General features: G+C 38.2%; 1 protein-coding gene across 3 annotated transcripts; it reads left to right on the top strand.

The window, feature by feature from the left end:
- Window positions 1-23387: 23387 nt before the first annotated feature.
- BCKDHB (branched chain keto acid dehydrogenase E1 subunit beta) lies at window positions 23388-123503 on the top strand. Of its 3 annotated transcripts, none has more exons than XM_032443334.2 (11): window positions 23388-23554; window positions 26120-26197; window positions 27750-27818; window positions 46478-46611; window positions 47201-47356; window positions 51524-51632; window positions 56271-56368; window positions 58764-58874; window positions 79107-79193; window positions 119797-119949; window positions 123162-123503. In XM_032443334.2, exons 1-10 carry the CDS (start codon window positions 23401-23403, stop codon window positions 119935-119937), a joined length of 1137 nt encoding a protein of 378 aa, XP_032299225.1. In that variant the 5' UTR covers window positions 23388-23400; the 3' UTR covers window positions 119938-119949; window positions 123162-123503. The 3 variants fall into 3 exon arrangements, with proteins under 3 accessions (XP_032299225.1, XP_032299226.1, XP_032299227.1); XM_032443335.2 differs by having other exon boundaries at window positions 120046-123503; XM_032443336.2 differs by lacking the exons at window positions 119797-119949; window positions 123162-123503 and adding an exon at window positions 80266-81208.
- Window positions 123504-137764: the final 14261 nt, after the last annotated feature.

Raw genomic sequence — 137764 nt, 5'->3', positions numbered from 1 at the left:
CTTTTCTTTGCTCATTTGTTCCACATAAAGTAATTAAGAGATCTCATGCAAGCTAAGAGATATAAAAAATGAAGGAGGCACTGTAGTGTGATTGTAGGATATAGAACTGTAGACCTGTATTGGAACAGGAATCTTTATACAGCCTATCCATATATTTTCATGGGAGTTGCTGCAATGAAACCCAAGATAAAAATCTGACTCCTCACCTCAATTCCTTGCCTTAGCAGGTGAAATTGCAGCTAAACAATGATGTAATTCCAAGACGCCATCTCTAATCAGATGAATTGCTAAAATCCGGGCAGCTTTTGCAATGAAAGAGATTATGAATTTAAGGAGGAATAGTGGTGCCACTGTTTTGAACCCTTAATAAACACAAGGAGAAAGTCAATATTTAAACAGCCGGTTTGTCTCAACTCTTAACTATATTGTAAAATCTCTGGCTTGTCTTGGTATCCTCATAACGATGTGCTTGTTACATGGCAAGTGCAAGTAAACTAAATACCTGCTTTGTCTATCTCAAGTTGTTTCTTCCTTATTTTACATAGTAGCTAAACAATTAAAAATACAACTAAATAGCAAGTATGTTTACAGAAATATGATTTGATTGCTTGGCATTAATACTCCCTATGTGTTTTTGTATAGGTTACTTCGAGGCAAGATTGGCATATTCTTAAAAGGGAATGTAGCTTGTTTGTATGGTGTTTGGATGTTAATCTAATGTCTCTGATTTCTGCAAACACAGTTCAGTGTGGCAGAAGGCAAACGTGTCCATCACTTGGTGGATGAAGAGTGCTGGGCAATGCCATGCCATGGAAGGACTCCAGAGCCATCCAGTGGGGAGCAGTGACCAACATCTACCCCTCAGGCAGAGGAAGGGAAGGCCTGCAACCCACGTGTTTCACTTCACTGATGAACACGCTAGCTATTGTGCTGTGAGGCAAAACTTCCGAGGCCGCCTCTGCTTTATGCGATTTGGACATATCTAGTAGCCTGGGCATTTAAGGAACCTGACTGCTGAGATGGCATTTCCACCTTCCCAGTAGTTTGTGTAAAAGGCAGCCAGCTGCTCCCTTCTGTTGAGATGGCGGTGCTCACCGGCATGTATGTGTTGGTGAGTTTTATGGATAAAGGTACCTCACTAACAAGGATCTGGAGTTTCTAAACTGGAGCTGAACTTGGATACCTAGCCAAAATGCAAATGTGTGCCTAAATCTTTTCTGATCTGACTTTGGTGTTCTTAGCAGAGGCTTAAAGCTTCAAAGGCAGTTTCCTAACTGCAGTGATGCATGTTGAGCATTGCAAATATTAACAAATAATAGTTTTAGGGAGAGCAGATGAAGATTCAGAGAAATCTTGGCGTATTAGAGTAGTTCAATGGAGGAGTTCTACAAAGTCCTGACCAACTTCCTGCCCACTTCAAGACTAACCAAAAGTTAAAGTGTGTTACTGAGGACATTATGTGAATGCCTCTTAAACAATGACAACCTGGAGGTATCCACCACTCTGCTAGGAATACCTCATGTTACTTTGATTTTTGAGAAGCCCCTGTTGCTGCTCCTGCTGTTTATCTTTTTCAGGAAGAGAAGTTCTACAGAAAAGTAGGTTATCTGCTTCAGTATTCAGTGCAGAAGGAATCACGAGATTTCATGTCAGAACCTTTCATTGTAAGAGAAAACTTCAAGAAATTACTTGAATTCAGTCTCAGACGTAGCTTTTATAGGTACTAACATCTCTGATTCCAGGTGGTGTTAACCAAAGGTAAGGAGTTAGTAGTAGCTGTAATAGTGTATTGTGTGAGTTTAAATTAACCTTATAAGTAGTATAAGTAGAGGTGGGAGGCAGTAAATATGATTCTGGTCTTCAAAAATGTGGAGCTGGAGAATTAGAATGCAGAGTAGGATTCCAGTAATAAATAAATTGGGGAGAGAAAATTACACCAGGGAGCAGATTCAGGATACAAATGTATGAATACTGAGTAAACCTTTTGCATAGAGGGAAAGAAAAACCTTAGTTCTTTCTCCTGAGCCTGAGTATGTGGTATTGATATACAGTGTATTTGGATTTTATGAAAGCTGCTGACACCAGGGTCCTTCAGTGTCTTGAAAATAAGCTAATCCATCAAGAGGAGGCTGAGGGGAGACCTTACTGCTCTCTTCCAGTATCTGGAAGGTGCTTACAGAGAGAGCGGGGTTGGTCTCTTCTCACTGGTGACAGGATGAGGGGAAACGGCCTCAAGTTGCACTGGGGTAAGTTTAGGTTGGATGTTGGGAAAAATTTCTTTGCAGAAAGGGTAGTTAATCTCTGGAGTAGGCTCCCCAGGGAGGTGGTTGAGTCACCATCCCTGGATGTGTTTAAGAGCCGTTTGGATGTGATGCTCAGGGACATGATTTAGCAGAGGTTTGTTAGCGTGGTATGATTAGGTTGTGGTTGGACTTGGTGATCTTGAAGGTCTTTTCCAACCTGAGCAATTCTATGATTCTCTCTATGACGACCTGCTTGAGGATCGCAAAATTAATTGGATTTGATGAGACTTACAGTGAATATCTGGCTCCACCAAGGACACCTCCAATAGATTAAGTTGCTCAAAGCCCCATTCAACAGGCAAAGAGGGAGGAGAAAGCTACCAGATAAGTAGCTGGTCATTCTTACTTAAAGAAGGTGGCAATAGAGTGGGTTGAAGGAGCTGTGTTAATCCATGTATCCATATGATCTTAGGGTTAAATAGCAGACTGTTGACAAGATGGTGGAAGAGAAAGGTCAGCGTTGTGTAGGCTTAAGATATGCTGGGCTTCATTTGATGAAATGGTCAGCCAGAATTTTTAAGCAGGTGAAAGGAAGATGCTGTCTTTTGCATGTAAAATATAATTGCATTTAAAGTGAAGTTATTTTGAAAGCCAAAAAGTATAAGCAGATTCAAAAAGATTAGGCATGTTCAAGGAAGTTTGGATAATCTTTGGCACTGAGTGCAAATGGTATGCTTGCGATTTCTGGCTTGGGGATTCCCTTTAAACCTCTGATCCCAAGCACCTGAGGTGTTTTGCCAGAGATGGAATCTCTTACCTTGTTATAAGGCTTTGCTTTCGGAAATTGGATATCGGACAGTATGGACTCTTGCTCTGATCTGTTTCGGCAACATTTAGGCTCCTTAACAGCAGCCCTGTGGTTGGGGTGTTTTGGGTACTAGATACTTGATTTCAATCTCCATGCCTGTCAACATGATAATTTTCGTAAGCGGCATTCAAATGTTTGATTAAGATGCATTAGTATCATCTGAAGAGCAATCATGTTATAGCAGGTATCCTGTATACTAGCAATGTTGTCTTGACTATCTCACTGTTATCTCACATCCCACCTTCAACTTCTGAGTCAGTACCTCAAGTAATTATGCCAGTTTTGTAATTTCTCTGCTGAGATCATCCACTGTGCCTCCAGTAGGGCACCTGGAAGCTAGGAACAGGGTGAAGATCTCAGCCCTGATAAAAGATGAGAGAGCAAGGCTGCAGGAAATCAAGTGTAGCACTTAGTACTATATAGGAGGTTACGGGTTTGATCTGTTGAATAAAAGTTCATCTTCAGGTCCTTCGAATACACTTATAACTTTCTCAGCTCATTTTGTAACCACATGCTGCCATAGTAGACCACATGTTGTAGACTGGCAGCAGCTCCTGCCAGCAGCTTTGGTCACTACACCTGGTTGTGTTCCAGTAACCACTTTGGCACAGTTTGTCATCCTGCATGGGCAGGTCTCCCATCAGTCCTGCAAAACCTGTTTAACTGGCCTTTCCTTTCACAGTTCCCCCATGCTCAGCCTTCCCACAGCCCATTGCCTCATGACTTGTTATATGCATGCTCTTATTCTCTGTTGTATGGCAATAACTGGAAGCTTTCCAGTGATGGTTTTGTGGGGAATTGCCAGTTAATAGAGCCATAGAATTGCTTTGCTAGGAGGGAACCTTAAAGATCATCTTGTTCTACATCCCCCACCTCCCACCCCACCCAAGCATGATCAAGGTTGCCACCTATCAGATTGGGCTGCCCAGGGCTCCGTATAACCCAGCTCTGAATTCTTCCAGGGATGTGATGCCTACAGCTTCTCTAGGCAAACTGTTCCAGCTCCTCTACCCTCTGAATCTAAGCTTATTCTCCCACAAGACTAGGGCTGAGGGGGACAGTTCCCTCCCTCTCCTTACTGGCCACCTTTTGTTTGCTGCAGCTCAGAATGAAGTTGGACTTCCAGGCTGCTAGAGTGCTCTGCTGGCTCATGTCCACCTTTTCACTCATCAGGGCCCTGAAGTCCTTCTCTGCAGGGCCTCTCAATGAGTTCTCTCATTCTGTGCTCATATCTGGGATTGCCTCAATCTACATGCAGTGCTTAGCACTTGGCCTTGTTAAGCCTCATTAGATTCTTGTGTGCCCACTTCCTGAGCGTGCCTAAGCCCCTCTTTATGGCATCCCTTCCTTCTGTTGTGTCAACTTCACCACTCGGGTTGATGTTAAAAGAAATTCGCTGAGGATACATTCAATCCTACTGTCTGTGTCATGGATAAATATATTAACGAGTACCGTTCCCAAGACAGACAGAGGGGGCCAGCTTTCCTTTTTCATTTATCAGAGGGGGTATAAAGAAACCCTTGTTATTTTTTATATCCCTTGCCAAATTAAATTCCATCTGCACCTTTTGTGATCCCATCCCTGCATACCTAACAACACCTCTGTATTCTTCCCAGGCCATACACCTCTGCTTCTACTGCTTGTGCTTTCCCTTTTTTCCTTTGGTCTGACCAGCAGGTTCTTACTCAGCCATCTGGTTTCCTGCCTCCTTTGCCTCATTTCTTATTCTGGGCGATGGAACAATTCAGAAGAATATATTACCACTATTTGATTGTCACAGGGAAATGCTTTTCTGAGCATAATCCCTGGGCCACACACTTTTGTTGGCTTAAGCAGTTGTCACTGATAACCAATCAAAAAATGACTTTTTTTTTTTTTTTTTCTTTCTTGCTATTTGCTGCTGAGCTCCCAGCACAGCTGAAATCCTTGGATTTGGTTCTGGATGCTTGGCCTGCTTTTTGTACTGCTGGGTTTATTGCAACTCATTTCCATCTGAGAAGATTACCACGTGGATGTGAATTCCTGCTCTTGATCTGAGGCTGATGTAAAGCATAGGTTAGCAATAAATTTCCTTAGAATGGCTGTTTCTGTCACTAAGGAAAATATTAACTGTGATCCTTCACCTTTGAAGGGCTTTTTTCAGCAAACTGGACTTGGGCTTTCTTTGCACAGAGCTACCCACACTTCTGTCTTCTCAATGAGGCCATTATTACTGCTATATATTGTCATCTGTCTTAATGGCTCGTGTAGCTGCCCTTACCTTTTCCCCTTTTTAACCGCTAAGAGCCTGCTGTGCCAGTAGACACTTGTCAATATGTGTGTGATTTATCCTGATCTCCTAACTGTCAAGAGGAAAGAAATTATTTAGGATGCGCTGATTTAAATACACCCAACCTGTATTTTGCATCGCTTTCCACGTGCATCTCCATCATTATGTATTTTTCTTCTAAATCTGGGCATGCTTTTGACATGTTTTGCCTTAAAAATGAGATGGCCCCATCTATACTTATCTGCCAGTCCTTTCGCTATTACAGAAGTGGGGATGTGAGGTCAGAACCAAGGTCCGTGTAGCCTAATATCTTGTCTCTGATCAATACTGGATGCCAAGGAAGGAATGCCCCAGAGCCAGTGTGCAGTGATGCTGTGGAGGTGATGATCAGCAGCTTCCTTTCAGTGCATGAGAAGCTGTATAAGTCCAAAGGGATGGCGTTGTGTAATGCCATGCTCAGTGTCAGCAGCCGTCCTGTTTCTGCTCCTTGAAGACATCATAGCCCTCACTGAAAACCAAGGCAATGAATCCTCTTCTTGGAACTTCTATCGTGAAGTTACGTGCAAGTTTAGTAATCCATACATTTCTCTGTTGTCTTTTATGTATAACAGAACATCCTGTTCCGTTTCTTATAATAGCCTTTGCGAAGTCAGACTTACCTTTTAGGTGAGAACTAATTGGTTTTGAAAAGTTTTTGCCATTATAGAAGGTTTTCATTCTTTACATGTCTGCAGTTCATGCTCTTTCGGATTTTAGAAATCAAAAGTTCTTTGCTATGAGAGCAGCAAGGTGCTGGCACAGAGAGGCTGTGGATGCCCTGTTCAAGGCCAGGTTGGGTGGGGCCCTGAGCAGCCTGGTTCTAGTATTAGATATGGAGGTCTCTGAAATAGTTAATTTTGACAGCTAAATTAAGAATCCATTCCTGAACTTAGTATACTCTTGTAAGGAATGCTGTATTCCTGCTGTGTCAGATGGATGTAGTTTTGATTCCTACTTACCAAAGTTTCTCTGTATAACTAGGAACTCTCCTAATAAATACAGCTTTGTTGTAGTTCTGGTCTTGTATTGTCAGCTCTCTCCAAAGCTACTCAGTTATGAAATCATGCTAGACCAACCTGATTGCCTTCTATGAGGAAATGACTGAATCTGGGAACAAGGGAAGAACATCTACCTCAGTTTTAGCAAGACTTTTGGCACTGCTATCCAAAGTCCAAGGCTGGATACTAGGAACTGTATGGTCATCCAGATGGTGAAGCGCAGGTTGGCCGACTGGCTCTGGACAGGGGCTGCTAAGTTGAACTTCATAGACCCCTGTAGTTCTGTGCTGTTTGCTTGCCTCCAAGTGTTGCAGTGCATCCAACATCTTCATCAGTTGCTATGAGGAGGCCATGCAGTGCATCCTTGTTAATCTGGAAATGATGAGGGCTTAAGGGTAGAGCTGCCTTTCCAACGCAGGCTGGAGGAACAGGCCATTGGGAACTCTGTGAAATCCAGGGAGGTCTAATGCCAACCCTACCCCTGTGGAGAGTAAGCCCTGGGCATCAAGACAGGCTGGGGATGCCCAATGCAAGGCCACGATGCGCAGGTCTGTGTCTTTTCCAGTGCGTTTGTTAACCTCTATTTCTCCTGCCCGTCCATCAGGCTGTTGGTTTGGAGCTGCTGGGAGCTGAAGGCCGGGAGACACTGCGGGCACTGCGATGCGTTTCTGAGCACTTTGCATCCACCTGAGGGCACCATCGCCTTGCTGAGAGCACAGAGATCCAACTAGGAGCGAGGATGGACGATTCCCTGCCTTTATAGGAAAGTCTTTCACAAACAGCTGCTTTATTTAAACAAACTACAAACATCCCTCTGTTTTACATGAGATCACCTCTTTCAGATCGGAGGAGATTGCCATTTGAGCTTGTTACTTAGGGGGGGAGCACAGAAGAGGTGTGTGTTTCTCTGGTGAGTGCCTCAGGCCCCAGAGCTCTTCCACAGCCATAGTGAGAGCCCTCTGCTTCTCTGTCTGTGTGCTGCATTTAACTGCATGCAAATTCAGTGGTCTGAAATGCAAGGGCGACGTTGCTTCCAGATCCGGTCTTGTTATTGATGGCCCCGTTCTGTGAGCCTTATCTTCCTCAGTGACTCATCTCTTCCAGCACAGATGAAATTTCACACTGTTAAAAGGCTGTAGCCAACCCAGTATGAAAGAGTCTGAGCTAACAGGGCTGCTCGTGCTTATATTTGATATGTGCAAAGCTGATTTATTGTATTATTTCATTAACCTTATGGATAAAAGGCCTTAGCCATTTTGTGGCAGCATAATGTAAGTCAGCTGCTTGCTCCCTGCATATTTGCTGTTGTGTTTCTGTTTTTGGTGATTTTAGCTTTACCAGCAAGGCCATTGACCAGCAATGCTGGCATGCTGGTGCTGCCAGTCATACTGATGAGTGCATGGCACTGAAGCAGCAGGCTGAAAGTCTCACTTGTGTGAGTCAGGGTGAGTCCTCTTCTGGAAATACATGGAATAGAAGCTCCTTTTTATTAAATGATTTGGAGATGGAATACTGATAGAAACAGCTCCCTAGCTCAGATGTCTGCACTGCAGATTATCTTGCCCATTATCCCATTCCCTTGTTAAGCCAGCTCATGTTCAGCAAAGAAGTCACAATTACGGGTTGTGAATACATACTCCAGGAGCATATCATAGAATCATAGAGTGACCTGAGTTGAAAAGGATCACAATGATCACCTCATTTCAACCCCCCCTGCTATGTGCAGGGTCACCAACCACCAGACCAGGCTGCCCAGAGCCACATCCAGCCTGGCCTTCAATGCCTCCAGGGATGGGGCATCCACAACCTCTTTGGGCAACATGTTCCAGTGTGAAGGTGTGAATGAATTATCAATAAATTAGCAATAAAGATGAAGATAAACAGCTCTCGGGCCCTCTGCCTGTTGTGAATATAAGCCGGTAAATCAAAATTACATCATGGAGAGGTGCAGCAAGAAGGGATCAATCATAGGTGATGATAGCTGGGGAAAGCTGCCCCTGGGCTCTCCCCTGGACTGGACTAAAGCATGATGAAGCACGCTCTATGACCTAATTAAAAAGGGCAGCTTGTGCTTAAATACAAGTGTGAGTAAATCATTACTTTCTATTTACTTATTTAGTGTCTTTGCAAATGTAAAGGCCTGTTTTCATGGAGGGTGAATAAAGGCAAAATCAAAGCAATCCTACTTGAGGTTCGGTGTCAAATGGTACCGACTTCAGAGCAGCTGCGTAATGTGAACGTGTTCACGTCAGATTAGCATTTTACATTAATTTTACTTGTTGCATAAACAAGATGGGATTATGTATGTGCTTGCTTTTGAAATAACACATTCAGCATGCACATGCTGTTGTTGGATCCCAATTAAAGGTTAACTACAGTCAGTTGTAATATTGTCTGTTATCAGTTGCTTTCTATCTGTGAATTCAACCTGCATTTAGTTCTCTGTCCTTACGTGTTGCAATAATGTCTAAGTAGCTTGCTTTACCTTTTAGGTGGTCAGGGTGAAAAGAAGTAATAGACCTCTGGAGATCATTGTCACATCGAGTGACTGGGTTCATGAATGTGACTGTCAGGTGTGCCGATAACACCAAAACCAACCACTTGTTGCACAGTTTCTTGTGAACATTGGTGCTAGAAATGTATATGTATATATATATTATGTATGATATATATGTATATATATATTTGTTCACTTTGCTCCCTTGGTTCTTCCCAATTTCTCCACTCGTGTAGATTTCAGTGTTCAACTTTAACATGTAAGAGTGCAAACAGACCTCTGTCTTTCACCCTTATCTTTCTTGATACTAAAGCAGACGTGTAACCGTGTGGCATCTGAATCACAGAATCATTAAGATTGAAGACCATTAAGCTCATCTAGTTCAACCACCAACCCTTTCCCACCATTCCCACTAACCGTATCTATCAGCACCACATCTATCTACACAGTACTTGACCTACTCTAGGGACAGCGACTCCACCACCTCCCTGGGCAGCCTGTGCCAATAACTTTCATATGTGCACTGCAAATGCCAGAAGCGCAATAAAAAGGGAACTGTAACACTGCGCTGCTTCTACGCCATGTAAGTCATTTAGTTTGAACGCATCAGTACTTGTGCACATGTACTTTCATCAAAACACTCTCAGTTTTCAGAATGAGAACAGTTTGATCTTCCAAAGACCTCTTAAAATCATAGAATCGTAGGATGGTTTGGGTTGGAAGGGACCTTTAAGATCATCTTTTTCCAACCTCCTGCTATAGGCAGTGACACCTCCCTCTAGATCAGGTTGCTCACAGTCCCATCCAGCCTGGCCTTGAATGCCTCCAGGGAGGGAACATCCACAACCTCACTGAGCAACCTGTTCCAGTGTCTCACCACCTTCACAATAAGGAATTTCTTTCTGATATCTAGTCACAATCTACCCTCTTCCAGATCAAAACCATTTCCCCTTTTCCTGTCATCACCTGAAGTGATTAAGTTCTTCTTCTCTTCCGGACAGGTACCTGGTACTGGAGCATTAACACTTTAACTCCCAGTGCACTACATGACGTTATGACATGGAATACCAGTAACCAAACCATGACAGAAGCCTAAGCTCAAAGCTCCTGGAGAGATTCTTGAGCTGGTGAGACCCTGCTTCTGCCAAGCCATAGACAGGGGTTTTGCCTCCCTCAGAGCACTGCCATTGTCCTCTCCCATCAGTGGACCATCTCAAGATCATTTTCCTATCTCCACAGATGCTTTGTCTCAAGCTTTATGAAGCTGCAAAGACACTCTGTGGAGTCTGGTGGAGCCTAGGACTCAGTAGGAGCATGCATCTCTGAGGAGGTGGCCTCCTGCAGGATGTGTCCTGCCATAGCATGTCTTGTCCCAGCAGCCTCTCCAAGGACAGAGATGGGAAATGATTTGAGGTAACCCTGAAAATATTTTCACCTCCACATATGTGGTTGCCATCAGCTCCAGTCTCAAATGAGATCAAGCTATGTCAGTTGTCCATGCTTATTATCTTGCATAAAACACGATTAACAAGTTATGTGTATGTACAGAATACAAGGTTTAATATGAAGCATTTGTATCCCATGCTCTGAGCTTTCCTCTGCTCTACTTGCAACGAGCTGAGAGTTTCTTTGAGGTCTTGGCCAATTATGGGAAAGGCTGTGGCTTTCCTGAGTGAGGACAAACCCTCACACTGTCCATAGCAGATTCCCATCTTCACAACAGAAGGTTTCAAGCTCTGCCCTTATGGAAGGATGAGCTAGAGCCTTTTCTGCTTTATCTAATGAATAATAAGTACTTGAGGCAGGAGGAAGTAGGAAGAGGAGGATAGATTTAGAGCACAATGACCATCGCTGTACAAATGCCTCACCATACACAAGCTTGGATGTATCCTCCAGTGACACTGCCACAAAGCTTTTAGCATCTTGTCATAGCAACCAGAGGGTGAAAGGGCTCTTTGACGCTAATATAAGCACTCTGCAGACTTGTGCCTTTCTTTTAAATTGTGTCTTTTTGTTCTGTCTTTGTGTTGCAGCTGAGCTGATTGATTTAGATTCTGTAACTCCTTTGGCACGTTTTATATGACACTTGCCTACTGAACACAAGTTCAGGTAAATAGCTGAACGTTGAGACATTGCTCTAGACATCGGATGCTTTCTCAATGGCAGTTCTCCTGTAACACATTTCCCATGATAGTGGAAGGACAAAGAGTCATACATCCAATTAGTTTCCAAGGTGGGTTTGAGATCTGCAGTTGTCTGCCTAGGAGAGATACTCTTCATCATCCACTGTCTGCTAGGAGCAGTCACTGACATATGTCACAGTAACATCAGGCTGTCCCAGATTCTGTTGCTCCCAAAGGAGAACTATATGCTGAGACTGGAGCACGTGCTTGATTTCGGGTCCATTGATTTATAATGGCTTTGTCACTGGTACACTGTATACATTTTCATTTCTAATTACCTAATTCTACTTTGTAACTCTAATTACCCGAAGATTTACTTTAAGATCAGTCTAATTTTACATTATTCTTTAAAAAGTGGCTAAGCGCAGATTTTTATGAGACAAAAGGATTCAGAATTCCCTTTAAAAAAAATATGATTGCTGCAAAAAACCTTCAGAGCAATTTTTCAGAGTGACAAGAATTACATCTGTGGCAGGATGGGCAGCAGTCAGTCTCACAATGCTAAAATCTCAATACTGACTGAGCAAAGCATTCATTTGTGGGTGTAGAAATAGGTCAAGAAGAAGATCTGATTGTCTTCTAAACCATCAGTCAATGGCACGGAAGTGCCCATATCTTGCAGCCACCTTTGTCTCTGTGAGAAACTCACACCTCATTTATCATTAAGTGAAATGAAAATACAAATGATTTATCTTGTTGAACCACAGACCGCTTGTTAAGACCTTGCTTATTTTATCGTACGTAAAATGTGAAAACACAAACATGAAGATTTACACCGTATACCTAATCTGCCATTGGTGGTATATATGGAGATGCTAATCACTAGATTTGACACCTACCTTCAAGATAGATAGATTTCAGTTTAATATAATATCAGGCTCCATATTGTGTTTAAACACTTCTCTCCACCATTTTCATCTCTTGACCCAGCTTTTCAGCAGAATAGAGCTGCTGGGAAAAGTCACCTTTTCAGTGCCACTCTGAAGACAGCATTGCTAACCAGGAGCATTTTCTTTTAGCTTTGCTTTTGAAAAATTGTAGCCATTCTCTACTTTACTTTTCAGCATTTTGCATTTGATGAGCAAATAAGTTGTCTATCTTCTCAAATTTAAGAAGATAGATGGTTCTTGTTCTGGTGCTGATAAGGGGGACTGCACAAGCTGTTTCTCTGGTGGAAGGGCTGCAGCGAAGTGTCTGACACTACCTGGTATGAGGCCATTTCTGCGGTGCTGGGCAGCATAAAACCTCCAGATTCATGCCTCTTTCCATTAACTGCTTTGAACAAAACCTTACCTTTAATCCTGGAGAAATGGCCCAGTAGCAGCAAGTGTGCACTGTACATGGAGGTCTGGAACCATGCAGGATCATAGAATCATAGAATAACCAAGCTTGGAAAAGACCTGTAAGATCATCCAGTCCAACCGTTCACCTATTACCAATAGCTCCCACTAAACCATGTCCCCTCAACACAACACAACACAACACAACACAACACAACACAACACAACACAACACAAAACACAACAAACACAACACAACACAACACAACACAATCATTCCCTGAACACCTCCAGGGCACCCAGGGATACGACTGAGTGGTGGATTGTTAGGGTAGTATGGTTAAGTTGAGGTTGGACTTGGTGATCTTGAAGGTCTTTTCCAACCTGAGCAATTCTATGATTGATTGATGTGGCTTTACAGAAGAAAGCTCAGGCACTATATTACCAAGGGGCAGGATAAACCTGTTCTACATCTCACCAGGCCATTCATCATGGAAAGATCTTATTAGTCCAGCTGGGTTTGTTTGCTTGTTCTATACAGCCAAGAGAATCCTTTGGGTTTATTTATGTATTTACATATGTGAAAATGCATTGTTGCTTTAAATTCATAATAGGGTGAAGAGTTAAGAATAATCTTCCTGTGTCACCCCATCTTCTGTGAGAGCAGCATCACTGAGCTGTTCCGACATAGTAGTCTCAGATTTGAATGTAGCACAAGATGGCACAGATAAGCATTCGGATTTGAAACATTCTTGTTCAGTAAGTTCCTAAGCTGCAAAGGAACAAGGACAAGGAAAATACTCCTGACAATCGTGGTATTTGTCTTTCCTCCTGAAGCACCCAAGGTAAGCCACCAAGGTAAAAAAATCTGGGTGAGATGGTTCTTAAGCTTCTGTACTATCTGACAAAGTCTCTTCAGCCTTCCAGATATCCTACTAGGCAAATTAAGGCTATGGGTTGAGGGCCGAAAATACTACAAAAATACTAATTTACTGAAAAAATCTTCCTCAAACAAGATATGGCAGCTAGCTGGAGCTGTAAGCTAATGTAGATTTTATTAGGCAAATCTTAAGTCACAAAGAATTAACCATGTCTCTGATTTTCAGTTAAGGAGTAACACAGCAGCCTCACCCTCAGTAGGAGGGATAGTGTGCGGTTATGTGGTAGGAATGTCTCAGATGTGTGAACAAGGCTCCCTCCGGAGCAAGGGCACTGGAGAAGGTAAGTCAATCTACATCATCTGAATGTCATTAATAAGGCAATAATATACTATGCCAAGAGTGCATAGCTTTTTATTCTTTCTTTCTTTATGCTTTTGGTATTTCTACATGTAAAAGCTAGGACAGTAGTTGCAGAACAGACTCAGACAAGCAGTTGCATCCTTTCATACCTGGTGCCAACCTGAAACTCTTTTTGGGGAGAAGGTGGCCCAGATCAACACTACAGAGGCAGTGAGTCATTAGGAGCTGAGTTATGAGACCTCTAAAGTAAATGGACAGACTTATTGACTCCAGCTCTCTCTGGCTCAGGACCTGACTCCTTCCACAGCCATCCCTGCTGCTGGCTGTGCTGTCAGCAGTGTGCTATACTTGGGACTGAACCAAAAGGATGCTTGAAGGCTTCAGTTGTTCCATGGTATTTCTTGCAGTGAGTGGTTTATAAGCTGCTCAAAGGCTGTAGCGTCTTTGTATTTATTTCCAACAGAATTCAAGCTCTGATTCTTAATGTTTAATGTCATCCAGATGGTCTGTATAGTACTGAGTGTCTGTACTTCAACATCAGACCAGTGGAACTCAGTGCAAGTTATTTTCTCAATACTTCACAATAGAATTAGGCTGAAAGCAAACACCAGTTTTATCCTGTGTGATAAGAAGAGGATAAATCCATCATCTGAAATGGCTTACACAGTTTAACAAGCAGGCATTTTTATTATCTCTGTGGATAAAATATGATTTTCACTTAACAAGGAAGAAAGAGGCAGTAAAAGCAGTGTTACGTTCTGGATCGGTGCCTTCTGCTGCCAGCTGATTCCCCGGAGACCCAGAGGCAGCTGGGATCTTCACAAAGCCTTGCTCTCACCTGGATGACTCCAGGCTACTGCAGCTACCTGAGGGTTCCATATGGCCCAGGCTACCCTTCCTTGGCCTGCTTTGCAGCAAATGAATTTGCACAGCTGTTGTTTCATGGTCATTCTTACTAGTTTAGAAATATTTTCCACTGAACTCAGGAAATGTCTTCTGCATACACTCAACACATTTTCAGCTGACCTCTTAGGTTTGGGTTGATGTTTGGCCAAATCTTAGTATTTTGCAGGCCTTGGTTCAAACAGGATTTCAGGGAGCTGCTGGAAGCAACAATGGTAAATCCTTTCTGGATCATGGAATACCTCACGTACTCCTACTCCATGTGGTTTATTTCTTTTTAGTACCAGTAAAACTGGAAAAGGGACAGGATCAGATATAGAGCAGCCCAGTTCTGGGTTATGAGATCAGTGATGTTCCCAGAAATGTAGGTATAGCCGTACAGCTAGGCTTGTTGGTATACCTCAGCTAGACAACATTAGAGGGGTCAATATATGCTTAGGATTCAGGTAGTGGGTAGTAGGAAGCAGTAGTAAGATTGTCCCAACAGGGAGCAACAGCACAGCTTGGGAATGGACTACTCTTACTGTTTTTGATGGAAATTTATGGTCTTTGGTCTGCCAGCCTGCACTCTTCTTCACACTACTACCTCCATCTTGTTGACATAATCTACCCAATTTAGATCAGTGCTGGAGTATTTCTACCTATCCAGACCACAACCTCAGCTGTGGATAAACAACACTGTCAATGTTCTCATTCTCTTCTGCATCAAACTTTTCTCCTATTGCCATTTCAAAGTTGAACTTAACATGAGGGAATTTTAGATTCTAATGTGCTGCTTATAGTACTGCCCAATGCTAATTCAAATTGTTGAGCTATGCATATCTTTATGAAAGCTACATGTAGATGATTTTTGTTGTTCTCTAGGCAGAGCAGTACCACAAACTAGAAAGCCAGACACCCATAACTGTGCAGACTACAGAACTAAAATGTTTGCTCAGGATTGTTTTACTTTGTTTTGTCAGGATACTATGTCCTAAAATGCCCTCACTATGTACACACACTGCAGCAGGTAGCTCAGCAAGCTCTGATCAAGTATATTTCAATGTCATTCAAAGGATGTCGAGGCAAGTTTGCTTGGATTCTTCACCTAATCTCCTTTCCTCAAGACACTGGTGTAGATGGTATTGAAAAGCATTTCTTTAGGTTCACCTTACGGTAGGCTACACTAAATGCAATAGAAATTCCTATATATCAAAACAGGCTGAGTTTGAAAACAGATGAACTGTGTGCTCTGAAGTACATAATTTTGAAGAGATGAGAGGATTTTGTGACTGTTAAGCAAGTTTCAGATAAATTATATTCACATTTTTGTAAGCTATATTTTTTTTTTTGTCTAATGAAATCATCTTCTAAATTTTAGAACTAGGAGCGGAGAGCTAGAAGCATTTCCAAGACTCCATGTGCTTTCAGAAATCTTTAACACAACCAAAGACTGTTATTCCAGCAAATGTTGATGCTGTGCTAGGTCCAACTGTATTATTTGTAGTAAGTATTTTCATAACAGTTCAAACACCATTCTATACAGTTTTAGCTTTCCAGATGTTTTTGCTTTCAGGCAGTAGTAAATTGTATTCAGTGCATCACCAATTGAAGATGGATAGATACATAAATTGTACACAAAAAGCTGCTCAGTGGTAAAATCAGAATAAATCCTTATGATCAGAATAGGTTTGGGATATTGATATTTGGGATATTTGATTGTCCTCTGACTCCATTTTCTGTTTATCTGAAATCTCTGACATTGGCTGTAATTGCTGGGTGGAGACTTGCTGTACTAACTCCTTTTCTATAGGTTGTTTTTCTGAGTCTTGCACTAAACTGTGGGCATGAAATCAAGCTCCCCTTATTCACACACTCCTTCCCTGACTGAGGAATGGAACCATATGGTTCAAAAATCTGTTTAGCAGACAATAGCCATTGCTCTGTATCACTTCCAGGATGGGAATAACGAAGATTGAGAGCTACCGAATCATGCCATGAGCAGCAGAATTAATGTAGCTCAGTTTCCTACAGATTTAAGGTATTTCCCCTACAGCCTGCTCTGCATGCTTCTGCAGTTACCATATCTTCCCTCCGAACAGATAGCAGATGTTGTTCTGTGGGCAGCAGAAGTGATGAAATGTGGTTTCCTACAGCTGTGTACAATCTGCTCCTCCATTTCTCACTTGCAGGATATCCATGTCTCCACCTCCAGGAGTACTATGGCGTGTCCCACAGCATCTTGCCATCTCCTGACTGACTGTCTGGAGCAGAAACAGCACGTGTTGGGGTTGGCATTAAGTGATGTGTATGCTGATTGGTCATCCATCAGGATGATAAAAACAACTGTTGAGTAGTACTAAATCAGTGACTCAAAAACCTCTAAAGGCCCAACAGCTCATACATTCTGGCTGCCACTAATGCTCCACGTCTGCATATAGCAGTGCAGCACAGGGCTGTAGGTACAGAGCCTGCTTGTCCCTGAAGATGCACCTTCTGCAAGGAGAATTTGAAGAAGATCCCTTATCTGATCTGAAGGCTTCCACTGGTGTTGGGAAGAGAGTAGAGGGGGGAAGAAACAGCTTCAATTCAGTGGGAACTGTGAGGAACTTCAGATAGTGGAAAAAAAGAGTGGAAAACATGTGAAAAGGGAAGTAATCATGGGTGGTTACAGGCAGGAGCAAAAAGGGAGATCAAAAAAGCAGAAGTTTTGGCAGAAGGATCTTGTTAACGGGGCTAATTTCTGTGTATTGTCCAGCTTATCATTATAAGCCAAAGGCCTGTTCAACAGCTCACCGACACCCTGAATGCAGGACAGTGTTCAATGCTCAGGGGAAGCCTGAAGTTCAGGCTGCTGGGAGTACATCAGACAGTCTCTGGTTTTAGTTTTGCTTCTTATGGAAATCACCTTATAGGTTTTTGACTTGGCAACTTGAAGGTACACAATGGGTTCAATTCAACTTACTCTGAATTGGAAAGCACAATGCCAATTACTTCCCATCACTCAACTCACTGGAAGACAACACTGTGTTTACTGACTGTTCTGTAAGCCCAACTGGTCCCTGTGTAACCAGCTGTCTGAAATGACGCCTCATTCTCCACAGTGAATCACAGAATCATAGAATCACAGAATTACTCAGGTTGGAAAAGACCTCAAAGATCATCAAGTCCAACTGCAGTCTAACCATAGTACCCTAACTCTAATAAACCTCTGCTAAATCATATCTCTGAGCAACACATCCAAACGGCTCTTAAACACATCCAGGGATGGTGACTCCCTCTGTAGTGCCTTTCTCACCTCAGGCAGATCAACACTCCTTCCCAACTTGGTGTCATCTGCAAACTTACTGAGGGTGCACTCAATCCCCTCATCCAGATCATCAGTGAAGATGTTAAATAGAAGCAGCCCCAGCCCTGAGCCCTGGGGGACACCACTCATGACTGGGGGGGGGAGAGGGAGTTAACTTTTCCTAGTGGCAAATATGAAGGGAGGTGTGATTTGCAGAAGTCAGTGGGCTCCCACAGTAGCAATAATGGTCGCAACAATCTGTGTCACATTTTCAAAATGCCATATGGTGTTGTAAGCTCTGAAAAGTCAGTCCTCATGCTGCCGATATTTAGGAAAACTTTCAATGGCTCCCACTTCGCTGCCTTTATTATTCCTTTGTAAAGCAAAGGAGTAATAATAATAATAATACTGCCCTTTTTGTGACAGATCTGTAGAGATATTAACCAAGCTTTACGGTGAATGATATGGTGAATGATGCACCTGAGCACCTTAAAACATCACTCCAAAAAGGAATAATTCTGTGTTCTGCGCCATGCTCTATAGCACATAGTAAAATAAGGCAGAGGTCTACATGTTATAGGGAGAAGATAAAAAGACAAGATGCTGAAACGGATGGTTTAGGAAGAATTGAGTGAGGCAGTGATATTCCATGGGAAAAATAATGTGCCATTAGTTATGGTGTGATCCAGTTTGCAAGCAAGTCTCTGGAGTACAGAAGGTTGAGCATGCTCAGAAGGATTTGTGCTTCTCTTGTCTGAGATGCCTGTCTTAGATTGGGTGAGTCACACTCTGAGGTGCTTTATCTCTGCCCAGTGACACAGCTGTGGAGCCTACCTGACCATCTGAGATTCAGTGCTTAACTTTCAGATGTTAAAGATGAGATTAGTCCCACCTTTGTGATATATGCAGAGGTGATCTGGATCCAGTCTGCATGTGCAGTATTAATTTTAATCTCTTCTATTGTTAGCATAGCTTGGCTTTGCAGTCTCCCCCAAACAGTTGCTCTTAGATTTATGTTTCCAGCTAAAGGTGTGTTTGTAATAAAGAACAGATCACTGATAATTCAGTGATTTTGTTCACCTTCCCAGAAAGGAATAAGAAGACCCACTACTCCCTGAGAATAGTATTCCATTTAGTTTAATAATACCAGACTTCAAAGTCACAGAGGACATCTCACTTTCATATATCTAATCCCCATTACCTATGTCAACACTTCTGTGACTTTTCAGTTGGATCTTTTGTAGAAATGAAAGTGTTTTGTGAAAAAAAACCAACCCTAACATTTCAATTTTGTTAGAAAACTGTTGAGTCACATTCAGTCTCAATCTTAAATGTTGTTTTCTTTGCACCTGAGTCGATTATGATAGGGTATGAAATGAAAATATGGTGTTGTATTTTATATAAAAACTACAGAAGGAAACATATGCCACATTTTCTATCATAGCTCCGCTGACAAAGTAGCCTAACTAAGGGGGGAAATCCATGGAGTTAAATTTCTATAATGCTGATAGAGGCTAAAATAGCCTCACATGTTTCAGTGGCAAAAAGGATCTCACTGAAGGCAGCATTACCAATTGCACTGACATCCTCGCTCTTTTCTAGTGGGCTTGGACAGGAGAGGGTGAGGCTGTTGTTCAGTTTTGCTTGGGCTTGTTATCAACTGTTGTCCTAGGTGAGGTTGATTTTGAAAGTACAAGTTGTCATTCTTCCTGCTCACCTCCTTTCCACAAACACACACACACACATTGCCTGGGGGTAGCAGAAATGTTGCAAGATGAAGCACTGTGCATGTCAGATAAGATAAGAACTTCTTCACTAAAGAAGGGTACGGTCACAGCTTTCTGCTAGCAGGTAATATCAGGGAGCTGAGAAAACACCAGGTTTCAAGTAGCGTGGGAAAGATACCATTTCAGTCATGGAGGAAATGGTGTGAGCCATGCACACTCACACAAAGACAGATACTTACTAGGAGGGCAGGTTGGAAATCCAGTGCAGCTGAAACAGCGGTGAGAACAGAAGGAGGGAAGTTTGCAAAAGAAAGTTATTGTTTATGCAGAAGCAGTGAAAGATCTAGCAGTGTTTTTCCACCAGGATCTGGCAATTAGGAATAATCTGTCACTTGCCAATACCGTACAAATACTTGCTTCCAGTTGTACAAATCACAGAATCACAGAATTGTAGGGGTTGGAAGGGACCTCTAGAGATCATTGAGTCCAACTCCCCTGCCAAAGCACGTTCCCTACACCATGTCACACAGGTAGGCGTCCAGGCGGGTCTTGAATATCTCCAGAGAAGGAGACTCCACCACCTCCCTGGGCAGCCTGTTCCAGTGCTCCGTCACCCTCACTGTAAAGAAGTTCTTGCACACATTCGTGCAGAACTTCCTATGCTAAATTTCATCCTGTTACCCCTAGTCCTATCCCCACAGTCAGTCAGTGCACTGGAACACGATGTAGTAGATGGATGGTGGTGCACTGCAGCACAGAGACTGTACTTCTGTGGAAAAAGTAACAGAGACATCATTTTTGTTGTTCAACACTGTCTGGGAACTCAGCACAACTGGGAGAACTCTCTTTTTTCCTGGTGTCACGTCATACATAACAGTGGTGGATCACAATGATAGAATCAAAGAACTGTAGATTTTGGAAGGGATCTCTGGAGAAAGTCACTGAACTTCATATCTGCATGCAGAAGAGACCAGAGGGCTGTTACACATGGCTCCCCAGCATATGGCCATGATCCCCTGGATTGGTAAACATTGCTACTACCTTTCTTCTTGAATCTCAGTTCCTCCAGCCCTGATACATCCAGTTTTACAGTCTCTGCGGTCCCAACTTTAAGTGGTTTTCACACTCTTCTGAGGCACCAAACACGTGAGCACTTTACAGCCTTCTGAGAGCACAGTATGGATAAGTGTGGATTCCCTCACCCACACTCCAAGTTAGGCAAAAGCAAGCCAGTTCAGATCTGAAACTCATGTATTTGTACAGATTTCACTAACTGGGGCACTGCCCTGGGCCACTCCAGCTACACAGTTTCCAGAGGTGGGTGGCATCTAGTTGGCTTGGAAAGCAAGTGAGGCAAATACATGTCTGTCTGCACCTGTTCTGGTCAATACATATGAGTCAACAGCATCATTATTAGGAAAATAGGATTAGGGTTTAAGATTAGGAATCAGGAAGGTCCTCATACGGTACTCAATCTGAGCTCTGATTGTGGTTATCGATCTTTTATATGATGACTTCCTCAAATTTATCAAACTCAATCTGAAAATTATCTCGGATTTGTTTACGTGCTCTATTTCTAGAGGGATGGCACCCAGAACATTCTGTTCTGGTGAATATGAAGTTTTCAATTCAAATTCTGAGTTATTAACAACTAGTCACAGAATAATGGAATGGTTTGGGTTGGAAGGGACCTTTAGGGTCATGTATTTCTAACCCCCTGCTATAGGCAGAGACACCTCCCTCTAGACCAGGTTGCTCAAAGCCCCACCCAGCCTGGCCATGAATGCTTCCAGGGAGGGGGCACCCTGTTGTACCTGTGGATCATTCACACTGAGAAGCCTATTGCTTTCTGGAGACCCAAGCATTTTGTACTGCACAGTTTTAAAACATAAGGCACAGTAAGTGATCAACTGATTTTTTTTATGGCTGCTCCTCCTTTCCTCTTTCCACACATCTCCATTCTTTCCCTGACCAAATCAATAACTGTAACCAACGTATTGTTAGACACCAACCTTGTGAGAGCAGAGCAACATCATTAGTATTTCCAAGCACAGATCATTTAATGTGAAATGCAAGCCAGAGGTCACAACATGCTGCAGACTGCAGGGGCAAATCAGGATGTGCATGCAGCTTGCACTGCATATTGAATTGCATGACCTGCCTGTCCTCCAGCAGCCAGTTCTTCAGAGATAACAGCACTGAACAAAAATCTCAGAGAAACATATTGGATTAATGACTCATTTCCTTCCTTCCTTCCTTCTTTCTTCCCTTCCTTCCTTCCTTCCTTGGTTTTTCACAGGCTCGGAGTTCAGTCACTTAATACACTGTAGTCCCTCTCCTGTGATCTCCAGGGCTAAAATACACCTTTTCTGAGAGCTCCATGACCTACAGAATAAGGTGACTTATGGATTGATTGTAAAGCTAATCTGTTTGGAGTAGCAAGACTACCATCAGACACTGGTAGCATGCTGAAAGCATGATGAATTGAGTTGAATACTGCTTAGCAGCTTCCCAAAATCTGTATCTGTGAGAGTTGCTTGCAAAGAAAGCAAATGGTTTTAGAAGATGGCCTGATGACCCTGACATCCACTGGAACCCTTGAATCAACATGAGATTGGGAGAAACAAAGGCTGCTGGCAATACAAATTCCCTTTCTTTTTACAGCCACCCATCTATCTGTCAGCCTGGTTGCCTGTGCAGCACCACACCAACCCCACCCTATCTATGCTGTGGAAAAATCCCCTATTTGTATCTAGAAAGAAAACATATTCCTTTCAGACAGTTTAGAATCAAGGCTCCCAAAAGAGTAATTACACTCCTTGTATCCCAGTAATGCCTAGTGAAATCATCCTGGCCTAGAGTCCATCTCCAGCAGTTAGGTCTAGCTTGACTAGGTTTAGAAGTAGAGATAGAGGTACAGATACAGTTATAGTGAGCCACTGCTTTTGAAGGACTTCCATTAGGGTGAATATATCGTTTTTTCTTTCTTTTTCTTTCTTTTTCTATTGTTTTTCTTGACAAAAGGATGGCACAGAAATTAAATCTGAAACAGCCTTGATGAAAGCAGTGCTCTCTGTTTGCAAGTAATTTAATAACTAACTACACAGAGCTCTTGACAGTTCACAGTGGGAAACAATTCTAATACAAAAAAGGGTGGAGAGAACGGACCGACACATCTTTATTTCAAGAGGTTTCGATTTTCACCGAGTAAAAACATTATTGTTCTCTGCCACCTAATGGCGTTAGTGGCAAATTACAAATCAGGTAGGACAAGACTCCGCTCTTTCTAATGGACTTCAATGAATTTATTGAAATAGGAAGAAAGAACAAGGGTAGGGATAAAAGTCTGAATTACTTCAATGTATCAGTGAGGTCCAGGCTGCCTAATATACTCTGAACTCTTATATTCACCGACCATGGGAGTGTTCAAGAAACGTTTGGATGTTGTGTTGATGAATATGACTTAGCTGGGAAGTATCAGTAATGGTTGGACTAGATGACCTTCTAGGTCTTTTCCAACCTTGATAATTCTGTGATTCTGTGATTTGATGGGATAAAGGAAGTGGATGGAGTGCCAAGGGGAATAACTAACGATAAACACCATAATTAACTTTGTGGCTGCTCACTGCCATTCTCTGGACCTGCTCCAGTACCTCCATGTCCTTTCTGTGCTGAGGTGCCCCAAACTGAACACAATACTCGAGGTGAGGCCCCCCCAATGCCGAGTACAGGGGCAGGATGACTTCCCTAGTGCTGCTCCCCCTCCCCTCGCTCCCCTCTCACCTTCCCCACCCACCGCCGTCGCTGGCCAATGAGAGCCCCCAGCCGGGACACCGCCTCCTAAGAGCGCTCGGCGGCCGTGGCGCCCCCCGATAGTGTTGGTGATGGCGGCGGGGCTGGCGCGGGTGCTGCGGCGCTATGGGGGTAGGACGCGATGCTGCGGGGCGCTCCGGAGCCGCACGGCTCCGCTGCCGGCTGAGCCCCGTCGGGCCGCTGCACACTTCGCTTTCGAGCCGGACCCGGCACCCAGCACCTACGGTGAGAGCGGGGCCGGGGTCCTCCCTGCGGGCAGGGCTCTGCTGTCGGGTCCGCCCCACGCCGCTTCTCTGAGTTGCCGGGCGGGGCCGGCGGAACCACGGGTGGCTCAGCCTTGGCCCGGCCGCGTGGCTGAGGTCAGTGGGTTTGCTCAGCACAGAGCTGAGCTGATGGAGGCCTCATGGCGGCTGCAGCTCCTCGCATGGAGCGGAGGGCAGCGCTGAGCTCTGCTCTGTGTGACAGCAGCAGGGCCCGAGGGAACGGCATGGAGCCGCCAGCAGAGGGATAGCTGGGGGACAGGGACAGGGTCCGCACCAGAGGGCGGTGGAGTTCAAGGAGTGGTTGTGCACCGCTTTCAGACATCGGCTTTGGATTCTGGGTGGTGCTGCGTGGAGCTGGGAGTTGGGCTCAGTGATTCCTGAGGGGGATCTTCCAGCACAGGATGTTCTATGAGGTGTTCCGGCTTTGAAGTGGGATCCTGTGAGAAATAATGAAAGAAAATAAATGACAGTACTGCTCTGGCCTCGATGTAAATCCTAACTTTATGGCTCACACCTGAGGGGCACAATTACTTTCTCCTTTCTTTCAAAGAGTGATCACTCTTTGATCACTCTAGTAGAAGAGGAGGCTCAGGGGAGACCTTATTGCTCTCTATAACTTCCTGAAGGGAGGTTGTAGTGAGCTGGGGGTTGGCCTCTTCTCTCGTGTAATCAGTGATAGAACTAGAGGGAATGGTTTTAAGCTGCGCCAGGGGAGATTCAGGCTGGACATTAGGAAGTATTACTTTTCAGAAAGGGTAGTCAGGCATTGGAATGTACTGCCCAGGGAGGTGGTGGAGACACCGACCATGGGAGTGTTCAAGAAACGCTTGGATGTAGTGTTGAGGAATATGATTTAGCCGGGAAGTATTGGTAATGGTTGGACTAGATGATCTTCTAGGTCTTTTCCTACCTTGATAATTCTGTGAAAGAGTGATGCAGAAGCTGTTAGAAGCAGGACCAGCAGGTTGGAACAGTCAGTGCTAGTGATTTGACATTTGCTGGAGGAACAGGCATTTCCTTATAGCAAATACTGCCCTGCTGAAAGGATAACCTTGTGTGGCTGACTGGGAAAAGAAGAAATAGCTGCTGTTCCCCAGCTTTCACTTTGCAAATGTTGATTGCTTCTAGCTTTAATACAATTTGAATGGTTCCCATAATGCTTTCTCACAGCTTTTTCTTAAAGGCTTGTGTAAACTGTGACAAGAGAAGCCACTGAGCATGAAAAAGTATAGGAACACAGCTCCCTAGCTCTGCTATGACTTTGAACCATGATCTTTACATATACGCAAAAAAGCTAATTACCAAGGGATAATTAGCTGAGTGATTGTTGAGAGGTACTGTAAACAAAAGTTAGTTCTTTCTGTTATTTTTATTACTGTTTTCACATATGGCTGCCATTTTTGTTTTATTTTCTGCCACTTATTTCCTTGCAGTGGGGTAAAGGACCTGCATTAGGTCTTAATACTTAAATCCCTTTTAAAGTACAACTGTTCCATATCTAACTTCTCACTTTTTTTGTAATTTAGTGCTTCTTACACTTTTTAATCTTTCTGTGTCCAGTTTTGGGCCCCTCGCTGCAAGAAAGACACTGAGGACCTGAAACGTGTTCAGAGGAGGGCAACAAAGCTGGTGAGGGGTCTGGAGCACAGGCCTTATGAAGAGTGGCTGAAGGAGTTGGGAATGTTCAGCCTGGAGAAGAGGAGGCTCAGGGGAGACCTTATTGCTCTCTGTAACTTCGTGAAGGGAGGTTGTAGTGAGCTGGGGGTTGGCCTCTTCTCTCGTGTCATTAGTGATAGGACTAGAGGGAATGGTTTCAAGCTACGGCAGGGGAGATTCAGGCTGGACATTAGGAGGTATTACTTCTCAGAAAGGGTGGTCAGGCACTGGAATGCACTGCCCAGGGAGGTGGTGGAGTCACCAACCCTGGGGGTGTTCAAGGAAAGACTGGATGTTGTGTTGAGGGACATGGTTTAGTGGGAGCTATTAGTAATAGGTGAATGGTTGGACTGGATGATCTTTTAGGTCTTTTCCAACCTTGGTGATTCTATGATTCTAATTGCAGGCCAAGAGGTGTAGGAAACTTATGATGGCAGCAGGTCTCTGTGAATAGTAAAGGCTAGAGGTTAAAAAGTAATAATTGAATAAGTAGTAATCTGGTAAACCTCAGCAGCAGGTATCAGGGCAGTAATGCTGTACTGCGTGTTCTTTTCCCTTTGAGAAATTGAATTCATCTTTCCTTCCTAGTATTTGAATAAGCTTTGCATGTCTACGTTTGCAGCTATGGCTGTACTTTTTTCAAAGTAGCTGAGTAGGGTTATAGTCCTTGGGATTTTCAAGTATGCTGTACTTGGTTCCATGTATCCCATAAATGTAAATTTACTCAATAAACGAGTCTTTGGGGCATTTCTAATGGGGATTGTGTTTATGACTATTGACTCAGCTTTTAGTAATGTTTTGCACCAGCGTTTTCTAATGTATTGCGTATTTTGAACTGAATTAAATAATAATAATAATCCCTTTTTCACAGGGCAAACTCAGAAGATGAATCTCTTCCAGTCCATAACGAGTGCCTTGGATAATGCTTTAGCCAAAGATCCAACTGCAGGTATGCTCTACTTGTTAGCAAGTTTTGCTTTCCATCAATTGCATTTTGTATTGCAAATTTGTGCACAGTAGTGAATGCATTTCTCATTGTCTTTTGCTTGTAATATGTTATTTCTACATTTTTGATATTAAACAAAGCTTAAAGATGTGCTAGGATTTAAAGCATATAAATGGAATGTTAACAGATTGTTAATGGACTATGCATTCTAAGCTATGGTTGTCTTCTCTGTCAGCTTATTGTATTTTGATTGGAGGTTGGGGCAGGAATATGTTTATTAATGCATTTCTGCTATTTTAGGGCAGCCTAAGTCTCAGCAGAAAATAAAGGAGGGTTTTTTGTCTTCACTTTTGAGTATGGACAGTTGAGTCGACTGAAAGTGGTACTTTTGAAAGACCACTGTTCCTTGCTCTGTCCATTTTCCTTTCTCTTTTTCCTCTTCTCTATTACTTCTTTTCAGCTTTACTGATTTGGGGTCATCATTGTACATAAGTCATGGAAGAATTCTCCAGCCTTTAGCAGTCTGGATAACTGATATCTTTGAAGGAATAGTTCAATACGGTTCAGTTAAAAATGAATTATCCTAAACTTTATTTTGAACGAGATGATTTACTTAATTCATGGATATAACAGTAGTTCTGTTGCTTCTGTCATCCACAAAGGTGTGATGAAGGCCAGATATTTAAAACGTTTTTTTTCAATGGCAGGAACACAGCTGGAAAAGCTGTATGATCCTGTTGTAAGTTGGTTTTTTCTCTTAGTGCATTAGTATCTCTTTTTTTTGACACTGTTTAAACCACTGCTTAGTTTGAAGTCTAATTTTGTATCCTGTCAGGATATATTCTATGTTCTGTATCCAGTATATGAGCCAGCAGTGTGGCCAAGAAGGCCAACTGTGTCCTGGCTCGCACCAGAAACAGTGTTGCCATAAGGAATAGGGAAGTGATTGTCCCCATGTACTCAGCTCTGGTGAGACTGCGCCTGAGTACTGTGCCCAGTTTTGGGCCCCTCACTGCAAGAAAGATGTTGAGGCCCTGGAACATGTTCAGAGAAGGGCAGCAAAGCTGGTGAGGAGTCTTGAGCACAGACCTTATGAGGAGAGGCTGATGGAACTGGGATTGTTCAGCCTGGAGAAGAGGAGGCTCAGGGGAGACCTTATTGCTCTCCATAACTACCTGAAGGGAGGTTGTAGTGAGCTGGGGGTTGGCCTCTTCTCTCGTGTAACTGGTGATAGGACTAGAAGGAATTACTCTGGGGGGGAAAAAATGCTTTAATTGTCCAGGTGCTGTATGAGAATGGTAGTGTTCAATGCTAATAGTTGTCCTGGCTATTAGACTGCCATCTTTTCAGTGTAGGATTTCCTTTGAAGAAGCTCTTGAGGGATCTGGTGGGCATCTTTTATAGTTAGTCTGTGTAAAAGAAGCTCTTGGAGATCTAGAGAAATCCTGAACTAGAATGAAGTGCTGAGTGCTTACCAGGAAAATTGTTGAAATGTTCATGGAAAAATTAGATGCACTGGGATTGCATTAACCTTCCTACACTATTCTTTTTTTAGTAATATTTGGTGAAGATGTGGCCTTCGGTGGAGTATTCAGGTGTACAGTTGGCTTGAGAGACAAGTATGGTAAGCTACTGTTTACATCTGGTGTTACTTTGTATTAATATTTGTTTTTCTTACCCCGTGTGGTTTGTAGGAGAAGAGAAGAATATGTAGGAGAGAAATCTTATAACTGTTGTACTTTCTTATATTATTTTTCTTCGAAAATAGGAGTTTTGGTGTGCGATCAGTTACGTAAGCTTTCAAAGTTACTGAATTTGCTGACGTTTCAATTATCTTCTGCTTCTTCAAATAACTTTATCAATATAACTTCAAGTTTTTAACTGTACTTGGACCAAATGTTCATCATTTGAGCCCCATTTTATTTGTCATCAAATTAAAGCTGCTTATCAATTACACATGGTGATGCTTTTTTGTCTTATCTGCCACAGACTGAAAAGGACTTACCTTGAAATAGGTTTGAGTATTTTGTTTAATATAATATTTTCTAACGTGCCCTGGAAATATGAAAAGAAAACACAGCATAAAAATTTTATAGCTATGCTGGTTCTTCACCTAGAATGCAATTGGTTTTCTTATTTAGGAGACTTGTGCGAAGGCATTCAGATAAATGATGATGTTACTGTCTAGCTCCTAAATTGGAGCGAGACACTGTCTAGATAGGGGAAAAATGTATATGCAAAAATATAAGAGAAATGTGACATACTTAATTATGTCAGGCAGTTGAGGTGGGTTGAGTGGAAGAAAAATATAGTTATTTAGGATCTTTTAATTTAAAAGACCACCATATATATATATATTTAAGTGAATTTAAAATAAGGAGCTTTCTAGAAAAGAATAATTGAATTGGAAGAAACGTTCAAAGGTGATGTGGGCCATCTGAATTTTATTGAAAGCTCCTGCAAACTTTTAATTTCTTGCATTATCTATGGTTTAAGATAGTCTTTACATTATGTTTGTTTAAGAAGGAACTTAATTCTGCTCTTTCTGAGCTGTGGTATTCCATAGCTTCACATCCGTGGAGATAAAGGTGTATATTTTGTTACGACAAATAGTCTGAAAGAAAATAAATGCCATGTTCGTGTTGTTTTTGGATAGAGTTAAGAGCTTACTCAGTGATATCTTGTTGACAAGTTTGGAGGAATTATTGACATCACTGTTTTTAACTTTGATGTGATTTCCTTAGGTATGCTTTTTGCCCCAAGAAGTACTGTGGGATGCTACAAAAAAAGAATAATCTTATAATCTATGGCATTCAAGGTGATACATAGTGGTTTCCCCTCTTAGGAACTGGTTGTGGCTACAGTAACATGGTGGCTTTTAATATGGGAGTTGTGTCCCTCACTGGGCTATCCAGCAGTTAAAGTGGAATTTTACAGGTTTGTCAGGGCACAAAAATGACTGGAACTGCTTGCGGTGGGTTAAATCTGTTTAACTGATTTATCTGTTGGAGATGAGTTACTGCTGACTTGGACATTATAAGAAAATAGTGGGCTGGAGAAGGGTGAGAAGGAAGGTTGTGCTTTTAAGACAATTTAGAAAGATAAGTCTGTTTTGTCTTAATTCTCTTCTTCAATGATTATCATAGAACCATAGAATGGCCCAGGTTGGAAGGGAACTCAAGGATCATGAGGCTCCAACTCCCCCTGCCACAGGCAGGGCCACCAACCTCCACATTTAATACTGGAACAGGCTGCCCAGGGCCCCATCCAACCTGGCCTTGAACACCTCCAGGGACGGGGCATCCACAACCTCCCTGGGCAGCCTGTTCCAGGGCCTAACCACTCTCCTAGTGAAGAACTTCCCCCTAACATCCAACCTAAATCTTCCCTCTTTTAACTTAAAACCATTTCCCCATGTCCTGCTATTGTCAGCCCTTTCGAAGAGTTTACTCCCCTCCTGGGAGTAAGTTCCCTTCAGGTATTGAAAGGCTGCAATGAGGTCACCCCGCAACCTTCTCTTCTCCAGGCTGAACAAGCCCAACTCCCTCAGCCTGTCCTCACAGGGGAGGTGCTCCAGCCCCCTGATCATCTTCCTGTCCCTCCTCTGGACCCTTAACAAAATCTCCATGAGGGCTCCACACCTGGACACAGTACTCCAGATGGGGCCTCACAAGAGCCGAGTAGAGAGGGACAATCACCTCCCTATCCCTGCTGACCACCCCTCTCCTGATGGAGCCCAGGATCCCATTTGCATTCCGGGCTGCCAGAGCGCACTGCTGGCTCATGTTGAGCCTTTCGTCCATCAGGACCCCCAGGTCTTTCTCTGCCGAGCTGCTCTCAAGGACCACTCCTCCCAGCCTGTACAGGTGCCTGGGCTTCTTCCGGCCCAAGTGCAAAACCTTGCACTTTGCCGTGTTGAACCTCATTAGTTTCACCTCCAGCCTGTCGAGGTCCCTCTGAATGACATCCCTTCTTTCCGCCGTATCGACCGCAGCACTCAGCTCGGTGCCATCAGCGCACTTGGGCAGCGCCGTGGCTGGGTTGGTTAAAGCGCCTGTCTAGTAAACGGGAGCTCGTGGGTTCGAATCTTTCGGATGAGCCAAGGAGAGGCGGGGAAGGCAGGGGGCGGGGCTAGCGGCGTGGGGGCGGAGCTAGGACGGAGCTCGCAGCCAAGGGGCGGAGCTATGCCTGACCCTTAAAGCGCCGGAGATGTAGCTCAGTGGTAAGTGCGCATGCTCGGTAAGTATCAGGACCCGGGTTCGATCCCCGGCATCTCCATGGAAGGCGCGCATTGTTTTTAATCGCTTCTCGGCCTTTTGGCTAAGATCAAGTGTAGTGTAGTCACGGAAGAGCTGATGTAGTTTAACTTTCATGCAAGGAATTGCATTTGATATAATTGGAAAAATTATTGAACTACTTCACTATTGAAAACTATTTTCAGTGTTAAAACTACTGAACTTTCTTCACCAGGAGAGTGGTGAGGCCCTGGAACAGGCTGCCCAGGGAGGTTGTGGATGCCCCGTCCTTGGAGGTGTTCAAGGCCAGGTTGGACGGGGCCCTGGGCAACCTGATCTAGTAAAGGTGTATGTTTGGTAAATGTGTATGTTTGCTACATGATTTTGTTAGCTATCCAACTAGATAAACCTAATAACTTGCTTCTAGCCTATTCCCTAGTGTAGCCACCAAGTCCCTCCTTTACCTAGCCACTAATTTCCCCAAAATATAATCAGAGATTCATTAAGGTTGGAAGAGAGCACCAAGATAATCTCTTTAGACCAACCATCAACACATCACCACCATGTCAACTAAACAAACCATATTCCTCAATGCCAAATCTACCCTTCTCTTGAACACCTCCAGGGATGCTGACTCCACCATTTCACTGAGCAGCCTGTTCCAATGGGCTACCACTGTGAGTGGTAGTGTTTCCTAATATCCAACCTGAACCTGCTTGCCTGGCAGGGCCACCAAACATACACATTTACTAAATCAGGTTGCCCAGGGCCCCGTCCAACCTGGCCTTGGACACCTCCAGGGATGGGGCATCCACAACCTCCCTGGGCAGCCTGTTCCAGCACCTCACCGCTCTCCTAGTAAAGAACTTCCCCCTGATATCCAGCCTGAATCTTCCCTCCTTGGTTACGCAGCTGTTTTCTCACTTTGCTGCTTATATATTAATATGTATTTACATGAAGTCTGATTGAAACTTGTAGTAATAGTCATTACAGTTGCATGTTGGGATTGAGTTTGTTCTGTAAGTCTGATGGCATGTGTTCTCTGCTCATCAGTATTCATGTGAAAATGAAGTCTCTGAGACAGCATTTAGCTGCTGTAGAAATGAGCAGCACAAGAATTCATTTGAGAAGTAAGCAAGAGGAGCAGATGGTTTCATTGTTGACCTTGTTTTTTAGTGAGCATCTCCACTTTAAAATGAAAAAAAGTAAACTTTTTACCATTAGGGCATTGCTTTGAGGATAATTTGTTGGTTTCTTCTGAGGTAAGAAAGCCTTGCAGTACTGGAGTGATGGACAGATATTTTTTTCATTCTTGTGGTAGGATTTTAACACTACACATTCAGATGTCATAGTCTTTGAACAGCACCAGGACAGCTCCTGCCCTGGGTCAGGGCTGCTGTAGAGGTGGATGTTGCTGGAGGGTGTGCAAGGAATATCTATGAAGTAATTTGGTTGCTGTGATAAGCAACAGTCTTTATATACTGGCAGCTTAGCTAGAATTTAATTTATTTTCTGAATTCTTTTGACTGAAAAGTATGTTAATTGGAAGAGGGAAATTCAAAAAGCTTTTCTGATGTGTTTGTGCCTTAAAAGAAATATAATCTCTTATTCTCTTATGCTTATATTATTGGAAGATCTTAAGTTCCCTTCCTGTCTTGTAAATTCTAAGATTTAGCTGTTGCTGAAAAGTGAACTGAAGATGTTGATAGTGATTGAGATGAAAGGTGGTAGTAGAAAAGACGTGACAGGAAAAACAAATGAGTTTTTATAATTATGCCACTGGCGAGGTACCTGTAAGTACATGGTAACAATGTCTGATCTACACATTTGGAGAGGAAGAAATATGAACTTAGGAGTTGTCCACAAAATGGTAATTCGGCTTTGTAAGGCAGGTAAGATGACATAAGTAACTTTTGGTTTCTTTACTTAGGAATGAAATCCTATAGGAAACATGTAATGACTTGAGTGGCAATAGCAAAGAAGAACCTCATGACAAACTCAAGGTGTTACAGTGCTTAACAGAACTAGGAAAACCTGAAAGCACTAAAATTGAAGGATACTAAAATTTCAGCACGGGTGTATCTGTCTGTCAGTGTTGTCTTAGACATAAGTTCCAGATGCAGCACTTGTTTTATGCAGAGGCCAAATATAATCTATTTTAAATAAGGAGGAATTCTAGACAGAGATGGTGATGCAACCAGCCTCACTGATCTTGCTTGTACAGTAATGCTTACAAACTTATTGGACTTTCTTTCCAAGCTTCTCTCCCACAATTATCATTAGCGTATTAATAGGGAATGCAAGTGGCGCATTAGGTTGATATAAAATTTGATGAAATTCATTCTTTTTTTCTCCTTTCTGGATCTGGAGGTTTCCTCAATTTTGTCACTAATAAAAGTCACTAGGTGGCAGTCTATGCCTACGAGTAATTATTTTGCTACATATTTTCCTCCTTTTAAAGTGTATTAAAGAGGTTGAGATCTACTGATCTAATATTACTGCAGCGAGAACTCAGTGTGTTAATATTCAGCAGTAACTCTATGCTGACGGTGGTTGCTATCTGTGCTGTTACTCAAGTCTCTCTGGACAGGTAGTGAGTGGAAAAAAATACTTCAAGACAAAATTATCATCAAATCTATGACTTTATTTTTGCTGGAAAAGCTGCTTAAGCCCTGTGTTTTTATTTAAACACAGCAAGGGTTGTATACCAATAAGCAGAAGCCCAGGTTTTAGACTTTAAAAGAAAATAAATCTTAGTTGTTTATTAGATAAGTATTTCTTTGAAATCATTTAATTGATTAACATGCTTAATGTAAGCGTGTTTATATGTAGAAGTTTCTTTTCAGTGACAGCTGTACCTAGGATTTCATGTTTTCTCCTGTGCATCTTCTGTTAACATCTGAAGTAGTGGTGTCAAAACTGGATTCAGCCTTAGCAAATTGTCATTCTTCCATGGATATTAGTAAGTTCTGCATTAACTGAATGCTTAGAAGTCAGTTGCTGTTTAATCCTCCTTCCTGAAAACATGTAGATTCCTGATTATTATTACTTTAGTTTTGTAGCCTAGGTAATCTGTGTAAACTTTTTCTTTAAGGGTTATGTGTTTTTTTACACTTTAGAGAAAGTGATACTGGCTGAAATATCTGTCCACATTTGTCTTCAGGCCTATGGATGGATTTAAAAGGATCTTGGAGTGTAGATAGCTGTGGCTGGTTTCTCCACTTGGAGTGCAAAATAAAACTCTATCATGGAATGATTAGTATTAACTCTTTTGCAGAATCATAGAATCATTGAATGGCCCTGGTTGGAACGGACCTCAAGGATCATGAAACTCCATCTCCTTCACTATTGGCAGGGCTGCCAACCTCCACATGTGATACTAGACCAGGCTGCCCAGGGCCCCATCCAACCTGGCTTTGAGCACCTCCAGGGACGGGGCATTCACAACTTCTTTGGGCAGCCTGTTCCAGCACCTCACCAATCTCATAGGAAAGGACTTCTTGACATCTTTTCCCTCATTCATTTGATGTTACAAAAATACAGAACAGATCAGAGGCAGGAATCAGGTGGCAGCTATTAAAGAAAGGAGGAGGTGGGAAATAGGCTTAGGTAAAACCAGAGAAAGTGGTCAAAGGTAAAGACTGAGATAGAAGAATGTCAGAAATAGAGACTAGGGATGTAGAGGGAGATAGAGAGAATGTACAGAGAGAAATAGAGAATAGGGACAGGCTGCTCATAAGAATGTTAGAACAGTCTAAATGGATCACTCCTAAGGAAGGTCCACATAGGCACTGTGGCAAAAAATGAATATGTTGGGAAGCTCATATATACACACTTCACTTCCTCTGGTTATATAGTTTCTTGAATATTTTGCCATCCTCCAAACATGTCTTGAGGACTTCCTGGTCCAGAAGTGCCTCTGTGTAGTGATGGGCCATTCTGGTCTGTACTGAAAGGAGTGTCTGATCCATGCTTCCTGCTGTGTCAGGAATCTATCGGTGTAGGATCAGTCTTTACTCAGAACTGAGAAATCAGCAGAAGTAGGGTTGACTTGTCAGCTCAACTATTGGAAGGTTAAAGTGCTTTATGGGGGGATATGGTGACATGCTATGATTCCACCCCTCTGGGAAGGAGTCTGGGGGTTCTGGCTGATGGGAAGCTGCATCTGAGCCAGCAGTGTGTCCTGGCAGCCAGCAGAGCCAACTGTACCCTGGGGTGCACCAGGCCTAGGGTACCACACCAGGGTGTCAGGTGGGTGGGGAAAAAAGATTGTGAATAAAAATTAGAATCTGTTCAGTCTATCCAGGATACAGAATATTTTCTTGCAAGCTGGAAAAACACTGAAGAAATAGCACTTGTATAGAACCCCATGGGTGCAGGGGGAGTTGAATTAAAGATTTTTCCCCGTGGAAAATTTTAATCACATCAAAAAGCAAGTGATTTAACTGCATATGAAACCACAGAGCAAGAAAATAACATCCTTATGTGAGGATGACCTAGCCACATCATTCGCAATCAGCTGGATGCTTTAAAAATGATTTTATTTATCACTTCCATATTTGTTTTGCTCTACTTTCTGCCTGCCTTACAGATTTGGATCTCTGAAGGACAGGGTATGTTTTGGGACAGATAACTGCCAAGGCTGTTCTTAACCTTCAGATATGGAAATTCTGTGGCTTCTCTATGCACACTGTCCCGGCGCAGGATTATGCTTTCAAAGCTCTTTCTTATTGATCAATCTTTTCTGGACTCTGCTTGCTGCAGCTGAAGATTATGGGCCATCCAAAGCTGAGTACATTACTCTACTTGGATCTTACTGAGTAAAACATGATTGCTTACAGCTTTCTGCTGATATATCTCATCATAATGCTAGCTTGTCATGCAGCACTGATGTTTATTTCCAATGTCTGATCCTCTGTAATCCCTGAATGTTATTTTGCAGATTCTGTGTCTAAGGTGTAAGCTCATGTGTGAGTTTTTCAGGGAACGCTTCATTCTCAGTAAATGACTGGTTTGTATATAGTCCAGCAAAATAATTCAGGAGGTTTTGTTTATCTAGGCAGGAGATGCCTGAATTTCAAAAACGGAGGTAGTCAACTTTGGCGAAAAGTGTTTACTTAAACACAATGTATTTTGTGTGTTTATTAAGGCAGACTGTGTAAGTGAAATGCTTATGGGGGAAAATGTACATGATGAGACATAGATGTCCCCAAGTTGTTACTGTATTTGCTGAAGTTCTTGGCTAAGGATTGGATATGCTTAAAAAAATAAAATAAATAAATGCTGAGCATCCTGACAGCTTTTAGTATTGTGAAATAGTAGAAGAACTTTTTAAAGCTGGGCAAATAGAGATAGATAAAGAGATTTTGGTTCATTTTAAAAAAATCTATACATTTTCCTCTAAAATGTATAAAATACTTTAAGATGTTTATATTGTGGAAATGTTTTTGTTATTTTATTTATTTATTTATTTTTTAAGCTAAATTAGTTATTGTAGAGACTTCACAGTATTTTACTGCCAAGGGAGTAGAGATCCATCAGTGGAAGTTCTGTGTCTGCACTTGTGGTGCTAAGCATTGCACTACAAGGTCACCAAGTAGCGGAATATAGTTTGGATAGGCTGTCTGGGCCTCTTGGTGCCTTCCAAAAGCCTACTACTAGTTGGGGATTAGCAGGTGTGAGGTGTTCCTTTCTCTTCTGAGTCTTTTTAATTGATAATCATGAGGTCTTTTCTCTGCTGTATGAAATATAGCAATAAGCTGAGGAGAAATATTCATCCTAAAGTAGCATGAGAAATGAGTAGTTAGGGGTTTATTTTATAAGCATTGCTTCAGAAGTGGTCTGCAAGCTTATTGGAGAAGCACCCTGCTTTCCCTGTTATGGGTAATGCTTGTCCTTATGCACATAGTGCATGTGGTTGAATGAAGTAGTTCAATATTTGTTGATCTGTCAGACTTAAGTTGGGGTGGAAAATTTAATTGAGTTGAAAGTGGTTTATGTATTAAGATGGGGTAAAATCTAAGAAGCCTGGAGTTTGGTTATTCCTGTATCTTTGTGGACAGACTTAAGCAGATCATTCTGCAGGTTTTTTTTAATTTTAATTTTAAATTTTTTTTTTTTTTTTTTTTTTTTTTTTTTTGCATGGTTCTTCCAGAGCAGTCTGGCAGGATTATGATTTTTGTTCTGATTTATATAAATGCCTTTGAATAGGAACATCTGGAGAACGTGTTCCTTGTTCATTACACAATCGTACATTTTGTTCATTTTCATCTTAAATACCCAATTCTTTGCTTAAGATTTACAGCTAGAAAAAAGAAACGTTATTTGAGAATTTGATAATGGTATAGTATGTACTTCTACACTCTGTATCAATGGGATATTGATATAAAAAAAGTCAGCGTCTTTGTTTTTGCTTTGTTTTAGTGTGCCTGTTTAGAAAGCAATGAATATTTTGTTTGGGACATGCTGGTATTAATTGTTTCTTCTTATAGACTGTAAATCTGTTTGAGGAGAAATAAAGGATTTACTTTGTAATAATTGTAGGATTGTAGAATCCTTAGAATTGGAAGGGACCTTTAAAGATCTTGTAGTCCAACTCCCCTGCAATGAACAGGGACATTCATAGGGTTTCCCAGGACCTGATCTAGCCTATCTGACTTTGAGTATCTTCAGGAATGGGGCATCCACCCCCTCTCTGGGCAGGCTGTTCCAGTGCCTCACCACCACCACCTTATCACAAAAAACAAACAAAAAACTTACCTAATATCCAGTCTAAATTTCTCCTCTTTTAGTTTGAAACTATTTCTCCTTGACTTAGGGGTGTGCCATCCCTTGGGTTGTTTCTGTGGCCCTCCTCTGGAGACACTCTAACAGGTCCATGTCTCTCTTGTATTGGGTTCTACATCTGGACTCAGTACTCTGGGTGAGGCTTTGCCAGTGTAAAGAAGAGTCCAGAAACCTTAGAGATTCTGTCCAAAGCTTTTGAAAGCTGCTGCAGCACATTTTAAAGAGGTGTTTCTGGGCGTAAAGTATTTGCTGCTGGGCTCCATCAAAATGGAATTTTCCATTTGAGAAAATACTTACACTGAAATGTTTAAGAAATAATATTGTAGTAGTAAAGCGTCAGCAAGGATTTCAAAGCATCACATATTAAGAAGATGGAATTTATGAACATAGCTAATATTTACAGTTTGTATCAATAAAGAGACTGCCTGCATAATTTGTGTACCTTGTTTTAGATGTCAGTCTTGAAACCTTTACTATTCCTTATGTGGAATTAAAACACTCTCAATTGCCTTGATTAGCCAAGTGGTCAGCCTACTCTCTTTTTCGGTTGTACTCATTGCATGGGACTAATTTAGCATGTCTGCTATTTTTTCTGCTTCTGAACTTGGTGGTGAGAATGTGATAATTATCACCACTGCAATTTAAGATGATGTTTCAGACTTTATTACAGGGGTACAGCATTGAGTTTTCATGGGAATCATTGGTTAGGAGGGTCAAACTGCTCAAGTCATAGAACCACCAAGGTTGGAAAAGACCTTCAAGATCATACAGTCCAAATGCCTACCACCAATATTTCCCCACTGAACCTGGTACAACATCTGAATGTTTCTTGAAAGCTTTCAGAGAGATAGTGACTCCAGCAGCTCCCTGAGAAGCCCATTCCAGTACATGACCACCCTTTCAGAGAGGATATTTTTCCTAACATCCAAGTTGAATCTTTTCTTGTGCAACTTGAGGCCATTCTCTGTAGTCCTATTGCTAGTTACATGGGAGAAGAGGCTGACCCCCACCTCCCAGATCTTCCTTTCAGGTAGATGTAGAGGGCAGTAAAGTCTCCCCTGAGCCTCCTCTTCTCCAGTCTCAGCGATTCCAATTCCCCGAGCTGCTCCTTGTAAGACCTGTGTTCCAGACCTCTCACCAGCTTTGTTACCCTTCTGTAGATCTACTTCAGGGCCTTGGTGTCTTTATAGTAGTGAGGGGCCAAAAACTGAACACAGTACTTGAAGTTAACAGGAGGACGATCGCTTTCCTTCTCCTGCTGGCAAAGCTATTTCTGATTCAAGCCAAGATTCCACCATCCTTCTTGGCTGCCTGGGTTACCTGCTGTTTCATGTTTAGCAGAGCATCAACCAGCACTCCCAGGTCCATTCCCTCCTCACAGTCTTCCAACCACCGTGCCTGTAGTTTTACCTGGGGTTGTTGTGTGCAGGATGAGGCACCCAGTTTTGTTGAACTTCATCCTATTGGCCTCAGCCCAGAAATCCAGCCTGTCTGGATCTAGGGCATTCCTATCGCCAGACATATCCATGCTTTCTCCCTACTTGCTGTCATCTGTATACTTACTGAGAGTGGATTCAATGCCCTCATCCAGATTGTCAATAAAGATATTGAACAGAACAGGTCAAATAACTGAGCTGTTTTCCAACAGAAGCACTTCGAGGAGAAGGTTAATCTTAATTTAATTCAGTATTGTCTTCTGGTGACTAGAGTGACATAACATATTAGCAATTGCAGAAAGTCTCCTTTATGTTAATTTGTAGAAACATTATATCCTTATAATCTGGCAGGGATTTTTCGCTATTCTATGGGAGCACTGCGTATAGATCAATGTTTATTTTACTTATGCACGTATTTTGCATGTTTTTCATTACTGGAGATTCTTGGTTATTCAGTGTTTTTTTTTTTTTTTTTTTTTTTAGTGGTGTTAAATCCTTGCTGTTGTGTTGAGTGTAGTTGCTTCACAACGTAGGCTAGAGCCAGCTTGCTTTCAGACTGTCATAAAGTATTTCTACACTACTGATTCTAATGAGTGGGAGAGGCTGCCTCTGCTTCTTCCCCAGTTTGTCACTCAGTTGGTCTACCCAGCCTCTCCTAGCAGAGAGGCTATGATTTAGTACTTAGCTTTGGTAACTGTTGTGCATTTTCCTGCTGGATGTCTTGTAGTGCTGTGTAATATCACACAGAGTCAGAAAATGTGTGGAATTGATCAAAGTTTATATATTATCCCACATGTAAGCGTTTGGTGAATGCTGATTTTAGAGCTTGTTTTTGCAAATGGATGTTCTATCGCCTGATACGGCTTTTCAAGTCTCCATAGTCAGCTATGTTTTTCTGCAGGTGTGCTTCTTGTGCAGCAAAAGTTTTTGGTGGGTGGACAAGGGATGCTATGAGTCATTGCTGTAGAAACACGAGTGCTATGGTGTGGTTAGGCAGAGTGCTTTTTTCTTGAGTCTGGTATAATGTGGTATATGAGCCAGATCATCAAAGTGAATTCATCACTGAGGGGGCTACCTGCATAGTCATCAGCAGAAACAAATTCTGGTGAGTAAATCTGCAGCTTTGATGTGAACTGCTGATAAAATATTTTCAAACAATTTGGAGCTGAATCAGTACTGTTTTATCAACGTCATGAAATGTCCCCATCAGCAGCACATAGCTCTGCTTGGGGCTGTTAATGAACCATAGAATAATAAGGGTTGAAAGGAAGAGACCTTGAAGGTCACCTGCTCCAAACCAATTTTCACAGTAAGAGCCAGTTTATGTTGCTTAAGGTTTTGTCCAGGAGAGTTTTGAATATGTCCAAGGAAGGCGCTTGTACAACTGCTCTGGGCAGCTTGTTTGAGCATTTGTCTAACATCAGAGTGAGTTGTTTTCCTTAAATAATTATTTTTCCATTTTTTCATCTGTTTCACATATCACCATGCTCCTGAAGAGAATATCTATGCAATTGCTTGTCTACTTTTCTATTGTGGAAGGATTAAATGTCATACAAATTTACTGTCCGTTTCACATTAATGCAGAAGTTTTGCATTAGTCTTTCCTGACCTCTTCTGTTCCCACTTGCCTGCTGAGAAAGGGGGAAGATTAGGTAACATATTTTATCATTTATGCTTTACTCTTTAGCTTTCGTGGGGATGCCAGTTTTTCATAGATTATAGGAAATCTAGCATGGAGGAGAGGGCAAGAAAAGTAGGTTTAACTTATGTTCTTTTGGTAGGTAGAGCTGTAAATAAATTCTTTGAGAATGATGATTAAATGGAAATCAAATAAATACTGTTTTCTCCTAAGGGAATCTTAGGGGAGAGGTGGAAGTACAATTTAAGTATATGGAGCACTTGGGAATAAAATGTACCACCTTGAGCAAGGGAGAACCATGTTGAGAAGGCTTTCAGCTGTTGCTACTTTACATATTCAGGTCTGTTCATATGTTTGAATGCCTCAGAGATAGTAATCAGGGAAAATTTAGCAGCTGAAGGGGTATTTTTCCTTTTTACGGTTTCCTGTTTATCTGAACTACTCTTCTGAAGTGTTGGTTGTGTCAATGGAACAAAATAAATCTGGATAAACCTGTGAGGAATTCCTGTTCTTCACATCTTCCTGTCAGGATAGGTGTCCTTTCCTTTGGGCAACACTTTGGTGATCAGTGCTTTGCAAGTATAGATTTATTTATTTATTTTTTCTCCTAATTGAATCTTTTGTGAGAATTTTGTGAAATGAGTGAAACCAAGCAGGAAGGCTTATCAGTTATTTGACTGTTGTAAAGCTTTCATGTGGAAGATGTCAGGATCCTTTGTTGCAAAGTAGTGTTACAGCAGATTTCTGTGGCAATAGAAGAGGAAGCAGAAAATGTACTTCAGTGCATGCAGGTCTCCTTTCTGAACAGGATTTCTGTCTCTTGCAATCTTCTTAAATATCTGTTTTTCAGACTTAGTTATGTCTAGATACTGTGCCATGACTTGTTGGTTTAAGAGAAGACCTGGAATACTGTCATGGGATTACCTGCTAATTAATCAAAATTCAAATGAATTTTATATTCATCCTGAATTGCGGGATATATATTTAGCTTTAGGATGTATTTAGCTTGTTGGACTCTTCTGTTTGGCTTCTAATGGAGATTTTGAATGGAAGCCACTGAGACCACAGGGCAAATAAAACATTGCTTAGAGTGATTGCTAATAGTTTTATTTTTAAAACAACCCAGTATTAATGTTTTTTTTCTTTAAGATGTCTTTTTAACAAGAGTGATGTAGAAATACCCAAAAGAAAAGTGTCCTTAAGAAACTAACCAGTACTACACAAACCACTCAGATATTTGAACATATGCTCTTACAGAGTAAAAGGCTCCAGAGTTGGAGCCTTGGGTCATGTGTTAGTATATAGGAGATCTCATATTGTTTGAACAACTCATTTTTGGAGATAAATTAAAACAGAAACATGTTTCACTCACTGCAGATATTGAAAGCTGAAATACTTTTTTCCTGACAGCTTGGAATAAATAAAGAAGCAGCAGGCCAAAACATTAATGCATAATAATCGACTACATATGCCTGTAAACATGTGTTCTGTTCGGTTGCTATGAAGCTTTTCCTTTTGGAGCAGGAAATGGTTGTAAGATTGAGTTAAAAGCGTTGCCCCTTAGGCAGAGGGTCAGTGTCAGTGACAGTTTGAGCACTGGTGAGGTTCTTTTTGTTCAGAAAATGTCAGAGACCAATCTTGTTTTATTCAAATAAAAGCAATTCACAGGGGGATGAAAGAGCTGAATAAAAAAAAACAACTTTCAATCAGCTGCTACTTTTTTCTTCAGTTTTTAATCTTCTCAGATTTACTTTAATAGGCGATGTGTTTGTTTGCTTTCTTAACATGCATCTAACACTCTTTTTGAATTTCTGAGTGGAGACATAAGGAGAATAATCTGTTTTCCATATAGCCCCATGTGTCACTTGTTTAACTTATTGCATGGAGAAGAGCATCCACTTGTTCAGATGGCTGAAAGCAGAGATGGATGCAGAGAAAGCTAAGCAGGCTGAATGAAAGTGGGCAGCAGTGGAATGTCTCCCCAGAGACCGATGCATTAAGGTCTATAGATAAGGCAGAGGTGTCACTTCCTTCAACCTGTAGTGAAAATCTGAATTTGTACTTGATTGTTTTGAGCTGCTTGGCTGACGTGAAAGGCATGTTTTGGGAAATGTTTCTTCACTGATACGGAAATGAGGTATGGAAAGATAAAGTACCTCTGGATTATTAGTCTTGAGTTAAAGTTCAGCTGAGTGAATGGTTTCCAAAGGCTGATATGAATAACTCCATCAAAACAGACTTCCTTTCCACTTTTTGAGAAATATGTAAACATACACGAGCTTTTAGTTTTAAGCGTTTAATATTTGGTATTCCTTTTATTAATGGTTTTCAGATTGTGTAAATACAAATAAGAGGCTAAAAACATGCCATAAATTTTCTAGTGTTCAGGAAATTTGCTATCTGACGATGTGTGTATCTTTTGTCCTGGAAGGCTAGCTTTTATGTAAAACAAAATCGTAATGAAACCATATCCAAGACATGTTTTCCCATCTAATGAATGGAAAATGCATACTTTAGGCTTTGGTTGACTATAATTGTTATACATCAAAAATTAATTCCTAAGTTATGAATCTCATATAGTGAGAATTACCTGACTGTCTCTACTGTTTTAAGTTGAAGTACCTCAGGATTACACCTTTACTTCTGAATGTTCAAATTAGGTGCTTCAAACAGATTATGTTATAACTGTTATGGTATATTTTATGTTTTCTTTCACTGACTCTCACATCATTTATTTTATTGTACCTGTTGATAGCATCATGCTGCCTCTAATTTAATCTCAAAACTTTTAGCAGTTTTGTTAGTGGGTGTCTCATATTCTGAATACAGAATGCATCATTGCAGAGAAGGTCTTCCTCACAGGCCCAGGCATTGGTGAAGCCTGGGACAGATGCACACATTTTCATGGTTGCCTTATGCTCCTTTTTCCTGGCTAAAAATTATTTTGGCTGAAGAAAGCTGGCTGTTCATTAGATTATACTGGCTATAGGCTCTGGAAAATAAAAATACAGGTGCTAAATGGGGATTCGGATAGTTCAGGCTGCTACTGGTGGTACTGACACCTGCAGCAGAGGCCTGTTGCACATTAGGAGTAAGGGGAAGACTGTGGTGCCCCTCAGCAGAGGGAGTCCTGGGGGATGCATATAGCTGTCCTCTGTGGTCAAGGGCAGCAGCATGTGGTTGCTCTAGTTTAAAAATCATTCTATGGCCTTATTATAGGGTTTCTTTTGTCTTTCCATGGCATTTCTTTCTTTCTTCCTCTGTCTTATGGATTAGTTTACTGATCTACTGACTGCATTCTCCTAAATAGCCCTTAGAGCCAAAATTGCTTTTTCTTCATGTGGGAAGGAAAGTACTGATGTGACTTAAACTGTCTCCATTTGTCTGTTTCTAAGGGAAGACATAACCCTTGTTTGAAGCTTTTCAAACCGATTGTTCTCTTTGGTAAATTTCTTGGCAACAAAACAAATGAATGATTGATATCTGTCTGAAATTATTAATTGCAAGGACAGTAAAAACAAACAATGTTTTTATAAAGATCATTTCCTTGTCTGGATTTCCTAGTCTTTTTTTGGGAACCTTTTGTGGTTAGGGCTATTTTTACATCATGATGGTGGAAGTACATGTAAAGGAAGAATAGAAATATGCTGGATTGGTATTATACTGAGGCACACTGGTAAGGTAAATGCCCAGCAACAGTGAATGTCAGTGCTACGAAGTTACTGCCATTCTGACTTTCTGCATCAGTTTTGGTCTGAAAAACTTTAAACATAGTACCTGTAAGGATTATTTTTTTTTTGCAGGACATGTGAAACAAAGTACAGTTGACCCACATCTGGAAATTACTTGAGTCAGTTTGCTCATATATTTTGGAAATGAGAGCTAGTTGATCTTCCTACTTGTAAAATGTTCTGAGATCTGCAGGGTGATATGATTCAAGAGTTGATCAGGATAATATTCAATGAATATTTGGCATATTGACAACAAGGAACTTATTTCAAAAGCTATGCAATGATTTTGTTAATCTGGAATTCAGTCTTAATTGCTGATTTAGCTAGGGTAACATTCTTGTGTCTCCCAGGAATGGCAATACTTCTAAGTCCTAAGAAATAAAAGCTTGAAGTTTCTTGGAAATCAATTTCTAAACAAAAAGTGGCCCAGTGTGTTCATATCTTAAATGTACTGTAGGTCACAGGGATTTGTTACAAACACTCATTTCTAAGGAATGAGGAGAAGTCATGGAAGTTCAGAAAACAATGCTTCCAAAAAGCATTGTTTTCTGAAAGCTCCAAAAAATTTTTTTTTTTTTTTTTTTTAAGGTGCTTGAAAATATTTCTCCTGTCTTGCCTGTGAATCTGTAATGTCCTGCAATCGTGCTAGGCATTCAGAATTGTGATGACTTACGTAGCCTCACTGACACCACTAACACTGTAGTATCCTTGGATGGCATTCTTTTTTACTTGCTTTAAATGAGTTGTGTCATAGAAATTTTCTTGAGGAGGTGTGAGAGGAGGAGAGCAGAGGGATGGAGAGCCAAAACCTGATGCCTGATCTGTCGAAAACCAAACCAAAACAATTCTTAAAGTGTGAAACTCAAAACACTACTGGAAAATATTGCACATATATATTACAGAAGAAATTGTAATGCTGTTTCATCTCCCTCCCCTCGTTTTTTATTTTCATGAACTGATTTTGTAATTACTTATAAAAGTCTATTTAGAATATGAAATTACCATGGCACAGAAATGTCAGTTAAAATGAGCATTTTGCATTTGCATGGGAATGTTATAAAACAACAAAATATTTGGTTTCCAGTCTTTTGCCCTCAACACCAAGAAGAGATTTTTTTTTTTCCTGACACCAAGCTGGGAGGGAGTGTTTGTTTGCCAGAGGTGATAAAGACACTACAGAGGGACCTGGATAGACTAGACTGATGGGCCAGGGTAAACTGTATGAGTTTCAATAGGGTCCTGCATTTTGGTCACAACAACCCCAAGCTACCCCACAGACGTGGGGAGGAGTGGCTAAAAAGCTGCCTGATGGAAAGAGACCTTGGTGTACTGATGGACAGTCGGCTGAATATGGGCCAGCAATGTGGCCAAGAAGGCCAATGGCATCCTGGGTTGTATCAGGAATGGTGTGGTGAGCAGCACTAGGGAGTACAGTGTTCAGTTTTGGGCACCTCAGAACGTAAAGGACATGGAGGTACTGAAGCAGGTCCAGGTAATGGCAGCGAGGCTTGTGAAGGGCTTGGGGAACATGCCCTATGAGGAGAGACTGAGGGAACTGGGGCTGTGTAGTCTGGGGAAGAGGAGGCTGAGGGGAGACCTTATTGCTCTCTTCCAGTATCTGAAAGTTGCTTATAGTGAGAGCAGGGCTGGTCTCTTCTCACCTGTGACAGGTGACAGGACGAGGGGAAATGACCTCAAGTTGCACCAAGGTAAGTTTAGATTGGATGTCAGGAAAAGTTTCTTTACAGAAATGGTAGTTAAACACTGGAATAGGCTCCCCAGGGAGGTGGTTGAGTCACCGTTCCTGGATGTATTTGAAACTGTTTGGATGTGATGCTCAGGGACATGATTTAGTGGCGGGTTGTTAAGAGTTATGGTAGTATGGTTAGGTTGTGGTTGGAGTTGGTGATCTTGAAGATCTTTTCCAACCTGAGCAATTCTGTGATTTCATAATTCTGTGATTTTACGATTCCTACTGATGAACCAAACTCTTTAGGAAATGAAGTCTTTAAAAAAACTGGTTAGACTGGGATCTGCTTATGGGAAATGGTGGGAAAAGACAGCATACTGGCGACAGATGGTGTGTTTAGGGTCATGTATGTTTGAGGATGTACAGATGATTTTGATTGTCTGGAAAAGAAAAAAAAAAAACACTTGAAGTCACAACATTTTTTTTCTCTGTTGTAACTTTCTTAATGTTTGCAAATACTCTTTATTCTTCTGATATAAACATGACTACACATGTTCATCTGCATGTCATTGGAACAACTTATTTTCCTTGAACTGCTAATGAGAATATTGTAAATTAATTGAACTGTTTTTAACTTATATCTAACCCTAAGCCTTGTCTTCCTTTGAGTGACTGCTTATCTGCAGACAATTTAACTTGAATATTTATGGAGCTCAGTTTTCCTAATTGCAATTGGTGTGTTAAAAGAATTGTTTTTGCTTTACAGGCAAAGATAGAGTTTTCAATACCCCCTTGTGTGAGCAAGGAATTGTTGGATTTGGTATTGGAGTTGCTGTTGCAGGTGCTACAGCCATTGCAGAAATTCAGTTTGCAGATTACATTTTTCCAGCATTCGATCAGGTTAGTACCAGTAATTTTGAACGAAGTAAAAAAGTTGTTTAATGAATTTGTTTTATATACTCTTTTGTTAGCATTAATAGTTTGTCTGAATATATGCTTTATGCAAGCATAGCCACAGCTGTAATACTGATATTTATGCATGCTCTATGTAAACAGGAAGGTACCAATTCCAGGTTGAATGGTGATTAAATAATGTAAATTAGCTTAAACTGCCTTAAATTCTCCAGCTGTGTCTTCCCAACACCATCTCTTAATTCTTTGTGTGATTGCAGGCCAACCATTTGTCAACAGGATAAACTGTGAATTTGAACTGTGCTGACTGACTGTCTTCTGGGAATGGGGAAACAACTGGGCTATATGACTACTCTTGTCAACTGAGGGATTAACTTGAACCCACTAAACTAGCAACTCACTTGCCTTGGAAAATATTTACCTTTCCAAAGACTTGCAAGAGCCTTTTGCATCTAGTTTGGTCCTCTGAATTCTATGCATGGATTAGATGATATGGATGCATCTTGTGTGTTGTAGAGATTTAATGATATGTAACGAGAGGTGTTGGACTGGATATTACTTTTTCTTTTTTCCTCAGATCGTTAATGAAGCAGCAAAGTATCGTTACCGCTCTGGAGATCTGTTTAATTGTGGAAACCTCACCATCAGAGCCCCTTGGGGTTGTGTGGGACATGGTGCGCTGTATCACTCTCAAAGTCCAGAAGCTTTTTTTGCTCATTGTCCAGGAATAAAGGTACAGTAATTCTTATGTTACAAAGGTTGATTGTGAACCTGACTAATCAGACTAATGAGTCTGAGTGCAGGCAGGGAAGGGAGGATGGAAGTCAATGTACCCAGCAACTTCTGAATATTCTAATTAAGAACTGTTAGAAGCTTTCCATTAATAAAGCTTGAACTGTGTTAAGAGTTGGAGAATTTATAGTCATAATTGAAACAACCTTTAGCAGGTATAGTGTTGTGTTTGCTTTTTGCACTAAAAGAATATGTTTTACATTTGCTCAGTGTTCCCCAAATACTACAGAAATTAAAAACTAATGAATAGTGCTTTCCCTTTATTTTTTTCTTTTTTTTTCCCCCCTACATGTGTTCTTAAGTGGTTTATAAAATTCACGTATATAAATTACAATAAAAAAACAAGAGCCATTAGTTGCACACTGAAACACAGGAGGTTCAATCTGAAAGACCAGGAAGTGCCTATTTAACTGTGCGGGTGACTGAGCCCTGGTTGCCTACAGAGGTTGTAGAGTTTCCTTCCTTGGGGATATTCAAACGCCATATTAAAGTGATCCTAGACAACCTGCTTTGAGTTTGAGCAGCGACTGTGCCGGGTGAATCCAGAGGGCCCCTCCAACATCAACTGTTGTATGATTATGTGATTGATACCTTGGGGCAAGCTTTCTGTGTGGGAAAGTGGCATTTCTTGAAAGTAAAGATCCTTAGCATTTAGGTGGACGTGGTTCTTAGCAAAGTTGAAGTGGGGGGATCTGGTCATCTCAGCTTAAGAAAATGCGCTGCCAGCTTCCTGAGTAAATTCTGAGTAAAGTCCATTCTTTCTGAGTAAATTAATGTCCATGGACTTGTACATTTGGATTAACTGATATCCAACCCATTAAGGAATGAATCATTGCTTGATTAATGGGACGGACTTGAACAAAAACAGTATTTGTATGTGGAAGACACATGTTCATTGTTTATCTTTTGTTTAAACTACTCCTTAATATGGTATTGGTGTACTGAAGTGTCAGATTTTACTCTTGTACAAGGAGTCCATAAGCATTTATCCTACTTGTAAATAAGAGCTTACGTTGTTCACGTTTTGTTGTATGTTATTTGCTTTATATTTCATGACCCTTGAAAAAGGGGAATATATCTTTATCTTTGGATGTTCTTTATGGTCGATAAGTTGTTCTTATACTAAACTCTAAAATATTCAGTGAAATAGACAAGTAAACTACTTAGTACAAATGCTAATTATTGCTCTTTCCAGGTAATTGATTCTGAAGGTTTCTTGAGCTTTTTCAGAGAACTTGAATAGTTTATTATGTTGTAGAAGAATAATAAGGTAGTTTTTATGATGAAGATACTGACACCAGGTCTATCTGCTGGTCTTGTTTGTCAATCTCAGATCTTCATACTGAACTAACTAGGTGCTGAGATTCTGTGTTGGTTAAAAACCTTCCTAATTCGGTGCAGTCTAATACTACTGAGCTCAGTCTTCTGAGTAAGTCAGTAAAAATTTTATTATTATGCCCATTTATATTGTTTTCTTTTGTGTTTGATTTGTTTTTTTTTCCTTTTTTTTTTTTTTTTTTTTTTTTTGTGTGTGTGTGTGTGTGTGTAAATGTGAGTATGGAAAATACCTTTCTAGTTCAGTATCTTATGCTGTCTATCTTAGCTATACCAAGGATGAGATGCGAGGATGCATTAATGGAGGCAAATAAGCTGGTTTATGACTTGTGGGTACTACTGGAAAAAAGTGATGGGCACTGGGGTTTGGAAGAAGCCTTAGGGACTATAGGGCATTATGAGTTGCTGAAGAGCTTAAAGGAACCCAAAGCAGAAATTCCTTGGGTAATATGCTAAAATACATTGTTACAGTTAATCGCTGCTGTCTCAGATAAAGAATGTGTGAATTCTATGGAATTGATAGTACCATGTATTCATTTTGGATGCATGGAGGAGTACGTTAGACTCTTGAATTTTGTGTCTTTGTGAAAACAGTGCTGCACCTTTGATATTTTCTGCAAAGCTGTTTGTTATTGCAGTATGATTAAAACAGTTATTACTGCTTTACTGAATTCGAAACTCTATTTCATATGAATATGCTTGTAGTGGAATATTAATGTAACTCAGTGAAGGCTTTGTCATTGGTACATATTTTGCATGGGAGGTAAAGCCGTGACTTACAGGTTGGGGAGGACAGGAAATGTCCCATGGGAGAATGGTTTGCAGAACTGCCCTCTTACTAAGCTTTGTAGTTGGTTACTGACTGAAGGTATTGCACTGTTCTTTGTAAGTGAAAGGTGAGGTTCAGATTTCCTTAGTAGAAGAAGGTTTTTGTAACTTAGGTTGTTGAGGTGAGAAACTGTCACTGTTGGTGTTTAAGAGTAAAGTTTGTTGAAGTGAAGAGGGTGCTGTTAGATCATTGTTTCTTTTGTCTACCATTGTGAGGAGATGTCTTAGTGCATCCATCTGTATTAAATTATAGTATTGACTCTCTTTATTCAATTGCAAGAGTGTGCCAGGATCTTTGCCATTGCAAATAGAAATTTTCTTTCCATTTCCAGCCGAAATTTCTTTCTAACTTGAATCTTCTATTCCCCTTTCCTTTCATGTACAGAGAGCAATTGTTTTCCCTTTAGTCATTGTTTCTTCTTAGACTAAACAAATCAAACTATCAAGGAGATATTTCTTGGCATCTGTTTTGATTCATTTTCTTTCAAAACAATGTACTCATGAAATATTCCAACTGAATTTCTAGCACTGTTTTTTTTTTCAATAACACTAACACTTCCTTCACTGCATGATGATATCTTTTGAAGCTGTACTGCTTAGTGTTATAATTATCAGTTGAGCAAATAATGCACTCACATCTTTCTTTGAATGTCTACTGCTGAGTTCTAAATTTGTAACAAAAATATACTTTCTAAATGCTGACTTACCAACGTGTGTCATTCAGTTTACCTTTGATCTGTGAACTCATCTTTTTTTATATCATCCTCTCTACTGGTAGTTTTCATTTCAGCATTTTGAGTTTGAATCATAGAATAAGGTAAAAGTCTGTTCTAAAAGTGGTCCTGAAGGAGCTGCACTGCTAGCATTCATCAGATTGATAATTTCTCATGTTTGTTATCAAATGTTTTGTTGAAATTCAATTAGACTGATTCACCCTTGCTTCAAAAATTCACTTACAGAGTTAATTGGATGAGATAGATGATTTAGGTTGTGTTTTGAATCTTCACAGCTGTAAAATGAAGTTCTGAATAGCTTCACAGATATAAGATGTTTACTAGTATTATTTACCCCCCCCCCCCCCCCCCCCCACACACGTATCTCAGATTTGAGTTCCATGGGATGTAATTTACCTGATTCTGATTCCTCAGTTTCTCTCTTGGAAACTGAGCTCTCTTGGCTTCTGTTTTCATTTATTCCATTTTTTCATTTCATTTTTTTCCGTTTTCATGTTCACTGTGACAATTTGGTGACTTTCTGTTTGTTATTAATCTTCTCTTAGACCATCCCTAATTGACACAAAGCAGTTGTGTGTGCATATGTATATGTGTATTCCTTCTGAATGCACAGATTTCATCTAGGGAACTTATTTTGTTGGGTTTTTTTTTTTTTTTGAGGGTAATAAATATTTTACCAGATTTCAAACTTCTGCCATAAGTAAAGTTCCTTTTCCGGTCTTCACAATTTACTGCACCAAGTCTGAAGATCTTCCATCCTCCTCCTATGAGGCGTTCGCCTATGCAACTTGACATCTCCCAGCTGCTTTTTTTTGTCATCCATCTACATTAATTTTACAGAAGTAGCAGTTTAATAGTTTGTTGAATGTGTCTTTTTTTTTTTTTCCTATTCATTCAACTTCAAAATGCTCTTCTTAAAATGTTAGTTATAGTTTGTAGTACTTGAGGGGAATAAATTAGTATTTATATCATGGTGTAAACGGAAACTATTCAAGTCTCAATAATGAATTAAATAAAATATTAAATAAAGTTCAAAACATGGAGTGTGTGTTAGCGACACAGCACTGATATTAATGAATTTTGTAACAACTCAGCAGCTATGGAGTTTTATTTAAAGCAAATAATTGTTTTCTTTTTATAGTCAGTGTATTGTTGAGGAAGCTTGTAGGAGACTTGTACTTGAAATAAACTATTTTAAAATATTTTTACAGATTGTGATTCCAAGGAGTCCTCTTCAGGCCAAAGGATTGCTGCTGTCATGCATAGAGGATAAAAATCCGTGCATATTCTTTGAACCTAAAATACTTTATAGAGCTGCAGGTAAGGATGTGCTGCATTTTCCAATGAAGCAACGCTTATTTTTGGCCATGCATTTCCTTGGTTATAGCTAAATTGGTAGTGTAGCAAAAACCTTGATTTGCACTCAGTTTGTCTTTAGCTGTGTTTGGGCTTACATTTGTAGAGAAAATCTGAAAACTAGGTAAGATTTAAAAATTTGGATACAAACATGAATATTTACAGTCAGATTCATGTTCAGTGAATGTTGGAAGTGGAATGCTTTGTGTAGTCTTGAGTTAAGAAAAAGAAGAAATAGAGCTGAAAGACATTGTCTCATTGAATTTCGTGGTAGAAATACAACTGAGTCTGTTTAAGTATAAGTGGCGTGTAGACTGAACACTTAACAGTGAGAATTTGGTAGTTAGAATAACAAAACCTCAAATCATCTAAAGATAAACTGGCTGCAGTTAACATGTTGACTTATGGAGTTCCTTACAGGCATTGTTGGGATAAGTAGCGTAAGTCTGACAGAAGTGAAAGTGCTGTTCCTTTGGTAATTCTGAATATTAAAATAAATTGCTAGAATTGTCTTATTTTTACAAAGGAGGTGATTTTACACAGTCATTGTTGTTACAAAATTTTACATTTCTTTTGAGTGCTTCATTTCTAAAAGCATAGAAAACCTGCTCCGTTAAATTCTGATTTTATTTGGAAGGAAATGCAATTGCCTTTAATATTTTTCTTTGCTTCAGTCGTAGCGACATTTTTGTTCAGTTAAGTTTTAGCAACCATTGTTATGCATGACAATAACACAGTAAATTGAAGATGGTAGTGTATGTTGTATCATCAATGTTAATTGTAACAATACAGTTACTTACTGAGGACTGGTGAAGCTTTATTGGACAGGAGAGTGTAGAAAAACAAAATTGCATATGGAGAGATAGGTGGAATGTCTGAGTAAGCAGCCTCTGATAAGTAGGTATAAGTTAAGCCATTTGTCATTCCTGTGTTGTATAATTTTGTCTGCCAGCTATTCTTGAGTACTGAAACAAATGTCTTCAAAATAGCACTTTCCTTCACTGTTTTTACTATTTAAAATACTCAGCTGCAGATTGCAGCATTAATAAAATGTTTACTTTCATAATGGAATGAGTGACTGCACCTTAAAAATATCACATGAGTATTGAGAGTATAGTGGGATTTTCATGTATGAGAAATTGACCTATGAAACAGTTGCTGGATCTGCTAGTGAAGAAGATGAAGATGAGCTATTTGATTGAAATCTTGAGTGAAGATGTGCTGAAATAGTGGCTAGTGGGGTTTATATGTTGGACTGTAACCAACCACAGCGTTGTTACGAGATTTCAGTCATTTCTGAAAGAAATTACTGATGATGTTGCCCTGTAATCTCATGGTCTGATTTCCAGAGAAATTACCTTAGATTTTTAAGAACATCAGTTCAGAGATCTCGGGGGGTTGGACTCGATGATCTCTAGAGGTCCCTTCCAACCCCTACAATTCTGTGATTCTGTGATCTAGGCAGAAATTTATAGCGCCACCATGTGACAAGACCAGCTGTGACTAGCTTCTTTATTTTGTTCTTGATCACATTTATACCCTTGGATGTTTCTTCTTTCCTCCTTGTCTTGACATACTCCCTTTTGCATTGGAAAATAGTATTCATCTATTCTCAGTGGGAGCAGAAGTTTTTACATATATTTGTGTGCCTTTTATAAAATTATAGAATCACAGAATGACCTGGGTTGGAAGGGACCTCAGGGATCATGTAGCTCCAACCCCCCTGCCTGGCAGGGCCACCAAACTTTCATGTTTACTAGATCAGGTTGCCCAGGGCCCCATCCAGCCTGGCCTTGAAATTAGAAGCAAATAGATGCAAACATTTCTGAGAAAAAGTCCAAAGTTAAATACAGAAGTACACATCTACAGAGGGAATTCTGTTGCTGACTAACTTATGAAGTTATAACATTATTACCAGTGCCATGGTGACGTCCTTTTAAATGTCAGAGATGCTGAGAAAATATCTGAATTAAAAAAAAAAAAAGAAGAAGAAGAAGAAAAAGGAGGCTCTGATTTATAAATAAATGGTTATTGGACTGTGTGTGTAGTGTCATGAGAACGTAATGATTATGAATGAAAGGAGATGAGTCACCTTGACATTATCAGGTTTAGACATCTTGTGGAGAACCTACTCTGATGTTTTTTGACCTTTGCAGTTTCATTTTGTTGTACCATATATGACATTGGTGGTGTAGAAATAAATACGACTTGCATCAGTGGTTGTTATAGAGACAAGACAGTAAGATTAGAAAACATATGTTTTCTTTCCATGCTTCAGACTACTCTTAAAAAAAGAAAAAAAGCAGCAGATGGTGCAGCCTCTTAAGGCTGTGATGGTCCTTTTTGTCTGATTACTACTTTTTGTTAATTGCTTTACTTGAAATCTAGTTTTGAAATGCTTGATTTAAAATATTTATAAATTCGGAATTAGATGAATGGAGTGCTCTGCATATGAACATTGTTGTCCTGGTTTGGTTAACTGTTAGGCAAGAAAATGCACAGGATAATTTCACGTGCTGTTTTATATCACTGTTAGTAGAGGGAGGAGATTTGTAAAGGCACTACAATAAAATCCGGTCAAATCTAGACTTCCCTTACAACTTTATCTTGACAAGCATTTAAGTATCGAGAATGGTTTAACTATAAGAATTAATAATATTAAGAGAATATATTAAGAATATTAGATAGTAAGAAATTGGATAATTGTAATTCGTAATTGTATACTGCATTTACTTTTTCTAAATGGCTGAAACCATTACACAGAGGAGCTCTTTATATCATGTGTGCTATCCAGGTCTTCCGCTGGTGCATCCACCTGTCTTCCAAACTGTATTCATGTCAGTTGCCTGAGCTTACATTTGAGTATACATATAGCATTCTTCTTCAGGTTTTTCCATGAAAAATACAATAGTGTATTGTAACATGCTTTCATTTCCTTGCCTGTCTTTCCTGAGGTTTTTTGTAATATGCAAAATCCAGAGCAGTCTGGTTTGCTTTTACTGTCAGTTAGCAGGGCTGGCAGTGCCTTTCACCTCTAGACCTTTGTTATTTAAAGAAATTGTTACAGGAAGACACTGATAATTTAATGCGTTAAGAATAATTGTGAGTAAACAGATCTGATTTTTGTGCTGTGTTAAAAAGCACTTTGTTTAAAACTGATTTTTTTTTCTTTCCTTTGCTGAATGGGACAAATTATGCTGAATAAGGTTCCTATTGTGTCTTAAGCAAGAAAGAAATTAAATTGATGCATGATACATTCTGTCCCTGTTTGCGTTGAGATATACGTAACATAAAGATAGGAGAAAACATTTTTACTCCAAGTGTGGCCAAACACAGGAACAGATTGCTCAGAGAAGTTGTGGTGATGCTGGAAGCACTACTGACCCTGAACAACATGGTCGTGGTGAGAGAGGGCTGTGAGCACAGGGCTTGGACTAGCTGATTGCTGGAGTTTGCTTCCTACCTCAGCCTTTATGTGATTTTGAAGCACTTGGTGTTTGTATACCATCTCTGGTTGGAAAAAAAAAAAAAAAAAAAAAAAAAGGTATAATTTAGAAAACTCTTCAAGTATTCACTACTTGATTTATTAAGTATATGTTCCTAATGTACAAGCCAGGGCAGAGCTACTTGCATCAGATCTGCTGTACTAATGAGAGAAAACATAAAAGGCTTAATTTTTCCTAAGATGTTTCCATCTGAAAATTGTTAAATAGATACTAAATTGAATGGAACCATCTTCAGAGTTACAGTGAAGGCAAGATGCCTTTTTCCTCAGTGAGGTGGTTGAGTAACCAACCCTGAATGTGTTTAAAAACCATTCGGATGTGGTACTCAGGGACGTGATTTAGCAGAGGGTTGTTAGAGTTAGGGTAATTTGGTTGTGTTGTGGTTGGACTTGATGATATTGAAGGTCTTTTCCAACCTGAGCTATTCTATAATTCTATTTTTTGTTTGTTTGTTTCTTTTTCTTTTTTTTTTTTTTCTTCTAGTTACTTTACTATTAAAGTATTTTTAGTGAATTAAATATCTGAGTAACTTAAAACTGCTGTCCTCAGAAGTTCCTGTGACAGTTTCTGTGCAGATTCTGAGAGCTATTTTTCCTCCCACTTCGCTGGAAACCTGTGGAGCATCATTCTTGGTAGACAGCGGGAGAATGCTCTGAATATTGTAGTGTGATTTCAGGGCTATATTGATGTTTCTTCAAATCATCTGCAGTTTTTACTTGAGATTTTAACCCATTTAAACCATTAAGGCAGGGTCCATTTCCATATCTGGTACTAAATATCACTGACTTGATGATCAGCATGATCTATTGCTACAGTGGTTGTATGGGTAAATCTTTTTTGCATGCTACACAAGTTAAATGGAACATTACACTGAATGCATTCAATATGTTATAAATAAAATATTTTTAATTGTAGCTAAACCACTGGAATAAAGGATAATTCTTAACGTGATTTGGTCTATTGTTTTAAATAGCATTACTGTTAAGAAAAAAAGCATAGTGTATATTTTTATGGGGTAGTACTGACTAAGTATCCAATGCTTAGTACTGAATAAGAGTCTAATGCTTATTTTTCACTTAGTTTTTTATATTTTCAGTGGAACAAGTTCCTGTGGAGCCCTACAACATTCCTCTGTCTCAAGCTGAGGTGCTGCGGCAAGGCAGTGATGTGACGCTGGTTGCTTGGGGCACACAGGTCAGTAAGGTTCTCTGAAGCTCATTGTTGTCCATCAGAGCCCAGGTTAAGGGCCAGGTGCTGAACCGTGTACACAGTCTCAAGTGCCAGACAGTAAACTTTGTATGTGTTCCATTGGTACATGGTTAAATGAATTATTCGGTTGATTGAATGATTCACTTTATTTTCAAAGCTGTTCAAGAATATGATTCAACTCCCCCTGCCCCCAGTTAAGATGTTCAAATATTAAAAAAGACCTTACAGAAATAGAATAAAACTGTACAAAAAGCCCAAACACATTCATGTTGAAGAATGATGGGAAACAAATTTTAGTCTAGTTTACCAGAAGAATCTTTAAATTGCTTTTAACCTGTAATTTAGTAAATTGCTATTTTCCTGGCTTAATTATGTGCCTGGGAAGCTGTTAAAGGTGAGGGAGCGCTGTAACTTTCATCACAACAGTGTTGATCTGTGGAGTTGTTTTTCTTTCCTTTTTGTTTGAAATCTATTATCTTTCTTGCTTTCCTGTGATAGGTCAAGCAGCCAGAGGACAAGAAAACTTCTTTATATCTATGATTATTCCTACTAGTTAAATTATAGACTACTTTGATATCTTTACTTGTGCGTATTTCTCCAGCAGAAAACAATTTATACTTTTCTCTTTGTTCCCTTTTGAAAGTGCGTACTCTTTTTTTCCTAGATAATGCCTGCTCCACTTGAATGAAATCTTAATATTCATCAAGCTCCCCAACACTGAAATGATAAATAACCATAAAGATGGTGTTTTATGATCGTTTTTAAAGATCATTTAAGTATTGGCTGTAAAGCTGTCGAAAGCAATTAAAATAACATCCTACAGTTGTGTGTAGTGGACTTGGAATGGCATCTTTTCAAAGATCTGTGCTTTAGAGCTTGCGAAATGTGTTGAGACAAACAATTGTTTTGATGTACAGCCCTAATGTGGATTTAGGATCTGACTTAACCATGGGTGTGGCTGTGTAATACAGAATGGGGGACTGTTTTAAGGAACTTTTCCCTCTGTCAGGATTTCTTGGCAGAAGTATATGCATGTACATCAAGTGGAGAATGTGCATTGTTGTTGCCTTATACAAGAACTGTTGAGCGTATCTCTGCGTAGAGATAGAGATACATTCTTCGCATGTAAGCAGAAAATACAGCGTGTTTTGTATCAGACTTCTGCAAGTGAGTTGCTGTTGTATTTGCTGGCTGTGTGCATAAGCTTGGAACTTGATGGCTGTGTGTACAGTGGAACCAACAAATACAGAGTTGACTTTGTGAGTGATGACACATACTGAATGGTTACTTCTTGTGGTTTTTGTATGCTAAGTAGTTGCTTGGCAGCTGCTGTCCTAGTGAGGTTACCTGATGTGTGCTTTCCTGAGCTATACTAATGAAGGGCAGTAATGGCTTTTAGTTACTCTCCAGTTGCACTCAGTATTTTATGGTCATTAACTAATCCTTATCCCTCGTGAACTAGGCAAATATTTTTACTTACGCATCATAGAAATGGCAAAAACATCTTTCCCATGTGTCACACTACTCTCAAACCATTACAACTTCCAATGCGTTAGATATTTAAACAAGAACACTGCAAGCTATTTCTTTTTACTGTTGCAATACTTGTGATTTATCTTTTAAGCAGTCATCTCATGTTTAGCTATTCCTATTCATGTAATACAGATTCATGTTAAATCCTTAATCGTCTTGTTTCAGCATAGATGTTTGCTCTGTGTGACATTGACTACAGCCCTTTGATCCCTGGCAGTTAATGCCATCTCACTGTGTCCATATTATTAAGTGCTGTTGTCTCCCTGACCAAGGTGACCTCATCAAAACTTCCTGGTGGGGGTGGTCCTTGGCTTCTATCCCCTGAATTGTGCCTAGCAGCTGCTTAAGGGAAGTCAGGTACCTCAGTCCAAACCTGTGTTATGAAACATTCCAACCCTTTGACAATGAGGACTACACCAAATTTACTGACAACATCATATCAGGAAATCCTGTATTTAAATGCATCACTGATATTTGGATTTTGGTTTAGATACAGTCTTAAGAAAAATCTGATCCTAAAACCCAAACTAACTGGAATAATAAAATATTAAGGCCTGATACTGCTCAGTGGAGGATGCTTTTCTAGCAAGTAACAGTTTTGTCTTCAGTGATCCTTCACTGAAATTTGTTTTTCCTTTCTTGAAGTAATGCTGAAATGCAAAGAGTAACATAAGGAGTAAATTAGAAGAATGAAGTGAGTAAGAAATGCTGATTAAGTTACTAAATAAAACATTTTCTGCTAAAAAAGCAGGTAATGTTAGATCAGTATATGTACTCAGTATGTGTAATTTAGGACATCTTAAACAGAAATGAGATGTTTACTTGTAATAATGCATTGCCTTTTCAGGTACATGTGATCAAAGAGGTTGCAGTGATGGCTCAGGAAAAGCTCGGGGTGTCCTGTGAAGTTATTGATCTGAGGACCATCTTACCCTGGGATACAGAGACCGTTTGCAAGGTAAGGAAATGATGTATGATAATTAAAAGAACAAAGAAACATACAAAAAAAACCAAACCCAAACCTATTGGAAAAAACAATTTAAATACTAATGACTTTGTATTTTTTTTTTAAGGTTATTTTTTGTGTATTTAAACATGGAGCTGTATGTTGCTTCTTAAAAGTTTGATTTTCAGCTGAAGTGTTTCCAGTGTTTGTTTCCAGTGTACTTCATGTTATCTGGGTATGCTTTACATGAGTAAAAAATGAAGTGAGTTGTCATGGACTTCTATAGAATCTTCTATACAAATAGATTTTAGTTATTTTTAATAAATCCTTTATAAGCCCTTGTGGATAAATCAAAATTAACCAAAATGTTAAGTGTTTTCTCCTTTTTTTAAAAACTTGAGCCATCATGCTGTGAAATGAATACATCTCTCTGAAAGAGCAGTTAAGTCTGTTTCATTGGACTGGATCTGCACTGAAATGCAATCAGGAAAGAAATGTGGTTGTGCACAGGAAACACAGAGCTGTAGTTCTACAACAGTTTACGAATCTGTGCTTCAGAAATAGATACTCTGTAAAGATCTTCAGCTTGTTTTCCATCCTAATAGTCTTTTAAAGTAATCATTGCGTAAATAAAAAAGATGGAACAGATAAACATTGCTTTAGATTTTCTAAGAAGTTTACTGTTAAGAATTTAAAGTGAGTTTGCATGTTGGCTGAGCAGTTCCTATGTTATTACAAATGTCTAATAGTAAATGTTTTTAGCATTGCTTTTACATTAGTATGCGTGGAGACTGGCCTGTCTAGTGAGAGAAATATTATATTATCTCTTTATATCTATCTTGTCTGCTTGTTCAGCTGGAAATAATCATTAAATTGTATTTGGTACTATGCAACACTGCAAGTTTTAAACTTCATTTGTACCCCATGCAGTTTTTAAGGTAGGTAATATATAACATAAGTAGAAAGGTGGAAATGATAGCTGTAGCTGCTTGCTGTCGCCTCATTCCAAGGGAAACTCCTTAGTGTATTCGTAAATGGCAATGGCTTTTCAGGGTCAGTTCCAGGATCAGGACTTGCTGTACTGCAGTTATTCCCTTCCTGAGGTGCCATCATCAAGGACTGAGAGAGCAGCAGAAAATTTGGTGATGCCAGAGAAAGTTCTCAGCTGCCCATGGGACTACTTGAGTCCTATTTGTGAGCTTGTAGTATGTAAAAAAATTGTTCTTGCTCCAATCCAACCAGTAATCAAATAATCAGTTGCTACAAGGCTGTCTTTTGTTTGAGTTTCACTTACGCCAGCCTCTATAAATCTTAGACAGAGTTTTTGTTTTTCCTCACATTATGTCTGAATATAATCTTTTTCCTGTTGGATGCTGAGGAAAAGGGTGTTGTATATGATAAGCTGCAACCTGGGTGCCATTCTGCTGTGCTGGAATGCAGAATCTTCTGCAGATGAGCAGTCTGTACTGGGGGCTTATCAGACTTGTGTTTTGGTGTAAAACCATGTCTCTCAGTTTTTCTGCTGGGAGTGGTGTACTTTGTTCTCAGTAAGGTTGTTATTTCAGTCCTTGGTCTGCTGCTTCCAGTTCCTATGCACATACTTCCACTCGCATTTTGTTCATACAGCCCTTAGCATTTCCATATTCTCCTGTCTGCTTCTTCTTTCTAGAAGGTGGGAAGCTTATGTAACTTCTTGTAGGATATATTCTTGTTACTAATCATGCAGCAGAATTTTGGCACAGACTTCTAAGTGACCAGTGTTTTCTGTGTTTCAAAGTTATTAGGCTATAAGAAAGGAACTGAATTTTGTATGAGTGTTATACATTTGCTTGTCTAAGATGTTTTAATATGCAGGTTTATTTTATTCTTATATTTATCCAAGAAGTGTTATATTTTTATTGAAATATTTTACTGGATTTTCCTGATCTATATAATTTTCTCAAAGAAATTAAGGAGCCTTCATGGTGGGCCTTAGGGAATAAGCAAGAATGAAATGATTTACTTAACTGAAAATACATACAGCTTATAGACTGATTTGACAACTGTAGTGTTGGAATGAGGATGGACAGACTGAGGTGGTTACTGTTTTGGAGATGAACAGTAACATATCAAAATTTTCACTGGAAATATAACTGCTTGGAATACTATCTTTGTATACTATACTATAAAAATCTGAAAGTTATGTTACCAAACTACCTATTTCTTGAAATGTTGAGTAGCTATACTTTGCAACTGCCACCAGAGGCCCTTTTTTAGCCAAGTTAAGCAGCTGCTTGTACTTTACACTGCTCCTCTGAGCATGTTTATAAACATATGTCTCTTAGTGAAAAATAAATACAACATGGCTAAGTATAAGGAAACATAAATAAAAATTTAAGGCAAATTTTACTGATATTTTCTTTTCATTTTTGAGGTTCTGTTATCATATTTCATTTTGAAATAGGTTAACGTTTGTCATCTGCATGAGGAGGAGATGAGGGTATTGAAATCTGAGCTAGTGACAATAGCTCATAGAGTTCATCGAGAAAGATATCTCCTGAGAGTCTTTCATCTCAGCTATTTCAGCATCCTGTTATGGGATGAAAAAGTGTCCTCTAGGAATGTCTTGGGTTTAAAAAAAAAATAAAAAAAATCAAGAGAGCCTTGATTAAGTGTAAAGTCGGGAAGGATAAATCCTACTTTCATTATTCATCTGAGAGATGATACATACTGCTGATAGAAGGGAAATCGGGTATTTGGCTGGTTCAAAACGATCTCCTTGCTAAGATAATCTGTGTGCATGTGTATAGGTACAATTTCTTTATATAAGGCTTCATTGCTGTTTAACTTGGGAAATATTCTTGAGAAATATTAGGTGTTTCTTTACATAAAGGCAATGGATAGAGTTCCTAGCCCCTGAAAACTGATGTAGCTTGTTCCAATATTCCATAGCATTCTTGAAGAATAACATTCTTGCCCTGGATCAAGAGAAATAATTGATTTTTACATGTTGGCAACTTAAAAGAGAGGCAGGAAATACTTTCTCTATTGCTTTTCACAGAAATGCAGACAGGTAAAACAAAGTCAAACTGCATAAAATGCAGCGTGTCCCATAGTTGTCTGTATGTAATCACAGTTTGTCATTGTGAACAAATTTCAAACGGCTGAAGTTATGACTTCTGAGGCTCCGTTGTTTGAGATGTTCAGTGCCATGAAAGGCTGATGTGATGTCTTTTCTAAACTTCACATCTAAGTGCTCAAAAAACTAATTTCTGAAGTGATTATTTTTCTGAATTTCATGAATTTAGTTCAAGATTAACTTTTTTTCCTTCCTTTCCTCCTTCCCTCCTTCCCAAGACTTTGACTTTTCTTTTTCCTTCAATGACAATGATATTTTTTAATGTGTCATTTTATTTTCTGGTTTGAAATTAGGTTTGAGCTAGCATGCTTGGTTGACATAATCACCTAAACAGGGACTTAGCTTTTCAGAAAATTCAAATCACAGTGGAAATGTCACTAGTTGTATCTGCCAGATAAATTTGTATGCCTTTGAACCCTTTTAATAAAGAATAGTGTTCAGAAAATGAAGATGAGAAGGACCTATTCTTTTTAATGTTCTCCTTATAGGAATGATCTCATTCTTTTTGCTTTCTTTCTTACTGTACTGTGTGTTCCCTGTGCTTATTCTAACATCAGAGTCCTACTTTTGCGTCTTTAATTTGTGTATGAAGGAGCTGGGGTCAGCAGTGATCTCTCCCCTTTATATATTCAACTGGAAATGAAGTCAGTGTGCTTCTCAGCACAGGCTGCTGATAACCACAGCTCTGCCTTGACTCTGTTCTGCTGACTCCCCAGCTGTTGCATGGCACATAGACTTCCAGGGTCAGTGCAGCCATAATGAAGAGTCTGGTTGCTCTACAGATTGGTAATGCTTTCCAACTGCTTGACTGAGCAGCTGCCTTATTATTATTGGAAGAGCAATCTGCCAAGAAGGGTGCTGTTCCAGAAACCAAAACATGAAGTGTATATGAAATATCTATAAAATGTCTATGAAATTTGTTTCTTTACAACCTACAAAACTTTTAAAAGATATTTTGCTTCCTTGCAGAAATTGTACTTTTAGACATTTTTTTTTTTTTCTTCTTCATTATGCTTAACAGATTTGCTTTGAAGCTTTGGAGAGATTAGACTGTGTGGATTTCTGTCTCTGAACTGCTGGATGGTGTGGTATCGATTAAAGAGGCAAAGGCACACCTCCCAGTGCTTCACTGGTCACACTTGGGGTAAAATGCTGTGGTTGTAGTGTTTTGTTTTTTTTTTAGTACTGGAAAGCCTGTTACTGGCAAAGTAGGAAGTCTAGCTCAGAGTTAAATACTCCTAAGGGACTGGAGGGGTTTCTGTATTTTATTCATGCAGTATTGAACCAAGAATGTTATTTAAACTTTAAATAGATTAGAACTGAATTGTTCAGTAAATTTCACTTTTGGAAGTGCACATTTTTAACTGCACTTTTTTTGTACCTATGTATTATTTAGAAGGCAAGTATTTCTTATGCATTGCAATGAAGATTTGCATTTATTTCCAAATTAGTCATATCCTAATGGTCTCTGAACTGTTCCTACAGTAATGTGTGCAAATGCTGAGTTATGTATAAGACTTAGTAATCAAGGCACTGTAGGCTGAACTGTAAAAGACCTGTGGTTATATAGAGCTTGTGTAATAGCGATACAACTTGGTGCATTTTGCAGAAGAACAGTGTTGTCTTTGCAGAAAATTAGTTTATGGATTGACATTATCAATGGGTAGCAACTGTGAAGTTGATTTTCATAGGACAGTATCCTACAGAAAAGTGAAGGGCTTAATGCTACTCTGGGCGCTTGGGGTTGCTTTGCTATTTTATTGAAGAGTTTTTGCAGACCTCCTGTCAGGTCAATGTAAATGCTGAGCAGTCTGATAAATACATATGTACTCACTGGAAAGAGAAATTTGAGCAAAAGTGAAAGCAGCAGCAGTGGGAAACTGTGGGTAATCCAGCACCGTGGAGAGGATTAGAGGAAATCATGAGCGTGCTTTCCATCAGGGTTACTTGATGGAAGTGATTTGCTACAGTAAGCACTAAAGCTTTCTCCTTGGTGTTCAGGTAGCGTTTTTGTCAGTCGCTGTCATCCAAGTGATTGAGTAATTTTTAACAGTGGATTCCTGGTTCTTTTCATTTTATAGGCCCAGCGGATTTAATAATCCGCTGGTCCTCTAGCTTGTTCTTCCCATTCCTTTATGTTTACTTCATCCAATTGGATTGTGAATAAAGGAAAATCAGGATCAGCAAGCCTGATTTTTTTCTTTTTAACTGCGTGATCCAGGCACTGAACTATACAATTGCAATGCAGGTATCCTGGGATCAAGTTTGTATTTCTTGGCCATCTATTCTTGATATTTTGCCATTTTACTTGTTGCTCCTTAGATTTCTTACTAAATGGATGCTCATACCTATAAAGAAGTGTGATTAAGATTATATTTCTTACATGATGACAGTTGACTTTGTCACTGTTTCCATGAGAAACTTGTTTCTTTTGGTCGACTTGTACTTTGATTGAGAGCACATCGTAGGCTATCATTTGGCTGAGAGAAGAACTCTGGAACCATGCCTTGAAGTAGTCATTTATGAGTCAGAATATATAGAAACCATCTATAAATGAATTACTCAAACTTTTGCTCTTCTGTATTTCAGGAAAGCTTAAAATGGAAGCCCTGAAGTTATTGTTTCAAGCAAGTGCCTCAAGGCTGAGATATTTGTATTGCTTTTCTCCTTTCTTCCTTCCAATACAGGATTCACATGTCAAATGTTCATATATGTATTGACAAACGGTGCTAGAGTAGGAGTCAGATTGTTTTTTTCTTTGTTTGTTTTTAAGTAAACCACACAACCCCCTCAAAGAAATAGAGAAAAGGATGGAGGTATGTTGTTTCTGTTAACGTTGAACATTGTGTTGATAATATGGTCCACAAATTGCTCGTGAAACCTTTTCGCTTTGCCCACATTCCATATTACAAGCTTCAAATTTAAAGGGACTTAGCAAGTAAGTGAGTAACGATGCTTAGCCTATAGTTAGAAGGTATTATATAGCTCCTGTGTGTGTGTGTTGTTTTTTTTTTTTTCCACAGACGCTGATTGAATTCTAATGGATGTTGGGATTAAGTTCTGCAATAGTAATCATATATGAATCATTCTTCCATGGAGATAATTATTACTTCTCTACAGTATTGCCTTCCTTTAAATGTCTGCAGCTATTTATCCTGTTATTATCACTTAGTTGTGCCAGCTACTTTTTCTAAACTACTTTTTGAGGATTCAGATATTACAGATTCTTACTATTTGTGCATTATTAAGCTAAACTATCTGGGGTAAAGTATTTCTGCAATACTTCTGAAGCTTTTAAGGTAATTTGATGATTCAGTCTGCTTTTTACAGAATTACCGTGTAATAGCATAATGCATTATATTTGGCTTACTGTAAGTATTTTTCTTTTGATGGTCAATATTGATTAGCTTTCTGTGGAGGCAATCAGCATGGCTCATGACTGTACCAGATAGACTGCAGAAATTTCCAAATGTAAATATCTTTGATTTCATAACAAGATCTTTAGTAAACCTTAACAGTTAACAAAGCTCTTAGTGCTCTAGATGGCAGGATGACAGGCTAACCTCTGGTTGGATAGATGTGTTGATTAGACTTAGCTGTCATTATGTTGTTTGTTTCCACTGCTGCTAATGTTGGGCTGGAGAAATGATTTTCCTTCTCTAGTGCCTTTGTTTTGAGCTGAAGAGCCTGCATCTTTTTTTTTTTTTTTTTTTTTTTTTTTGCTGCTTTTAATTTTGCTGTGCTACTCAACATCACGCACCAAAAAAGGATTTCTTCTAAATAAATTCAGTGTATTTTATGGTAACTTCTTCTACTAAGTCACTATAGTACTACCAGTACTATTAAAATATTCCACCACTCATAATTTAAAGTGTATTTTCAAGAAGCTATTTCATTCATTAAAGCTATTGGAAGTTTCCTTGTCTGTAGGAAAACACAACAGTTCAGTTTTCCATAAAATGCTCATTTAATGCACTTGTTGTGTGCATTAAAGCCTTCAAGAATAACTAAAAATCCTTGATATTACTAAAATCCTTGGTGTCTTTTGTAACCTTTTTGAGCTTACTTAACTATTTCCCTGCAGAACTTGTAAGCTGAATTTATGCCTCAAATCCTAAATGCTTGGCTAACAAACTTTTTCATTATGATGGAAAAGAATTGTTGCCCTATGTACTTGCTTGTATCAACTTGTCTTGTTATGGAACTTTGGAAGGCTAGAAGGTGCTGACAGGCTGTAAGAACTTAATATGTTAGGAAGTTATTTTTTGCATCTTTTATGTAGATGTGTTTTGCTTTTCATTCCATGTGACTTATGTTGTCCTCAAATACGGAATTAAGTATTATTTCACTTTATATGGTATGGAACAAAAATTACTTAGGTTATGGTGTATAGCTCACTTTGCCTGTGAGTTGATGAAAACAAACATAAGAAGTTACTGGCTCGTTTTGAAAAATGTAAAATGAAGTTTGTGGATTATAATCATGAAGTGTTTATGAAGCAGTTTAATGGATGGAAAAGGTGGGCCTAGAAATCTTTATTTTCTTCTCTTAAAAAGTTGTGACTGAATTTTTTTATAGTTTATTGTGCTTGGAACAGAGTCTTTTGATACTTAAATCTGTTGCTACTAGAGTATATCTAAATTACCTTAAACTGATGTATGTGTTTCAGAAATGTAGGATTGCACAGTTTAAATGGTTTAGTGAACATTTCACTATCTACTATAAGGTGAATATTTAACTGGAGTTTTCATATATAGTAGCACTTTTAACAAGGCACTAATCAACTTGCTCTCTTTTTACTTGAAATATTTTGCTTGTGTGACAGTGTAGCATTGATAGGTGTCATTGTTATACAGCACGTTGATCTGTAACTCACCTGTTATACAGTAATCCTTATTGCTTTTTAAAAACAGGTGATATGCAGGGATTTCATTTTTTTTTGGCCTAAATTCTTCAAGAGAAAAAAGTGCCAGCATTACAAAATCCTTGCTGTGAGGTCATTTTCAGATTTTGTGATTCAGTCTATATTTTCCATTTGAGCCGTATGCAAGGTACTCAATTGTCGGAGCAATATCCTGTCTAAATAATAGTCACATTACCTAGACGAGCAGTGCAGCATGACATGAGTTGGAACAATACTTTATTTGAGGTCTTCTAGCTTAAAAGTTATTGTTTACAGAGGATACTAATCAAACTTTCCAGATGAGAAAAACTGTAAGTGGCAATTTATAACCAGTACAAATAGAGTGTAAGTTATAGTTATAAATTGATTACAATGTAAGTGGTGCTCTCGCTGTTTGCATTATGATTTGTACATCCAGCAGCAACAAAAACAACAAAAAAAAAAAAACCTCCACAACTATTTTTAGTAAAAATTATATGATCTGAAAATGACAAAACTGTAAAACCACTCTTTTTCAGTGTGGTCAAAGATTACCACAGAATACCAGTCATTCCTGTGTTATTATCTCTGACATTTGTGGTGCACTTATTGATGTGTTACCTATACTGTAAAGTTCCCCATAGTGCTGTGTTTGGAAGATTTAAAGAAAAAGAGCTTATAAATGCATTTATTGCAAGTTTGAAGTTACTTTGAATTTAATTAAATTAGAGTAAGTGACTTTCCATTTCCCCATTTGCCAATAAACTCGTTCATTATTTTAGCACTGAAAGCCAAAGTTTGGGATTTTTTTTTTTTAGATTATTTTTTAAAAAAGATTCCTCTTAGAGATTTTGATTTCTTTAATAAATAATAATAAATTTAGTAGGTGATTCTCGTCTGCTCCTCCCTGCAGGGAAAATAGAGGTAGAGTTGAGAAGTTTAGTAAATAAATAATCAGTTGGGCAGTCCTGACTTTTAACTTTCTTTTTGTTAGTATTTAATTGTCTGCAATATGATGGCAACCATTGTTGGTCTTCAAAAAGCCTGCGGAAACAATTAATTTCTAGTTACCAACTTCAGTGCTTTGTTGACATTGGAGAAATCTTCTATCTTTTTTTTTTTTTTTTTTTTTTTTTTCTTAAGGAAACTTAATGATGTTTTAAATATGGAGGAAAACATGATTTTAGGTATTGACAATATTTTTGGCAGTTTGTGTTCTTATGGTCTTACAGTTTTATAAAATAAAACAAATATATAAGCCTAATACATATAGTGTAAATTGTCCTTTCTACTGGAAGATCTTAGAATTATTGAGTGGTTTGAGGTGAAAGGAGCCTTAAAGATCAAAACATATATTAAAGTTGTTAATGTGTATGTTGAAGGGGATATACCAGTCCAGACTTAAAATGGATCACTGTGATTGATAAGGCTTTTTTGTAGTTAAACTTTAAAGATCTTGTTTGCTTTACCTAATTACATTTGTTTGCACTACAGAAATGTGGAAATGCAGAGATTTTGTCAAGGCATTTATTTCGTAACTGAAATTTAATTCAGAAAAGTAACTGCAATGATAATATATGGAATCTTTTTCATTTCAGACACCGACTTTTCATGTTGAATTGTACTTGTTACGTAAGATAAATTTATCTGAATGCTATATTTTTTTGTTCATTTGATCACTGTTACTAGTTTGAAAATATTGTATCTTTGCTTTCCTTAAAGCATCTGTGTTAAGTAGTTTACTGACTTTCATTTTTAATACGCTACAATAAAATACCAAGGGATAATCTTTCCTGTAAGGCAAAATTCAAGACTCACATTTCCCCTCCATCCTGTATTGTTTATTACTTTCATCTTTATTTCATTATTACCTAAATTAATGTCAGAAACAATGTGACTGAGCAAACTGGTTACCCAGCAAAGCACTGAGTGTGAAAATTGCTCTTGTGGGGAGGTGCTCTAGTTTTCACAATATGCACTCTTTAAATGAAGAAAACACTTTAAACAGTCTAAATTTATATATGTTGAGAGACTCAAAGATTTTATAAATTAGTATTGTTAGAAATTGTTAGAATTTCTATTGTTAGAAATTCTGTCATTCTATGAATTTCATATACTTTAATGATAAGAATTATTTTTGAATCTGTTAAAAATGTATAAAAAAAAAGATATAGAGGAAGGGGGATGGATTTGCATTAGTCCAGTGCCTTAGTCACAAATCCTTATGCTACGGACTAAGTATATATGGCAAGTCATTTAATTTCTTTGTCCTATGGTCTTTTTGTAAAATACCTATTAATCTTTTTTTTTTTTTTTTTTTTTTTTTTTTTTTTTGTGTCTGTAATTAATGCAAATACAAGTTCCTGGCTGTGCACTTTAAGTAGCTTTTAAAGATTTAGATCTTTAAAACTTTTTCAAGGCACTACAATATAACCACTTAGTGCCTAAAACCTGTCATTTTTCTGAGTGCTCTATGCCAGCTACTTAATATCTACTTTACTGATTCCCCTGTGAAAAAATACGTGGCAACAAAGGATAAGCAGCTGTAGCTAAAATTGGTATTGAGGCTATACCTGAGAAATACAGAATCTTGTGATATGCTTATGCATCAAAAGCTTTCTGCAAGATCAGAGCTTCAAAGAATAAAGATGTTGTTATTGAGCAGTAGTTTAATGAGCTTCTGTGAAAGGGATTTTGGAACATTTGTGACATTTTAAAGAAACTATTTGCTAATCAACACTGTAAGAAAATGCAAGCATTTGGAGAAGGAATATGGAGAGAATATCTACAGTGCTGCTAATTATTACTCTCCAAGAATGAATCATGCTTGCTTGGAACTGTGTAACTAAAAGGATCTTGGTGAAGTGTAGTGACATGGAGCTTTCACACTTCAGTGTTTAAATAAACACTGTCTCAGATGCATTAATAATATGTAGTAAGAAGAAATAAGGGAACGTATACTCCATTATTTGGCAACATTCTAAATGCTGAAGTGACTTTACAAGCTTTGATTAGTTATTCTGTCATTGCAAAGATGACAGCTGTCTTCTAGTTTGGTAAATGTGTAAAGGTTTCAACAAGCTTTCTGGTCTCTTGCTCTAAGTAATAATGCTAATATCTGTGTATTGTGTTGAAATTTGTTGTGAGAAACCAAAGAGTTGGCTCTTTGAGGAGTTATACACTCATTTATAAAATAATGCTTTGTAATTTGTTCATGCTGCAGACTCATTTTGATGTTCTGATGGTTTTGTAAAATGGAAAAAAGAAGGCTGTTCTTCCTGATGTCACTTTAATGAATGTTAGGCTTACCAAGAGAAGGTGTTTGTAAAGTATGTCTTGGACTATAAGTAGACTTCATTGTTGCTGGTGTTGTTCTACATTTCTTGAAAGCGTTGTGGCTGCATTTGCTCCTCTAGGAGAGGAAGATAAAATCCAAACTACTGGATTTAGCAAGACACAATAAGAAGATCAATATAAAGCTATTGTAGTAGAAGCATCGGAGTGGTTTTCAAATAGAAATCAACTATTGTTTTGCATTTCATGTTGTTTTAATGAAAATTTTAATAAGAAAGTTACAAGCATATTACTAAACAATCATCACATGTTAATTAAAAACAAACATGTAGAATTGTTTAATAAAATGAAAGCTTGGAAAAAAAAAATCAGAATTCAGAGATATTTCATGGGCTTTGGATTTAGCCTTACCATCTTTTCTCTTTCCATGCAATGCTGTCAAGGTATAAAAATGAATTTACTTTTTGCCTTTGGATAGCAGCATTATCATAAAGAATGAAAATCAATTATTGTGCAAATAATGAAAACTGTTTTCTTACAGAGTTATATTCCATATTTCCTACCCTACACCATTCCATATTCCTCGTTTACCTTAGTAGATTGTCTTTCTAAATGGTTGTCTAGACAGAAAGTAGCATTGAAAATAATTTGATGCTTATTGGTTGTTGGAAAACTGTGGGAAAGATAATGCTAAGAGCATGTTTTATTTTAGTATACTAAATTAGAAGGGCTACTTATCTCTTTTACCCAGAGAGACTGAATATTACCAAACTTACAGAAGATTTAAGGCTTTATCCTTAATATTTAGGACTTGCATTTGGCTGCAATGTGGTTATCAGGAGACTGACAAATAGAAGAAAATCAAACCAGCTCACAGAACCATCATTTCCTTGGCTAAAAGGCTGAAAATGAATATAACTGTACCTTGAAAATGACTATTCATTTTTCCATTAGTTGAACTAGATGAGAGTTTGTGACTGATAAAGAATGGAGACTGAAGAAATGAGGGTTGCCTAGACATCTTTGATTAAGAGGGCACAATGAACAGAAAAGATAACAGGAGGAAAAAAACACTGCAAGAATGAAAAGAGGAAAGGAGTGAGTTGTTGTTTTAGAAAAATAAATTTAAAGAGGAGGTAATACAGAAAAAAAAAAAGTATTCAGAAGAATATTGTCAGCAGTAATACTGATTTTTAAAAACAGTTTTGCAAGATATTAGGCACAACGTTCTTAGACGGTGTATCCTTCAAATAGTAATCACATCCATTAGACTTGTGCTATTACTTACTTTTGAAAGGGGTCAAAGATGGTGTGGGTAGCATTTTCAGACATCTACTTACCATCTTTATCTACTTAACAATTTTTGTATATTATTTAGTGATTACTTAGCTCAGTTTTTTCCGTTTTCTTACCTCATGCTTCTCATGTAGTCCATATTAGCAATTCAGATGCTAAATCCAATGATTCCAAGCTGTGAGTGGCTTCAGCAGCTGCCTTGAAACAGGTTGGTCTGTCTTGTGATGAGCTGTGTGAATTTATGTGAATCAGAACTGGGTTAAGTTCAGGAATTGAGATGAAGCTGATGCTGGAGCTCCTGCTTTTCATGGAATTTTACATTTTTAGAATGGTTATTCACACTGCAAAATACACTACATTTCAAACTTAGTACACATGCTCAGGCCTTCATGTGATCCTTTCTGTATTACTTGTAAGATACTGTTGCTGATCTAAATGAGGAATATCGGTGTTTTGTTTGCTTGTTTGTTTCACTTTAGTTCTTTCACAACACTTGGAAGTCGTCTTCACAAATGTTTATTGCTGGCTAGAAATGTTTTGTTTTTCTGTGCTGAAGAAGTTTTTTGAAGGTATGGCCAATACAGAACTCTCTCAGGACTGGCTTCATTGTTTCAGCCAAACTCTGGATCTATGGGTGTTCGAATACCTAGAACAACCTGCTTAAAATATCTTTAGACTTGGGATGAGAAACATCATTTTAACTTTGTTACTTATTCCAGTCATTTCATCTATTTATTCCATCACAGAGGTAATTGATAAGATGTGTGGGTTGTTTGCAAGAGCCTTAAGAGCCTAGGTTAGACTGATTGTGTGGATGGGAATCAACTTAAGAACTTGCACAGAGTTTGCTTCCTTAATGAAGGAGAGTAATTTTTCATGGGATATTGTTTAAATACTAGCAGGAAGAGTATTTGTGCTCTGCTGTTGTAGGTCAGTTAAAATGACTGATAATGTTTTCACAATCCATGTAAAATTTAAAAAAAAAAAAAAAAAAAAGTATTTTCTTTTGTGTTCACTGCTGTTAATATGCATCCTCACCTATTGCAGAGCATTGTGTCTTGGTTTTGTTTTTCTTTTTCTTCATTTTATTGTTTGAAAAGGCTCTACTGTCTCATTACCAACAGTTGAGAAATCTTATTCATACTTTGGGCTGTTGAGCAGTATTTGATGAAATTGTATTTTTTTCATGTAATTTGTCTTTGCGTCTTCAGCATTACTAATAAATGAGTTTCAGTTAACTTTGTAATGTAATATAGATACCATAATATATTAGATCTCATTTTTGATCTCTGGAAATTTAGTGCCATTGACAACTGGACCATTTGTTATTTTCTTGTAGATTGACTTAATAGGGAAAATTCATGTCAGATCTTAGGAAGAAAAATCTTTACTCATAGTGCAATGAAGTACTGTCACAGCTTCCCAGAGAAGCTGTGGATGTCCCATCCCTGGAGACATTCAAGGCCAGGTTGGATGGGGCCCTGCAAAGCCTGATCTGGTGGGGATTGCTACTAAATGATCTTTAAGGTCCCTTCCAGCATGAGGCATTCTATAAATTTCATATACTTTAATGATAATAATTATTTTTGAATCTGTTAAAAATGTATAAAATTTTTAGCTTTAATTATTTCTGGAGAAGGTGGTTCTTTTGTGCAGCTGATAGCTACAATTTACAAACTGGGTCATGACCATCAGTAAGTTAAAGGGCTTTTGTATGTCCATGTTTCCTCGGGCACTTCCTATTCCCTTTCATCCCTTCTTTCAGCATTGCTTTGGGAACTGGGAAAATAATTACTTCATTTGTTAAGCCTGTTGATATATCACATACAGTAACAGTTCCTTCTTTTGGGAATGCATTGGACTTAGTGTCATGCTACCAAGTTCATTAAAGCCAATATAAAATGGAAAAATATTTTTCAAGGCATTTATGGAAACTTTATCATACATTTATTAATTTATTTTAAGCTTCTGTATTCTGAGTACTTTTCAGTAAAGGCATATCAATTAATGGGATATTTATATGATTTTATATTAGTTTGCATACATGTTTCATGAAGGAAATCTATATACAGTTTGTAAGGAGTAAGATCAAAAGTATGCAGAACTTTAAAGGGAAAGTGAACACCAAAATAATTTCTCTAAGACATGGAAGCTTTTCACAGAAATAGGCAACTTGCCACTGTGCTGCAATAATATACATTTATAACATAATTCAAGCTTCGATAATTTCTCTAAGGGCAGTTGCCATGTAAAGAAAGGAGCTGGTTACAGTGAAAATAGTGCTGTTACCATGTGTGGGGGTGATAGTGTTGGCTATCAAACTCATTTTGATTTAAGACTGCTTTCCCATAAGTAAGGGCCCAGAACATTGCTGGTAATGTCAGCACTTAGATTTCAAAGCATTTGGAAGCACCAGATATGTATTATTTTATTCTGTCATCAGAACCTGTGAAAGAGGAGAAAGCAGTCAAAATGACAAATTAGGAACTGAACAGAAAAATGATTATGGAAACTCTTGGATAAAGAGTGCAGCGAGGGAGGTTGAAAATAATTCACAAAGCTGCTTCACTGCAAAAACATTGGGCAACTGTTCAGCAAAGCTTGGGCTACAACCTGAATGTCTGAGTCTGGCAAAAGCACAGAGGGTGGCTGGGAATCGTACTGCCATCTCTGACAAAACTTAACTCGTCATTGCTGTGTCCTACACCAATGTGAAACAGATCTGACAAACAAATTGGGATGAAAAGCTATATTTGATATTAATTGTTTTAGAGTTACTTTAGTAGTTAAAAGCCCTGGACTCTTGAAAGCTCTGTTCTTCATTGAAAGACCTATTCTCCATTGTCCAAGAAGGTAACAGTGGTGTGGCAACTTGTGCATGGCTGCCACTGACTGGGCCTCGGTGGAGGAAGCGCTGCTGAAGTGTGCTGGAAGCTTCTGCAGGAGGTGACCTGGATCTGCCCTATCTCTGTGCCAGTGCCTGCTGATTTCTGCTGATTGTACAGTTCTGCAGGGTAAATCAGATTATCTCCTGAAACAGGCTTGCCTCATGGATCTATAGGTGCTTGAGGAAATGCCAGGGTAGATTGCAGGCTCTGGTTTAGGCAGAAGCCTTCTCTTCTGGGAGCAACCATCAGCTGAACTTGGCTGTGAAAATGCAGAATGGCTGGGGCCCCAGCTCTCTGAGTAACCAGATGCTGCTTCTGACTTTCTTCAGTGAACTGATACTAAAGCTAATAAGCAAAAAATCCCAGTTTCATTTAATTTGATGCTTACAGATACACATAGCACCCTCAGAAGTATGTATTTTAGAGACCAACCAGCAACAGCTTCTGGTTATAGATCTAAAGAAGAAACAGTTTGCATGCCTCTTTAAAAGGTGACAAAATTCTATAGAAGTCAGTTTATTACATTGTGCCAATTTAACCACTGTTTTCTTCAGAGATTTTTGTCCTTTTTAATGCTGATGTTATTTCAGATTCAGTTTGACGAGTGAGGACCCTATTAGTCATGTCTACTGTGCTGTAGACAGTGCTGCTAGAGGCAGTCTGATAAAATATTTGGACTGCAAATGTTGGATTTTGGTTACCTTAGAGATTGAATGCTTGACTCATGATGTGACAGACAATAACATTTTGTAGTTTAATTTAAAAATGAAATTAATATTTTATAGAGGAACGTTGATATCTGCAAACAATCTAAACAATTCATGTCCACTGTTTTTTATGGCTTGCAATTAGTTTGAAATTTTTCCCTTTAACTCCTTAGCCTCTTTGCTTCTAGGAAATGGGATTAAAATTCCATGTGAAAATGTAGAACTTACTTAACTTAGCCATTCCAGAACACTTTCAATGCAGGAAAAGCTTTAATATATATATATATATATATATATATAAAATCAAAGGCTACAGCTTTCTTCTAAACTATATGATGGAAAAAAGTTTTTACATAGCAATATAAGAAAAAAAAAAAGCACTTAGTGCTACATAGTCATAACTGCAACACTATGTTGGATAGAGAAAACTATGTCATAATAAAAATGAAGAGGGCATACAGAGAACCATGATGTTTCTTGTACATTTCAGCCAGTAATTTATTAATTGCTAATGTCTCATGGAACTTCATTTAAAACAAACGAAGAAGACAAAACAAAACTAAAAAATAAAACCAAACAGAAAAAACCAAGCCCTCCCAAATGGTGTACTATGTCAATTAAGAGGGATGATCTATAAAACTATGAATAAATTAGCAACAGATAAAACAAGTAGGGAAAACAAAGCTTTAAAATGTATGATTGACAGTTAAAAGTTGCATGAGATCTTGAATAGGTGCTAAAAAGTTAAACTTATGTAATTAAGGAGCAAGATGTTAGAAGTGCCCTAACTTAACACTGCCCTTCCCTGCCATACAGTTTAATCAATGAGAAGAGCAAAGTCACTGAGTACTTGCAGAGTGGTCTTTGTAACCTGTTCAAAATTTATATCAAGGATATGGAAAACATTTTAAACCCTTTAAAACTACTAATGATTTAAAAAAAAAAATAAAGCTAGGAAACAGTTGGAGGAATGGATACTCAGTCATCAATGAAGAGTTGTGTTTACTGACTGAGCTGAATTCAGACATAAGCTATATTTTTCAACATTTTCCAATAGAATTTTACATCTTGAAATAATGAGTATAGACTATATTCCATCTTTATTCCAGTTAGCAATCATTTGTTAAAGAGAAACAAACAAGCAACAACCATCAACAAAACAGAAAAATAAACCAAAACATAACAAAGAAAAACCAACAAAAAATAGCACAACCCCAAAAAACCCCATCTCTTTCTCAGGAATAGAGAATTACAGTCAGTTGAATCTGGACTGGTGCAGTTGTGCTTTGACCAAAAGACCATGTGCATCCAAGAACTACAGGACTACATTTATCTTTGTGTTTGGCAGTGTACTGAGAAAGGATGGAATGCTTGTTCTAGATGGGTGTAGGACACTGTAAACTGGTGATGATCCAGGACTGTAAGAATGATGAAGTGATGAATTGGAAGTGTGCTGTCTGATGAAGGATTTAAGCCGTTGTCTGCTTAGTTTAGCAAAAGGGCGGTCAGGAGATGATTTGATCACAGTCTGAACATATTCATGTGGGGAGTGGAGATCTGATAATAGATAGCTTCTCAGTCTAGCAAGCAGAAGAAAAAGAACCTACAGCTTGAAGTTAAGTCAGCCAAATTAGTTTAGAAGTATAGCACAAATTTTAGTGATGAGAGCAGTTGAAGACTGGAACAACTTAGCAATAGCTGTGATACATTTGCAAACACTGAGAATGCCATAATTAACATGGCATGTCTTTCTGAAAGTCAGTGTAGTTTACGATCAAGTGCTAAGCCTCCTGCAAAAATTAATACAGTAGAGCCTGTAAGATTCATGAATTGCAGTACTTGCATCCTTCCATAAAATTCAGGGCTATATTTGTGCTGAAGTATTGTGCTCATTTTGTTTCTCTTTTAATATTTAGAAGAATATTTAAGGCATTTCTGTATGGTACAGTATGGTGCAGATATCCATGCCTGCCATGAACAAGCTGAGTAACCAAGTGCATCTGTGCTTTGCTAGCCTGGTTGTCATCTGGATACTTTTTAGTTGGGCTGAGATGCTTGGTGTTCATGTCTATGTGCTATGTGTCTGTGTTAGCAAATTAACAAAGCAACAAATCTTAGAAGCCCTTGGGAAAATATGTAAAAATATAGCTCTTTTCAAAGAAGAAGGGGATTTTAAAAAATGTGGTGGTGTTTGTTTTCATGGGTTCTATTTGAGGGCAGGCTAGTTCATAAGAGAAAAGTTCTTAATAAGAGAGTCCATATTGGACCCAACATGTAAAAATAGTTGAAGGCTGAGAAATTCCCTATTCTTATCCTTTTCTAAACATCCAATGATCTCAGTTTTGGACTTGCAATAATGAACTGCTGGAATACTGTTTTGATCTCATGCAGATTTTCTTACATGTTTTCCAACAGTGTCTATGTTTCACATTAATATTCTGAAAGATGAAACCTGTAATTTTAATAATAGCTTGTGATGTTTCAAACTGTGTATTTCTCAGAAGAAATATATGCAAAAGAATAAATGCCACTGTTTAGAATAAGAGGGTTCTCCGAAAAAGAAACTGTTTTAAATTGACTAATCCTATCAGTTTTATCAGATTTAATCTGGAGTGTAAATTTTGTTTGTTGAGATGTTGTTTTGGTGTACTTGACAGATTTGTAGTACAGTTAATGTCTTTAGTCTTTAGATATGAGTTTCCTGTGTCGGCCAGTGAAATACAAGAAAGCAGCCTACTAAGCTATAGATTACTTTCCAGCTATTTAAATGCCTTTTTCTGTCTTGTTTAGATCTGAATGTAGTGAAGGTTTCTGACAGTACATGATGCATTTAGGATTAGGCAACTCTGTGGACGAGCTACCTAGGGCCAGTCAAACATTTTAGAAATGTGAAAGGATTAGATACGTATTGGCATTAGAATGAAAGCAGTGTTATTAAGATATAGCATTTACATATTCTTTTATGGAGGTAGCATGGAGGTAGACTGAAGATCGCAGCATTAAGACTGACCTGATAGCTAGTGCTGTCCTGGGTTTTCCCACTTAATGACTAATGATACACCAACAGTACACTAGATAATTATCTTTAAAATCTTGCTGTAACTGACACTGAACTAATGACATACACATTCTTTTTAATGACTTGTTTCCCTAATGTGCCTCTCCAGAAGCTCTTAGACTTTTTTTTTTTTATACACCTTATGAAATGGTAACGTGTCTGTTATGAAATGAAACCTGTTTCTTTATTGCTTTATTTCTTATATATATTTTTTTGAAACGTAGGCAGTTTACTGTGTAGTTGCAATAAAGTTTGAGATACTTGAGTGTATTGAAGCGTTGTACTCTAATCAGATTAAAATGTTTTGCTTAAATCATTATGTTTCAACATAAATACAATTTCTTTTGGATTTAAAACAGTTTATGTCAGATTCTTTATATATTGTGCTATGTGGTATTTCTAAAATGGATCACACAAAACCTGCACAAACAATGAGATTTGAAAGTAAAAAGTATTGCTTGTAATTGCTGAGTAAAACTTCAGTAAGGAGCATCACACAATCGTTCTTTTGCTAAATATATATGCTTCCATATATTTAATAGTTGGACTTACTGAATAGTTGTGATTTATGGTTTAGATGGGCTGTGATGGGGCAAATTTATATATCAGTGAAGGATTACTTTGCATATAGGATTCTCAATGTTTTCATAATCCAAGCTGACCTCTAACTGAAATCTTATTTTCCTATTACAGTTTGCATTGATAGGATAAATACAGTGGAAACTATTCTTCATATTTTTTTTTAAATAGAATAGATGATATTACCACTTCTGTACTGAGTGATGATACTGTTACTCTAGTAAATAGAAAAATGTGTTGTATTAGGTATTAAGTTTAGATCTCTGGGGTGATTCACTGTTTCAGTAAGAATGCAAGAGGGAAAAAGTAGCTACATCCAAATTACTGGTAATTATATCACACAGTTCATATATTTCATACACAACACATGTAAGAAATCACTGTAATCTGATTGCATTATTGAGTTTGTTTTTCCTTTTCAGTCAGTAGCGAAGACCGGGCGGTTGCTGATTAGTCATGAGGCTCCCTTGACAGGAGGATTTGCATCTGAAATCAGTTCCACAGTTCAGGTAAGCAGATAAATTTTTTTAAAAGTGTCTGAATGTGTTCACCCATGTATTTGTTACTACATTAGAAATTGAGGTTTTCGTATTTTTGAAATAAGTTTCTTTAATATTTCAATTTTGGTTTTGTGGTTGCTTGCATTACTTTGAACAGATGCTAAGCCATATAGTTACCATGCAGTGTGCTTTGCAGCTGCTAAACTAGAAAACTTTCAGTGAATAGCAGGGAATATGTATTGTTGGATGCAAAGGAAAAATCAACTGTATGATATACTTTTAATGTGTTTTTCTAATCTTTTTCATGTCTTGTCTTCATAATTTCTTAAAATTCATTATAGAAATGTGGAAATTAGAAAAAACATTGAAATCTGATAAAGTACAGTGTGGTGTTAAATGTAGTGTTCAGAGACCTTGTTGGGAATGTAGTCTACAAAAGTGGTTTTGGTAGAGTTTTGGTTATTTCCATATGTTTGTTGAGCTTGTTTGCACAGGATGGCTTTGAAAGTTTGAGGCATACATCAGTATCAACTGTCTAGAGCACCAGGCTTAACAGAAGTTCTTTTGAATTTTCTACCATGTTTTGTATCTGTACTTGCATGTAGGTTTTCCCCTTAACTAAATTTCTTCTCCTGTGTGCATCAGTGACTCTGGTTTCTAGAAAAACCTAAACTAATTGTGTCCATCCCTATCAGATTACTCTTTTCTGATTACTCTGTTCTCAGAGGAGCAAAATCACTCAGATTAGAGAGGTGATTCTAAAGTTCACACAAATAATAATCCACATGGACAGTAATTGAAGCTTAGGAATAAGCCTTTTTTTCTTTCCCTTTTCACGGAAAAGGGTGAAGTTAATTGGTCTTGAAATGTGAATTGATTTAAATCTGCATAAGGTGTCAGAAAACTTGAATTTCTTAGTATATGTGGAAAAAAAAATCTTTTAAAAGAGTAATTTGATTGATTTTAACATTACTGTGAAGATAATTTACTTTTTCTATGGAAATTTTCTTTCCATGAGCAACCTAATATTTATAATCTTTCAAAGTTAGTATTTGACCGCTGTTCCATCTCCCTTTTATAGATGTCCTTGCTGGCTAAAATAGGACTACTAGAGTCATAAAGCACTGCCAACCATGAGTCTTGAACGTGGTGATTTCTCTTAAATTCATATGAAAATGTGAAACAAAATCAATGGAGCATGTCTTTTAGTGTCTTGTATTGTTATCAACAGTTCAGGAGAAAATTATTTGAATTCAGGAAGCAATCTCATAACTTAGTAGCATAAAAGGGGAAAGCGTGTGTGTGGGAGAGGAAAAAGAGGAAAAAAGGTTATCAGTAAACATTATTGTGAGGTTAATTGCCTGGGGTAGTCAGTATACTGCTGGAACTACAAAATGAGTTTTTAATCTCTTCAGTACTCCACTAGGAAAGGTACCCACCTAATTGATCCATCTAGAGTTGTTTTTCATATAAGGGTGTACCTTGACACGTATGACTTATTTAGAAAATGAAGTTTTAAATCCTTAATAAATTACTGTTTCTTCTGGTCCCTACTGTGAAAGCATTATTAGTTACTATAGTGAAAATAATATATCTTATATTCATATTTTCTAGAAAGTGAGATTTTCTTCTTGAGAAATATTAGTTAATTTATCACACATACTACTTCAGAAGAATGTGAAATATAAGGCCAGCTTTGAGTTTGTCTATAGCAAGTTCCATTTATATAAATTGGCTGACTTGACTCTGTCATACAACTATGTTGTCATTACTCTTTATGTCCTTTCTTGAAGATTTTAATATCCTGTCCACAATTTCTGATACCTGTTAAGAATATCTATATTGAAAAGAGATTAGGATAAAATTTACAAAACACAACAGCTTTTTCAAGAGCAGTATCACGTTAGGTGTAATGAAGACCTTGCTTTTTTAAATGCAGTCAAGCATATTTCCTAAATTGTGAAGTAAAGTTTATATGTCTGATACCAGTTTGAAGTAAAAATAAAAATGAAAAGTGAAATTCATTTTTTCTGGATGTGATACATACTGAGATTGCCAAAAATGGGGGATTGCAGTTGGCTGTACTTTCTTCTTGCATATGGAAGTAATAAGACTTCAGTCAATTGTGTTCAGTTGGATTGGATGGTTACTTTTCCATATTGTTATTCCATCCTTGCTGTGAGGTCTCTCATCATACAAATAGGTTGAATAAAAGTACATAGACTATTTCGAAATAGTTAACTGTCATAAGCATTTCATGATGATGTAGACTTCAAGGAAATGAGTATGAATAGTAACGATAGTTTTCACTCATGAGTTATGGGACAGAACTATATAGAATGGTTTCCTTTTTGGTGTTTGAGGGATTAAAATCAGTGTTTGGAGAGCATATTAACTGAGTTCTCTGTCAAATACAGAATATTTAAAAGGGGCGTATTATTTCATTAAAGTTATTCACGTACTATAACTTTGCCCTCAGTACTGAAGTTCTTATGTGTGCTCTACAGATATTTTGAAATGAATATAAGATAATAGGATAAAATCAATACAGGTACGGTTAATACTACTTGTTGATTATATTTGATGTAAAAGCTTTCAGAAGAGTTCAGCAGTAAGGGCACTTCCCTTCCTTAAGGACTCAATGGCAGAGTGGTTGGAGGAGCCATGGAGAAAGGAGCAGTGAGATGTCAGCTCCAACACTGTGTGTAGAAATCATCATTACATTATTAACTTGTACTATAAAATAATGTAAGTCCAGCGTTTGCTTCTCCATTAAAAAATAAAATGAGAGAAATGAGTTGTTTTCAAAGAGAGAAAGGCTCCCTTGTGAGTGGATGCAGAAGTGGGTTATGTTAGGTTGTATGAGAAAACACTGGTTTCTGCTTACACGTGCCAAGAAGCGCAGTCACAGCCCAGGCAAAGGAGCCACAGTAGTCAGTCCATGGAATTGGAGCCCTGATCAGGCCATCTCTGTGGGTTGTGGGGGCATAGCCAGCATCAGGAATCAGGGAGGGCTGAGTAAAAAGGAACCCACAAGCCCAGGGCACCAGCAGTGGGAGCACGTCAGTGTCTGTCACTAGCCAACATTGGGTTGGACAAGCTGGGATTAGGTTAAGAGACATGGGAGCCAGGAATAGGTCTGTGCATTTCTGGATGAAAGTCAACTGGAGGAACTGAGAGGTCTAAGCCAGCTACTGGCTTTGCAGCCTTTGGGTGTGTTAAAATGACAAGATGAAGATTAATGTAAGAGTAATGTGAGTACCTGCTGTGTTAGTTTGCCTTTTCATTTTTGCCAATCTTGTAATTATTTTATTTTAATTAACTTGTATTGTGTCACCTTCTAAGTGTCTACCACTCCAGAGCTATAGGTAAGGCTGACCAACCTCAGTGAGTGGAGTTTCTCCAATTAAAACAAACAGGGAGCCTTCTGAATGTTTCTGAAATTGGGTTATGCTCTAATTTGAGCATGTCCAACCTATGGCCCACATGCAGCCTGGCACAGTTGGCTGTGCTGCATCGTCTGCTCTGCCGCCGCTGTGACTCTGCCTGGCCAAGTGGCTGAGCCCAGCCCCAGCAGTACACATGCTTCTCACAAGCAGCCAACTGGTACTCTATTAATGCTGTCTGAGCTGAAACCAGGGCACGGGGTGTATGCAGTGTGCAGTGCCATCTCAAGTTACAGCAAATAGTTGGATGTGGTGGTGATAATGACTGCAGGTCACTTCTGCTGGTGCAGATTTTTATGACCATAGCAGCTCTTGTTCATCGCAGGCAAAAGCGCAGAGCTAATGGTGGTGTCTACATTGTGTTAGAGATCTTCTTTTGGAGCTGAGACTTTGCTCTATCAAATAGTGGTGTTGTGCTCTTTGTAGCAGTTGTAGTTTCCATGGAAATACATAGAAGGAATTACTTTTGGATTGACCTTTGTGTACGTAGTCCAGGACAATTCCTCTTTACTCAGTGTGGCCCACGCAAGCTAAGAGTTTGGATGCCCATGCGCTTAATCGATAGCTGTCTTTCTATAGTTTGTCTGTGGTAAAAACTGCTGTACAGAGGCAGGTTGCAGTCCCACTTTTTCCTTGTCATTGCTGCCTTACTGATAAAATAAAGATGATGGTGTGGTATACTGTCAGAAAGAAATGAAGGCTTAATATATGACTATGAAACAAACAGTTGTACAAGAGAAACTGAATTCACTTGCAGGAAAAACTAATCTTTGATGTTAGAAGTCTTTCATTCTTTCAATAGTTGATAACCCTTTTGTCAAATCTCTGCAATTGTAGATGCCATCTGTGTTCCAATTTAAGTTCCTATGTTTTGCTTTTTTTTTTTTTGCAAGTGGTTTATTATTCAAGATTGCTTTTGAAAGATGTTGTATTGATCTCTTTTGTAGAAGGTTGAATGGAACGGTTTTGCTGAGCATGCAGTGTAATGGGAAGAAATCCAAACCTGAAGTAGTAAGCGTGCTGTAACTTATGTCGCCATCACTTGAAAGATTTTGATTTCAACAGTGAGGTGGTACTAAACTGAAAGGCTCATCTAAAACTAACTCAAAAGTGGTCTTTTCTTTAAGATGTTGCTATCATCTCTTTGTTTTATTCTAAATTTGTCTTTCACTCTGGGATGTAACATATTAGAAAGCAATGTTTACACTGAAGGCCTTAAATCTTATACTCTATACAGTATTTCAGATGCATCAGAAAATGCTCAGATTCTCTTTTGAAGAAAGTCTTAATTTCATTCCCTCCTCTAAAAACAGATGTCCTTTTAGTATGAAATCTCGGGCACTTATTTCTGGTTGTTCATGACGTATTGGAAGAGAGTGTTTGAAATTTGGATGTGATTGAAAATTTCATGGTGATCTGAAGAGTAGTTCCTTAAAACTTGCAGTCTGCTGTTTTTATGTTGCTTCTGTGTATAATAGAATGATAGAATGTGCACACTACTTTGGACGCTAGAGGCTATTCTGCTTAATTTCTGATGTACTTGGGTAAATATGAGCTGCTTGACCGCAGAATTTAATCAGCAGTAAATTGACATAATACAGTGTGTAATGTTCTTTTATTGTTATGCAGGTCACCTTTCTTTTATTGAAACTGGTTTGGAAGAGCTGTACTGTACTACTGTTCTGAGAAGTGATAGCAATTTGGCAGAGGATGTATTTAGGAATTGGAAAGTTGTGGAGAACAGAGTTAAAATTGCTGGGGAAATTTATAGGTAGTGTAGGAAATGTTTGTGCTGGGTAAACGTTATGGCATGAGTGCTGACTAATGGCTTGATTTTGTTCGTTTACTTGTTTTTAGGGCTTGTTCATCCAATGCGTATTTGATTCCTGCTTTCGATGGGACTATCGATGTGGGAAGATTGTGTTATGGTTACAGTAATGGTAGTTAACATTTTCTTTCAGGTCTAAAAATAAACATAGGAAATTAGCAGAAACCATCTGTCATTGATCTTGCAAACACAGAAAGGCTGTGTCATGTGAGTCGTTGTGGTTTATATCCCATTCTCTATAGATATTATTTAATTTACTGGGAAAAAAAAGGAAAATACTAAATTTGGAGTGATTTAAGATTTTTGCAATTTCATTTATGAAAACTGATTGTTTTGTACATCACATCAGTAAAATTACAGCAGAATATGCCGGAAAAAGAATATTTTCTTGTGTGTGTGGATAACAAAGATGGCTCAAGAAGGGTGTTGCCTCCTTGGTGTCTATAGAATGACAAGATGGCGCAGTATGTGTTTCTTTTGTAGGAGACTTGCACAGATACAAAAAGGAAAGTATTCAGTCCTGTAAGAACAGAGGAGATTCTGGTTTAACTGTGGGTTTTTGTTTTAGTAGTGTGGGTTCTTTTCTTATTGCCTGGCAGCTACTCTGACCTTGGACATCTGATTACAGGAGAACAGAGCTCCCTACTCTGGAATTCTTCCAGAAGGCATCATGTGCTTCTCCAAGTTATACTGGGGTTTGCCTTACAAAGATTAACATTAATCAGGGGAATGGTCCCAGCAAATTCAATGAAATAACACGTATCAGAGGATTGAGTTACATGATCTTATTTTTTCAGTTGTTCAGTTCTGTATGTAAAATTGGATAGAATAATCTTTCTCTGTTTGGATTGGTGGTGCTTTTGATTTCCTTCTGCCACTGCAAAATAAGGCTTAATCTGCAGTAAGTGGGGTAATTTCCTGCTACTGTGTAACACTAGGAGAAACTGTTAGGTGAGCTATTTCTGTGAGAAGTATTTTAGGATAAAAGAGGAGTTGTATGTCCAGGAATGCCTTTCAATGGTGTAGCAGCTTCAGAGCAAAAGAAAAAATTCACTCTCCCAAATTATACTTTCAAATTCTTTGAACTGAATGCCATTGCATGGTATATCTTTGGAGTATCTAAACTACCCGTATTCTAAACAGTTCCATTACTTCATTCTTCTCATAACCTGAAGTTAAACTGTTTTTTCTCAGTGAAGTGGTAAGAGCCTTTCATGGCTCTTTGTGGTTCTTAGAATAAATGATTACAATGCTGTACTCCAGAAATTTTTGAGAGGCCAGATTTGAGATTCAAATCACTCATCTGTGACTGCATTAGGGATTTACGTACTGCAGTTGGGGCTAATTAATAACTTGAGGTGGTCTGTGGGGGTTTACTTTGTAATTATGATAAATAGCATTGAATCTTGAGCTGGTGCCACTTAAAATCTAGTTTTAATGAACAGGTTGTAAACCTCTCAAAGTCTGTCTGTGTTGAAAGCAATTTTCCTGGTGTAATTGAAATTCATTTGTATTTAAATGATTTCATTTTCACAATATGCAGTGAAACAAATTACCTTTTGAGCTGATCATTGGGATATAGTGGAATGGATGAGTCTTATGAATTTGGAAGAGGTTGAGGAAAAAATTTTAGCATTACTTTATTATGTAATGGAAGGATTTGGAAGAATTCTCTATTCATTCTGATACATAATAGAAGATGACTCAAACTCTGCTTTCCAAGTTGACTACAAAGATGACTCGGGACAAGCCAGCCTGGACAGCTTTTCATAAAGTACAGACTTTTTTGCTAGTGAGGACCATTTCATGGAGTTAGCTAACTGAAGAGGTCCTGGACTAAATATAACATGGAGGCTTAAGAAAACAGCACATTGAAACATGTAGGTATACGAATGTGGTCATTCAGCTTGCGTTCATATAAATTATTAAATCTGAATTTATGTTTTTAACCTTGCTTTGACACAGTTGCAATAGGCAGTAAGAAAATAAATAAAACACTATGTCAGTATTTCAGTTCTGTCTTATTAAATTTTGTTTGCTGCTTCCATGCTTTTAGTCTGTGTATCAAGCTCTAAAAGCCTGGTTTTATAGGTTACAACATCAATTTATGTCACTGGGAGTGTGATCTAGGAAACCTTGGCATTAAATATAAAGAAAAGCTAGAATAAACACATGGAAGTAGATTCAAGGTGAAAAGAAAATACTTTATAATCCAATGGAAGAGGAACAGTGTCTTAATGGAAAAAAAAAAAATCAGAACATATAGAAATTTTCCATAATATTGGAAACCAGTAACATTTTTTCTTAATAAGGCATTGAACTTATTTTCATGATGTTTTCCATGTTAAAGTTCTTATTCGGTGTCTTGAGTCAAAAGTGTATGTGACAGGTGTACGATGGTGCTTATTGTGTTTGTGAATATAGACAGTGCAGTGTGCCCCCTGCTTATGTTGAACTGTAAACTAGAGGCAAGTGTTGTAATGCAAGACTGAATTCTTGGAATGTTTTGATTGTCTTCAGCAGATTTTGATAATATAGAAAATAAATGAAATTTATCTAAAACACAAGCAGAAAAAGTAATAATTACAATGACATATGTTATATGCTAAGACTATGAGGGAGTGTTGTATTCTTCTAATCTGGAATAAATTCAGTACAGAAAGTAGTGGTGTAATAAGCTGAATATAGCCAAATAGTGAACTGCAGACACAGTAAGCTATTTGTATTGTATGAAACTCCCAAGTACCTAAACGCAAACAAACCCCATTTCCTCAAATAGCAAACAAAATAAAATACTCAAATAGTGGGGTGAATTTTTATGAAATTCACCTCCAAACATGGTTGTTATAATTGTAAATGCAGGGTAGGTATGTCCAATTAGTTCAGTTTGTAAACACAGTAAAAATCAAATGCCTTATTAATCTGCAATTTGACTTGAAGGTCTTTAAACTTCTGTGGAACATATCCCTACAAGACTGTACATGGATTAAGAGATGCTGGTGTTTCTTATTTGTATGCACTCCTCTTGTTTTTAGGGGACAGCCTCATGTACTGCATGTGACAGCACAAAGCAACCACCGTTCCCTATGCACTCATTGCAAATGAGTAGCCCAAGCCTGAATCTCATTCACAGTCATTTGGACAAGGATTCCCCTCCACTGAAAGTGTGTGCTACTAACCGGGTGGTTTTGGGTTCATGCTGTCTAAAAGCTGTGGTTTGGAGCAAGCTTTTCCCACACACTGTGAATATCCTAATGCTGATGGAGGTTAAAGCAGTTCCTTTTTATTTTTGACTAGAGAGATGGAGGCAAGAATGGGCTTGGCAGTTTCCATAGGCACTGAAAGGCAATAAGATCTGCCTCATTATGAGTACTGAGTAAGTGAGGGAGCAAAGCCACCAGTAGAGTTTTGAGTGATTCTTCCCGTACATGTGAATAAATCTGCCTTCATGGAGCACACACAACAGCTTCACGTCTTTCCCATAAGTGTTCTGCTCTACTGCTGTTCTTTTCACTCCAAAATCAAATGCTGATGTGTGAGTGCAACCAATTACAAAATAATCAAATATATTAATATGCCCGGTGTATTTTGCAAGTGAAATTAATTTCAGGTAAATATTGATCTGCTAATGATATTAGACATACATCACTGATGTTCTATTGCTTCCAGGTGAGATACATATCTAGAAGTCAGAATAATTCTGTAATTTACATTTCTCTAGTCCAGCAACATGTGCCATATGAACTCTTATGACTGCTTTGATTCAGTATTGTCATAGTATAATAAAGTATGCTGCAGTGCGTGTCTCAGCAGTAAATATCAAATAAGTCATGCAGTTAGTAGCTTTTCATTCTGTAAGTGAGACAAAATGGCTAAGTTTGGATTTAGCAGTTATGTTTGAATTTGTGTTGTGGAAGAGATCATAGAAAAATCTAGTTAAATCAGTTTGTGGCACTAAAATACCTGAACATATTGGGACCATTTTAAAAGCTTATTTAAATCTCATCTTTTTCCATTGATGCTTTTACTTTTCTGCAAATACAACTAGTAACATCATTTTCTAAGCTTTCAAGATGTTTGAGCTTTGTAGCATTTTGCAGGAAATCCGGAGAAACTATTACTATACCTGTACTTTTAAATTAAGTACTTTCCAGGGGGGAAATAGCTTTGTTGATACATGATCAAAGAATCACTGAGCGACACAGTGGCTGAGGATGACAGATGTGTGCTAGTTTAGGCAACCTGTCTCTCCTGGCAAACACTCATGTTGTGCAGTACCCAACTAGAACTGTCACTTTTTAGGAAAAGCATTAAACTGAGCGAAGAAAGACTTTACAATTTAGTGTTAACTTGTATGCATTCTTTAGAGTTATTTATTTTTTAACAACATGAAATTTGTTTTCAAATAGATGCTTTTGTCACTGATGCTCAGCAGCCTCCTCCTGTCACATCATTGCTGCTGTCCTGCTTTCAGCTATGCTGTCTGCTAGGCAGGGGGCAGCATTTCTTCCAAATGCAGCAAAAAGCTATTTGATGGTCTTCTGTATGAGCTGGTTTTCCTGCATTGCGTGGCTGTGCAAGTGTGGAGCTGCATACTTGTTCTGTCCTCACACAAATTATTGGACAGGCATGAGGAGTTTGCTCCAGGACAATACATAGTGCTATAATAGATCAGGAGCAGTAGTTGTTAAGGCAAGTGGAAGGTTTGTTTTTGGCTACTGATCAAGTGTTGGATTCACCTTAATCAGTAAAGTGTATAATGTTAAGTATTCTCTTAGTGTTTTTATTGAGGACACTTTTCCCATGATCTGATATTTAATTTGGCATGCAATCGTTCATATGCCTGAGGCTGAACTCCAGGATTGTCTTGCTGATGGATCTGTGTTCACTCATTGTGATTTATATATTTGAACAATGTGTTTGGCCTTCCATATGCTAATACTGAAAAGAGCCCAAAATCTGGCCACCGAGGCAGAATTAAAATTCTCTTTGCTGTGCACTAACCCCAGTTTGCATGTCACTCTCTCTGGCTGTTATACACTGCTTCTCAAGGGAAAAGAAATACTTTGTGTTTATGCTTACTCTAAGGTACAGTTTGCACTTGCAAAAATACAAATGTAATTCAAAATGCTTTGATTAGAACCATGCTGGGATGCTAACCATACATTTCAGCTAACCCATGGAGTGATTATAATGAGGAGGTTTCCCTCCAAACAGCGAGGAGGGCAAAAAAATCTTCCATGACTGCATATCTTGTGTTTTCTCCTCTGTGATGTGGTGGTACTTCTTCCATTTTCCCCCCTCTAATAGTGTATTAGTGTTCAGTTACATCAGCCTTTTTGAGTAGTATATAAACATAACTAATGATGTTTTAGGAGCACATCAAAGCTATGAGTCCTTCTATAGTATTTGTAGGTAAATGTTAAAGCTATTACTGAGCAGACCTTTATATTATACCATGTCAAATTGCTAGTTCACTGCTTAATTCAAATTAATAAAAAGAAAATCATTTAAATGCATATTTTATAAAACAGTGTGAAATAGTTTGAAACTTAAAAAAATGCTTTCTGAAGAGCCAAACACATATTTTCCTTCTGTACAGAAGATCTGACTCTGGAAAAGTAGATGTACGCATCTGGAATTGCTCCTGAGGTCCGTCAACTTGCAAATAATACTGTGCTCACTGTGAATGAGCACACTCAGTAAGTGGAGAGCCTTTTGTCCATATTATAGTAAGTGGAGCTCTGATTAGTGACTGCTTTTTGAGGAAGCACTAAGCATGAACTGTGTAGTACCTTTGATGTCTGAGTGTATGCACTGACTTAAACAGGAATCAGAAGCAGGGGCATTTTCCTCTCTCCTGCCATTTGGTGAAAAACCTATGATTTCCCCTTTACTTTTTAAAGAAATGACAATCCTATATTAAGGGAATTGCTGAAGAGGAAGGAATTTGGATAAAAATTTTTTGCTTTCTACTAGACATTCAAAACACTCAAATACACTCCTAGGCAGGGTGGGTGGTAGAAAATGCAAATTGCTGAGCTTACAAAGACATTACCTGGACACTGCATCCTTTCCCTCCCCTCTGTAATATTTTGTAAGTTAGTGCCTGGGGATCATTGGCCATAGTAGTCACCTCTGTTATTTTTTTCTTTAATTGACTGCATCTGTATGGCATTGGAAAGCTAGAAGCCTTTACAGCAGAAACTACAGTGGTTTGCTATTCTGCACCTTCCTTGGTTCACAAGTTGTGCTGCATACCAATGAATTAACCAACAATAAGTAAATCCCTGAAATGTACAATGGCTTTGGGTGAAGAAAATGCTAAGAATGTGCTCTGCTATTCCAGTATTAAATAAAATCAATATACTATAAGAAACAAATGCTTCGGGGTCTTCTAGAAAGGAGAGTTCTCCAATTTTATGCTCTTTCCCTAGTTTTATTGGTTTCTTTTTCAGCATGGTTTTCAGTCTTGCTGGGCTTTGTACTTTATATAACAAGTATAATAGAGCTTATTGTATATGAGAAGAGGTAACTGAAGTTATTTAGCTCTCAGCTATTGAAGTGGTAGCTTTGACTAATGCAGCTTCAGATAATTGTGTCTTAATATATTCCTGTGTTTTAGGGCACTCAGATTTCTTCAGCAAAGTGATTCATTTCAAAATTGTACCCACACCACGTTAAACGGTAAAAGCTACAATAAAGAAGGAATCTCATTTTTGAGTTATAAGCAGAAAGTGGGATATTCACTATCCATTAGTCCTTAAAAAATGCAAATTAATTACTTTGTGTCTTGCCTAATGGGAAGTTATACAAGGCAACGCATTTACAGAAATTGCACAACCCTCAGAAAAATAAACCACAGTTGTGGTGGGTCTGTTGCAGAGGATCAGAAAAGGTCATTTTATTTTATTTTTTAACCTTTAATCTTAAATGTCATTTGCATGACTAGATGGTTATACGATTTTTTTCTTTTTTCATCGATTCTCCTAGATAGCTTTTCTTAAAAAGTAATTTAGGTATCTTCCATTTTTTCCTTCTAACGTTTGTACTTGATAAATCATCTGTTTAAGAAATGAGGGAAAGTACATAATCACGGTGATACTTTTTCAAAGAAAAGTCCTGAAAGAATCATCGTATTGTCAGTGACATTAGTTACTGGTATTAATCTGTTTTGAAATTTCCCAGTGAAGAGTAATTGAACCACTGAAATCAAGCCATTTAGTTCACTTTGGCAGGACAGGCATTTCAAAATTCCCCAAAGAAGCTGTTATAGACTAACTGAAAGTATCAGCAAGCTACTTTTGAAGGAAAGAGAAATCAAGTTTTTATGCAGATGTTCTTTAGCAGCGCTGCATAACTAAGTAACGGAAAACGTTTTGTGTGCATATATCCAGTTGTTGATTTGAGAACATCCTTTAAATTGAGTTGCTATGGAAATGAGAAATTAAAGCTGTTGTTTAAAATATTTTCTTAATATGGTCTGTAACTTTGGGATTATTTTAATTCCTCCATGATAGCAACGCTTTCATGGTTAACAGTGGTATGTTTCTTGGCTTAAAAAATAAATGGTCAAATTCAACTTTCTAGATTTAGAAATTGATATTTGGCTTGCACATATATTATACTAGTTATATATAAATCTATTAATACATGGATAATTTATTTTGAAATATGATAAAATTAGCATTTGGAATGAAAATTCTTTTCCTTTGATTTTTTTCTTTTTTTTTCCTCTTCTGTGAGCTGAAATTTCCCTAAAAACAAGCACTGTTAATGGATGGGATAGCTTGCTGGAAAAGAGAGCTTAGAATTAGCTTAAACCATGCTTCAGTCGTCTTTCTGCAAAATTCAGTGTTTTCATATGTACAGCTATAACATACACAAAATTGTCTGGCTCCTGTGATTATGTAAGCTCATAATGTTGCCCTCCTGTGGTTAAATACCTAGCTTGTTCAGGGATTGAATTAGTTAAAAGATGCAGATGTAGTATTCTGTACAATGCACAAATCATTGGTTAGGCAGTGGGATAACCACCAGGACAAAGTCATGAATTTGAACAATATAATAATGCTTTTTCTGTTAAACTGATAAAATATTTTGTACTGAGTGTATTCAAACATTCCACCAAAGAGCATGCAGGAATAATTAAGTCTTCACAGTGATCCCATGTTGAACATATTCCTCATTATTGCTTCTTCTGAACACCACAGTTATGTAACTCAAGGTGGCATAATCAAGGTGGCATCAACTGCTAGAAATTTCAATGAAGATAGTACGTACCTGTTTTTGAGTATAATAGAGAATTACAGTGATGCATGCTAGAACTGTACAATGAAAAATGCTGAAGCATTTAGAGATGTGCAATTTGATACTGCAAAAGTGAATTTCTGGTGTGTGTGGTGGTAGTATGCACTGCTGTTTGAATGACAGGAGGAGGGAAAAGCTGCTATTGACATGTGCACATCAGTGTTGTACTATGATTATAGTAAAGTGTATTTCTAACTGTATGAGCATGTGTTGCCAAAAAAAAAAAAATCTGTTTACTCATCTGACTGCTGCCAAGTAGTTAAAATTTCAGAATCTCTTAAATAAAACATTTTTACAGTGGTGCATAAAATGGTGGTTTGGTTTCCTATCGAGATTTATAGGCTTCACAGTGTCATAATTGGGTAGCTTTGCTTTAATTTGCTCTTAAAAAGGCAAGCGTGATTAGTAACATTTTTAGTAATAGGAAATAAGTCCTTTTCACTGGTATTTTAAAACATGTTCTGGAAGAAAGTCTGCTTGCTTGCAAATGTTCCAGTGCTTTGCTGTGAGCTGCAGTCCTGCATGCTGTTACTCCTACAGAGTAGACTGGAGCGCTGACCTTGGTTTGTAGTCCTGTACTATCTGCCTTGATGGCTGTTTGTTGCTTCAAAAAGTATGAGGTACAAGTGCTAATTTCTAGTTTGTATAATGAAAGTCTTAATCAGGTCTTGGTTCTTCAGTAGTTATTGAGTGGCTCAGGTGGGTATTTATAGCATGGATTTTGTGGAGCATGAATTTATACACACACACATGTATATATATAAATTTTGCCAGTGACTGAAGTATTTCAAAATAAGGCTGAAATAAATTCTCAGAGAGAAGAGCCAATGTATAGGTTTGTTCTGTTCCTTACGGCAGTAATGAGAACCATATTTCAGCCTGCAGTGCAGTGAAAGTGAACACTTAAAATGCTGCTCTGAAATAATCAGGAAGAAAAGCTGAAAAGCCCTAAAAGCTCAGGAATAGCATTAGGAAAGGCTGCTGCTTTATTGCTTATTGGATGTTCAGATTGTCTTGCTGGTGACAAGCTACGGAGCAGCGGTAGCTGAGTTAAACAGGCATATGTTTCCATTACGTTCACACTCAGCACAAGCAAAGGGAGGGAAGCTTTTTCAGATGGTTCTAAATTTATTTAGTGAAAGTGTAATCTGTCCATAGAGAATGATATGAAGCATGTACTTCCTGGGAAGTAAAGTTTATCTTTATCAGCAGCAATGACAGAACAAGAAAAGTTATTCCAAGTATCACCCCCTAAAGAAACAACAACAGCAAACAAACCAAAACAAAAACCCAACCCAAATCCTTTCTGTATCAAAAGTCACCTCTGGTTTAAATCCATTGATGAAAATAGTGTCCCATAGAATATTAAGCTTACAAATGTTTACTTGAATATGATGTAACCGGGCATCATTTTTGACAAAAAACAAAGGCCATCTTCCCCCTGGCTTTGATATATTTTGCGGGATAAAAGGAAGGCCCTTGGTTTTAAGAATCGTCATTTAGATCCATTTCAAGTGCTGAAGTCATGAACTTGCTTGCAAAAGGCAATATTGTGCAATAGCTTTAGTACTTAAACACTGATGGATTATGCAAAGGTATACAGGCAAATTCCTTGCTACATTCTGGGCAGCCCCACTACTTAGAAGCACTGTACACATTCATCATTGCTTTCCCCAGACAGCTGCAAAATTTTCTAATCTCTGTTCACTTTTTATTTTGCCAGAATTCTTAGCATATTAAAAAGGCAAAGCGCTTGAGGAAGATAGGTTATGTAAAGATTTTTCAAAGTTGTTAGAATTTTGCCTTTACAGCTGATGTGACTAAAAGCAATCCTATTGCAACATGCCTTTTTTCTCCTCTGAATGAAGTGGCAACACGTGTGCATTCTGGAACCTTAGGGATACATAAATCGGAAGGAAAAACAATCGAGAATCACGGCTGCAGTTTTGAAGTTTGAAAATAAGCAGTGAATAAATATGGTTTTAATGTGCTTCCAAGATGGAATAAGATTTATTTTTTTGACCGTGTAAAGATTACTTTTTCCTTCGGGGTGGGGTGAGGAAAGGGGATGGAAGAGTCTTGTTCTTCCCAAGATTTCAAGCTGGAATTAATTATGTGAGTGGTGCTGAACCGCTGGTATCCTTTGATCACAGAAGATGATGACAGTCATTAGCTTCACATGTAGGTGATTTTTATTGACTGGACATTTTTTAGATAAGAAATAACAGGAAAAAGTAATTTTTGGAAGTTGTGTGCAACCATGCTCCCATCATACTGTTTTCTAGTGCTTGAAAAAATGTTCAGTGTAGCCATTTTGCTACAGTGTCGTGTCTGCGTCCTGTGCTAAAGATAATATTGAATCGTTCCTATATGGTTTCTTTGAGGGCCAAATGAGTTGTGTCCATGCTACTGTTTCTTCTGGCCTTGTTGAATTATTTTTCCCACTTTCTCATCTGCTCCCTGCAGCATGGACTGCAGCTTTCTAGGAGATCATGAACTTATCTAAGGCATAGCTTTACAGCTGTGGCTGCTTTATCTTCTATTTCTGTACTACTTGGGGATGGACATGGGAGGCAAATAACAGCTCTTTACTAACAGAAAAATGCATCATGTTGTGCTCTGTGTTGTTTTGTTTCAAGTTATCACACACTGAAATTCAAGCATATTCTTTTAGCGGAAGATGTGAGCATTTGTTACCTCTATCACGCAACACCTGTGCCCATGCCTGCCATACCGAGCAGTATTAATTAGGGAAAGCAGGACAACGAGGGCTGGAACTGTCTCAGTTCTCACAGTTAATCCATGCCTGTTATTTTAGAAAGGTTTCAAATCATAAAAGCTTTTTGCAAAAGGCTGTCCAGTGCCTAATAACCATACAATACTGATGTCAGTGACTACGCAAGCAAGCTTTCTAGTTTACTTTGCACTTCCCTGTATACAATGCAAACAGATAGCTAATGACTGAGTAAATACAATGGGAATGTACTTTGTGCACTGTGTGTTCTGAGCTTGAGTGTTTTGGTCTTTATTTTGTTTGCCTATTTTTATATTCTTTCACAAGCACATTTTGTAATGATGGAATATTACAGAGTTCCTAGTACACTACAGAGGAATAACACAGGGAATGCATTGTGCTCACTCTTTTTAAATCTGAAATCTTTGATGCTAATTATTTTTGGCTTTTATTCTTTTGAACTAATATAGTATGAATGGAGGTAATGTGCTATGATTCTTCTAGCACAAGAGTGTTCATTTAAAGCAAAAAAAAAAAAAAAAGCAACTAACAAAAAAAACCTCTGCAATACACAGAAACGTAACTTTTGGACTGTTGCATACATTTTTTTTTCCTATCTTTTTTGTTTTATAAGGAAAATCCATATAAAGTTTAAATATATGTCAGAAATGACAGCGAGAGCTGAGGAAAATGTCATTAGCTGAAAACTACCAGCAGTTGTACATTAACCCCCAAGGATTACATTCCAGCCGTGTAATGGATATAATTTGTGAAACTATGGAAGACAAACATTAAAAGCAAGGTCCTCAAAACCAGTCTGATTTTGCTAATATAGCCCAGTGCTTCCCAGTATTCAGGTTAGTCAGGCAAGCTTTGCGCTTGTTAAGTTCGTGTTGGCCATTCCCAAGTAGCTAATGGTCCATGATGTTCTAGTGCACAGCATCACGGGTGCCTTGCTCCATTATCTTTCTAGGAACTTGACATTATGCTGAATTGTGGTTTGGTAGATGTTCTTTCCTTGCCCTTCCTGAAAACACAAATATGTTGCTATGCAGCTCATACTGTTTCTTGTTCTTTCAGTCATACTCGCTATGAGGAGGAAATCGGCTATTATTAATCATTCTCCACCGCCAGGGATTCCTTCTAAGAAAAATAAGTAAATCAACCCTGTATCAGCTATCTGATTTAACTGTTACACCCAGTGGCTTGAATGGAGTGGATTGGAACGAGTGTAGTGACTTAGGTCTGTTCTTATATAACTAATTTTTCTGATTAATTTGGAATTTTACAGTAGAAAAGGAAATTAATTATAATATTATGCAAAAAGCAAGTGATTGCCAGCTATTATGTAAACCTGCAAAGCTGCAGTGCCCGTGTGAGACTTGGATGTTTTGCTCCATATTGCCTTAGCATATCTCACTGTTTGAATTACCTCTCACCTGGTTTGTCAAGTCCACTTCTAATCAGACAGGTCGATTAGGTTTTTGTTTAAACATTCACCTGATATACTTGTCTATAAGATTCAAGCAATGGCAGTTTGAGATATTTGGAAAACAAGCTAAGTGAATAATTTATTGTTTTTCAGGGAAGAAAGATATTTATTTTGGAAATCTAGTAAGCTTCATATCCCAAAGGGGTGCATGGTCCTCAGCATCAGATTTCTCTGCAGGTTTTTGGCAATGTATTCCTTCTCAGCATCTGGAATTGGCCTGAAAAATGGACAAATGGAACAGTTATCTGAGAAAAATTTGGAAAACTTTATCTCCTAGGTTCCTGTTTTGCATATTGTTGGCTGATTTAGAGAAAGCTAAACTTCAGTTCGGAAAGTTTGGAAGCCTGTGATGTGTTTGTGTGGGAACAATTAGCATCAGAAGTGCAGTGTTGCAGCCTGGGTGTTCATCTGTTATCTGGTGTATATCTCTCCAGACCTGTTCCCTGCTGCTCAATGAGCCTTAGCAGACTTCTTCTCTTACTTTTCTGAGCTGAATTGTTTCTGTAGGATTTTAGTTCATATTTGGGATTACTGGAGGATATCTGAGTGAATCCTAGTTGCTTATCGTTTATGGGACAATGTACTAGATAGTCTGATGAGCTCTTTAGATCTCCACATTATCAAGTTAAATTGTTACATTACTTAAACATTTTTGTTTCTTTCCCTGTTTTGAATATACCTTGTTTATTTTCATTATTGTACTATTTGTGTACAAACTTTAGGAGCTTTTTAAAACGTGTTTTAGAGGAAAGCAATCATACGGTCTTATTTAAAAGAAAAATATTTAAATTGATCTAATGAAAACTTTTTGTGGTAAACTGACTTGTTTTTAATTCAGACCATAAAAACAATTGGAGAACTGTTGGGAAGTTGCAAATAAACCTGTTTTTATTTTAAGATGGACTGCAGAGCAAGCAAGTGCTTTCTGTGAGGTATTCTGCAGAATGAAGCATAAAATATATCTCTAAGTTACAGGAGTGTGGTGATTTAGATCTGCAAACTGAGGTAGTATTGGCAAGTAGCTAATTGATCTTGCTGAGACTGCTGCTTTCAGCTGGTGCTCACCAACAATTACTGTGTTACTTTATTGAATTACCATATAACTGCTCCACTGTTACTGACTGCATCAATGTGATCAATACAGTGTTAACAGTTGGAAACAAAACCTTTAGATCTTCAAATTTGTACAAAACTTGCTAATTTAATGTACAAATTAAAACAGTACGTGACCTTTATAATTCAGATCAGAGATGTGTGGGTGTGATTGGTGTATTATGCATTACTTAAAAAATTAAATTGCTTAATAAGATTCAAAACACTGTTGAATTGATTACATCTGGGAAGATTTTATATTCATAAGCAACAATACCAGTACTTGTAAGTGAATTTTCTCTGAAGGCAAATTGTAGTTTAAAGCCGTACTGCAGGCTGTCAGTTTCTTAATACAAACTGCTGTGTCAGAGATTTAATCAATTAACATAAAAGCTTTCTTTTTTTTTCTCTATCTAAAAAAGAAAAGTTTGGCACATGGAGAGGGCATATAATCTCTGCTGCCTCATATTTCCTAGTGTAGAAAATACTGTAGGTTTGTGAGGATGCCCAATTTAGGTTAGGAGAGAATTTCCATCTCAGAGACAAGAAGTATCAGTCAGATAAACAGAACAAAGCAGGTCACATTACCCATAAGACAGTACTTCTAAATTCTGTAGCTGGTAACAATTAAATACTGAAGCTCTTCTCATTTTGAGTGAGAAGTGATAATGTCATCTGCTCAGACAATTAATACACTTTTAAAAGGCAGCACATTGTGTTCAGAAACGTTTTTGTCAGTTTTATTGTTGATAGGAAACGTGGAAGTAGTAAATGGCTTGCAATTAGCATTTTTTTTGCCAGATCTGTCAGTTTAGCATCAAACTATATTTGGAGAAGGCATCAGTTGCCAAATACTGAGCTATTTTGAAGGACAGTTTTGTACTTTGAATTCTCTCAATATTTTGCAAAAGGTGAGGAAGGCATAAGTGAGATTAACACGTTTATGTCTGAAGCTCAGGTATGGAGGAGATCAGCTTTGAACTCTAAAGGGACTTAAGAATATTACACTGAAAGCGCTACATAATGTCTAGAGTGGCATGAGCTACAACATGAGAAACACAGTAATAAAATGCATTCATATTTTTTACCTGTGCGACGTGGTGTAGGGAACCTGCTTTGGCAGGGGGGTTGGACTCGAGGATCTCTAGAGGTCCCTTCCAACACCTACAATTCTGTGATTCTGTGATATGGGAGCAGCTACCCTTTGCTACATATACGTACCTTTGAGTTTGCATCTAGATTGGTCTAAAATAAGCATTTGCAGTCATACATCTTGGGTAAAAGTGCTCTCAAAGTTTATAAACTGAATCAAACTAATTTCCCATCCTTAAATTATTCTCACAGAAGCATTAGAGTACCTTTTCAATCATTACTCTCTTAATGAATGACAGACTTTGAAATTAATCATGAAGAATGTGCTGTAGTTTTTAGTAATATGCAGCTGCGAAATGTGGGGATTAAATGTTTTTGAAAATGAATTAAATGATAATTTCTTGTGCTTGAATTTCTGAGAACTGAAATGGATCTGTCATGACTGGTTTAATGTAATGCTATGACTGAAATGACACGTTACTAAATGAAATTAAGAAGCTTCTGCTTGAATTCTTTAGACACCAGTTAAGACTACACTAAAGAACGTGAGCTTGATCAGCCTGCTCTGTTCAGCAGATTCCCTGGATTTCAGATATCATGAAAATCCTAAAACTAACAGAGAAATCTGATAATTTTTTTTTATTTTTTATTTTGTGTGTGTGTGTGTGTGCGATGCAATTACTTTTAAACAGTGTCAGCTTCAGGGGAAAAGAAAAAAAACAAAGAAAATTAGTATTAGTTCAGTAGTTACAGTTTGCTGATATTATTGGAAAAAAATACTGCTGGAATTGAGAAGGAAATCATACAAAACTGGCTTAAGAGGAACCCAGGAGTGCTTGCGAAATTTGGAGCTCATAAAAAAAAAAAAAGAAGGGATGCATTATAAAATGTTAGCTTTGTAAAGGTCAGGTAAAATTAATTCTGGATGAGAAGCATATGAAAAACAACAAAATAAGGTGCTGAATGAATAAATAAATAAAATTTCAACTTTGATATAAAATTGACTTTGCCCTTGGCTTACTAGCTTCGACAGTGGCCTAGGCAGAGACTGTGTATGTATTACGTGCACAAAAATATTCAGATTATAATAAAAAATGGAGCAGGACTATATTGACAAAATCTGTGCTGTTGTTAAATAGTCTTTCACTTCATTCAGGCTTTTTCACAGAAATATTTTGTTATGGAGAGTTTTTTAACAAGCTTATAATTATTGAATTAAGTGGATGCTTTCCTGGACTTTCAGTTCCTATTTCTTCATTAGAAATTGTTTTTTTTTTTTTTTTTTTTTTTTAACAGTATTTTTATGTCTGGAGAAAACATGTACTAAAACACATTATTCCAGAACATAAGATTAGGAAAAAAAGCTGTTAATATATATATTTTTTCCTCTGGGATCATTACTCATAAGATCCAAACTGCAAAGTGTGTGCTTGATTTTCAAGTGAGCAGCATTCTGCAGGGTTTTGAGAATGAGCTTTTGTATGTGAAATTTTGAAAATCAGTATATGTGGAAGATGTGCACTGCATGTGGGTTTGGTGATTTGGTTTGTTCATGTACCATAAATAAATGCTCCATTTATTGGAAATGTTGTTGCAGACTTTGCAGAGCAATATGCTCGAGCTCGTTGGAACCACTGACAGTTTCGATTCTGTAGCTGGGAAATGGTGAGCTACCAATTACTCATATATCTTGTGCGAGTCTTCACCCTGGAATTTTAAGGAAAGGAAATTTCACATCAGCTCAGAGCTGTTACATATGTATGGAAGGAGTTGAAAAACTAGGATTTGCAACTGTAAAACATGGGTATTTCTATTTTAAACTAAATGATGCTTTTAATCTAAGGTAGGTTCACTTTATCTAGGCACAGGGCAAGGTCATGAAGTGGTGAAGTGTTGGAGCCAGAGCCTGGCACTAGTGAAAGATGTGATCTTCAATAGAAAACAAATTTGTTAAAGATACTGCTGTGCAGATAAGTATGCTGGTAGTCTACTGTGTGACAGTGAAATAAACTCTTGAACATTGCAATACCACGTAAGTATTTTTTTTACTTTGTTTATGCTATTGAGCTTTTTTGGCACATGGTTGTTTTTAGGATTGATGTTTCACAGTCTTTTGGCTGGATCCTTTTTTATCTATTCCAAAGTGGCTCTTTTGATTTAAGACATGCTCTTCAATGACATCTACCAGCATGTATTGATTTAGTGCACTGCATGAAAAATAAAGATATCACTTCATTAGGTACGGAGCCATTGGGATAACTGAGTCTGAACATAGGAAAAAGAAACCAAACCAAACAACACTCCTGATTTTCCAGCTTCCTACTGTTCTTATGGCTTGAATAGCTGAAATTTTCAGTTGGTTTAATTTATTTATTTGTTTATTTTTAATAGCAGTTAATTTTTGTAATTATTTCTTGTCTTGACGGTTACCTGGGTCAGGTTAAGTAAAGGGTCTAATAAGTTTTGCTGCTTTAAGCTCTGTCTCTGGTTGAAAAGTAGAAATCTTGGCAGCACCAATGTACCAGGGCCTGAGGTGTGCATGCAGGTGGGCTCCCACTCTATCACATTGTATGCAGATCTCAGACAAACAGCTTAAACCAGCTCCTGACTCTCCAACAGCCAGATGAGAGTAAAAATAGCCCACTTAAGTGGCCTGGTCTTGAATGCTTTGTTGGGAGGAGAGTTTTACACTACATATTTCACTGTCCAAAATGCATTTTTAAGTTGAGGTAGCACTCAGCTGCAGCTGCTGCTGTTTCCCACCGGGTAATGTTCACAGCAAATTAATACGTAGTCCATATTTTTACAGCGGCTTACGATTAACAGAAGCTGCTTTTAGCTTTGTAAAACGACCAGACTGGGGGCTGTCATTATCATCTCATCACCTCAGGGGCTCACCTGTGCTGCCAAAAGTTGGAGGCTGGTGGCTGTGCCTCCACCAGCTGCTGCACAAGCCCTTCCCGAACACCAAAGCTTGAACTTAAATTGAGTCCATGTGCCTGTAAAGTGGTCATCAGTTGATAGGTAAGGCCTCACCACTGTGCCACACCAACCCTTTTCAGAAAAGGGAGTGTGGTGATGCATGCAAACACTACTGTGTGTCACTTCTTGCAAGCTGGAAATTTTCCTTCCTAGTTTGTACAGATGTACAAGTAGAAATGAAGCATAAACATAAATCTGGAAACCAAACTGGGGAGCTTTGCCACCACCGCAGTACACTTTGTTATTGCAATTTATTCTGACCATGGTGTAGATGGGAGCACTGCTTGTGTCAAGAGTTTGTAGAATGTGTTTGCCACTTGAAATGAAAAGTACATATGGAAGAGTGCACACTAAATTGATTTTATCAAAACAAACTTGTGATGAAAAGAACAAGTTCTCATCGCTTTCTCAGATGCTGACTTCCATACAAGCAGTCCAAACAGGCTGGTTGCTGTGTTCCATCCAGCTGAGTTGCTATAAGTATAAAGGGAAACCGGTTGTCTTTTACAGTTTTTGAATTGAAATGTTAATATTTGATAATGCATATGCCTGTTGTTTTGTGTGGCTAAAATATCCACTGAGTTCTGCCTGAGTACAGTGGAGCTGAACTCATGGAAAACAGAGTGGGGAACTGTTTTACAAATGTAATGTTTTTTGGTTTAAGTCCGCAGTTCAGTGGGTTGCAAGGTGTTTGTTAAGTAAAATAAATACAACCAAGGAAATCCAGTGTTCTTTAACTTGTTCAGCACCGTTTCTCACAAAAAACTATAGAAAACACGAAAAAAAAAACCAGCAACAAAATCAAAACCAAACATTACCATTCAGACTGCTATAACTGTTGTATCCAGTAATACTAGCAATGCCGTAGTGCACAGTGAGATCGGTTCTTTGTGAAATTAAGTACCAAACTCTGGTTGACTGTCAGCAGTTTTCAGTTACTCTGACCTTTGGAGATAGCATTCCTTGTGTAGTTTGCTTCTGTCATCAAGTGTAAGAGTTTTAAGTAAAACTGAAAGCCTTTTTCAGCTTACGGTACTGGTGTTTTTAATCACAGTGTAACGTTAAGCTCTTCTGACAATTTAAACCACCCTCTTTGTTTGCATAATGGAAAGGAATGGTAATTAATGAACATTAGAATGAAAGACTGAAAGAATTTAGGATGTCTTTCTATTTAAATATAAATCACATTTACAAAACAATATTTCAGAGAAAAAAAATATTTTTGATATTACCTTGTAGTATATTCCCCCCCACCCCACCCTGTTTTTTGTTTGTTATTTTTTTTACACAGCTCAATACTAAAAGATAACAAATTATCCCTAATTCTCTTTAAGTAAACAGGCATATCACCATTTCAAATCAGCATTTTAAAATATTTTCTCTAAACACAGACTAAGGTGATTGCAATTTGACTTAATTGCTTACATGTGCTCTAGTTTGTAGTAGACTTAAAACAAATTTTAACGGCTTTAAAATTTGAAAGCAAATCTGCCTATTTCATAGCATGAGATTTTCTTTTTATAGTACCTTGCAGAGTGTAAATGCAGAACTAAAATACAGAACAGTAACTTAAAACAGTCTTTGTTCACTAAAGTGATCTGTTTATCTTTTCCCATATTCTGCATATTATTAAAATTCTAAAGATGAAAAGGAACATATTATTAGAAACATTATTATCTGTTGAGAAAAATAAGTTTTTTTTTTATTAAGAAAAATCTGAACAGCACACTGTAAATCTGATACTTCAGTTTTCTGTGTGTAAAAATCATGGTATTAATTATGGTATTGTATCTGAAACTTGGTATATTAAAGCTTTTTTTATTTTTTTTAAATTAAAGTAAAAAATGTCCTTTTTACAGCTGTTCATAGATTTCACAGTCAAGAACAGTTTTGAATAACACCACAGAAATTTCAAGGGCTACATTTGTACGCTTGCCAAATGTAATTAATTAAGTGTTAAAAAAAAAAAAAAAAAAAAGAAGAAAATACCTTGGAGGCTAATCTTACAATAATTAAAATACACAAACTGCAGACGTCGTATTTTTAAACAGTTTACTGAATGTGAATCGTCTGTCAGTTGAAGCTGAAACACAGATCCAGCTCCACGTGCTCTATAATCTGATCCCAGCATATAAAACCTTTGGAGCAATATAAATGTTTGTGTAAATGAATTGTTTTAACTTTCAGTTCTCATAACATAAATGCCTTGAATCGTGAAACCTCAGACCGAAGATATTCCATCAGGGAGGCAGAAATGCTAGTAACAGTGAAATCCAAAAAGCGTACAAGAAACAGCTTTGGGGTTTATGAGTCCAAAGACAACTCACGTGGTGTTCCTGCAAAAACTTAAGGAGAAAAAAAAACAACAAAACCAACAAAAACCCACTGCTTAAATCCCACATTATAATGTGAAAGCTCCATGCTTTTGTTGGACAGCTGAAATGGATGAATCCTAAAGTATTTTAAGATTGGCTGCTGCTCTGAGTACAGTTAAACTTATACTGTGCAACATTGTCACAGAAAATAAGTTATCTGCAAGCCCAAGTTTCTGTAATTAAATCCTGGAAGGCCCCTTGGGTGGCTAGCATTGACTGGTGTTATTCAAGAGAAAGAAGCATTGCATTTCATTTATGAAGTACTCAAATAGAAAAATAATGCATCTGCCTCTTTACCTAATGTAGTTTCAGTATTTTTCTCTAAGTCGAAGTGAGGAAGATATGCAGATTCTTGTGTTTGAATGCATCTGTAAGGCATGGATAGGTCCAAGGAAGTAATAGGGAAGGTAGAGAGGTGAAAATCACCAAAGATCTGGAGATGAATGGCCATCCAGTTCCCCTGGGGCTGCCTGTACATTGGTTGTTCCAAAAGTAATGCATTCTATTTATTTCCATGGAACCTGCAACAGATATAAAGAGCAAAGTGACACTATTTGTTAGAGCAAAGTCTTAGCAACAAAATGCTATTTGTTTTAGACATAGTCACTATCAGTAGCTGTTCATCACCAGTGTTGAACTGGAGCATGCACACTAAACTCATAAAAATCTGAAGCAGTGGAGGTTACTGTCACCACTGCTGGAATACACCACCCGCTCACTAAGCTCATAGCCACTGGTTGGTCTCCATAATCATTCCATAAACACTGATGAATGTCAATGGCTGCACAGTGAAATTCTATTCCATACCTTTGCTTCATATGCCATTCCAACAGACTGCTTCTCTGTTGCTACCAGTTGCACAGCAGCAAAATGTCATGGAATATTTATGGGACAGTTCAACGTCTACTGCCATACCACCATCTACCTCTTACTCTGTGGGCCAACAAAACAGGAGGCATTACTTTTGGAGTAGCCCTAATACTTAGTCCCTGCAAACCTATTATTGCAGTCAGGAAGGAAGCTAATTACGTGCAACATTTTCATCCTTTAAACAAGAAAAAGGTAAAGTTCCCTTGTATTTCTACTAGTGTGAATTTTTTGACAAAATGTTTTTCTGTCAGAAAATGCCATCATTAGATCTTTTTGCCATTTCAGCAGACAGTTTTGTCAGGCAGCAGTTCTGTCTTTCCAGATGGAACTTCTGACATGCTTGATTGAAAATCTGAATCATTTCCCTGGTCTGTTTCCATATTTTGCATTCACTACCATTGAGTGAAATATGTACAGGGAGGAACAGAAAGGAAGACAGGAGTTTCAGTCCCCAAGGTGAGCACCTTTGCCATGGATCAGAAGTACCACACTCATGCTTGCTTGCTTGCTGTTCAGTGACACTGCTTCTACAGTGAGAAATGTAATCACTTGTTTTGTGTACTGCGTAGGACGTAACCTTTTTTCCTAGCATTCCTATTTCTCTGAACTGCAGAGAATTTTTGCCTCAGAGATCTCCCTTTGACATTCAGATCATCAAGTTTTTTTTAGGGCCTTGCTAATTATTTTGATGCCCTTTATCCCCCAAAAGGGAGCAGCCTGTTTTCTCCTGCATGGCTTGGAGAAGCTGACCATTAAGATTTGCGATCAGGATTTTGAATGTTTATAACAACTTTATTATTATTATTTTTTTAAAGAAGTCAAAACTCATTTCTGAGGAGATTACATTACTTTCTGATTTGGAAGCAGGGTTAAAATGGTTGTATAACTGTGATGAAACAAGTGTGAAACCAGAAGCCTAGTTGCAGCCATGTGTATGAGGGACAAGATTGTCTCCAGGAGTGGTTGTGTGAAAAACTCAATGAAAGCTGCCCCAAGACTTATTTTTCTTTGACTTTATAAAACATTGGGCAGTTCTTAAGCTGGTCTAAGCTGAGTACTGCTTCGGGTGTTAGGGCTTGCAAAGTTCAATAGTTCTTAGCTACAGCATGTTTTCCTCATAGCTGGTAATAAAAATGATCCTCAAGAATATGGACATTGCAAATGTATCTGACATAAAGCTTTAGTATTAACAAATAGTTTTCATGTCTGTCATAGCTTTCTAACTTCTAACCATGTTTAAAGTTTGGAAACGGTATATTTAGGTCCTTATGTATGGTAAGAAAACTGTGACATGTCTGTTTTCTGTTTTGCTATGAAGTATCCCTTGCACAGCAAAACATAGTTTTCTTAACAGTTCAATGGATTCTTGTCTTTTTCCTGCAACAGGCTGACAAATAAAACAGTAATTTCAGTCTCCAAATCTACCAATGAGAAGTTAAAAATCTTTCATAGAGGCACAGGATTCTGGTTTCATCGTAGCAAGAATCCTGAAATATGTGCCTGGATATGTTGCGTGCTGCTGCTTTGTCTTGTTATGAACTTATTTCATCCTCTGTTTTATAGTGTTTGTCCCGGTGAAATTAACGTTTATGATTGTTTGCTTAGAAATACCAAATGTTTTTTAAAAAGCTAGCACTGAATTTTCTTGTGTACGCTGTAGGTGTCAAGATAAAGCCTGCAGTGTGCACATCTGAATCAACCAATATATATATATTGCTGTTGGTAGAATTAATGCAATTATAAGTTAATAAATATATTGATGGAGTTAAGCTGTATTTCATCCCAGCAGGCAGAAATGATAGAATAGGAAATGTCTCTGAAAATATCAATTGTAACACTACATATTGCTGTGTTGAGGAAGCAAACTGTTCTTATTTATTCAGTATGGTTCAGAGAAGCAATTTATTATTAACATGTTTTGGGAATGCTTCAGATGAGCAAAGAACCTAGTAACTGAGACAAAGTAAGCAATCCAATTTTATTATAAGATTATCAACACTGCATTTCGTAGTCTGTTTTAACAAGTTTACTTTAGAGGAGTTCTGCTTGATTAAACTAAAACTGAGAAACCTAATTTCCTTTGAGACAAAATCCTCTAATTCTACATATTTAATCACTATCTGTATTTAGAATGCTGAGAACAGGCTTTCTTGTATTAATGAGCATGACAGGATTAAGTGACTAAAATATGAATGTTATTATCTTTCCAAAAGTTACAAAAAATCTCCTGTTACCCTCTATATGTTAGAAATTCTCTGATTTAGCATTGAGGAGGGAGAGCTGAATATCTCCCATTTTCATGGTTTTATGAGGTAGCAGAGGTAAACATCTGTTTCTGAATACCATGTGTGATATTACCTGCAAGAGTAGAAGTGCACAGTTTCATAGTTGTGAAACAGTGTATTGTCAAACATTTCCCTTACCAATTCATTCAATTTCATTACTTAGAGAAGGTTAAGAAATTCTAATTGGATTCTATTCTTAGAAAATGATAATTTCCATCAGCCTCCTCATTTGAGAAACGAGTTACTCTTAAACCTGCTGACATGAATTTGTAGGAACATCTTCAGAATTGGTCAGGTCACCTCACAAATGCCATAATGTTTTCTCTGTGATGCATTTGATGACTTGCAATCTTCAATCACCTTTAAAGCTGAATATTACACCAACTTTAAATTCCAGCAGATAGTTAAGAAACCTGGAAGTTTTTAAGTTAAATAAATGTCTTTGCCCTGAAGTATTTCTTTTACATTTTAAAGAGCCTATAGTTTTCTTCTTCTCTTATTCAGATTTATTAGCTGTTCATGGCTTTTGAAATGTTCTGCAATTTACATAATTAGAAACACTCACACTATCTGAAGTCACCCATTCCAAAGCAAAATATTATAATAAAGGAAAATTACCCTGCCTTAATCGTTTGTTTTCAAATGCTGACAAACTTAACATGACATGTAACAGCCCAGAGTGAGAAGACTAAACACTAGTTGATTAGAGCTGAGAAATTCTGATATGTTTTTCATATGCCCACTTTTTTTTTTTTTTTTTTTTTTTTTAGGGAAAATAAAACAGGAAAAAAGAAGTCTTGAAAACATCTGTTTTAAGACAGCAAACAGTAGTCATTTAGAAAAGCTACAGCAAATAAGGATGAAATCTTTCAAAAGATAATTGGTTATTGGAAACTATTATACTAAGAAATAACATAAGAAAAGTGCAAAGCAGCAGCTTGAGTTTTGGGATGCTTTGTTCACCACACTGCAGTAATCCTCAGCCATTGCTTTGCTTGGTCTGAGGGTCTTCTAGACTGAAGTTGTTTATTAACCACTAAAAGTTAAGCTTTTCTTTCTCTCTGTAATTTGTGGTGACCAGTAAAATAAGTAGAAACATCTTGAAAAATTATCTGCTGTTCAGAGAAAGCTGCTTAAACCTCTTTTGTTTGTAAAGCATTCAAGATAATATTAATTTTTTACTATGGATAGGAAACTATGCAGCCAATGAAACCCGTAATTTCTGGAATATCCCTGAATTCATATGGGATACAAACCATGAAAATAATGCGTTACATGTGAGTTTTATTTGTGTGGCTTTATTTTTTTTTTTTTTAAAGTAACCACTAAAGAAGACATTTGAAACACATTTCCTGACTTGATCAAGACACAAAGGACAATCTTAAACTCTTAAAGCTGGATCTTCAGTAGTATAAACTTCTGTCTGCAGTATCTGTTGGATTCTTCCTTACAGTTGTTAGCAGAACTGTTGGGCTGTATTTCTACCAGCTGACACATGAAAAAAAAACAAGCAAGCAGAAACAAAACCCAGAATTAATATAGTCACCAAATGCAATGAGAACAGTTTTTCTGCGTGCTGTTTTTTTAGTTTTGTTTTTATGCAGTTTTTTTCTGCTCTGATTTCCCGTCTTCACAGCTTTGCAAAGGGATAAAATACTTGTTTTGTTCTGTTTTCATATTCTGATACAATTGTATGTCAGACTGATGTTTTCTTAAACTAAATTTGTTACTGAGTTTCTGGGGTCTTATATAGAAAGTCTGTACTGTGCCAAAATCAACATAATGGATCCTAGTATAATAAAATCTTGATGGTAAAAGAACTGCAGGGTGTATGACGAACTTCTTTTGATTTAATTATTATTATTTTTATTTTACATAATCGTGTAGCTTATTAGTTGGGCAAAAAAGGAAGAAGTGATTGAACTTGCATCACTTACTCTGCTCAGTTACATAGCATCAACACCAGACAGCTGGATAAAAGGACAAATGCTTTTCCAGAGAATTTTACAGTAGAAAGAGCATTTATTTAGTAGTAGAAGATACTGGTAGGATCTTCTGTGGAGAACTGTAAGAATCCTGGTTGTCTAATTTTAAGAAAAAAGCATTGGAACCATACTGTGTGAAGGCAGATGGGCAGTGTGGAGAGCCTGCTTTGTGAGCTCCTTTGCAGTGTCCAATCAAAATAAAGGCTAGCTAACCATCGGAAAGACATTGCCTTACTAACTCTGGGCAAGAATAAATGAGTGAAGTTAGGCCTGAAATTTGAAAAAGAGTTTTAATATTTCCTGTTACAAAGAAAGAGCAGGCTTTAAAATCTGGTAACTATGGTATAGTGCAATGCAGTTCAAACAGCATCAATTTATGATAGAAGCTGTGTCTGTCTGTGTTAGCAGAGGCTGGGCATCCATTCTGTGGCCTCATCAAGTCTTGGAACCTTGTGCTTTCTCAGAAGTTCTGAAAAGAAAAGCTGTTCAGGTAGACATGCCACGGTGGCCTGATTTATTGAGTAGAATTAAGACACGTAGGGTGGTAGAAGCAGGAATTTCCCTGACTGGTTGGTCACTGCTTAAAAATGTGTTTTGGTTTTTGTGGTTGCACAGCTGGAAGGAAACATCAATATCAGCGTACTTCATCCTCAACTCATGCCATCAGAGGTGACGTTATGAGTCAGGAATTCTGATCAGGGCAACAGCGGGTTTGGCCACCAGCAAAAGAAATGAACCTAAAGAAAAGCTCTGACTTCCACAGAACTCTGCTTTTTGGTTTCTCTCTGTATGCTTCCTATCATATGTCATATATCCCAGCCTCTATGACTACAAATGGCTGAAGGTTCTGCTACCGTGTAATTACAGATTAGTGTGTTTAAGCAGAACAAGAAGCCCAGTGTTTTTCCAAAACTATTTTAAATATTGAAGAAATTAGTTACGTAGAGACAGACCCTTGATTCTTAAGTGGTCCTGATTTAATGTTAACAACTGTGGATTTTATTTCAGAGGAGAGAAATTGAGTGCTATTTGCTGATTACTGAATCAGACCTTCTGAACATTAAAACCATCCTCATTCATGGCACGGTTCTGATTTATACTTCTGATGTCCCACTCCTGTAGCATGCAATTTGTTTTGATAAATCAATTTCAGCAAAATTTTTACCTTCTTCAGAAGCTGAGAAATAACTTTCTGACTTACTTAGATGAGGGAGACGTTTTGATTTTTACCATTTAGCAGTCATTTTGGGGAAAAGAAAATCTGAGGTTTTGCCAGGTTGCAATTTCCTTTTTGCAGTATCACCGGTAGCTTATTTTAACTTATATTATATAAAATATAATTTAACATATTTTTGTTCTTAAATGTTGCTGCTGGGTACTTCACGTTGGTTCCCATGGATCTGTATGGTCTTTAATTTTGAATAGTTAATTCTGGGATAAAAGTAATCTAATTTTTCAGAGCTCTTGAAATATATTATTTATGACCATTATTTTTTTAGAGCAGTTCTTATGTATTGTTAACTTTTTTGAAAGCTTTATAAAATACCAGCATCAATAAAAAACAATGCATTGTGCTTACAACATTTCTTTTTTATAAGGGAATTGCATTTGATTTTTCTCAGTGGAAAAATTAATGCACTTTCTTGTTTTTTTAATAGACGTGTTTGTTTGTTTATAATTATTATTATTTCACCTTGGCCAAGGAAATACTGATTTTTCATTATGGTGGAATAGCTCTGTAACCTCTTTGGTGAAGAACAATTTAGTCAATGTAGTGAAAAATAATTAGACCTATTAAGAAAGTACATCTGTTTAAAGAAGAAAAGCTAATTATTATATGAAAGTTGTGCATAGTTTGATATAAAAATGAATGTTAGTATGTTAAAAGAATTATTACATGCCTTGTGAGTCAATGTGTACCCAATTCGCTCAGTCTCCAGTAGGATTCATTCATTGTTTCATGAAGTAAAAATCACCTCACTATTGAGAGGAATCTTTAGAATCTCTCCCTTTCTATGTACTAGTCAATTACAGCCATTATGTGAGAGGATATTTAATATATGAGTTTAAACTTTGCACAAGAATACTTCTGTCTGTGGGTTTGAATTGTCAAGCAGGTTCCTATAAATTAAATTAAATGCACCAGTAAAATGGCAGTTTATTTTAAAGAACATGTTATAAAATTCCTTATACAGCTGTTTCAAGTAATCTAATACTCCCCCCCTGCTCTGAGTTCGTTTTACAGAGATGGTATGTTACAAAATGCTGTAGGAAAACACTAGAACCCACCTCTTCATGGGTGGAAGAGATCATTTCCTTTATTTGCCTCTCTCTGGCTCACTGGTTTGCAATACAGAAGTGTTCAATGACGGTCAATCAGGATGACAGCAATTCTTACATTATATTGTCACAAAAATGTAAATACTTTGATATAAAAAGTCTTAAATTATTTAATACCAGCAGATGAAATTACTTTTCCTTAGTATTTAATTAGTGCGTTGAACGAAGTACTTCTGTTTTACTGTTTTACTGGGCTGAATGTGTAGATTGACAAGGCTGTTTTTGCAGGAATGTCTGAGCTTTCTAAACAGCTGTGAAAACAGAAATACCACTCACCAGTTGTTAAAAGTAGTAAATCCTTTTAGTCACTTCTGGCACGTTGAGCTGAATTAAGAGATGATTTTACAAAATATTTAAATATGTGTTTACAGTGGTAGGTGATAGATGGTGACCCAGAAGCACGGAATGGGATTGTATTGATAGGGTATTTCAAGCTTAGTGATTAAAAGGTGTTGGTTGTAATTAGAAGTCAGACAATCCTCACTTAAAAATCTTAGATATTAATTCTGTTGCTGGTTGATGAAGAGAAACGACTTGTGATCTGCGAACATTTTTATGTGCAATTAATTTAGTGTAGATACTTTAGCTCCATTGATTTCACTTGGATTTCTCTCCAGTATTAAAATGTATGATAGTTTGCAGGATCACTGACTGAACGGATGAGTTAATAATGCCAACTAATGAAATAAAACAATTACCTTTTGATACCCTTGAGCCTAGAAAATCATTATGACCGTGGGACTAAGGACAAGCTTAGAAAATGTGTGATCCCACTGCAGAATATTCACAATTACTACTGGTTTGAAGAAAACGAACAGTAAACTTGAAATTTACTATAAGAAATCAGCAATTTGTTGTGACCATGCTATAAGATTGTTGGTTACTTTACAGAATAAGTAGCATCTGTAATCCATAGGAAAGACTTGAGGCTGTTTCAGGTAGAGTGAAGCAATATAGAAATAGGAAAAAAATTGTATTTCTAGAACTTGTAGAGAAAAGGCAGGAAGTGATCATTTAGTGAGTTACAGTTAAATATAGAAAACCCTACATGCCAAAAGGCATTAGTAGGATTCATTTAAGACAAGAGCACATTCTAGCAATCTTGAAGTTCTGTTACATCCTCTTGAGCTTTTCTCTTGTGTGCTGTGTATTTTGTGGAGTCATGTCACTGCATCTCATAAACAAAATTATAATAAAATTGTTTACCTATAAAGTTTTACATTTTCAAGGAATAACTTCAGTCAATTTGTCATTCTGAACTGAATGTATTTAAATTCTAGTCTTGTAGTCTTGCACGTTAGGTATAAATTGTGTAAAATTTTCACGGAAAATTGTTTTGGATAAAGTGTGGTAGGACGGATAGGAGTCAAAATTACTTTCTATTTTTTGGTAAGGATAAATTGATACAAACAGTTTTTTTTGGTTGTTGTTTTTTTTTTTTGTTTTTTGTTTTTTTGTTGTTGTTTTTTGTTTTTGTTTTTTTCATTTTGCTTTTTAAATGCCTTAGAATTGTGATGCTGATTTTGGTTTTGTACTAACAGAACCACTAAGTCACTGTCTGAGTCTCGAGTCTTGACAGCTTCCAGTTTGTCCTGTTGTCTTGAACATTTCCTGGAGTGACTTCTTTGTAAATTTGACCAATAGAACTTTAAGAACCCAATGCAATACTGATACAAGTTAGTTGAGATTCATGGTCCATTCATGAAGCCAGTTGAAATTCAGTTTGAAGGCATTCTTCAAAGTAGTGTGTGCAAGAGAACCTAGCTGCATCTGATGTTTCTTCCATAACTGGTGTCGCAACTTATGAAGCACAAAAAAGTGGTGCGATAAACAATAAATAAAATATTCTTGAGTCCATATGAATGTCCTCTGTGTGTAACGGGACTATGTGATTGAAATGAATAAAGAAATGTGTCACTGATGATTCCTGTCATCCGTAAACTACTGAAGCTAGAGAAATTAGCTTACATTTCCTCTTGATGAAATTGCAGAGCTTTAAAAAACTCACAGTTAATATTTAATGAGCAGTGTTGTTTTCTTACTGTAAGGAGCTCAGTTATTCTGTGATTTCAGAACATGAGCTACAAAAGGTGTGGCTCCACAGAAATAATGCATATGGATTTCAAAAGTTGAAATTCAGCCCATAATAAGGAGTATGTCCCAAATTTCTGATCAAATCCTCTTTCTGGATATTTATGGCTCCCAAAGGTACAAGTGACAACGAATAAAACATTGTCCTCATTTGTTTTACTTGGCTAATTATGCACATTCTTTTCTGTGAAATGGAAGTAATGAGCTTAGCAGAATAAATTGATTGTTCTTTAATATAAAGAAATTGCAGATGGTCTGGAAAAATATGCAACATAAACATTTTTCAGGGACATAAAGAATGAAAAACATCCTTTCAATGTCATTAGTTTCATCAGCTAATAACGTGCCAGAAACAAAACATGGAAACATGTATCTGCAATGTATCAAGAATAACAGAAAATTAATGTATTGGATTCTTTAGACAGTGACTTTCCAGAAAATATTTGTTTAATATTTCAGTCTTTAACTTCTAGAACCTATATTAACAGCACTGGCTTGCAAGAAAACTGTTGGCATGTAGCCACCCAATAGTTACTGTAAGAGACCTGATATCATTTTATGGGATTGCAGTCATGTCTGTAGCATCAGCAGTTTTCATCCTGCCTGAGGGGAGTAGTTCTGCAAACACTTTATTTACTACATGCAGATGTTTTTATTCTCACATTTAATATGTCAGGGTTACTTCCATGTGTATTAACCTCATTTTACTTTTGTTCAAATTCCTTCAGCATTTATTGGGAAGTGGTAAATGGTAGATATATGTTTTCTAAATGTTTGTGTTATATATATAAAGGGAATATATGTTACTCAGTAACCATGTCCCTGTCTCTTGCGTCCCGTCCCCTTCTCCTGCTTTGGATTGTTTGTATTATATACATACAATTTGATGGAGACAATATTAAAAATGGACACTCTCTGTCCCTTTCTTTTCTGGTAAAGATTCTCATATAAATAAGTCTTTTACCAAGCTTCCATTTTATTTTATTTTATTCAAGTTTGAGATAAGTATGATAATTCAGTATCTCTTAGGTGTTTTGAAACAGACTAGATTAAGCAAGATTGTTAAAATGCTTCATTATGGTGTACGTCTGGATATTAAATGTTCTGAGATCAGTAAATATTCACTGTAAATAGGTACACTGTTCATTAAAAATAGCTGGAGTAAATTCTTATGTTGGTATGATTATGATGGCTGTAAGGGATGAGAATTAATTGGAATTAGGCTTCTGCATTTCATATTACAATGCTTTAGCTTTTGTGTAGTCATATTGGGCTTCATCTATAAATATTGTTTTATGTGATTCAGTCCTCTAAAGACAACATTTGCCATTAATTGCTTTTTTTATGTAACAGGTTAATCAATTATAAAAAACAAATCCCCCTCCCCCAAGGACTTCTTTATTTCTAATTGACAATGTGTTTTCTAATTAAGATGTTTTCTATTTGGAAATCCAGAAATAAATAACTTTAGCAGTGAACTGTTTATCTGTGTTTGACAAAATATTAATTATGCAAATTCAAAGAGCTGGTAACTAATAAAAGCAAACATTGCAAGCTGTACTCTGTTATAAAAGAATTATTGCAACATGCTCTCATAAAAAGCAGAAAGCTCTGTGGTGGAATTAAATATAAAAACTATAACCTCGGTGCTTTTTGAGGAAGAAAACTATCACTATTAAAGCTATCAGGAAACATTTTATAGCGTTATTTTAAGTCGAGTCAGGCTAAACTACTGGGAAAAAAAAAACAAACAAAAAACGTTCCTCTAAAACTTGAAACAAAAACATAACTTCAAAATATCCCTTGAATGTATCGCACTGAATGCAGCTCATAGAAGTGACTGTTTAAAAGTATGTAACAAATATTTTGTCAAAGCAGATTCTGTTTAAGACTTGCAACACTCAGTGCTTGCAGCTGTCAATTACTGGTGCTACAATGGAGACATAAAAACTGACACTGCTTGACTTTTCCCTTCTTGAATGTAAACTGTACATATTAGGGGATTTTAAGAATCAGAAGCCAAAGAAAGGCTTCATCCGTACTTAGAGTTTGTATCCAGAAATCCTCCTTTTATGGAACAGAGATTTTATTGATTGCCTCTTTGGAAAATCTATCTATATTTTGTTATATAAAAATATGTATATTATTTATCTAGAATAGGATTAATTTCATTCTTACATTCTCTGAATGTATACATGCTGAATTTTGCCATGTTATCATCTGTATATACATATATATTTGCATTTCTTATAGTACAGTCTACAGATATGATGTTAAATTCAGAATTCTTCTTGACAGAAATTTCACTATTGGATTAAACCTTTGCAAGCAGTCACTGAGTTCTTGGGTGTGAATTCTGCAGTTATTGTCAGCAGAAAAGTAGTCCTTTGTGAAGTTTTCCTACAGTTTGTCTTATGTAATGGGCCTTAACTTTATTTTGAATCTTATTTCTGTCACAGCAGCTGAACTCTAAGAGAAACAGTAAAACTATCCTATCGTGTTAGTCATCAAAGCTGACTTCTGATTTGTCTCAACATCTAAATTCTGTGAAAGAAAAAGAGTTCACTGTTGTCGTATAGCAGCTCTGTGATATTGTTTAAGCCCTCCATGTCTTGTGGGCATCCGTAGTGTTGCTAAATTAGAGTAGCACAAGAGGGGAACATAAAATATTACAGAAGTAACTGATTTTTTAACAGAAGTTTTCTCAGCTTCAGGAATAGTTGACGGGGAAGAATAAAAAATGTTTCCTGAGCAGTGTCAATGAACAGGGAAAAATGAACTAGATCCAAAACATATGGAAATAAAAAGCCCAAAGTAGGATATGTGATTATTAGTATCATTTCCAAATCATCTGTCTTACTTAGTTACACATTAAATAGTGTCATTTACTATTACTTATTGAAGTGTTTGCATATGGAAGTTTGTTCGCTCTATGTGTAGGATGATGTAAATTCCCTTTTACAGAAGGAAGAAGTGGAGCAATAAACTCTTAAGTGTTTTTTTACTGGCGTGATGCCTAAAAACTCTTTCTCTAAACTGTACCACATTGCTGCATTTTTCTATAAGATTCAGAAGGATGAGTAATACTTTCTTTCAATAATGTCCAAAATGAATTTGTTTTTTCATCCCTTTTGTACCATTCCATATCTCTATAAATACCCGCTGCTCTCAGTTCTACATGTTTACAATGATTGTGCACTGATTTAGCAATACTCTAAAGCCAAACCTGAGAGGTTCTCTGGTGAGAGTAAAGCACACACTTTAGGACCTTATTGAATGATAGCATGAATTTAAAATTAACTTGGGTGAAGTTTTTCACATGAGCTAGAATACGACACTTTAAGGAAATATAGTGGGTCTGTACCAGTAGCAGAGGCTATGTTTAAAACAGAATCCTGCAACATCTGGCAAATCCTTGTTTTCAACATTTATTCTTCAAATCAAGGCACAAGATTCTTTTGTGGTGTCATGTGTGATACATTTGACAGATATTGTTCTGAATTTCAGAATTTGGAACTGTACTTCTGAGTTGTTTTGAACCCTTCCTAAATTCATGTCCAAGGTCAAAAGAAAGGAATGTCTCTGACTAAAATGACTTTATGGAAATATAACCACGTATGTTACCAGAGTTGAGTAAAATTCAGGGAAATGAAGGTAATTGGCAAAGGTCATATTGATCAATTGAGGCCAGAATTTTACTTCTGCAGTTCAGAATTGGGAAGAAGAGCAGTGATTTTCTTCTGTCTTATCTCTTTAAAATTAAGGCAATTTGGATGTATTGCACTAGTAACCACTGTGTTTCCTTCTGAGCATTTTTCTCTAACAAAAAGATATTTTTTGCTTCATTTGAATTTTGGTATCTATTATATACTAAACAAGTGTGATTTTTTTCATAGCTTTTTTCAAAATGGGACTTTTAAAGCATGTAACGCTGAATAAGAAATCCTGCAACTGCTCTGCTTCAAACCATTTAATTTTTAACGATTTTTCCTAATGTCTTTCCCTGGAAGACATGAGATTTTGAAGTAGTCTCTCCTAAATAAGCAGAGACTTACTGAAGGCTTTCAGTTTGCATTCGTTCCTCTGAAGAACAAGAACACTTTGAGCAGCACTAGCCCTTATATGCGCAAATGGTGTGGGGTAAATCCGCTAAATTTATGACTGTGCTCTACTATCACTCTTTCAGATACTGCACTATGCTTCTGCTTTTAGGCTTGTACAGTGGATGTCTTCTAATGTTCCTTAAACAGAGCTGGATGAGATATATTTAATATTCTAGTTATATTTCTCTGTGATATGGTTGCACAGGTGCAAAAAATGTGGCACAAAAATCTGTGCAGCAGATGTCGCAGCATCCTGTTCTTGATCAGGTGAACAGTTGTTTTCCATACCATCTAGCTTTTAGCAGCAGCTGTGAACAAAAATCCATTTAAGATAGGCTATTTGATGGGCCTGTCATTTGTTTTTCAAGCTCAAGAGGGGAGATGGGTTAGAAATTTGCCTATAGACTAGACATTTCTTTTTGAATTAGCATATATGTGTAATGCTTAAGAACATCATCTTGTTTGCTTGCTTTGAAGAGTTGTGACTTCTTTTTTTGGGACCAAATGCTTAGCTTGTGACAAGTGTAACTGTAATTCTTACAGCCACCTGAATGTTTTATTTCCTTCGAAGAAATATGCCACTTCAAATGAACAGCTGGAGAAGAACTGTTATATTCATGGTGTGTTACAAATACTTTCTGTGCTGCCATATATCATGATGTATGTAAAGCACAGTAGGGTAGAGTTTGGCTGCCATGAATTGCAAAGCAACATTCACTGAAAATAGAGATGTCTTTAATTTCTTCATTTGTGCACTCTGGAAAGCAAATAGATATGCTAAGATATGGTGGAATAATAATTAACATCAACAGTAGTTTGATGTGACAAACTTCATTCACTTGTTGTCAGTGATCTATGCCTTCGCTCTTATAGTTGAGACTAGCAATATTCAAACCCTATTGTATATTCATCTATTAAATATGGTAACAGTATGTATTCCCACAGATTATTTTCATATTAACGTGGTGCAATATTTTGTGCCCTGGTCAGTTGAGTAAAGAAAATCAGTCTTTGCCAAATCTTATCTCTGGTTAGAACAAAAGTTGTGTTTATTTATGTAAAATACAGGATTTACTCATGGGGTTGGAAATGTGGAAATGCATTCAAGTTCAAATTCACAATTTCCACAAGTGCTTAACACTTCAATTGTAGAAAGGTACAAATAAATTTAAATATGATGTTCGTGTGTCCAAGAAATAATATGCACTGTTAGACTGATTACATAGATTTTCTATATGTTTAAAAGCTGTGCAGGAAAGAAACTCTTACTCCTTTGTTCCTAAAATATTTGTTTTTTGGCAGTATTTGTCTGGATGTATAGCAGATGTACTAAGTATAACCTGAGTACAACTTAATGCAGCACACATGTAGCAAATGAAAATAACATTAATAGAAGTTGTTATTTTAATATGGACCTTTGGGCAAAAGGAAGCAATGTTCTGGTCTGGACTACTTATGCTGTGATATAAATAGAAGGTTTCTGTTTCCAGGACTGTCAGTCTGGCAAAGTTCATTTGACCTCAATTTGTGATGCAAGACTCCTGCAAATAATGGCCTCACTAACATTTATTCTGTTTCTGTTAATAGGAAGAATGCTTTTTGAATTTAGAGGCTCCTATTTCAAGAGTCTGTGGCTATGACACTCCTTTCCCTCACATCTTTGAGCCTTTCTACATCCCAGACAAATGGAAATGCTATGATGCCCTTCGAAAAATGATTAACTACTGAGCAATAACACAGGTGAGAAATACTTTTGTACAATGGTAGTTTGCTTGTAAACTGTTTTAATGAAGCAATTGCAAGGTTTGAGGATATTCATTTATTTTTCTTTCACAGGAATTGTTTGTATTGGCTCTGGGCCTTCAGTCTGAAAAGTGTCTGAATATTTTTTAGTAGTGCCATTGAAGTCAGTGTTTGAAGTTAATTATCATCCTTAATCAGAAAATTAAATTTCTTGTATCCTGCCAAGATCGGATATATTTTCACCTATATTTAAAGACTGTTATTTCACAGGAAAATCATGTTGTTAAATTGTATTTTTCATTCTTTGGGTGGGCTCGTAATCCTGTGAAGTAGGAAGTCCCGATTTACACTGAATATATGCACTGCATGACAGTTGTGCACAGAGCATTGGAAGTGTAGAAAGCATTTGTAGAGTTCTACAGTTCTATTCAGATAGAATATATCTGGCTATAAGGCTTATGGTTAATACTGGTTCTAAAAAATCTATCTAACTTGTGTGTAATGTGATTGCAGAGAGATTTCTATTTGCAGAGCCTTCAGGCACCAATAGCCTATGAAGTAGTCTATTGTTATCACATCTCTATTGTCTTTGTCTTTGATTTCATTTTAATACCATACCAAGCAGTATTTGGCTGTCCATTAGCCCACCACGACTTCAGAAATTATTGGGTGTTCTCAGTGTAGAACTCTTGATATTTATAATCAAAGTTTAATTGTCCATTGTGTTCTGATCTTCCTTTAATTAAGTGAATAGATAGCTTTTGAGACTGAGTCTCGATAGGAAAAGAGCATTCAGATGAAGCCGTAACTGGCCAGTTTTCTTCTAGATTAAAGAGATTCTCTAATAGGTAAAGGAATTTGTAGCTGTGGATGCTGGACTGTGGGTCTCAGGTAGGCCCTATATTAGGAGCGCCCTCTTGTGTCCATTTTTCTCAGACGTTGAACTGTGAATTGGATTTAGGTTCCCCAGGAGAGACAGTTGTCAGCACCTTAATGTTAATCTCGTTCGTGTACATACTATCTTCCAGGATGACTTTTTACATTTCACCATTTTTGTTTTCTGTGGTGGCTGAAACTTGAACTTCTGTATGCACAATGGGAAATCTATGTAGTTCCCCATACAGTCTGTCTACAAAATCACCCGTTATTGACTTACTGTAGCATTTCTGAGGAGAATATTGCAAACTGTTTTGTAGAGTATGTTGTCTTTTTCACAGCAGTTATTCTTGCCTTGTATCTATATTTAATGTTTTCAACCTGCATTGACAGTGCCTCACGTGCACGTGGTTGCCTATCTTGAGGCTGAGATTACAGATTGTTTTAGATTTTTACAATGCATACTGTGTAGCTGACAGTGACAGAGGCAAGAGGAAAATCTGTGTCTTTCAGCAGTTTCTTAGTTATTAAAATTTATAGCTAGGTTAGGTGTAAGGCAAATAGCTTCAAGGTAGGCATCTAGATTCCAGACAACCCTTTGTAGCTGGGAAACAAGGTAGAGAAGAGGCAGTGACATTAAGATGGACGTGCAGTTCCTGGGTAGTGGTGTCTGGCTGCTCACTCAGGCAGGTAAAAAAGAAGAGAAGAAAGAGAAGAAGGAGGAAGGAGAAAGAGAACAGAGGAAAGCAGACACGAGGTGTATAAAACACACTCTTGAACACAAATATATTGAAGGGAGCTGTAGAAAATTTCCAAGTGGTTTTGTTTTACCTTTGCATCTTTATCTACCATGTTTTCATGTTCTGGTCTGTTGATAAATTATGAATACTAAAGCTGCTAACAGATTACCTGCCTAAGAGTTTGAGTGTTTATGTAAGATGACAATATTAGTATTACTAATTTAGCCTCTAAAATTATCAAGTTATCACACTGTTAACTTCATTATGGGACTTTTTTTCATTGTTCTTTTGTTGTATCAAAAAGTTTAAGCATGGTTCTTAAAGGTTTAAAGATGTAATTAATGAAGGAGGCTGATTTGTGTTTATTTTTCTTTTTGAGCATGTATTTGAGGTGTTGTGAACACTTTGCTCAGAACGAGTGCTACAGCTGGGAGAGGCTTGCAATTGGCAGCAATACTTGCCCTTTCTCATCTACTAACTTGTGCTGGGAAACAGCAAGAGACCTGTGAGCTAGATAGTTTAGTAACTGTTCTCTGCAGATAATTATTATTGCCCTTGTTATTAGGCAGTGCCTCATAAATGTTAACATGAGGCTCAGGAAAATTATCACTCCTCTCACCATTTATTGAATAAAATTAAGAGACAGTACATGCATATATTTAACTTGAGACTAATAGCCAGTTTTTTTTTAAAATCACAGAATCCTAAATGTTGTAGGCTAGGCAGCCTGCCTTTCATATTGCGCTGTCTGTAACCCATAGGATAAACAACCACCAGAGGCTTAAATAAATCACAGCATTCTTGACTTATAATGTTTGGATGACAAAAGAATGCTGGATGACAATTTAAAAAAAAAAAAAAAAAGAAAAAGAAAAAAAGAAAAGCATGAAAATGGCCAGAAAATAATGTCTTGTTTCTCAATCCAAATTAAAGTTAACACAGTCTGCTAGTGCTATGAGTTAAGATGGCTTTTTGCTAGATTGTACCTAAGGATCTTAATCTTGCACTCAAACCTTCCTGAGAATCTGTATAATCTGTAGTAAAGGTATTGGCTGCAGTTTTTTACAGGACCTTTCATCAATGTAATAACAGATTAATAGGATATCTAGTAGAGCACTACCCAAAAAGCAACACTCTGCTTAGCATTCACGTACTGGAGTGGGATCTTCTTTGCATAAATGTCAGGAATTAGTATTGTCTTCTCACTGGACATCAGCACTTAGTTACAGCATTTCTAATTTCTGCTCTCTGTTTGGGCAGCATTAAGAACATGATGAAACTTTTAAGGCATCAAGTAAATACACTGTTAGAGTTTAGACACCTTGATGTTCAGATGGTGTTTACATCACACTGCATAATTAGGCAACTTGAGGGAAAATATCTCGTTTCCTTTATCTTTAACTTCCTTTTCACCAATCGTTAGAAATGGATTTATCCAAATGTATGTCTGATAAAGGATCTTTTCTTAATATACCGCAGAGAACTTTATAAATTTTAAAAGGAAGATGACCATGAAGAATGGTAGGTGTTTAAATTGTGGATATTACTTTCTGCCTTAAGATATATAATATATTTTGTTATCTTCTTCTGCAGAGCTAAGAGGAAAAACAGGAAAATGCAGAAGTCTTCAAAACTTTTGGCACTTTCTAAAAGTGATTTTGGAATTCACATAGCAGACTGTTTCCTCTGAACTCAAATATCCTTAGTATTTATCTTGGCTGTTATTCAGAAAGCTCAAATCCTCATTAATTATGGTGATTGTCCATTGGTGATGGACAGTTGATTGCTATAATAAGTAGTGTCAGATGTACTTAAAGGTATTCCAGATGTTCTATGAATATTAACACATTGCAGTGGTTCACAAGGTTATATCTCTAAACTTAATTGTGTAAATATTAGAAGCAAAATTTTATTCAATAAAAGATATTATACAGATGTGGTCTCTTGGTTCTGTTATTGTTTGGGGAAATCCCAAAGAAGCTATTGGAATTTTGATTGTATTTTCAACGAAATAAACCTTGGACAGCCAGACCAGCTGATGCCTCTGATGTGACTAAAACTTCATAATTTTGGAGAGAAGGAGTAGAGTGGTGAGAAGGTGGGAAGAAGTCTGCCAGTAGCCAGATAACATCTCTAATTAAGGGAGATCCTCCAGGGAGAAGGAGGAGTATGTTTTGTATCTGTTCAAGGCAATCCCCAGGGTGATGGTTGAAACAGCCCAGAGATGAAGCTCGGGAGAGTAACTACACAGTGAATGTCAGTGGATATTCTCTCCCATAACTGTCCATCATCCATTCTGATGACCTGGGGGACTGGAGCAGATCTGCTGAAATCCAGAAGAAACTTGGCTTTTGGACCAGCACTCTCAGGACTGTTATCGTTGGCGACAAAGTACTTGTGCCCTCATCTCAAAGCAGCTTCATGGGGCTACAATGCAATTTTCATCACACTCTTCCAAACCTCAGGAGGAATCCTTGCCTGCTTTGTTGTTTCTAAGAACTCAATTCAAAGATCCTGGTTCAAAAGATATTTACCAATGGAAGGTGCTTGATTATAATGCTCCAGGTCCTGCCGCCATGTTGTCTAAGATTCTGCATTCATAGTTTGTTGCCCACATTTTCTTACAGTAAGGAAAGAAGAAGGAAGACATTTTGTCGTAACACAACCAAAATGTTATCAGTTAATTAATATTTCTGATCAAAATTACATTATTGGTCAAGTCTTCTGTCAGTGTCTTCTGCCTGTAAGTCTTCTGTAAGTGCTGTGAGTGGAATCTGTGAGTAGTTTTAAATACAGTGGGAGCATTATGTGTTTTATATTTTGTCCCATATGATGGGAATTGTTTTGTTTTTATGAATAAAAATGAATTTTAAAATTTCTCTTTGTAGAAAATGGGGAGATATTTTATTAACTGTATTTCTAAAATGTGCTGCCACTGTATTTTAAAGCAGGTAAAAGAATTACAGTACTGCCAAATTAAAATGCGCTGTCTTGAATAGCCTTAATACTGTATGCCTTGTACTTGTACTTTTTGTAGATACAAGCATTTCCTAATGTATTGCAGAGTTTAAAATCAACTTACGTGTATGGAAATACAGAGCTAATATATTTCTCAGTAAACGTGTAGAAAATATTTTCTCTTAATGCAGATTACTACACTGTCTGAAGAGCATTTTTTTTGTATTTTCAGCAAATCGCAATGTGTTATTTTTTAATTGTATACAAATTGTTCCTTTCTCCTCCACTTTTGTAACAGAATCTTTTTTCTCAGGCAAAGATGGTTCATATTCAAAGGTACAGTGCTGTTCCCACAAACCTGCCTAGATGGCACTGTGCACTCATGTAACCTCACAGGTGCTGCTGCTGAAAGAGTGTTGTGGAAAAATAATTTAAGGCTCTAATTGGAAAGGAAGGTGTATGCTGATACATACAAATAACTGTCTCATTAAATTCCTCACTAATATAAACCAAAGATGATTCGTGGTTGTTGTGGTTTTCTTTTTTTCTTTCCTTTTTCTTTGCTGCTAAGGTTTCTTAATTAGATTAATAATATCATGCAAAAGATATGAGATGGAATAATGTCCGATTTACCCTAGAATAACCTATTGGTAGTTTCACTACTGCTGTCTCCTTCTAAAGAAAAATCTTGTCACTGCTCCTTTCTATTAGTACAGAAACTTAGAAATCTATCAAGTCCTGCTCATTTAATATTAATTGCTAGAAATAAATAATTACTGTATGTAGTTAATTGCTGAAATTCAAGAAAGATGTACAGAGTCTTCATGGGACCATAGATTTATTAACTGCAAAGATATGTTCACTTGTCTTCATTCATACAGCTAAGACTGCAGTGCCATAAAAACTTTGCAGTAATAAGCATTGCACTAATTAATAAAAAAAATGATTTAAATCACTTGAAGTGTTCTCCTTGGTGTAACTGTGTGTTTTTACAGGAGGATTACATGGTAGCATATTCTCACCATGGTAGCCAGGCGTCTTGGCACAATGATGTTCCATTCTTATGGTCTGATAATCAATTCTGCTCATGAATCTTTTCAGGCAGCTATCTTGCTTCCATGGCTAAAAAACAGTATTCACAGTGCTCGGATGTATTGCTGAACCTCTGTTCTAGCAACATAACTTCAGAGGCAGCAACTGAAAGGCATCCATTCAACAAGCTGGCAGAGATTGTTATCATAGCAACTCATGGGGTTCAGTGAGCATTTTATGTTCATAACAAAATAAGCTGACACAATCTGTGAGTCCTGCCAGATTTCAGTAGACCTGAAATAAGGATGCAGTTCTTTTGTAGCTCTTCCGCTGCCTAGCAGCTCCACGAGGTACGTGTTCATTAGACACAAGAGACATACATCTGACTGCAGCATAAACAAGAAATTTAGAACTTAATTCATTTGCTTATGCTTTGGCTTCAAGTACCATTTGAAAAACCCTGGAATATCCTGCAGGGTCTCTAACCACTGCTTGCATAGGTCTTATGTGATATCTGCCAACCCCATGTGTATCTTGGGTTCTTTAGGGCATCTCAAATGGCACTAGGTGCTTCTGTTCAGGCATATAAATGGAGCCCTTTGTTTTCTGGGGCTTGGATAGCTGATACCTGACTATTTTTATGTGAGCTTACATAAAGTGCTAGTGCTGAGATTAGTACATGCCTCAGTTTTCAAAATTAATTGCTGAAGTCCCCAGTAAGTACATAAGATGGGATGCAGGACAAATGGTGCATGCGAAAGAAAGGGTGGTCATCTAGGTGATAGGCTGACACTGTGCTTGGGAGTTGGTTCTTTTAGGAGAATAATTCAGAGCAAACTTCCAATCCTATAAATGTCCCCTGGCTGCAGCTCTTAAAGTTTCTGCTGAATCTCAGAAGACAGCATGTGGGCAGGATCCAGTTCAAGTTCAGCAAAGTCATGAGCAACAGCGGTGAGTGAGTTAATGGGATATGTGGAAGGTGCAATCCCACTGCTTCCTGAAGGAGCTTGTGCGTGGGATTCAGCTCAGGGTTAAGCCACCTATATTTAAGTGCTAAACTGTATATGTGTTTGCCTGAGCAGAGCAGTTGAGCTTGCTAGTAGGTTTTTAGGGTAATCTGACTCATTTGGCAAGCTAAACTGATTGTATTGACTCCCTCATGTTGTTCATGCATAGGGCCAAATAAGAGGCTGTAGTGTATCCTGCCCGGCCTTCACTTGGAATTCTGGAGGGGTTCAGATCTCCCATAGGTCCTCAGTCACACCTTCTAACTCAAGTCTTGCATCTAAGTCATTCCCAGCATCTCTGCTTGATGAGATCTAATTCTCCAGAGTCTGCAATAGAATCACAGCCCAAAAGTGAATGGTGGATTTTAGATGTTTAACTTCAGCCGAAATTGTCCATTCCGTGCTCTTGGCAGGAGGGTGAGAGAGCAGGTGGGTGCTGGGTGCAAGAAGCTGGGAGAATATGGTCTGTTCCTCAGCCTCCTGGTGCTGTTTCCACTGGTACGTAATGTTGTACTAGTTGTCCCCACTCCTGTACCAGGTGACTAAATGATCTCATTAGCCACAATGATTAATTTGGTCATCACATTTGAATATATTTAATATATTCATATTACAAGTGCAACAGTGAGTCATTTCCAGCTTTGGGTTTACGTTATTCACTTTGAAATATCTGTAAGTTCTTTTGTTGCCTTTTTTTTTACCCTAATTTTTGTCTCTTTTGGGAAAAAAAAAAAAAAAGCCAAAACAATCATCGTACATTATGGGCAGAAACTTGAATCTGTTCTTGCTCATGTAGGTCAGTGAATAAGTATTCCACAACAGACAGTAATGTGCCATCAGTGTTTGAAAAGGATTCCCTGTTGATTCCTGTGTCTAGTTAATTACTTTTATATGATAATTAAATCATTCCCATTTACTCGCTTTCCATTTGCTTGCAGCTGAGTACTTGCTGAAAACAGAAATTGTCTGAATTTGTTACGCCTGCTGTTGCACTGCTTTGACAGCGTTTGCAAGCTCTGCAGTGTGTGAGCTGCTGCTAGCTCCAGTTTTGTGCATCCCAAGCAGATTTTAGCTAAATGACCTGGGCTTCACATGGACAATTTCTTTCCAGTCTTTTCACCACAGCCCTTACCAGCACCCTGGTGATGAAGTGGTGCAGATGAGTGAGGCTGTTACCTTCCAGGCAGAACTTTTTGGTTAACTCTGCTGTGCTTGTCCCAGTAGAGAGCCTGGTGCTGGTGGAGGAGCACAGCCAGAGGTGCTGGGATCTTCCTTTGGTTCTTGGGGGAGCTAGCAGAGACAACACTGATGTTTCATCATGCATTATCAGTTTGGCTTGCCAGGGCTCTGGCATAAGCCAAATGAATGGTAAAGCCATTGCCCTCTTCCCTTCATGCATAGGACCCTACTGAGGTATGACTGATGGAATATAACATCAGCCTGCGAAGTGATGCCAGAACCCTGAGAGTCCCTTTTGCTTCACCTTGGGTCAGGTAAGAAGCACTCATGCAAATAGTTCCTCTGTCTGAGCTAGGGCAGTAAAACTGCATGGGCGATACAGCGATGGCGACCATCATTGGGTGACAGAAGCACTCTGTACAATGACAATGCAGGCAGCTGCCCAACAGTGCCTTCATCCAGCAGCTGAGTCAGAGCAGCCTGATACATGGCAGGCAGGAAATAAGCCGTGACGGAGACAGATGGAGGAGCCAGCTCATCTCTGCAAGCCTGGAGACAGACCTGGCTGGCCTTGAACAGCAAATCCAGGTGGTAGGTCTCAATGGCAGGTGGGATGTGATTACACAGAGGAGGCATTAGGGAAAGATTGCTGCTCAGTGGCAACCTGGGACTTGGCAGGCTCTGAATGACTCAACACCTGCACACATTTGCAGTGAAGTACCGCAGCTTTCTATGTGCTCAGATAGCTCAGCTAACTCCAACTTCCTATTTGCTAACCCAGGGCACTGTAACAGAGGGTCAGCTTAAATATGATTTTTGCTTTTTTTGCTTTTTGGTTGGTAAGTTGGTTTTAGGTTCGTTTGTGCAGAAGATGTGGGAAGGGTACCTCCAACAGGATCCATGGATGCAAGCCAGCACTGTAGGCTTTCCTAGCCTGGTGCAGAGCAGTGCCTCAAGTCCAGACAGGACACTTGAGAGGTATGTGTCACATATTAGTGTGGGTTGACAGTTTTTTTTTGTCCCATAAAAAACACCAAGCTTGTGCCTGCTGTGATGCTAAAACTCTAATGTCTGCAGGCATGACGTCAGGGATGTCCAAAGATGCCTCTCAAGTGAGCAGTGAGGCAGTGGAAGAACAAAGCACAACCTTGTTCCAGTGCACTTTGAATTGGTTATTGAGCCATTCCTCATTTGGCATTTGCTTCACTTAAGGTAGCTTCAGCAATGGCTGGTGAATGTTAAACTGTCAGAGACTTGAAGAACAGAGATGATCTGCAGTGTTTACTTCCTTTGACTGTCCTTAATCCTTTCCTTTCTGGCTTTGTTCTTTGGCACAACCAACCAATGCTCCCTCTAGCATGGGGGATACTGCTGCTCCATGGAGGGACTGCTGGTCCCAGGCCCAACCCCATAGAACCAAACAATTCATTGCATCATTGCAAGAACTGCCTGTGCTCAGCCTGCTGTCTTGGGGAGGGGGATGCTCAAGTTGTTGGTATGGTTAAAACAATCTCAGTGAAGCACAGACGTAAAAGCAAACTGGAATTTAGGAGTGTGTATGTGTTTGTGTATCTGTATATACTCATCGAACAGAGTGAGGCTGCTCTTGCATCAATCTGGCTCCCTGAGACTGATGTTCAAAGTCCTTTCCCAAATGAATTTAATTATTTATATTTCTAAAGACAAACAGTCCTCAGGTTTTAGTTATTTCCTTCCTTTGCGTTTGCAACATCTGTATGTATCCATAGACGAATCCTTATGATCAATCATCAAGGTATGAAAAATGAAGCCATTTCCTTTGTGGGTTCTTTGGATTTATCTGCTTATTTTTTAACCAGTGGGAACTGATAGAATCACAGAATCACAGAATGAACAGGGTTGGAAGGGACCTCAAGGATCATGTAGTTCCAACCCCCCTGCCTAGTAGGGCCACCAAACATACGCCTTTACTAGATCAGGTTGCCCAGGGCCCCGTCCAACCTGGTCTTGAACACCTCCAAGGATGGGGCATCCACAACTTCCCTGGGCAGCCTGTTCCAGATAATACTGATAAATTAAATTATTATCTTATTGCTTCTTTATGGGACTCTTCAGTCCCTTCACTAACTGGTGCTGTGCTGAGCAACCTGCTAGCCAAGCCTCTATGCAGTCCCTTGTGGTGAGGTGAGCAGTGGGGTGGGGATGGCCTTGAAACATTGCCAGGGAGAATGGAAACCATAAAAACCCTACAAATCTAAAAGATAAAGTGATGAGTGTTTTGTGCATGGCGCACTTGGACACTATCAGTGTTTCCAGCCCTATCACTATGCCCACCAAGATGGCAGCTGGGCTAGTGTGGGCCTTGCCATTCTGCCATGTGTCTTTTCAGCTGGGTCAGGTGGCTGAGGGAGCCCAGTTTGCAAATGCTCCCATGCTTCTGCCTGGGAATAAGTGCTTAAGGACACCACCTTCAACAACAAGCTGTGGCAGGCTCGATCTGCACTCAGTCCCTGTAAGCTCACCCTATTGGGCCAGGAGAATTTCAGGCTTTTCTTTGCACATCTTTCCTTTCTACAGCAGTCAAGTCACGTGGGTGCACACACTTTGGCCTTGCCACCTGTTGTCTCCTCTGCCTGCAGTGAAAAGTGTCCTTTTCCATCATGGTGGAACACTGAGCCATCCCCTGCCCTGAGGTGTAGGCTCCTGACCTGTTTGTTTGCCAGCCCCACCAAGAAGGAGCAAGCTGAGCTCGGCTGGCAGCCATGAGGCTGTTCCCAAAGCAGCCTTACCACAGTGGCATTTAGCAGGGCTGGCTGGGACTCTGTGCACTCCTGATCAGCTGGATCAGAGATGAAGCTCTGTGGTATAAGTCCCATCTGCCTGAGGTGTATTTTAGGCCTTTGGCATGTTGACTGCTGATGGCACGTGTGTGTACTATATATATATATGCTTTGGTGTACAGTGTGCTCCAGGTAACTGAGTATCGTGGACAAAAATAAATGCAACAAAATATTGCTCATACATGTTTAGAAGACTGTATATAGTCAGGCTTTCTAGCTGTGTCTCATTATCTGAAACGAGGTGTTAAGAAACATCTCAGTCAAGATTCAAGAAAGTGACAAAATGTGGTGAAGGCTATAAATCATAAACTACAAAGCAAGCCCACATCTTGCAACAAAAACTGCTTTATTCAGGCAAGGAAGTGCACTTAGGAGTAACTTTAAATAGCAGGCATCATAAAAACTCTCTCAAATTCTATATAATTTGACATAATTAAATGTAGGTATTTCATCCGACTACAATTTACTGCCTTGCCCCTTGTGCCTACAATGCTGATATTCATCGTAGATGTGAGCTGTTTATTTCAGTGAACGCTAACCCACCCTTGCAGAGCTCAGATTATAATTATGCTGTTCCCAAACGTCAGTCACGATCACTGCAGTTGCCTATTTGCTCACAGTCAGAGCCAGCCACAGGCAGAGAGGCACCCACAGCACACCAGATGCAAGGGCATGCAGGTACCTACGTGCTGAGCAAGCTGAAATCCACCCACTGTTTTTGTCTTCCTTCTGGACTCAAGTTGGCCGGAATGCTCAGTTTCCCTTCATGTTTTGTTCCTACTATCCCTTGCCACAGCTCTTACATTAACCTGGGAAGAGCTGCTGGCCACAAAATAGAGCAAGCTGCTCCCAAACTGTCTCACCTGCAGGTTGTGAGATGGGCTGCTCAGGGCCACTGAGGGCTGTAACCGTGGCAGTATCGACTCATCAAGAGCATTGTTTGCATATGGGGACCCTCAGCAGCTATTGCTAAGCTCCCCACTAAGCTGCCAAAAGCAACCAACAGCACTGCTCTGCTTTGGAGCTACAAACAAAAGGTAGTCATTGGTCACAACCATGGCTCAAGGTTAACTGCTGTCACCTTTGTACTGCTCTTGGTATGCTGGAAATGTTGCAGAATGTGCAGTGATGTTGGTGAGATCTTTGTCTATGGTGTCCAAATACCGGGGGCATACAGGTAAACCTGAGAATGGCTGAGGATCTTCTTTCTCAGGAGGTTCAGCTCAGTCACCTAAAGTCACCTACCTTGTCATTCATGTTTCTACTTCAGGCTTGAAATAGCATAATCTATATGTTGTATAGTGGTACATATCTGTGTTACATATGCTCAGACTGGTATATACTACCAGACTGACTATTCTATAGTTGGGATGTAGTCTACAAATATTACCAATGTTCAGCTTAATTTCTTGCTCCTCCTTTTGTTTCTTATCTCATAGTCGTTAGAAGGAAAAAATGTGAACAAGAGGCTTTTCCAGTGATTTATGCTGAGAACATCTAAAAATGTAGCCAGTAATGTACTAAACTAATTCTTTGATGTCAACTCAACACCAAAGTTGTTTTAAGTCCTGATAAATCCTCCTGCACCTCCAGGTCTTTTCATTTCTATGTTTTGCTTTTTTGCTCTCTTTGAAAAAAAAAAAAAAGTGAAAAAATACACTCAGTTGAAAAGTGCCAAGTTTCTGTTGGTTTGCCAAATGCTGGAAATTCAACCAGATAAATGAAGTAGAAGAGAGAGGTTTTAGTTTTGTTATTCTTAAAGCCACTGCGTGGAAGAGTGCTGCCACATATAATAGAGCAAGAGATTTATTCCCAGAAGATAATTGTGCCAGTTCTGTTACTATGAATGTGTACATCACAAAGGAAGACAGTGCGATATTCAATGTTAATAAGGGATGAAAGTGTAGTTGAAGTCAAATTTACAACACAACGGAAGCCAACATCTGTCAAATAATCATTGATAGCTTAAGTGTCTTTTTTCAAAGGCTAAATTAAACATCATCCAAGTCACGGACTTGGATTAGGGCTCTGTACTCATAAGATGAACGTGAAAAATGTTCATTTTGGTACATTTTAGTTTGTTTGCTGGGATCCATTTTTAGCTCCAGAGACTTAAGGCGGGACTCATAGCAATGGTATCTAAAAATACTTTCACGCGGATGTAAGATTTCCAAATGGACACAAATTCTTTAACAGAAAAATCTGTCTAAACAAAGCCCTCGATTTACTTTTTTCTCACCGCTGTCTCTCAGACTTGGCTGCCCTCAGCTTGCAGCATAGGTACAGCTAAAGGCAATGAAAAACATGCAAGGAAGTGCAGTGGGGGTTAGCTGGCATGCTCAGTCATTTTCTCAGCAACACGGTCTGGGCTTTCAGGGAGAGACTGTTGTATCCATACATTTCTATTTTTACAACCTGCAGCAAACATGTTATTACAACCGAATTCAGCAAGGCCAGTTGAGAGGGCTATAGTCGCAGTGAACATTTATGGCATGCCCAGTATGAAAATCAGAGCTGATTCCTTGTTTTCCATGTCCTCAGTGGGAAGCTGTGGCCAGTGCCAGGGCTCAGACCTACGTTGTGCCTTCAGGGTTTTGCAGAGAAATAACTGTTATCGAGTCCTTTTTGGGTTTCCTGGTTTGCAGCAAGTGAAGTGGTGAACAGGTCAGTGGTTTCACAGTCACTGGGATTAAAGTCCTGAGAGCTCTACTGAAGTTCCCAAATTATGAAAATAATTGAAAAAGTAAGAAGGTTTCCTATTGTATGTAACCTGCCAAAAGATACAGGAAATCTATAGAAAGACAGATAGATTTTTCACTTTGACAGATCCCTTAAGTTTAATAGATTTGCTGAAAATTCCTTTTGCAAGCAGTATTTATGCCAAGCATTTCCTTCTGAAGCTCACAAAATACCTGAAAGTATTAAAAACTCCACGTCCTGTACCTGTACAGCTTCCAGTTATAATAAAGTCAGTCATGTGGTGGATATGATCAAACTGATCTTTTGTAGCATTTTGGGATTGTTTACATAGTTGAAGTTTTCTAATTCAGGCCCCTGTGCCAGGAACTTGTAGGAAACTTTCCATGCTGAAATTTTTTGAAGCATTATTTTTCATTATGTTCTACCACAATCCCGCTTTACAGTTTGATACAAAGTGAGAAAGGCATTTAGGCATTACCTAAATGAAAGGTGGAACTGAAGCTCCAGGTGTGATCCTCACCACGAATGTTTGCTGAGGCAAGCTGTCCTGTACAAAGCACTGCAGCTTTTGTTCTTGAGATCTCCTTTGGGCAAAATTGCATGAAAACATGGTGCAAGTCATCAAGAAAACAATGGTTAGTCCTAGAGGGATGACTGCTGCAGTGGAGAGCAGTGCATCTTGGCCATTACTACTCCAGCAGTAGTAAAAAGTGGGAATGCACACACACAATTCCAGTGAGATCTCCAGTCTGTAAGAAGAGCTTGTCTATAGGAAGGCACAGCAGCTGCTGTCAGGGAGGAAGGTTGCAGAGATGGGAGATCATGTAGGGAGCAAACACATGTTGGAAGGGCTCCAGAAAATGCACCAGAGAGCCAAGGCCCATCCACGAGCCATGCTGCCTCAGAAGGGGTCTTCTCACAGTGGCAGCAACAGGAAGATGGCAGCACCTTGGTAAATGGTGAAACAACAGAGAAGCAAAGCAGCAACTCTACACAGACAGTGAAGGTAAAGCCCCATCCACAAACCTACAGGTATGTTAAAAGCAATGACACAGATTGGGTTAGGATGATGGACTCTGCATTTTGGGTGGGCATTTGCACTGGGGGTGGTGTGGGTGTTGCCTGGTATGCAGGCAAAATGGGAAAGAGACCTGAGTATGTTTTGTTTGCTTTTTGTGGAGGAGAACAGCAGCTGTAACAAGAGGCAGTAAAGGTCAGTAACACTGAGGAATTTAATTTCCTTGGTGATCCTGCACAGGTATGGCAACAACAGACAGGCCAGAGAGAAAGCCAAGGAGGGAAGGCAGTGAAATCCTTTCAACCGCTATCAAGGTGAAGCAGAGAGATACCAACATAGTGCTTGCTGCTGGTAAAGAGTTAAAACTACATTTTGTCTCCTAATGTTGATAGAGGATAAGAGCTGAGGGAACACACTATGTTATGGCTTTTGAAATGTAAGAGAGAACTGGATAAGAGCCAGTAAGCTAAGGTAGAAAAGCTGGTCAGGTCACACACACATTGAGGTGGAAAGCAGGCAAAGTCCTACAGCCAACACAAGTCCAGAAAATGCTTGGGAATGGGAATATATTTTGTCACGGACAGCAAAGAGCATTGTATCAATACAGCATTAACAATGACCTAAAAGAACTGAATATCAGCCGTGGAGAGGTAGATGAAAGGGCCAGAGGCTGTGGTTTTGGATAAATCATCTGTTGGGTTTATGTGTCATAGAGACTAAAACCAGAAAGGAACCAGAACTGTGCAGTCGCAGTTATGTCCTGCTGGGTCAGGATGAACCGCTAATTTAATGTTCATGTGCTGTGTTGCTGATTCTCTCCATTTCTGAATTAAATAATAGGCCTTTTTACACCCAGAAAAATGAGTAATGCTTAGAAGCTTAACTCATACCACTTGCATTGCTTCTTTTGCTAATCTGGTTGCCAGTGATTGTAAGCATACATGGGAACCTTGGCTGTTCCCTGGATTTCATTTAATCCATTTACTGCACTTCTAATGAACTGGAACATTGCAAACCAGGTTGCTTTTTCTGGATCCCACTGCACTTCATCTACAGTTAGTTTCCTTCCATCTAAAACCACTGTGCATCTTGAGTCCTTCATGTTGTGGAGCAGAGCTTTCTGTCCCCATGCAACAGCTGGGGAGGTGATAGCTGTCACACGTTCATAGCCAGATGTGTGTGCATAGCTGCATGTGTGTCTGTGATAGAATGGGATGCGTCGAGTTATGAACTGTATTTTTTATGATGTGCTGGTGCTTGCTTGGAGTCTGCATGAGGATGAGCCTGTTATATCACATTCCTGAGAGTTTGGGGAAAGATTTCTAAGGACCTTTTATAGGGTGTTACTGAAGGCCATAATAATTTAAGTGTGTGACACCGACGGTTTCTCAGTCACTAGCAGCCTTCTGGTGCCTGGCAGATGGGGACGCCAACAGAACTGATGGATCTGGTATTTTCCATCACTTCTGATGCTCATTCACTTGAAGAGGAGGTCTCTGATGTACTAATGCTTTCCCCCTGTTTGTGTACATAACAGCATATGAGATTGTCATCTCTTCTAACGACAGTAAGAGCATGCTACACAGAGGAAGACCAGTGGGAGAAGAGACAGTAGTGGTCATCTATCTGAGCTTTGTTTCTCCTGCTTTAGTTGACAAATTCAGAACTCCACTCATCATAAAGAGCAGAAAGTCCTAGCAAAACTTGTGTTACTTAAAGGAAGATGTTAGGGCTCAGGGCACTGTCTCGGTTTTTATCCTAAGCAAAACTTTGAGGTGATCAGCCATGGGTTCCTGGTTGCCTCAGTCCCAGAAGTGTAATGCAGGTTCCTCTCTGGATCAGTTCAGATAGTTCAGCTGAACACAGGTTTGACTTTCCGCTAGAAAATGTTGCTCCCACCTTGTTCCAAAGCAATGCTAAGAATGTGGTCAAGAAATGCAATGAAATAAAACTTGGACTGACTTCAGAGTAAGTTTTAACTTTGTTTTCTGCATAATCATCTCCACTTACTCTTTTTCTTTCCCAGACCACTGATGGTAGATTAGAGACCACAATACATTTAGTCACAAATGCAGTACAGTCCAGACCACAGACTTCCCAGATCCTAGTCACAATCTTACGCAGATCTCATCAATACGGCCTGTATGTAGCTCACCAAAGAGCTCATTTTGATTAAATTTTTGCAATTATCTAAGAGGCACAGGATCTGTTTCTCTCCAAACACACATTTTTCTCCATATCAAAGACACTTATTTCCTTGTTAAGATCAAAGACACTTTACAGTGTTAGAAGTTTCTCACATTAAGAACTAAGCAAAACAATTACAGCGTGCTCATCCAATATCTCTATCAAACAATACCTCAGTATGTCCATTAGTTTTATTTTGTGCACTCTCTACTGTGCTTACTTTTTTGATTGATTTATTTTAACCTCAGGAGCACAGGAAGATTGGCATATGGCACCACAACAGCTTTGGTATTCCTGTTATAATACAATCCTTGTCTTAGCTCTTTAAATTCCATAAAGCACTTGGGTACATATTCCAGGAAGTTAAGTAGGCCTATTTAGGACTGGATTATGGACTCCCATAGAGAATTGTATTTATTAAAAGAGAGAGAGAAATTGTCCAGACAGATGGATTTAGCAGACAGCATGGAGCTTCAGGAAACTGTTTCTTATCACACTTATGCACACTCCTTGGAGCACACGGAGGACAGAGAAGAGGGGATGGTGTCTCACAAAGCAGCAAAATTTCCTGTGCATCCAGAATGGAAGAATGTCCACAAGCAAAAGCTTCAGACCTGCAGAAAACAGTTTCACTATTTTGGGCTCCTGATGATTTACAAAAGATGATTCAGGCTGAATATTGGGAAAAACTTCTCTGAAAGAGTGGTCAGGCACTGGAACAGGCTGCCCAGGAAGCTGGAGTTGTCATCGGTGGAGGTGTTCAAGAACCATTTGGGTATGGCACTTAGGGACATGTTTTAGTGGGATATATTGGTGGTAGGTGGACTGTTGGACTAGGTGATCTTAGAGGCCTGTTCCAGCCTGAATGATTCTATGATTCTATTCTGTATGCTTCCTTGGCTTGAATTCAACAGCAAAAATGATGTAGGTCATAATTACTCTGAGGGGCAGGGGAAAGTTCTTGCCAAATGCTATTGCAACTTCAATCAGAAGCACAGCCAGAGGAGAGGAGGTGGCTCTCTGTTCCTTCTCTTAGTACCCAGGGACACATTTCACAAGGACCTTAGTGAGCAAAGCCCCAAAAGTTTAACATGAAGAAGGTGCTGGCTGTGGGACTGCTACACGTAAAACAAGAAGCAAGGCCTGAGGCAGGCTTGCCTCTGCTTCTCAAACAGTCAAAGCAACTGATCCCAGCTGCAGGAGAGCTTCCAGATGCAGACTAATGTGGTTGAAAGGATCTAGTCAGGCTTTAGGATGAGACAGACAACTTCTTCCAGTAGAGATGGGAAGCATTAG

The sequence above is a fragment of the Coturnix japonica genome, chromosome 3 (genome assembly GCF_054131305.1).
Source record: "Coturnix japonica strain WE chromosome 3, WE-NBRP24, whole genome shotgun sequence".
In the NCBI taxonomy this organism is placed as follows: Eukaryota; Metazoa; Chordata; class Aves; order Galliformes; family Phasianidae; genus Coturnix; species Coturnix japonica.
Note: the sequence above shows the minus strand (reverse complement) of the source record. Positions and strands in the feature narration are given on the sequence as shown.

Excerpts from the sequence above, each read along its gene's own strand:
- BCKDHB (XM_032443334.2), top strand. The coding sequence starts at position 23,401 with ATGGCGGCGGGGCTGGCGCGGGTGCTGCGGCGCTATGGGGGTAGGACG. Across the intron at positions 23,555-26,119 it reads CCCGGCACCCAGCACCTACG|GGCAAACTCAGAAGATGAAT; the intron begins GTGAGAGCGGGG and ends CCTTTTTCACAG. Across the intron at positions 47,357-51,523 it reads CTCATTGTCCAGGAATAAAG|ATTGTGATTCCAAGGAGTCC; the intron begins GTACAGTAATTC and ends ATATTTTTACAG.